At 32.6% G+C, this 144,179-nt stretch overlaps 11 protein-coding genes and 1 long non-coding RNA gene across 22 annotated transcripts; 7 read left to right on the plus strand and 5 right to left on the minus strand.

Moving 5' to 3' along the window:
- Nucleotides 1–2,677: 2,677 nt before the first annotated feature.
- LOC149987777 (uncharacterized) lies at nt 2,678–6,533 on the minus strand. Of its 4 annotated transcripts, none has more exons than XR_016506806.1 (2): nt 5,372–6,533; nt 2,678–3,365 (listed from the first exon to the last, which is right to left on the minus strand). It is a non-coding gene; the product is annotated as an uncharacterized LOC149987777 (long non-coding RNA). The 4 variants fall into 4 exon arrangements; XR_016506805.1 differs by having other exon boundaries at nt 5,333–6,533; XR_016506804.1 differs by lacking the exon at nt 5,372–6,533 and adding an exon at nt 3,680–5,320.
- Nucleotides 6,534–7,537: 1,004 nt separating this feature from the next.
- Nucleotides 7,538–9,831, plus strand: LOC112292816 (leucoanthocyanidin dioxygenase). 3 transcript variants are annotated; one of them, XM_024541652.3, is made up of 4 exons: nt 7,538–7,730; nt 7,989–8,622; nt 8,951–9,272; nt 9,448–9,831. In XM_024541652.3, the coding sequence occupies exons 2-4, from the start codon at nt 8,129–8,131 to the stop codon at nt 9,691–9,693; spliced, it is 1,062 nt and encodes a 353-aa protein (XP_024397420.1). In that variant the 5' UTR covers nt 7,538–7,730; nt 7,989–8,128; the 3' UTR covers nt 9,694–9,831. The 3 variants fall into 3 exon arrangements, with proteins under 3 accessions (XP_024397420.1, XP_073395436.1, XP_024397421.1); XM_073539335.2 differs by having other exon boundaries at nt 9,466–9,831; XM_024541653.3 differs by having other exon boundaries at nt 7,583–7,783.
- Nucleotides 9,832–10,627: 796 nt separating this feature from the next.
- LOC112292815 (putative homogentisate phytyltransferase 2, chloroplastic) lies at nt 10,628–12,090 on the minus strand. Its single transcript, XM_024541651.3, has one exon. The coding sequence runs from the start codon at nt 11,952–11,954 to the stop codon at nt 10,707–10,709; it is 1,248 nt and encodes a 415-aa protein (XP_024397419.1). The 5' UTR covers nt 11,955–12,090; the 3' UTR covers nt 10,628–10,706.
- A 1,500-nt stretch (nt 12,091–13,590) lies between these two features.
- On the plus strand, nt 13,591–18,336 carry LOC112292316 (methionine--tRNA ligase, chloroplastic/mitochondrial). The gene is made up of 12 exons (XM_024540652.3): nt 13,591–13,987; nt 14,148–14,291; nt 14,748–14,897; nt 15,131–15,298; nt 15,494–15,618; nt 15,859–15,952; nt 16,163–16,261; nt 16,512–16,692; nt 16,926–17,041; nt 17,286–17,441; nt 17,734–17,862; nt 18,069–18,336. Exons 1-12 carry the CDS (start codon nt 13,631–13,633, stop codon nt 18,270–18,272), a joined length of 1,923 nt encoding a protein of 640 aa, XP_024396420.1. The 5' UTR covers nt 13,591–13,630; the 3' UTR covers nt 18,273–18,336.
- Nucleotides 18,337–19,146: 810 nt separating this feature from the next.
- On the plus strand, nt 19,147–21,378 carry LOC112292317 (uncharacterized). The gene has a single exon (XM_024540653.3). It carries the CDS (start codon nt 19,589–19,591, stop codon nt 21,050–21,052), a length of 1,464 nt encoding a protein of 487 aa, XP_024396421.1. The 5' UTR covers nt 19,147–19,588; the 3' UTR covers nt 21,053–21,378.
- An 800-nt stretch (nt 21,379–22,178) lies between these two features.
- LOC112292318 (uncharacterized) lies at nt 22,179–24,842 on the minus strand. The gene is made up of 6 exons (XM_024540654.3): nt 24,577–24,842; nt 23,823–23,962; nt 23,375–23,479; nt 22,942–23,067; nt 22,594–22,716; nt 22,179–22,381 (listed from the first exon to the last, which is right to left on the minus strand). The coding sequence occupies exons 1-6, from the start codon at nt 24,788–24,790 to the stop codon at nt 22,310–22,312; spliced, it is 780 nt and encodes a 259-aa protein (XP_024396422.1). The 5' UTR covers nt 24,791–24,842; the 3' UTR covers nt 22,179–22,309.
- A 5,006-nt stretch (nt 24,843–29,848) lies between these two features.
- LOC112292332 (molybdenum cofactor sulfurase) lies at nt 29,849–34,169 on the plus strand. 3 transcript variants are annotated; one of them, XM_024540680.2, is made up of 5 exons: nt 29,978–30,135; nt 30,255–30,992; nt 31,187–31,975; nt 32,082–32,348; nt 32,484–34,169. In XM_024540680.2, exons 2-5 carry the CDS (start codon nt 30,921–30,923, stop codon nt 33,492–33,494), a joined length of 2,139 nt encoding a protein of 712 aa, XP_024396448.1. In that variant the 5' UTR covers nt 29,978–30,135; nt 30,255–30,920; the 3' UTR covers nt 33,495–34,169. The 3 variants fall into 3 exon arrangements, with proteins under 3 accessions (XP_024396450.1, XP_024396448.1, XP_090112727.1); XM_090256601.1 differs by having other exon boundaries at nt 30,021–30,135; nt 30,255–31,015; XM_024540682.2 differs by lacking the exon at nt 30,255–30,992 and having other exon boundaries at nt 29,849–30,135.
- A 512-nt stretch (nt 34,170–34,681) lies between these two features.
- Nucleotides 34,682–39,864, minus strand: LOC112292331 (DNA excision repair protein CSB). Of its 3 annotated transcripts, none has more exons than XM_024540675.3 (7): nt 39,511–39,864; nt 38,574–39,155; nt 37,976–38,372; nt 36,319–37,853; nt 35,659–36,123; nt 35,117–35,492; nt 34,682–35,004 (listed from the first exon to the last, which is right to left on the minus strand). In XM_024540675.3, exons 1-7 carry the CDS (start codon nt 39,640–39,642, stop codon nt 34,700–34,702), a joined length of 3,792 nt encoding a protein of 1,263 aa, XP_024396443.1. In that variant the 5' UTR covers nt 39,643–39,864; the 3' UTR covers nt 34,682–34,699. The 3 variants fall into 3 exon arrangements, with proteins under 3 accessions (XP_024396443.1, XP_024396444.1, XP_090112726.1); XM_024540676.3 differs by having other exon boundaries at nt 38,528–39,155; XM_090256600.1 differs by lacking the exon at nt 39,511–39,864 and having other exon boundaries at nt 37,976–38,347; nt 38,574–38,697.
- A 3,572-nt stretch (nt 39,865–43,436) lies between these two features.
- On the plus strand, nt 43,437–49,516 carry LOC112292070 (uncharacterized). Its single transcript, XM_024540204.3, has 15 exons — nt 43,437–43,509; nt 43,892–44,644; nt 44,744–45,170; nt 45,389–45,563; nt 45,873–46,069; nt 46,189–46,289; nt 46,451–46,614; nt 46,819–47,019; nt 47,213–47,278; nt 47,599–47,735; nt 47,970–48,046; nt 48,182–48,420; nt 48,683–48,856; nt 49,084–49,242; nt 49,376–49,516. The coding sequence occupies exons 2-15, from the start codon at nt 44,068–44,070 to the stop codon at nt 49,385–49,387; spliced, it is 2,706 nt and encodes a 901-aa protein (XP_024395972.1). The 5' UTR covers nt 43,437–43,509; nt 43,892–44,067; the 3' UTR covers nt 49,388–49,516.
- On the plus strand, nt 49,403–51,140 carry LOC141044449 (uncharacterized). Its single transcript, XM_024540203.3, has 4 exons — nt 49,403–49,924; nt 50,117–50,166; nt 50,293–50,527; nt 50,707–51,140. The coding sequence occupies exons 1-4, from the start codon at nt 49,403–49,405 to the stop codon at nt 50,791–50,793; spliced, it is 894 nt and encodes a 297-aa protein (XP_024395971.2). The 3' UTR covers nt 50,794–51,140.
- An 889-nt stretch (nt 51,141–52,029) lies between these two features.
- LOC112292006 (uncharacterized) lies at nt 52,030–54,534 on the plus strand. The gene is made up of 2 exons (XM_024540068.3): nt 52,030–52,428; nt 52,630–54,534. The coding sequence occupies exons 1-2, from the start codon at nt 52,286–52,288 to the stop codon at nt 54,506–54,508; spliced, it is 2,022 nt and encodes a 673-aa protein (XP_024395836.1). The 5' UTR covers nt 52,030–52,285; the 3' UTR covers nt 54,509–54,534.
- Nucleotides 54,535–84,295: 29,761 nt separating this feature from the next.
- On the minus strand, nt 84,296–87,331 carry LOC112292302 (uncharacterized). 2 transcript variants are annotated; one of them, XM_073539097.2, is made up of 3 exons: nt 87,229–87,331; nt 86,437–86,804; nt 84,296–86,027 (listed from the first exon to the last, which is right to left on the minus strand). In XM_073539097.2, the coding sequence occupies exons 2-3, from the start codon at nt 86,514–86,516 to the stop codon at nt 84,728–84,730; spliced, it is 1,380 nt and encodes a 459-aa protein (XP_073395198.1). In that variant the 5' UTR covers nt 86,517–86,804; nt 87,229–87,331; the 3' UTR covers nt 84,296–84,727. The 2 variants fall into 2 exon arrangements, with proteins under 2 accessions (XP_073395198.1, XP_024396404.1); XM_024540636.3 differs by having other exon boundaries at nt 86,437–87,330.
- Nucleotides 87,332–144,179: the final 56,848 nt, after the last annotated feature.

The raw sequence follows: 144,179 nt of genomic DNA on the forward strand, positions 1-144,179 counted from the left end.
TATTTTTCAATGAATATATGTGCAAATAAATAAATAAATGTATATATATTGCAAGAGAACGACAGTGTATTTCTAATTACTTCAAACTCTTTCCAATATCCAATGCAAGTCTTCAATGTGAAGGATATTTAATCTTGCCACATAAACTCTTGATATAATTTAATACATTATCTCAAAATTTTTACTTTCCACAAGCACTTCAACAAAGATTCTGTAAATTTCAATAATGACCACTTTTAAAAGGACGTGCCTACAGGCAAACACAATAGCCATGATGAACACCAGAATTCCCCAAAAAGCTTTCCGTATTTGTGGTTTTACTCTACACATCAATCTAGACACATTGTGTTAATCAGAATTTTCTTCTTTCTTATTGTTTTATCCTTTTTCCTTTCAAAATATCAACAACAACAACAACTCCAATAATATTAGTACTCATCAACATCAATTGGTATGCTCACTCTACTAGTATGTTTGTGATTCAAACCAGAAATCTCAAAGTACTCTCTCTCTCTATATATATATATATACAAACACACACACATACATAAATATATATAATTTTTGAAGTTTTTTTCTTCCTCTCTATAATGCAATTCTTCCATGGTGCATTGGGATTGAGGAGAGTAATAGTTGCAGTACTGGACTCATAGCATCTCAAGGACAAAAAGTAGAGAAGCCTCAATACAGACTAGGTTTAGGGTTCAGCCAGGGACCCTATTTGCCTTACTCTCTTCTCCCTCCATAGCTTCACAAGAACCCAGAGCTCCTCACCTTTTGGATCTATGTTGGTGCTTTCATTCTTTTAAGTAGCATTGGGGTGATTAGGTTTATGAAACATTGATATTTTTTAATAGTTTTCGATTTCAATTTCAACTTTTTATACAATACTATTACAGTTTATTTTCACCCCTAGTAGCTGTTTTCTACCTTAGTTGCCTCTATTTTCTGATGTGCAAATTGCTTTGTGTACTGGATGAAGCTTTGTATGTAACCTAGTTCTCCTGTGAAAAAATATGTGTGCGTATTTGAGTATATATAGATACATACATAAGTACGTACGTACATACAGAAAGAGAACTTTGTAATACAAATTCCAGTAGTTTGTATGCTCCACAACATGGGATTAGAGAGCAAAGTCCAAGGAAAAGTAGTAGAAGAGGTACTAACCCAAATATGAATTTAAAGGAAAAAACTTAATTTGATCAAATTTTGGGTTTGTAGCTTGTGAGTTTTTGATTGTAAATCCATGAGCATAATTTATGTTTACTTAAAGTAAAAAGTGAATACATACATGTACACACTAAATCAACTGTTGTAACCCCGTGTCATGAATAGTGGGGCCCGTATTGTAAGGAATAAGTTGTTGGTAGTACGTTTTCCGGAGTTTGAGTATACTATTGGGATGGCAAAAAGAAGGGTAGTTTTGGGATGGCTTTTAGTTGTTGCTATTGAAAAGAGTAGCCACTCATTCCATTTGAGTCTACAATGGAGGTGGTGTGTATTGAACTACAAGCTCTCTACAACACACTACATGGTCATTGTAACAACCCTTGGAAGGAGTCATTGTAGGAACCATGATTCTCTAACATCCTTTACAATTCCTAAATGAATGTGAGGGAGAAGTAAAGCATTAAGAATATATGTATATATATATATATATATATATATACACACTTGTTTTAATTTATAGATTTTAAAAATTCACAAACATATGCATGGGGAGGATGTTGAAGAAGTATATGTTAGATGAGTTATTATCAACAAAAGGGTCCATGTTGCTTTTATGTGTAAGAATAGGAGAGGTTTATATATTTATTTAATTTTATGATTCTTGTGTATGTGTTTTCAAACTTGAACCCACTGAAAGAGATACCACACAAATATTTTAGGGTTGGAGCAGGTAATATGTTTAGAATACAATTTTGCCCACAAAGAAATGGAATTACAGACAATACAGACAAACAAACAAACAAACATACAAAAAGTACAAAAGAAATTGAAAGAAAGACCATGCAAACAGGCTTTGCACTGGAGTGCATTTGACTTATTGCTTGCAAGAGGTTATTTTTTTGGAGGTCAAAATTCTGAATGTCAAGGGTCAAAGTTGCATGATATGAACAGAGATAATATTAAACATGCTAAAATTCCAATCTTCTAATTTTAATAAATTTTGATATACATACATACATACTGATTATATCATGCATAACTCTAGTATCAGAAAAATGTCGTAATGATTTTGAATCATAATAACAATAATAAAATTGCTTCTGATTCTGAAATATTTTGGCATTTCATTTTAATTTTTGTGATTTAAAAAAAGACTCGTCCCAACAGTTTTGTTAAATTTGAATTTAAAAGTGGTATCATATATATAAATATATATATGTACACATATCTGTGTATATGTATCTGTCTATAGAAAAGTAAAACAAGAGTGAAAGCCATGTCTTGAAATGAAGCTTAATCTTCCTTCAACAGTACCCATAAAATCAATCAAATGACCGATCCAGAATTTTCCAAAAAAGGAATACTTGTTCCAAAACCTTAAAACATTTGTTCAAAAAGCCAAATTCAACATGCAAACTAAACATCAATACAAAGTTCTCAAAAAGACGAATGATTGACTTTCTTTCTTGTACACATTACCAACGATGAGAAATCTCACGGACTTATTCAAAAATTCCCAATCATGTATTAATGACGCAATAACAAATGATTTTGTAAATCACATAGAACATTTGTACATGGATTGCATAACAATTAAATAACATCGACAGTGGGATAAAATGAGCAAATACTCTGCCCACAGACATACTCATGCTGCATTATTCCTCTACAGCCGAGCCAAAAAACAACATACACTGTAAAGTTTGAAATGTCAGGTCTTTACTATCTAGTTGTAATTTAACACACACACACACATACACACATATATATATATATATATATATATGAATGAGGGAGGGAATTCATAGCCCAGTCGCCCTGCTGTCCAAACATATGCTTGGTCTCCCCATCTGCCTTCAAATTCCTGTTGACAGCTTCATGACCAGATCGAGGACAAACGCATTACTACTGTGCATAAGGTGATGGAGAAGCGTCAACTGTTACCTGTTTTCTGCTTTTTTTTCCAAGGCATATTTCCACATAAACCTCCAAAGTCGCCGAGCTTTTCATGCACGAGTATCCAATATTCCACCCCAGAATGCTGCAAAAAACTGGTGTTCAAATCTGAGTCAAAATAAGCCCATTCCTGTTGCTCTGCTTTCGAAGGAGCTCTTGATCCATATTAAAACCGGAGCTCTCGATTCCTTTCACTTGGCATAGCCCAGCCAATCCTTTTGCCTGCCCGGTGGTTCCTGTGATAAAAGCATGCAGTTAGACAACCGACTTGAGAAGCTCCCAGTGCTGCACACGAAAATCCGGTTCGCTGGTGTGATATTCCCCACATAATCTTTCCAATTTCACAAGCTTAGAGACAAACCACTTGGTATCATTTTGCCTCCACGGACTTCTTGCCTTGGCAAGAGTAAAGGTTGCTTCTTATGAACTGGAAACACCAAGCATGGTGTATCAGACGTGATCACCCCAAATATTAATTTATCTTTGTTGAGAGATTATCACCCGGGTTCTTGACGTTTAAGCGAGCAACCTACAGTCAAAAGAAGAAAACCTGCATAACAAGGTAGAAACTCCCGAGTCCCTTGCGTTGTGTCGTACAGCGCCAAGGGTCTCCTGAGAAGGTGCCAAAATAGTACACTGGAAATAGAAGTTCATCAAGTTCGTTCCAGCTTGTAGAGCACAGAACAGTACCACCACTCGCCAGATTTGTGTTTCAGGTTCATCTGGAAGATGTTACAGACCATTGTGGGGCAGGTTTCAAATTCGAAACTCTTCGATTGTCCTGCCTCACAATTGACAGCACCGCCTTAGCAGCATGCTTTATGGCCAGATTTCCGCACTCATCTGAAGGACGCCCTTTTCTGTCCAGTTACTCAACTCTTGAGAATACAGGGGTAGCCGGAATATATTGTGTTTAACAGTCACTTGATCGATATCTGTGGTGTCCACCATAATATCATGTTCATTATAGGCCCTTCAAAAGAGAAGTCGACCCAGAAACAATATATTCCGGCTACATGCATCGCAGCCTTAAGTCGAGACAACAAACCTTTGGAACGGATAGATGCATGAAAAAAAATCTTATGTTCTTGCCTGTGAAATGATTGTAAATGGCTTAAGGCATTGAATTCCAACACCAAGGCTGAGGGAGGAGTGAGCACTTATCCCAACCTATAACGATAGGATCTACATTCTCCCACTCTGCAGTTAGGTTTTCAGAGGTAATTGCAGCTCTCTCTCTCTCTCTCTCTCTCTCTCTCTGCTTGGAGTGGTGATCCTGGAGCAAGAATCTCAATTGAAGATCCCCATTTTATAGGTTTCTCAAGCACGAAGCATAGCAAAAGAGTACAATATTGATATAGCATTTTCAACGGAATTTAACAAATAAACACTTCCTACTAACAAGAGATGTGTTAGAACCCTAATACAATTACAGCTTCATTTCCTGCTCTTCAAGGTTACACACAACGCCAAGACTCCGAAGAATCTACCATCATCGCGAGTACAAACATTCTCATAATTTTGTGAACATGCACTACTCGCTTCATTAAATATGTTTGGTCGACTGTTTGCCCAATAATGTTCAGCAATTTTTTCACATTCCCCTGAGGTTAGATGAAACCTTGAACTTTTGTGCTAAGTTCGAGGTTTTTGAGCGAGGATAATCACAGGGACCAACGGGGTTACTCAATGAACCATCAAACGTCCTTAACAGGGCACAAGGAATCTCCAGCCTACAGATTGTAACATATCGGAACAGGGACATCGCTAAACTACACACCTCTGGTCTTGCCATTCACAAGAATATGCGTTCTCAACAGTATCGGACGAAGTGAGAACATTTCCCTTCTTCAAGAACAGGCTGATAAGACCAGCACCAGCAGCTATCGGCAAATACCAAGGTAATACAATGCAACGCACACAGAGACTAAGCACCAGCAACGATCACACTCGGGATAATCAACCCTGCCCGCAGTACGACGAGACCAAGCCCAACAAAGCCCACCGACCGCTGAGGAGAATTCAAGAGCAGCTTCAGAGCCGAAGACCAAATCATCGAACGAAGCAACGGAAACGAACCGATTGTGAACCAAGCAAAGAAGGGACGCAAGTGTAGCTTTGCATTAAAAGCTTTTATTTTATTTTATTTTTGGCGTGAATCAGAAACGAATCCTAGAACGAGTGACGCCGTGTCATGACTCACCCCGAAAAAATCCAGAAAACCACACTGGGAAGTGCTCACCCCATTGTCACGCATCTCAGCAGCAAACTCGCTAGTGCGAAACGACCCACCGAGACTTCGAGCTAACGAAGGTGATGATCAATGAATCCAGGCGGCGATGGGAGAAACGCCGCGGCGCTGCTCCGGAGCCAAAATATTTTATCAACTATTGACCTTGCATGGTAGAAATATTCTTCATTGACGTAGTAGCTATGGCAGACATACAATGATGTTTAATGAGGGAACATGCACAATCTAATAATATTGAAAGTGGAGAATTCTTATCTTCAAGGTAGCCAATTTTGTGCTTGTAGTCGATAAGGTTGATGACCTCTATTTAATCTTAGTTTGAATTCATATTTAACCTAATTGGTTGCATTGTTTTCATCAAAGCTTTTGCTTCATTCTAAAGTTTTGGTGAAAATAATGATAATTGAGTGATGCAACCAATCAAAAGACCAATTTGTCTCTCTAGTTTATCTTATTGATTTATATTCCCTAGGATGTGTTTTGTAATAGAGATTAAATAGGATATTGAGAATGAATGGAGAAATGATATAGAGTTTTATATAGTAACAAATATAGTTTAGTGTCATTGACTACTTTGAAAATGCTTATGAAAAGAATACCTAGAAAATGGTCATGTGTGTATTTTTAAGTATATATTATAAAGAGAAATATGACATTTTTATCATCTTTTTTACTTTATTCTATTTTATATTTTTTGGTTATTAAATATTTATATTTAAAGAAATAGTCAATATTTAAAAATAATAATGTCTTTGTTTTATAAAATTCTGTGTGTGTGTGTGTGTTTTTTTTTTTTTTTTTTTTTTTTTTTCTTCTAAACTTATAATTCTACTCAATAAATTAGCAGCACAAATTTAATATTCTTTAGATGGATAAAAGACAAGAGAAATAGTAATTTGACCCAAGCAAATCTTAAATTTACCTACCTTTGCTTGCAGCATCTTCTTACAGCAAACAACTAGAAATTAAAATTCAACTCATGAAACCAGTCTCACAACATTAAAATTCTCAACTCTACTTAAGACATCTCTAATGGATCAATAACACAAAGTCAAAGTGAATTTTTGAGCTTTAAAAAAAAATAATACACCATAATAAAATAAGAAGAAAATAAAAAGCAATGAAGAGAGAAGTGGATAGGGGCAAAATAGGAATAAAATGTGAGCTACAAAACAAGAAGAGAATGAGTGTAAAATAAGTGCAAGTAGGTGAAATTAGATGGGTAAATTATATATTTTCCTATATATATATATATATATATATAAACACACACATACTATTTATCTTTAAATTATTTATTTTTTAAATTCATTTTTTTTGTTTTAAAGTTATTTTAATTTTAAATAAAATATGATTTGAATCTTTCACAAATAGTATCCAATGTAATACTAAACCATCTCATAACTTGTATCATTAAAATAAAACATAACTATATATATATACATATATATATATATATATATATATATATATATATTAGCATATAAAAATTTAAAATGCTTTTTTTTAAAATTCATCAATAATAATAATAATAATAATATATTTATATAAAATCAAAGTACTTATGCAAAAAATAAATTGAGTTATTAATAAAAACAAATGATGAATTATCAAAAGGAGCAGTGATACAAGTAAGTTTCACTTCGTTTTATTCATATGTTTTCACACATCAAAAAGTAATAATCTTTGTTGTAGTATCCATTACATAAACAAGATAAAAAAATAAAAATAAAATCCCAACTAAAAACTAAAAACCAACTAAAAACTTGAACCACCAATCTCTTTAAAAAAAATCTTAACAATTAGTGTAGGAAGTGAAAGACCTTAAATTCTCAAACCTTTGAAAAACTCAAAACTAGAGATTTCTGAATTTCAAAGGATAGTATAATTTACAACCTCACCTTGTCCCGTATGTAGAAAGACCCCATTACTATACCTTTACTATGCACTTTGTTAGTTTGAAGCCATCGCAAACCAAGTTGCCGTCCTCATGAATGGTGGAAGAGGTCAGTGCTGAGCACCACATGCACAAGTAAAGACTCAATCAATCCAATCATGCAGTCGAAGTCATATGAATAGAAACATAAAGACACACACACAGTGTCAGACACTCACTGCACTGCACTGCATCACCGCCAAGCTGAAGCTCCGTAACTCGCAGCATGTGCCACAATCCTCACAACCCCACTCTCTCACATCCCCAATGACGCTGCAAGTCGCACCATTTCCTCCTGCATCTCGTCAAGATCGAGCTCTGCAGCCACTTTCAAGCAAGTGGTTTATTTCTTCTGAACATGGTTGGTAGAGGACGGCATTCTGCTCACTGCAGCTCGACAGTTTCAGAGCTATGGTGATTCCGTTCAACGCTTACCGACATATGCCTTAATCCCTGTCACACTGTTTGTAAGTTAAAGTAGTAGTGTCACATGCTTTAGAAGTTTGGTTTGAGCAGAGCCCTGTGTTCTACTTGCTGAGTTGGGAAGGTGGATCAGAGTTTTGCATGTTGGTGATGTTGGAGCTCGTTGGACGCGGTTAAGTGTGCAGATCGGGACAAAGTTTTGCTTTTGTGGATAGTAACGAGCAGTATGATTTTTTCCCCTTCATGCAGTTGACGTTTACTCAGCTGGAAATGTGACCGATGATTCCGATTTTGCGAGTTACTAGTGGTGGTGCTCCTGCGTGGAGTGAAAAACTTGGAAGGGCACTGTGGTGCTTGAGGCGGCACGGTCGTTGCCAAGGAGCCAACTGATGGACTCTTCCTCACACAAGATTTCAGCACAATTCATGCATCAGTCGGCTCACGGGCGAGAGTCTAGGGTGGGCAGTGTGAGCGTCTGTCAACATGACTTGCTGGTGCACAGTAGCCCCGCATTCTCTAATTTCGTCAACCGTAAGGGATTTCTCAAGGACGAGACGATTCCTGAAATGGACATGGCTCTATTCGATGCTGACGCCCACACCGTGAAGAAGAACGTTGAGAAGATGGTGGGTGCGTGCGAGCAATGGGGCTACTTCTATCTTATAAACCATGGCGTGGAGTTGGAGCTCATGCAGAAGGTAGAGAAACAGGCGTACGAATTCTTCTCATTGTCGGCCGCTGAAGAGGTGAAACATCCTTCACAATGTTCCTTGCTGGGGAAAATCAAGTGGTGGTCTGGGAGAGTTGCAGTGAAACCTGCTGAAACCGACTTGGATGAGTACAACAACCAGCTCTCCTTTTCGGAGAACAACCATGAATTCTCGTACGTATATGGTCCCTTACAATCCTCTTGGGCTGCACATGGGCGTTGGCATGAGTAGCAAGCATCTTCTGATAGCAATGTGGGCATGTATTAGGGTAGGGTGGTTATACAAAAGTCACAAAAAATAAAAAATAAAAACATTCTTCGACCTAACAGAGTGCTGCAGAGGTTTTTTTTAAAAAACTCCAATGGCGTATCTTAATGAATTAAGGATTGCTTCGGGTTGCATAAATTTGTCTTCACGGTCTATTTAATTGATCTAGTAGCGAAATAAGTAGAGAATGAAGATTCAGCCCCCTGATTACGAAACTTTGAGTGCTCTTGACAGGACTGCAGTGAAGGAGTATGACGTTGTTATGAAGAAGCTTGCTAAGCGCATCGTGAAGCTTCTCGTCGTGGGTTTAGGGGTGAAGGCCTGGCGGTTCGATGATTTCTTAGAAGGAGTTGAAGCTTCATTGAGATGGAATTACATGCCACCATGTCCACGACCTGAGAATGCAATGGGTCTCCGTCCTCGCACTGACCCATACCTCATCACGCTGCAGCACGATAGCGGAGTTGGAAACTTGCAGATTTATCGAAACGGAAAATGGCTTGGCGTCCCGTTTCGAGCAGATGCTCTGATTGTCAACGTTGGCGACGTGTTTGAGGTTAGTGCAGCAAGTACGAAAATTACAGTTATGCGTTTTTCTCGTTTAGCAATTCTCGCCAACCACTGATCCTCATCCTCAAGTGCATTGAGAATGTTGAAACTTACGAAGCTGTTCAACTGGAGCCGTTTATTTTATGAGGTTATGGTGCAAAATACTTACGTGTTGGCCGCAGATTCTGACAAACGGCAAGATCGCGAGCCCCTCGCACAGGATAGTGGTAAATGAGGTGGAAGGGCGTCTATCAGTAGCTCATTGTCTGGCACCGTCAAAGTTGGTTACCCTTATTCCCCCTCCAGAGATTTTAAGATCTGGGCCCAACCAGTACAAGGCGAGGACCTATGCGGAGTATCTGGGTGCTAGAAAGAGGCTAGGCTCATCCAACTCCCTCGAATTCATGAAACTGCCAACCAGCGTGTGAAGGCAGATGCAATTCTCAGGCTCACCACTGTCAGTTTATGACTTAGGGATTGATCGATTATCACTCACCAAAATGTAGTGGCAGATCAATCCTTCAACCCAAGTGAGAAAAAATAAAAAAACCAAATATTTTGTCCAATCATCAGTTGTGAGCCATGCCAGATTGCTCCTTTGATCTGGTGTTGGACAGTATTCATGATTTACAACGGTGGAAAAATAATCATCTGTACCGAATTGTCCAACACCTGGGCTCGTCCAGAAGTACTACATCAATCATATTGAGCAAATATGGGTCTAAATCGTCCTGAGATCTCCTGTGACTAATTTCCTAATACTGTGTGAATTCATTCAAGTTTGTTACTGATTTAAAAAAAATGTCAAGCTTGAAATTGTGTCAACACTGGTGTGGTTTTCGACAAATGAGCGTAAATCACATGTTAAGCATGGACTTTGCAGAGTAGAAGCAGCTACAGCGTGGCCACCGCTTGTTCCATTAACTGAACCGTTGCTGATCCATCGTACTACAGAAGTAACAAGTACAATCTCAGCCACTAGTCACCCGCCACTACATTCCATTGGTTCAGCGTGTAGCCATCGTATGTTATTTAAGTTTAGCACGATCTGGGATGATCAGCATGTTTGGAGATAATTTAGAATTGGTGGTCCACGATCATCAGATTTGCCCTGTATGGACAAAAAGAAGAGCCTGATACACCACATGACGATTGAATGGACCTTAAAAAAGCAATTCTGACCATCTAATGCTAACAAATGCAAGATTGAACAAGGAACAACCTGCCTCGTCAGATCAGACCCGAAGCTTGTTGAAGAGGCTTTCTACTCAACGTGATTGACTGTAGCAATAACATAGATTCAGCAAATTTCTGCACAGAGTAACACTTTAACAAGAGCAGCACTCACGCACAAATCAAAGGTAGGTTCAATGTGCAGCTCTCTCATACAAAATTTTGTGTACACAGGGAAACGAAGGGAAGGAGAGGTAAACTGAGTACATCATATAAACGGGAATAAAGCGTACTCAGAGTAGAACAGGTTCCAAATGAATCTGTAGAAGTTGGATATGGCTTCTTTGGAGTATTTCGCGGTATCTAACAACCAGGTCTGGTAGATGAGACTCAGCCCTAAGACAGCATGACCAGTGACCATGATCTTCGTCTTGAAAGCTTGGGGCAAGTAAAAGGCAGCTACAATGGCGCCGATGTAATTTACCAGGAGGAGACCAGCACCAAGGAAAGATATTTTCCGCACTCCCAGGTTGGTAGCGAATGTCGAAATGTTGAACTTCTTGTCACCTTCAATGTCGGGGAGATCTTTCGTGATGGCGATGACCGTAGCAAACAAGGTCACAAATATGGTTATGAACATGACGGACGGGCTCCATTCATATGAAAGCCCTAACGCAGCTCGTGTTGCATAATAGACTCCGAAGTTGAGGAGGAAACCGCGCACTGTGGCAATGATCATAAAGGCAGGAACGGGATATTGTTTCAACCGCAACGGCGGCACCGAATAGATAGTCCCAAGGAACAGGCCAAATGTATACAATGTTGTGATGAGAGGGCCGAAATTGGTAGCCACAAGGCCAACCCCTAATGCAGCCAGGCCCCCGACAAGCGCCCACGCAGCAGGAACAGATAAATCTCCCGCGGCAATTGGCAAGAATGGTTTGTTCACCTTATCAATTCCTGAGTCGAATATCTGATTGATACCCACAATGAAGCCATTCCCACACAAGAGCGCAAGCAGACCACGAAGCGCCTTCGGTAGCAGCGCCCAGTTGATAAGCGTGGGGTTTTCCAGCAATGCACGCGTAACGAGCGCGCTCGTCCCAAGAAACGTCCCACGAATGGTGTGCGGGCGGAGGAAGCGCCAGAATGCGTCGTAGAACAACGCAATTCGCTGCGGCAGAGGGGCAAACGATGCCGCAGATGCAGCTGCCGGGTCGCGAATCCCACTCACCTCGCTCTGCTGTGGCTGGGAAGCTGGCAAGTCCCCTCCGAGGCTTCCAGCACTGTCTGAGCTGCACCTAACTTTCCATACTCTCGCCTCGCTTGCGCAACCACCTTCCCTTCTAACCCTACACTGCAATCCTTGTGCATATTCCCGCTTGCGAAGCCCTTTGAATGCATCGCCTAGCGCCAATCCGCCTGGCAGTCTCCGCGTGGCACCCCTGCCTTGGCTGAGTGCAACACTGGACGAGGACGCTTGTGCTACATCTACTACAATTGCTGTGAGACCCATGTCTCAATGCCGAATTGCGGAAATGGGGAGCTCGAGATCCAGGCTCTTACTTCCTCATCCGCGGAAGCAGTGTACCCGTGAAGTGAGAGTTGTAGTCCGAGCCCAACTCCCCGCTACCGAGCTCCCCTGCCCACTCATGACCTCCTTCGTCATCCTTTCTGCTGCCTGCCTTGAGCCCACGTCCCCGTCCCACCGACCCCGGCCTCCGAGACCCGGATTAGATACCCTAACTCTATACCCGGGCGCATACCCGACCCTACCCTTTGGCTTTTTGGACAACTCGGGTGTTAAATCTGCTGGTGCATTGATCTTGATGCATTGTTCTTGTCAGCTCTTATATTCGACTCTGCATTTAGTCTTTTGTTTTTTAAGAGAAGAGTGCATGAAGGAAAAATTTAATAAAAATAAAATAATGATGTTAGAAAGGTAAGTAAAGAAAAATTACTTTTTTACAAACAAGTGAACATGGATTAATCCTTTCACAGTCTGAATTTCCGTTTTGCTTTTAAATGTTTAACTGGTATGTACGGTTTATTTTTAATTCAACTAGATCATAAGCGTAACTAATCTTATATATATATATATATATATATGTATATATATTCATATATTTGCAAGGACTGTGAGGTTCTAATTTAGATTGAGCAGAAACGTTCAATATAAAATATTTGAAAAAAGAAAATTATATATGTATCTGTTTTTTAACTCAAAAAATTGATCATGTTCAAAAAAGATTAAAAAAAAAAATGTAAGTGTTACACAATTTCATGTCTAATAGAACTAAATTAAAATAATATGTACTGCAATGTGTCTTTTCTTTTCTTTTTTCTTTTCGAGTAATAATAATAATACTGAATTATATTTAGTATGTTGTATGTTGAATGAGAAGTTTTCTATCATTTGATAATTTTAAGCTACTTCTTGTAAATGGCACATATTATTAACATTTCAAAATATTTACATACAAATTAATGAATTAATGGTTAAGTGTGAAGTTGTTCACATAAGACGTTTAACGATTTATTGCCTCTTCCTTGCATGCACAAATGTATCCCAGTAAATTTATAGTCTTAGTACATGGAAATTTTATAAATTATGCAAAAAATATTAGTTAAGGGATATAAGTTCACGACCTAAGAACAACCTTTTGTTCCAACAAATACGATCAAGTAAAACAAGGAACATTAGTTAAGAAGAATAAAAAAGATACATTTGTATAAATCAAAAAAATATTCAAAAAAGTTATCATTTTTCTCCAATCACTTGTACCTTCCAATTAGATTAAGGCTATAAATCCTCATGCTAACATTGTATGATAGTGTTGTAATTAACTCATCATCACATTGAACCAACTTCCCAATTGAAACTGGAAATGTTGAACAAGTATGTAACGGCTCATCATGCAACACCGTGGTGGAACTGGAATCATCCAAGGCTTAGTCACGCAATATCCACGTCAGCATTATAACGTCCACGTCCTCATGGGATGTCCACGTCATCGTCGTGTGAATGCACCCATGCGATGAAGGCCTTATCTCCCCCGTGGGAGGGGAAGCGAGGCGAGGCGCTGCTCGCCTCTTCCCCGAGGGACTAAGATTTATCGACCCCTTGGGAAGGAAAGCACAGTTTAAGGCCCGTGCTGGAGAAGAGGAGCCGAGACTCGAGGATTGTTGGCCATGGCGACCTTGCTCAAAGGGCTGCAATGGTCGCCATCGCCGGCGCGCCTGGCTACCTGCCACTCGTCGCGAGTGCTGGACCATGCCCGCTCGGTTGCATTCCCCCGGACTTTCTTTCTGCACGCGCCCTCTGGATTCACACCCTCTCGATTCGGCAAGGTTTTGAACTCTAGGAGTTTCAGCGTCGCCAAACGTGGAGGTGGCGCGGTAATTGTGCGAGCCGAGGGGAATGGCGGCGACGAGGCGGGCAGAGGAGAGCGGTTCACTGTCACCACGCCACTCTATTACGTGAATGCAGCCCCGCACATGGGAAGCGCTTATCCGACTATTGCTGCTGATGCTCTGGCTCGATTCCAGGTAATTGTCTTCGCGCGCTGGATGTTCGTCGCGTTTGATTGTACTCGGTCTTGGGGAATTTCATCGCTCGTAGAGCTTACTGTGCGGTTTTCGGTTTTCATAGTTGATGCCAGTGGTTTGGTTTCTCGATCTGACGGCGCGCGGGGGTGGTTGTGTGCAGAGGCTGCAAGGGCGGGATGTGAATTTTATCACAGGAACTGACGAGCATGGAGAGAAGATCGCTCTCGCTGCCGCTGCCAAGGGGCGGGCTCCTAAGGAACATTGCGATGCTGTCGCTGCAGAATATCAACTTTTGTGGAAAGAAGTAAGAGAAAGTTTTTTTTTCCGAATTATATATATATATATATATATATATATATATATATATATATAAATATATATATGAATGTTTTTCAATAACCGGTTATATACAGACGGTCGACAGTACTGCAGTATTTATAATTCTTGGCCCAAAACACTCAAAATGTATTCATTTCTGTAATTATTTCTAGTTATTTCTAGTTATTTCTATTTATTTATTTATCTGTTGTTGTTCTTTGGAATTAGTATATTTTCGGACCTTGTTGTGTGTTCTTCTCTGGAGGTTTATTTCGTGCCGACTTATCGTGATATGATTAACAACTTTTAAGCAGGAGAGTTATCTGCTGTAATCATGAGTAGATCTCCATTTTTTCTGCTCAAATCACTGCTTTATTGCTGCCTTTTGTTTTAAAGTGAAGGATTAAATGTTGACGTGTTGAGGTTCTCCTCTGTGTGGCAGCTAGGTATAGCTTATGACAAATTTATAAGGACAACCGACAGTCATCACGAGACTTTAGTAGATGAATTTTATAAGCGTGTTGAAGCGAAAGGAGACATATACCAGGCCAAGTACGAGGGCCTCTACTGTGTCAACTGTGAGGAGTATAAGGTACCCGATATCACAACTCATGTCTGTAGCGTTCCCAGTAACTTGCACCACATGCGTCTTGGCTTTTTAGCTTAAGTACTTCCTGCCACAATCTTGGTATTCATTTGTTAGTCTTGTATGCGGGCATATTGGTAGAAAATGTATTTATTGGCTCGAATAACGTCAGTCTGTCAGCAAGGTTGGTTTGTGCTTAAACTAATTGGAAGGGCCATATGGGAAGAGGGGTGGGGCAGGATGAAGACGAGTTGATAGAGGATCTGTGTTGTCCTATCCATAGGAAGCCTTGTGAGGCCCGCAATGAAGACAACTATTTCTTTGCTCTGTCCAAGTACCAGCAACCGCTAGAAGAGCTTCTCTCATCCAACCCAAACTTTGTGCGACCTTCTTTTCGAATGAATGAGGTTGGACATGTCACTGAGGCATTTTAATCGCTATCTATTTCAGAATTACATAGTTATGTCTAGAAATGAATCTGAATTTTTGCAGATTGCACCTCATCATATTTCAGAATTGAGCCTCACTGTAGCGGCGTATTTGATTCGGTAGCGGCAATATTTTATTCCGTATCTGAGAGGTTATTAACATGAGAACAACAGGTTCAAGGGTGGGTGAAGGAAGGTTTGCGAGATTTTTCTATCTCGCGAGCAGCAGTAGAATGGGGTATTCCTGTGCCAACCAACCCAAAGCAAACTATCTATGTGTGGTTTGATGCTCTGCTTGGGTACCACGCTTTCACTTTTACTTCTTCTCTCTTTTCCTCTACGCGGCCTTCTCCTTGCTATTTCTGTCCACATGGTCTGGGAAGTGAATTGCTGTAATCTTTAATTTCTCCTTTTCTCACAGCTTCTTGTATATTTTATCATCCTAAGCTTTCTACATAGTTGTGCATTTGAAAACTATGTCGCAGTTATTTCTTCTTTTCAATGTGATAGACATATCAAATGTAACACGGTCATTACAGATATATATCAGCTCTTCTACCAGAAGGAAAGGAGCCGATTTTGACGAATGCAACCGAGAGGGGCTGGCCTGCTTCTGTGCATATCATCGGCAAGGTTTGTTGCCATTCATTTACTGAACCTGGGTTTCTACTCATTCAATTTTTTGACGTATGCTGTCATCATCCATCGTCAAGTGCATATATACCTTTGAAATTCTTTGTTTACTGGAGTCGACTACCACAACTGCTGGTTCAAAGTGCTCAGTTGCAGAAGAAGCTCCAGGTTGAACTACAATGCTCCTAAAATATGGACGTCGCTGTACAGGACATTTTGAGGTTTCATGCCGTATATTGGCCAGCAATGCTTATGTCTGCCGATCTACCCCTTCCAGAAGCTGTTTTTGGCCACGGATTTCTGACAAAGGTATGTAAGTAAAAGTTCTTTCCTCCCTGTGTAAACAAATTTTTATAAAAGGAAGCGTGGGCTGGTTCTCACACCTTCAGACCCATCTTTCAACTTCTTGTACAATGATGGTGTGCACTGACGTTCCCATCGAAACATCTTTGGAGATGCGGTTTTAGGAGACCTGAGAAAGGATAGTTCTCATCACCGCCTCAGTTCTTCCTCATATTGCCAAGAACTAAAGTCTAATAGATTGAAATCATTACTGCAGGATGGTTTGAAAATGGGAAAATCACTGGGTAACACAATCGAGCCCAGGGAGCTGGTGTCAAAATTCGGTCCCGATTCTGTTCGTTATTATTTTCTGAAGGAGATTGAATTTGGAAAAGACGGAGACTTTTCTGAGAAGCGATTTATCGAAATTGTCAATGCCAATCTGGCCAACACTATTGGTAATTCAACGATGATTGGTCTAGTTGGCTAATGGAAGATTTGGGTTAATGAGTTACTTTGTTTGTATGTTTGTTTTTGTTTTTGTTTTGTTTTGTTTTTTTTTTTTTTTTTTGTTTTTTTGGTTTTTTCCTTCACGAATCTTACAGGTGTAAATTTTTTAGTTAGCAATTCTGAATCGTTACAAAGTATGTTAGTTTTACTTATGTATACCTGACGAAGCTGGGTCTTGCAGGCAATCTGCTGAATCGTACACTCGGATTACTGAAAAAAAACTGCGATGCCGTTATTCCTGTTGACTCGAGCTCCATTTCAGAGGAAAATCCTATACGAATCCTCGCAGCTGAATCTGTAAGAATCGTTAAATCATGCACAAAATAGTTTGATTATGCAAGTTCTCCTTGTTACATGACGCAACATTTGTCCGTGTTGTTGCAAATACGTTTGCACGACTTGACTTCTTAGCTTACAAAGTTCTTATACATTTGAATCCTGCTTTCTCCTCCCTACTGCTTTTGTCATACTTCTCTCATATACCCGTAAGATGAATTTTCCCACGTGAGTAGGACCAACAAACTTTGCGATTTGTGATCAGGTTAGTAAAGCAAAGCTTCACTATTCAGAATTGGACTACTCGTCAGCATGTGATATCATCCTCGGAATTGCTACTGCTGGCAATCTCTACATGAGTGAGAAAGCCCCCTGGTCTCTCTTCAAGGAAGGTGGCTCCGCTGCAGAGGATGCAGCTCAGGTACCATTTACTTCATTGAGGTTGCAATAGTGCAATGTTCAATCATGTTTTCAAAATGACATGTATCCTGATATTCATCTTCACTCACTTGAAAGGATGTGGATTTTATGTTACGATCCTGTAGCCAGTAAAAATGTGTTCTGGTACATCATGTACGAGTGCATTAAAAAGGTCTTTCCTTCCGTAATATAAATTCTAACTGTGCGCAGAATTGATATTGCGAACAACAGTCTATTCTTTGCTCGATAGCTGCCTGAGTTCATTTGAGTTGTGGTTAATGTGATAACTGCAGGAGTTGACAGTAATTCTGGAAGCTGTTCGAATAATAGCTGTAGCCCTTTCACCTGTTGTTCCGGAGCTTTGTAATCGGATCTACTTACAACTGGGCTTCACTGAAGCAGATTTTAAATCCATTTCCTGGGTAAGTCGCCATGTATCACTTCGTTCTCCATTTCATGGAACTTAGTTTTCCTGCGTGCCTGATCCTGTTCAGTTAACAGCTTCAGTTCAATGAAGTATTACGATTTGAGTTAGGCAACCAGAACCTCTCGTGTAGTTTTGAAGGGTGTCGTGTAGTGCAAGAGTTGAAAATAACCAATCGTTTTAACCGTCTTATCCTGTTCGCAGAATGACACGCAGTGGGGCGGATTAAAAAGCGGCCAGGTGATGGCAGATGCTCAGCCTATTTTTCAAAGGTTAGAAGTTCCAAATGCACCAGAGACGCAGAGCACACCTCCGAAAAAGGGAGGGAAGAAAAATGATGGGAAGAAACAGAAAGGCAGTGCAAAGCAAAAGGCTGATTCAGCTGTTGTCAACGCTAGTGCGTCTTAATTCTTTTTCTGGGGTATCATGTAATATTTTATTTCCCTTCTTAGTAGTGTACACCTTTCGGCTACGTGGTTGGATTTCACAATGTTGTGCCTGTGTTGCTGGATTGCTGGTTTGTACTCTTTCTAAATCATCTTGAATTATATATTGGCTCTTAATACAGTATAGGGAGCAGGCATTACATGGTTTATTGAATTCAACTGTAAGGAGTCGATCAATCCTGAGTGTATTACTTCGTTTTCTTCGTTCTGGCCTGACTTTTTCAGTTCAGTTACGTACTCTACTCTAGCATTAAAATTAACACAGCTCCAAAAAATGTCGAGGAAATCAAATGTTGCAGTAGTGTTGCATATGCGTACATCAGTTTCTAGAAGGGGTGTTTAGAAACACTACCCGACATAGATTCTTATGGAAGAAACCCCTTCAGTCGCAAATTCTCATTCAAAAGGATTACAAATGCAAAAACTTCTTTAAGCATCCCATTGAAGCTCGCGGAGAATATTACTGCATGTTGAAGTTGCAATTTGCATATAGAACTATAAATTTAGAAGTTATTTACAAAGAAATTCAAAAAAATGAATTCATGATTGAAGGTTCTGAAACAAAACTACTTCATGATAACCTTTAATCATACCAATCCATTACAGTTCTCTACAATACCTGTTATTGATGCTTCTAATTCAAGCTTCCACAAAGCATTTAAAACAAATGAGATTGAGTATACAAAGTAGGTTTCCAAAAATCAATTCACACATCGTCGCAGTAATTAAGGTCCAGAAAAAGTAGGATTCAAAGGAGTAGGGAAAAGTAAAAGGCAGAACCTTCAATGACATTGGAGAAACCTTCATCGTAGGTTGCGCCATCGTCACCCTCCTCCCGGTGGTGATTGCAACTCGCCTACGGTTCGAGGCTAGATTGTGTTCTCCGAGGATGGGGGGGGGCGGTGTGGACGAGCCCCTAGAAATTGTGATTAGTTTCAGAGGTTCGCTTGCCGTGGCGGTGTCGAAATCCTCTGTACCGGACATTCCAGCTGTTGAGTCTTCATTGATATTTTAGACTTGCGTGATTCGGGCAAGCATGCCGTTAGGGTTTAGGATGATTCGAGGTTTTGTGGAGAATCGAAGGGCTAGACTTGTTCCGTTTTCTCGTGAAGGTGCTTTGGTGGAAGAGTAATTACGAATGTTGCGACCTAGCTCTCGGATTTCAGGGATTTTTTGGCCTTGAATTTGGAGGTTATGTGCCGCGGTAGGAGTCTTGAGAGGAGGGTTTAGGGTTTTAGGATTTTTAGGATTCGAAGTTCTGTAGCCTACGCGGTGATAATGGGCGCCGAGGAGGAGGTGGCGGGTGCTGCTAAAGCGATTACCAAGACATCTGGAGCGCCGCGTAGGTATGTGCGACAACAGATTCCAGATAGCATTTTGAATGATCCGGCGTTGAAAGCAGCGATGGCTGTGCTGCCGGCCAATTACAACCTGGAAATTCCGAAAACTGTGTGGCGGGTGAAGCAGGCAGGGGCGAAGAAAGTGGCTCTACAGTTCCCTGAGGGATTGCTCTTGTATTCGCTCACAATTTGTGACATTTTGGAAGAGTTTGCGGGTGTGGAGGATTGTTTTGTCCTGGGGGATGTTACTTATGGTGCATGCTGTGTGGACGATTACTCAGCTGCTGCGCTTGGGGCCGAGTTTCTGGTGCACTACGGTCATAGTTGTCTGGTGCCAGTTGACGTGTCGCAAATTCCCTGCTTGTATGTATTTGTTGATATCCAGATTGATGTTGCGCATTTGGTGGGAGCTGTGAAACACAATTTTGAGGTAGGTACCAAGCTCGCATTGGCCGGTACAATTCAGTTTTCAACAGCCATTCAAGTAGCGAAGACACAACTTGTGAGATACTTCCCACACATTTTAATCCCTCAGTCGAAGCCACTTTCCCCCGGTGAGGTCCTTGGGTGCACATCGCCGTCTCTACCGGAAGGAACAATCGATGTGGTCATCTTCGTTGCTGACGGTCGATTTCATCTTGAGGCCTTTATGATAGCAAATCCTAACGTGAAAGCTTACCGGTACGATCCTTACTCGCGGGTACTGACTCACGAGAAGTATGATCAGAAGGGTATGCGAGAGGCTCGACGCAAAGCTATAGAAGCAGCTCAATTGAGCAATAGGTGGGGCGTAGTATTGGGAACTCTCGGTCGGCAAGGAAATCCACAAATTCTGAAGCACTTGGAGAAGCGCCTGGAGGCGCGTGGGGTTCAGTTTGTCACTCTTCTCGTTTCTGAGCTTTCGCCCTCGAAGCTCGCCCTTTTTAACAGATCGATTGATGTGTGGGTGCAAATTGCATGCCCCAGGCTGTCGATTGATTGGGGGGAGGCTTTTCCGGGACCATTGTTAACTCCTTACGAAGTTGAGGTTGCACTTGGATACGTTAAGCCATGGTGGGTTGCGGAAGGGTGGACAGAAGGCTCCTGGCCGCAGAATCGACACATGGCAAGTAAGCAAACTGTGGATGTTGCACATGAAGCTAATGTTCAAGGCGTAGAATCTCTCAGTATAGAAGAAAAGGTACTTAATGAGGAGTCTGCAGGGAAAGTGGATGTCGTTGCTACGCCATCTTTGGATGCAGCAAACGACTTGGAAGTTGGGCCGTACCCTATGGACTATTACGCCAGAGATGGAGGCCCATGGAATTCCGTCTACCAGAGGGGTCCAATTTCAAGTAGACGAGCTGGTGCCGTCGCAAAGATCTTTCCGCAATCGGCTGGAACTGTAGTCAGCATTACGTGACAATGTTTAGAATGTTTAGAATCCCAACTTGGATTCAAGGATGGTTTTTATGTTCACAGATGTATTCCAGGAACTGATTATTCTGACTCAAAGAAGGCAGAGTGAAGAGTGATCATACTCGACCAGCCTGGTGCCCTGACTTTGTTTCCAGGATTGAGTGCCTACCAGCAAATCAATTGCTAGAATAGATGTAGCGTTCGGCACCAAGTCTTCTCTGGAATTGTCATTCTCGTGTCATATGGCGGAACTACTCGCCGTCAAATACTTGCGATTTAAGATATCAAAATGAGCTTCGAAAGATGAGGCTTAGACGCTTCTTGCAACTATATTATAGTTCCTTGATTTTACCCACGTATTTGCATTCTCTCTTAATTCAATTCGATTACTTCGGTTTTGACTGTTATATTAGACCAGGTGAACATGGCTGTTGGATCTGCGAAATCATCCTTGCTCGCATCTGGGTTACTTGGCCATCTCTCATGTATTGGAGCATGTATTGGAGCATCTCTGATACTGTACCCACCTGAAACAGCCGAGTATTCGTTTAAGCACTCGAGCGCTGCAGCCATACATCAGGGAACGATTTGCTGAAATTTCCTTCGAAGGACTCTACAAATCCGGGGTTGATTTGTAGAACGTAAAGCATCCAGGCATCCATTAGGTGTTTAGTCGTAAACAAGCAACAAGCCACCTCTTGTGTGGCACCATCCAGTCGTTTTAATCTCATGGCTTCAAATGCCTCGCAAATGTATCAGTGGTCAGTTTTCCGTCTACTCCCCTTCAGCTGAAGAGCTAAAATCTGTTCGAATTAATTTGATCCGATTGTTAGGATTGTCACTTTCCATGAGTGGTGGTTAATTTACTTGGTGATAAGAATTGCCATGTATGCAGCAAGACGAAGCAACAACGTAACACCCTGCTCATATGGCACGCATACTAGACTATGTCGTCGCTTCTCGCCTTTAGCCTCCTTTCTTATGGGTAGAGCCAACTCGAAGCAACCTCCGAAATGCTGCAAATCATTCTCTCGCGAGGTTGAAGGTAAGTGCCACAGAGCAATCTAGTCCAATGATGTTTTAAACATCACATGCATTGCCACTGAGGGGTTTAAAAAGAAGTAAGACAGTTTCAGGCAATTTAATGAGTTGCAACTCTTCGTTTCAGTCTCAGTCAAAATTGTTGTTACATACACCAGGAGATTGATCCTAACTTGAAGCTCTGAAAGAAATGTCCCGTTCAAGGTAGAAAAACTATTAACTAGACGTTGGCATAATCACCTACTCTAAGACCTACAACCATCCAACAATCTTTGTACGCGCCAGCTAGTACCTGCATTCACGAAGTTGAAACGTATTAAAAAAAGCTTTCAGTTTACAAGGTTCATTCCGTCACGCATCTAAAAATTTCAGACCCGCTGGTAAAAATTGGTGAAGCTCAATTCTCAGCTTAATGCCTCACTCTTAGGTGAAGAACCAGCACCTCAGCATCCAAATTATAGCCATGCTGTAGCAAATAAGTGCTTCAGAGGGATACCGACGTACCTTCTCTAAACAAAAAGTATAGATCCTTTTCATTTCGTCCCCGTTTTCTGTGTGGTAAGTCACTTGCACTGCTTGTAGACCTCTTTTATCTCCTGGCCCATGAAACACCATCGGCGATACCATCTGCAAAGACATGTTAGAAACATTAGAACTGGATGTCCGTCAGAAGTTAAACAGTTATTAAGGTAAAGAATGATATAGAGAATCTCAGTTGCCACAAAAACAGAATTTTCGTGACCTCAACTTGGGGGATGAGCAACACGTAACGATAATCGTGTATCAAAACCAAGAGGATACTGCTCATTTCATTTCATGGAGAATGACGTCAAAGTGACAATCGTGTAATACCTCCCATTCTGAGAAGTTCAGCAGAGGTGAATACATGGGGTCGCGGACAACATTTCCAAATTCCTCGAGAGTTAAATATCTTACTGCAGCATTCCAAGCTCTGGCAGAACTCGTTGAACCCCTTGCCTGAATCGAAAGGGATTAGTGAAATGAAGTTCAGACGACGTGTGTCTCGAAGAAACACGTAACAGAATAATGATGAAAATAAATTAATACTGTATATGACAAGGCGGTATGTAACCAAGTGTTGCTGACCCGATTCTAGCTTAAAGCGCACTTCTCTAAATTCTACAATACAAATCTGTGCGCTCCTGACGCGAATGCATATGTGAAGGACATACTAACAATATCCTATGTTCTTCGTGAAAGATGCCCTTACATAGGGCATGCTTCAAACAGACGCTACTTCAGATTCTTTGGAGTGAAAATTTACCTTGCCAGAAAGTATCTCCTCCACTCTGGCGGGCATTGCAAAAGCAAAAGCTGTTTTGATGCCACTATCTTCTTCGGGCCAATCGTTGCGCATCAATGCATCCATCTAAACACATCAAAAATGATGATTACAAAAAAAACCTTGATGCACAATAAACCCTTGACGATGGCCAAGGAAACGTATATCACATGTTGTGCTGTGCACTATTTCGACAAATTGTTTAGCATGCTGCAATTGTACATGTACAAGTTCACTTTTCCAGTTCTATGACATCAAAAGAATCGACGATGACTGACACTAAGTGCAGTGTTAACCTTTTCACTAGTGAACGATTGTTACAACCCCAGAAATAAACGTGCAAGAGTTGCACATTTCTCTGATCCTGCAGATTGCGCTCTATATACAGCAATACCTAATTCAATCACAAGAATATAAATTTAAGTCTCACCTGAACTCTAACAACAGTGGTCGGGGGCATGAGAGCTGTGGGTTTACGTCCCTCCAATGGCCACATTTGTTGAGTAGAATCCACATGCTTCATGAACTCCGCAAGCACCGTGTCCAATTCAGACATCTCTCCATTGCTTCCTACCTTACCACAGGTTTCTTCACACTTGAGAATAATTGCATTGTGTCGATCCCAACAAATGAAGTAGACCTACTTTATAGATACATCATATGAAATTCATGTCCCGATCACGTAATAAGCCTGCCACTTGTGAACCTCGGGAGCAGAACAACTGACGCCATAGAGATGAAACAGCTACCAAACAGTTTGAAGTTTCAGTCATACCTATTCCTGCTGTGACAATACTTATAGATTCGCGAGCCATACACTTTACTTGAACTAAGGGGTCTCAATCAAAACCCATTCCAATGATGCTGACATAGTGAGATATCCCATCCACATTAAGCACATGGTATCCAAACTGAACCATGACCATCAGGCTACCGTTCCCTAGTAGAAACCGGAACCACGCTACCAGAGGCCCGAACAAATACCCGATCCGAAAGAAGTCAGAAAGCAAGTATCTGCACTACACTAAATGCAGACTAGAAAAATTTCGAAGTTAAAAATTGGCAGCTAAATTCAATGTAGACAGGCCCAATTCCTCCACCTCAACCAGAACCCAACTTCCACATTCTCCGTCTCTCAAAAATGAAATGAACCATGACATTATATCAGGAGAGTAGAAGCAAACCGGATGCAGCAAGAGCGACCACGGAATGAGAATTCGATCTCCTCCGGAGACTCCGACTGCTCGCTACCAGTGTTCCCCTGTTGAAGCCCACCCGACGCCGCTCTGAAGATGAAACTTCACATATCATCGACGAATTGGGCTTTCGATCAGGAATGCTGGAGCCCCGTCGTTGGTCTTGGCACAGCCACGAGTGGTGTGGTGCAAGAGCCGCCATAGCTGCAAGAATTCTGATCACAACACGGCAGCACCCGCAAATCCAAGGCAGCTTGCTGGGCTTCGCCTACGTCGCCGCGCTTGGAAGTCCTAAAGGCGATGAAGATAAGAACCGGAGGAAATCCGGGCATAAACATAACCACGGTGTCAATCTCGGCCCATCCTGGAGTTCCTCAATAGAGAACCGCGATGCCAACACATTATGTGAAATACCCGGCCACGATGTATACAGCAATTTGATGTGTGCTTGTAGCCTAAGCCCTATATTAAACCTGCCTGAGAGTAAAGTAGTGAAATCTTGGTTCGAGATGACCCTAAACTACCAAATGACAGCATAAGGTACCCAAAGCAAGTGTAGTGGTTATGGATTCAATCCCTTAGGTTTTGGTGCAAAACTCTTTCTTAAAACCCAAAATAATGAAACCTCACGAAGCTGTCATCAAAGCTTTCAATGGACATATACAGTAAAATTGCCACGTACCCGGGTCGACAGTGAAATACCCGGCCACGCTAATGTGTTGGCATCGCGGTTCTCTATTGAGGAACTCCAGGATGGGCCGAGATTGACACCGTGGTTATGTTTATGCCCGGATTTCCTCCGGTTCTTATCTTCATCGCCTTTAGGACTTCCAAGCGCGGCGACGTAGGCGAAGCCCAGCAAGCTGCCTTGGATTTGCGGGTGCTGCCGTGTTGTGATCAGAATTCTTGCAGCTATGGCGGCTCTTGCACCACACCACTCGTGGCTGTGCCAAGACCAACGACGGGGCTCCAGCATTCCTGATCGAAAAAGTAAAATCATGGTTTTGGTGCAAAGCTCTTTCTTAAAACCCTTTGTAGTGGTTATGGATTCAATCCCTTGCAATAAAATCTCTCTTATACTTGATGGAAACCTACGGCTCAAGAGGTTAACTTCCTTGATGTTTCAATAAAAAAAAAAGAAAAAAAAAGAAGGAAAAATCCCTTATCAATCTTCAGATTTGTTAAATGTGTAACCTTTTTTTTGATATTATGTGTATAACTATTTATATGTGGGTTCATTTTTGGAAAGATTTTTAAGGAGTTACTCAACTTGAAGTACACATGTGAGCCAAACACAACCAAAAGCTTGGTTGTCCTTTTTTCTCCTTTGAATTAATATTACTCACCAATTTAAATATTTATTATTATTTTTATTATTATATTAAAATATTGTAGATGTTTAAAAAAATTCATTGAAAGTCTATTTTGTATTTTATATTTAAAAGTATGACTAAGCTTCTATACAAAATAACATTGTTTGATTAGAGTTGTAACTAATAAGGACTCTAAACTTTGCCAAGAATTAAGCTTTAAAGTATTTAGATATAAAAATTTGAAGACAAGTGGAAACCTTCAAATAATTGAATACAATAGTAACTTTTAATGTTTGATCAGAATAATTTTGTTTTGATACAGTGTGACATAAATTGTTTGAGTAATTTCAAGCTTTTGATAATGTTGAATGCCCTTTGCTTATTCATAGATCCTTTCATTGAACTATGGTTGGCTATAATAATTTTATAATGCAAGTTGTTAATAAGAACCCATCTATATTCATTAACAGTAGAAAGAAGAAAAACTGAAAATCAACATCACCATCTTTAAATGGTACCTATGTAGCAATTAGTTTATAAAATTAATATTCTTACACACAATAATGTGATCACATTGCACAATATTTAGATGCTAATAACTTTATAACTGTTTCTTCTAAAGGTTAACTTGTATTATATTTATTATATTTTTCTGAAGCATTGATAAACATTGTGCATACATGATCCTTGTATCTAACATTTACAATGCATAAATTGCCATTTTTCTAAGGAAACTAGAGTATCACTAAATATGTAATTTGACAGTGATACTCCCTCTTCTCACAACTATTTATCATTCAAAGTGTTGAAAAAATTAGAAAAAATAAAAAGTGCAAACTGATAACAACTGTAAAATAGAATAGAATTTAGGAAACGCAACACATTCTAATACATTTGAAAAAGATGATAACTGAAAATATATTGTGAACTAAAAGAATCCTCAAAATTTAGGAAAAAAACAGAATGTTAAAAGTATGTGTTGTGTCAAAAATTAACAGTATTTTATGATAATTTAATATTTAAAACATACACAAATTCTACTGTGACAGATCATTATGTATATATATATATATATAGATATACAGAGTTTTAAAATGTATATTGCAAGGAATTATTGATTTTGTAATACTTTTAGAAGTGGTTTATAATAAAATACATTCAGGTAAAAAAATTAATTCCATTTTGAGATTTTTGTAATGTTGTATAGAAAATTTCTTTTTAAGAATTAATTAATTTCAAAAACTTTAACTCTTATAAGCCTGAAATATGTGTTTAGTGCTTGTTGTAAATTATATTAAAAAAATGTATTTGTTAAATATTTTTTCTTGCTGAATGATGTGTTAATAAATATTTACATCTTTATTTTATTATTATTAGTTTCTATAATTTGTATATCTAGCTATGTGATATATTAAAAAAATATGTGTATAATATTTCTAGCCACTTAGCATTTTTAAAATTAAAATATATATTATATATTTAATTTTATATATTACAGCTTCAGCTAATTTGAATTAGGTTTATAAATCTAACATGCTTACATTTATTTTTTTTCACAGAATAAATGTCCATTATTTCTTATTTGGTTTATATATACTTTTTAAATCTATTAACTTGTTAAAAAGTTAAATTACATTTTTGTTAATATTATTTTTACATAAATAATAGAAAGTGCATTTAAAATATTTTTATATAAGTGGTTGTCAAAACACCAGAAAACAAAAATATAATTGTGTTTACAATATTGATGATAGAAAATAAAGATTAGAATCACTATCAAAAGATAAAACTATATATATATATATATATATATATATATATATATTTTTCTTTTTTGTTTCTTTTTGTGGAGGTGTTGTTTATCAAAAGAATAAATGATGAAATATTGCAAAAAAATTACTATGTTTATAGAAAAATCAATTGTTGATATTATAAGGATACTTTTAAAATTTAGAAAATTTGGTATATATATACCAAAAACAAAGTCAAGGCAAAAAAAAAACTAAAGAAATTACAAAAAAGATATACACACACATGTATATATATAGAAACACATACATACACAGGTATTGCTAATGCCACCATAGTTGTTGCTATTGCCACTACAACTCCCTATCCATAGTTTTTTAGTTTTTATTTTTATTTTTCTTTCTTTCTTTAATTTATTCCAATAAATATTTTTTCATATTTCTCATAATTTTTTTATTTTTTATTTCTAAAAAAATTTGAAGAAATTTAATTAAATTTTAATGAAAAATAAAATTTTAAAATAAATTGTGGCAATAGTAAAAATTGTGGTGGTATTATCAACACCCTATGCATGTACACTCCACAATTTACCATTAAAATGGGCAATACTCAATAAGCTTACTCAAAATATGCTTTGGACATTGTGTGTTCTTTTCATTTAAAACAAAAACAAAAATAAAGAGTACTCTTACGTGTAATAATCTTGTGCACTACAAACCTTGTCTTTATGCAATAATCTTATGCACTACAAACCTTGTCTTTATGCAATAATCTTATGCACTACAAACCTTGTCTTTATGCGTGGATCATTTGCAAAGCAAAATGTCAGACCACTTTCTCACATGTGCATGCAATAAAACTAGACGCACTAATAGTTATTTTACATATCAACTTGAATCCACTCTCATCAAATAACATCAGATTCTAGAAGCAGAACTCTTAGCATCCACAATGTGTAGCTTGATATCAACAATTAGATCAAGTTTCTCTTCACATACCTTCAAGGTGCACAAGGCTTGAACACCTCTAGTTGTACCTCACTACCTTTTGTAAAGATTAAATTCTCCTAATGATATCCTGGTGGCTTGTTTCAATCAAAAAAATTCTGCCATAAATGTATCAATTCAAGCAGCTTGCAGGCATTCATGTACATTTTCAGCCATAAGTGTATTATTGCAAAGCGGCTTTCAGGCATTCATGTACATTTTCTAAGGCAAGCCACAATACTATATTCTTTGCTAAGAGCCCCCAGAGCAGTTTTCTAGCTTAGCAGCATGATTGTGCACTCCAACTCAATGATTTTATGCACAGAAATTCCTCTCTGATGTTAACATGATATCATGTCTTTGAAACTCACACTCCCAATTGTAAAGTGCTGCTCCCTCAAAATCTAATTCTCCGGGATGCGTAGCCCTAATTTGACTCCGCACTCCAAGTTCTGTTATCAGCAAACTTCATAGCAAACCCAAACGTATGGTATTCGTGGGGTCGAGTATTTGCAGAGTATCGTTCAATTACATTAATGCCAATAATGAAAAATTTATCACTTAAATGTGTGTGTTTGTGGATACGGGTGTGAAACAACTGTTGCGGAATCTCGTTAGAGTACGACGTTGTCGGAATAAAGAAAGAGAATCATGAGGAGGAGATAAATGGATGACGAGGCCAATAATGAGGGACGAGATCCTTCATGCAGCGCCAGTTCGGCTTGAACACAAGGACCTGCCCATGTCATGCCATTTGTTCCATGGATGTGTTGGATTGCTGGTTCTCCGGGATTCCTGTGTCACATGTATTTGCAGCCAGGATCTCAGTAACGTTCGACCTGAGAAGTGCCAAGATTTGGTGCATGCGAGTCGCAATCCGCTTTCCTAAGGCGACACGGCGTGAGCTTGCAAAAAACCCTCCATCACCCTGTTGTTCCCCATTTTTGTTGATGTGTACGGTGGCCCATCGCTCATCAGCAGTGGGGTAGCAAAACGTGGACGTCGAGGAGACGACAGCGTTGGTTGATGTTTTTCCAGCGAAAGTCATCCGTAGATTTTTGTATTTTTAGGTTATTTTATTTTTTGTCCTTTACTCCTTTTCTCTTCTAAATCTGGATTGTTCACACCAGATTGTTTCGGTTTCTGACGTCAAGCTAGGAGAGTGGGGATACAGTAAACAAATACGTGAAGTTTAACGTGCTGTATCCTTCGGAGCAGCTGGGATTGCGAACTTGGGCTACTCCTTCCTTGCCTTCACTGCGTGGGCCTTTGATGTTGAGTAGCTTTCAAGTTTCGATATAAAAATTGCGAAAACTTCTTACAATAGCCTCCGAGTTTACGGCGGCGATTTTCAGCACTTGGGTCTCAGCATTCGATCTCTCTCACACACACCGGATCCCTTCAGACTGTTGTCATACAAACTGTGGAACACACGAAATAAACGTCACTGATACGGGTTCTGGAATTTTCTGAATGCCCAAATCACTACACGCTACCAGGTTAAGAACTTCACTGTCGAAAGAAGCTTGTTTACAGCTGTTCTTCTCCATGACAGACTAGTGATTAGAGGAACCCAGAGAGACTAAGGGACTTGACAGTGGGACTTTTGATTGTTCAGTGGTTTCCTGGGGGTTTGTGTGGTCGGAAGCTGCGAGGACTGTTTCACCTGGCAGGCTGGTTTCACACGGCTGTAGATTCTGCCACCGACCGCCGGACGTTGCAGCGTTCGCACTGAGTTTTCCACCTACGCTGCAGCTTTGATTACGGAATTGTTGGGTTACCAACCCTTTCAGACCGTGTATTGGGTATCGGTGACACGGCTCCTGCTGTAGCGCTCCCAAGTTAGAGGGTTCCGGTGTTGCTCGTCGGACTTTTGATGTCGGGAGGTGTTTCTATTTCTGTTAGTTGTTGACGAGGAGATAAAGGCTTTGAGGTGTTTTGTTGGTATTATACCCACTTGTCCTGTTTTGGGTTATAGAGTCTATATTCCGGGATATATGGACAAAATTTGGATACAATCATCAACCCTTTGGCGCAAGTGAAAGTTTTAGCTGTCTTGTTCGAGAAATTGAACTCATTGCGAGGTGAAAAGCGGAGCTATTACACGGCTGATTTGCAAGCCACATATAAGTGATCGGTTTAGGGAATATCTTTAAGAAACCAGGGAATTCAGCGACCTTGCTACTTTCGGAAGAGCAGTTTCGGAAAAAGAAAAAGAAAAAAACTTATGCGCTCAAGAACAGGCTTGGATGTAAGGGAAACAGGGCTGGAGTGATTTAGAAAGATGAGCACGATGTTTTCCAAGTTCTCGAAATTTCGGTCTAAGGATCGAGGCTCAAGACATGCCTCGCCTCAGGCATGGACCTGTCCTTACTGCTGGTAAAGCGTAGGATCATAGAAACACGGAATTAAGGCTACCGGGGTTAATTGCAAGTTCATAAAAGTGCGGAAAAACAAGTATCATCATTATGTTTGGAATTTTGTAGAGAACTGAGAGAGGGATGAAGTTAGCACATGAATTCTGACCCTTCCGTCTGCTGAACTTGACAGAGAGATCACGACACTCATGAAGAAGTTATGCATCAAAACAGCCACTATGTCCCTGGCTATGGAAAAGCTCCAATTCAATCGCCTCCGCGATCGCTAAGAGCTCGCAAGCCCGACCCACTGCCATCCGACAAACAAGCAGTGAGCCCTGATTCTATCCCCGTTGTAGCGCCCTGGTACGCGGCTTACGACATCGACACCGAGAAGAATGTGTCCTTCGCAGAGAGTTTGTTTCCCATTATGCCTCCGCGCGAAGTCCATCTCGGCAGAGGAGCTAGTGAGAGCTTTTTGAGCGATGACGACTTATCTCCAATCACTGATAGTCGGAATCCAAAAAAGACCTCTCCGTTGTATGATTTGAGGAGGCAGCCTGAGAGCGGGAGGCAAGGCTCGAACATAGCGAGCAAGAAGTCGTGGAGCTCCCAAGATGTAGATAGTTTCAACGATACTCCCGTCAGTCGGAGGGGGAGTTGGGAGTACAAGAGAGACATGGTCGAGAGCAGAAGGACGAGCTTGGATACGCACTCCAAGCAAAGCTGGGCGGCAGATGGACTGGAGCGAGGAACGACGAGGAGCTGGACATCCTCCTCAGTGCCGGAGGAAGAGATTGACAGCGGGCCGCCGGTGTTGCCTCCGTATGACGACGCCGAGGAAGATTTCTTGGAAGAGTTTGAAGATTATTTCAATCATCTGCTGGTTGACAATGTGCGCCGGGACCAGTACCCCAAGCTCGACCTTCAAAAACAAGTCTACCTCGATTACGCGAGCTTCTCCCTGTACTCCAATTTTCAGGTGGGGATTTCACTTCAATCTCGTATCACCTCTCTGCGACCTATTTTGCTTGAAAATCTTCCGGTGGTGTTGATTGATCACACAATTTCTCTGTTTTATTCGTTAGGTGGAAGAGCATATGAAAACATTGCTGGAAGAAGGGCCTTGTCTAGGCTCTGCGTCTGTCTCGTCATCTTCAGACAACCCTCTCTTCATGCACGTTTCCGCCACGCAACACCGGTTGCTGAGGATGCTCAATACAACTTCAGCTCATTACTCCATCATCTTTACGGCTGGATTTCAAGAGAGCTTTCGAGTAATTGCGGCGTCTTATCCTTTCCAGAGAGGTAGCCCTCTTCTTGTGTGTCAAGACAATCACGCTGCTGTTCGTCGGGTAAAAGAAACTTCCTTCCCTAATTTGTCCTTATAACTTATGTAGCTTGTCGTGAGTACAAAAAAAAAAGAAACAGAAAAGGCTAAACGATAAGAATCATGGCACTTACTTTGAACGTTACGGAATCCAATTTAGGTAATAAAATCAGCTTACAGGGCGGGAGGAAGGCCGTTTCTAGCGCCAGTAACGGAGAAGGAGCTCAGCTTTCACAGCCACGACCTTCACAAACTCTTGCGGCGTCAGGCAGGGCGTAACATCAGCAACGGGGGGCTCTTCATCTACCCTGCTCAATCGAATCTATCGGGGATGAAGCACTCTCTCAGCTGGGTTGTGGAGGCTCAACAGAACGGATGGAACGTGTGCATAGACGCCACCACACTTCTCCCCTCAGGCACAATAGACCTGGAGATCCATCAGCCAGATTTCGTTGTGGGGTCTTTCCATCACATGATAGGCTACCCTTCCGGATTCGGCTTCCTTCTTGTCCGGAGGGAGTCGTTTTGCGTGCAGGCCTTCCCCTCAGGGGCGGTGCACTTCTTACGCAACAAGCCAGCAGACGAAGGCGAAGTTTGCCACATCATGTGCCCGGCCGACAACACCATGAATCTCCTCCAGTTTGCGGCGTTGAACTTGGGATTGATTCAGCTCGACCGCATCGGATTACCCGCCATCCAAAAACGAGTGCGCGCGTTGGTGCAATGGCTAGTGCAGCGGTTACGCACCCTGAGGCACAAGGACGACGACTCCCGCTATCTCATACGAGTTTACGGCTCGCACGCCACGAAGGACCGAGGCAGCATCGTTTCCTTCAACGTAGTCGATTTCTCAGGAACCATTCTTCCACCCGACATCGTTCGGAAGCTCGCTGCGAGGTCCAACTTCAAGCTTTCAGTCGGCAACTTCAACAACCCCGGTTTGTCGAACCTGTTGGGCGGCTCACCGCACGAGATGTCGCATGATATCAGAATCATTGATGAGAATTGGGGGTTCATGGCGGTGCGAGCTTCTCTCGGCGCCGTTTCCAACTTTGCAGATGTTTACAGATTGGTACAGTTCCTGTCGAGGTTCAGGGACGAGGAGTACTTGGCTACTGAAGCCATGGGCTTTGTTGAAGAGAGGAATCACCAGTCAGGGTGTCCAACCTAGTGCATGATATAGCCATTATCGATATGAAGAACCTCGGCCTCAGGCACAACTCTGCATTCATCCATCCTGCTTCACGTTTGCGGTGAGATCTGAGCGGCAGTGCTAACGATGGCTCGCTCACCAGAAGCATGAACTTTCTTCTGGTCAAGCAGCCAGCTCTTGATTGTTTGTGGGTTAATTCGATCAACCCCAGCTAGAGCTTACTGACAGCTCCGACGACGAGCTCCCCGCAGCGTGCAGGAATTGTAATTTATTAGTCAGTTTTTATAAAAGTTGAAGTGCGGGACGTCGATTTTGCCAATGACAAGGCGTAGATCTCCAGGTATTTAATGCGAGTGTAGAACAATCTTTTTTATCTTTTTCGCTCATCTTTTCATAGCCAACATTTTTACAGGTAAGAAGTGGGTCAGATTTGTAGACTTGACGCTGGTTGATTCCGCAGCACCAAAACTCCTGCTTGATTGGGGTCAGATCGGGAAACATCGTTGCAGCAGTGAGGTTGGCAAAACATTAATTATGACTAACAGTGGTTACTTGCAGTGTCTGAGGTAGTGTGACATTTTCGTAGAGTTTTCTCACACTTTTTGGTCTCATGTGCTTGAGAAATGCAACAATTATCCCCGATAATTCAACAGAAAGTGTTACTGCTATGGTGGCACCAGTCCTTTCACTGTTGTTCGGATTCTCCTGACTTCGTTTTTGTCAGCAAAAGTGCGCATGATGCAGTTTGAGCATATGAATGTTCATCCATGGACATTAAACACAGGGTAGAAAGGAAACACCTATCAATGTTGATTTAGAGGTGGAATAGTACTTTTCAAAAGGAAGTTGGTTTGGAATGATCCTAAATAACCAAAAGATGGTAAGTATTATCCAAATTTACAAAAAAGCATCAAAAAGTTAGTTGGTTACGATTTCACCATATTGTCTGAAAAATCTAATCGTGGAAAAGTTTTTCTCAATGTAGACAAGAATTATTATAATATGAACATGATTATTACTGTAAAGTAATATTAACATATCCTGACACAAATTTGGAAATTTACTACTTGGTGAGGATTAATCGTACTGCTCAGACTTGCAGTGAGTGAAGTTAAGGTGCAGATAATAGGGGTGTGTTTAAGAGTACAAACATCACATGGTAAAACGGATAGGGAACAAATAGACAACCACGCGAAGAGATGAAGTAATGTGGCAAAAGGTTCTCAACGTTCTTGGTATTCTGGTTTCAAAACCCACTTTGACTCCAGCGATCCTTTCTGCAGAACTGCTATCTGTTTTAAAAGCTGCCGAAACAGGGGCACATCACGACTCGAAATACGGTCTCTAAACTGGTTAACGACGTGGGAAGATGCCACACTCCCACCTTCCCTTTGAATAAAAGTGCACAACTGTCGAATAAGAACTTCTGGTTGTACTGGTATTTCTCCATTTCTTCCTGGACCAGAAGGTGGTCTACTTGTAGTAGGTCTAGTACTAGGACTTGCATTGGGTACGCTCCCACTTGTACCTGGAATTTACATAGAGAATTATGTTAGTTAATCTTTTAACATAACGTCATACTTCGTTCTGAAACATAGAAATGGTTGAAAGAAAAAAATCTTGCAAGGTGGATGACTCACCTGGAGTATCGAGTTTTCTTTCTCGAACTCTGGCAAGTAGGTCAGCAGAGGTGAAAGCCCTGCCAGCAGAAGAACCCGCAGAAATCCCAATTGCAGGCTGATTACCACTTTCCTCGGATCTTGTTTGACCTTGTGATGAAGATGCAACCAAGCGTGCATTCGCAGTAGAACCAAACCTTTGTCGCACAGTGGCAGGAGCACCAGCGACCCCTGAACGGCCAGTCCATGTAGGCACGGAAACATTGTCCGCACTACGCAACCTCCGTGATTGCTGTAATGCAAGCGCTGCTCGCTCAGCAACTCGGCTTGCTTCGTGATCAATCATGACCCTCTCAGATTCGTGTATTCCAAGTATTGCATCATGATCCATAGCTGACTGTTTCACGTACGGATGTAGCAGAAATAACATGATAAGAGAATCAGTGCGTATCTAGTCAGCAGACATTCGGAATCTACTTATGATCCGACCATCTCCAATGACTAACCACTCATTGTATGGTAAAAATCAAAATCATGATGAAAGAGCTTTGAGGCATACTTACATGAATGCCATTCGCATCAAAAAGGTTTTTCAATATTCTCGACTCCTCTTCTTGTGGTTCTCCATCTTCTGAGTTATGACTGTTATCCTGTTCCGGTCTGTGCTTATTCAACGCCTCCTCTTGTGAGTCCTTTTTCGTCCCTCTCTGCCTTCTATTACTTCCTGAGTCTTGCACATCTTTGCCCACGTTCTCACTCTCTTCATCCTCCAGCTGGATGCTACCACCAACTTCTGCAAAGAGAGTAGAAGTTTCTGTTGCAGCATTCTCTTCTTGCAGTGTGAAGAGATCTCGCATGTCCCTCGCCTTAAAAAAGCGGCGCTGTTGTGGGTCACGGAGAATCTTATTCGTTAGAAAATGCTTGTAAATCTGCCGGTGGTAGACTTTCTCTTCAATAGTCCCCCGAGTAATCAGCCGGTAAATAACTACTTCCTTCTTTTGTCCTATACGCCAAGCGCGTTCCCGGGCCTGCACAACACTTATCAAATCAACTGCTTGCAAATTCATGCGTCGATTTGTCAAGAACAATCAATGTTGTGCAACAATTTAATGGTATCCTGTGAGTCTTATATCTTGTATTGGATAATCCCCAATCAGGAAAGCATAGCTGCCACAGTCGTTGCATCAAAAACATCAATACCCGAGAAGATCAAGAACATATACCTGCATATCTGTCGAAGGGTTCCAATCGGGATCAAAGATAACCACACGATTGGCTCCAATTAAGTTTGTTCCAAGGCCTCCCACCTTGGTGGTCAGTATAAAGATAAATACATGATCACCTTCATTGAACTCATCTATCAATTGCATTCGCTGCTTGACTGGGGTATTCCCGTCCATTCTACGATATACGTACCCCTTCGAAGTAACGTAGTTCTCGACAATATCCAGCATTTGCTGTGTTTGCGTAAAGAGAAGCACTCTATGGCCTTGAGTTTTCCATAACTCCAAGACTTGCGCAAGTACTTTCAGCTTTCCACTGCGCTCAATGTTTCCATAATCAGGATGCCCGGCACTGTGTTCCCTCTCCAAGAGATCGGGGTGATTACAAATCTTCCTCAAGATATCGATTCCAAAAAGAGAATTCCGATTGCCATCAAATATCTGCTCCACCTCAGAACTGGCAAGAAATGCACGATAGGCTGACCGCTGGTCCTTTGTTAAACTACAGAACAAAACATGCTCAGTCTTCTTTGGAAGATGAGCATCAACATCTGACTTCATCCGCCGCAGTAAATATGGCATTATCAAATCACGAAGAACAACAGCACATCGATAAGCAGTTGACACCTGAAGTGGAGTGGCATTGGAATAGCCACCAATTGCTATAGGTAACGAGAACTGGGCCTGGAATACTGGCAAAACCCCAAGCTTCCCCGGAAACACAAAGTCAAAGAGAGACCACAATTCCGTAAGTCTATTCTGTATAGGAGCGCCCGTCATGATGATTCGATGAACTGTTTGCAACTGCTTGCATATCAAAGTGGTCCCTGCATCAGGATTTCTTATGCGATGCCCCTCATCCAGGATGGCATAGCCCCAATTGATGTCCAATAACTTATCCCTGACGATGCGCAGTTGTTCATATGTCGTCAGAATAATGCCATCTGAAGAATCGACCACCCTGTCGATCATACCATCCCACCTATCCTTCTTCACTTTCACAGGCTTCTCCTGTTCGTTTTCGCTGTAATCAGATTCTTCCTCATCAAACTCCTCGTCAGAACCTCGCTTAGGCTTGCGTTTCTTCTTATTGCTGCTTTTCTGCGATGCAACAGCGGAATCGTGGAGAATCTCAACGTTGAAAGCAGGATACCACTTCTTTGCTTCTCGCTTCCACTGGCGGAGGAGCGTCACAGGACAAACGACAATGCTAGGGGTATACATTCCACTATTATGTAAACCTGCTAGAAATACCAAGACTTGAATAGTTTTTCCCAAGCCCATTTCATCCCCGATAATACCTCCTGCTTTTTGGCAATGCAGCTCCCACAGCCATTTCACTCCAGTCTTTTGATAGTCGAAGAGCTTATTATAAATTTTAGCAGGTATCCTCAGCCCACCATCGAGTACCACATCGTCTTCATTTAGGCCCTCCTCTTCAGCTGAGGCTTCATCCTCAGGGTCTTGCTTCGGCATAGCTTTGCTTCGCCTGGAGCGTTTTTTTGGACGACCTTCTTCACCTTCACTCCAGCTCTCTTCACATGCGAACATAATTCAAGTCAAGAACACCAGCAAGAGTTTCTCCAACCCTCCAACCGATCCAAGACATCCACTTAGCTAAATGCTAAATGCAATAATCACAAAGCTACGAGCTTACCATCCTCTTCATCCACCACGAAATCTTCGTCACTCTCGTCGGGCCTCTTTCTCCACTTCTTATCAACTTGTGGCCGCTTCGGTCTCTTGTCGCTTTTCTTTTTAGCTTGACGTTGACATTCCTCAGATTCTGGACGGACTGTTTTCAAAGGTGTTCGCAACCGTCGAAATTCTCGCATTGGAGGCTCCTGACTTGGAAGTTCAGAAGCATCTAGCAATCTGCTCGTAGGCCTGAACATAGCAGAGGCAGCCAGGGATGACGCCAAGTTAGCGGCAGCTTGTCTAGCGCGAAGCTCATCTTCACTTTCAGCCTTCGGAACTCTGTGGACCTTGCGCTCAAAACCTTTCACCTTATCGAATGGTGTGAGCATACCTGTGCGGATCAGCCTGTCACGTTCCTGCCATACAAGATATGATGCTAACTCATTCTTAAACTTTACAGAATGATTGACACAAGCGAAGCCAATATCATCATTGAGAAGTTTGTGACGGTGAAATACATGCGCAATGTTCAAGCCTCAAATGCTGTCTGACAGAATTAGATTCAATTCACCTGAGTTAAACCTCTTCTTCCATTTTCAAACCGTTAAAATGCTTACAGTTTCCATCAATCCTGATGCAGCATCCAACGCCGCACCAAAGTCATCGTCCTCAATGAAGGAAACCGCCTTCTTCACAGGGTTCGGTGATGGAGCCGCCTCCATATCCACTTTCTTCTTCCCCTTTCCTTTCGCATTCACAACCAGAGATGTGTCTTTAACGAGGGTTCGTATGACATCTGCATCCTCCTGTTCCTGTTTGCTCAAAGCTCTAAGCTGGGCTCTAATATCTTTTTTCTTCTTCAGCAAACTCTTCAGCCGATCCTTAGCTAGAGCATGGTGCAGAGCGGCGCCTCTTAGGACGGCACCACCAGAATTTTCATCTTCCTTCTCTTCCAACATCTGCTCCTCATCTCTATCAATTCCGGAGGTCTCGGCTGCTGCCTCATCCACTGTGGTTTGAAAGGCCTGTGCTCCATCGGCAACAGCCTCAATCTCCCGATCCAATGCCACCAACTGCTTCTGCAAGCGGTGTCGGAGAACTGTATGGGAATCTTCGCCATAGTCATCCTGTTCCTCTGCTTCCCCCTCTTCATCGAGATTCACGAAATTTTTCTGGCTCTCACGAGCCTTTTCCTTCACCTGTTTCACCACATAAAACACATGCACATTTCAAAATTCTCATCTCTACACACCCTAGAATGCCTTCAAATCAAGTTTCAAATCAAGCAATTCCAAATTCATCGCAGCTCAACTACAACCCCCCTCCGCCAAGACACGCACAACACTCAGTAATACAAATGTCACTTCTGCTAATCTCTTCTTGTTTGAAGCCCTCGAAACACAACATCTCCCTGCTGAACTCACCCAAAAACCTAATTACACACACACACACATAAAAAAAAAACAAAAAAACAAAAACAAAAACAAAAAACAAAAAACAAACAAACAAAAAAAATCAAAACCAAGCCCAAATACTTCTGAAACCAAAACCCACCTGGGCTAGCAACGTGCGCTCGATGTCATCGGGATTGGCAGCAGTGACGCCCAAAGTGGACAGAAGCGCCGCATCATCTTGCGCTTCCTGAGAACCCACCACCACTCCAGACATCGAATCGCCTCTACCCATGTCAGGAAACCGCAACAAACTGGACAAAACTATCACGCAACCGCCAAGTTTCCACTAAACACCATAGCAAGCACCCGGCGAAACGCATTTGCCACGACAGATCACTGCAAAGCAGAAACACTTAATTTCCCTCATGGCAAATCCCACTTCATGCAACATTGTCAATCAACTCCAAGATCAACTCTGCCTCAAGAAGAGTAAAAAGACCGTCGTTACAGCTTGAGGCGGTGTTAGCTTCTAAGTGAAGGCGAGCTGCAAGTGAAGGTGTCCAACGCAGGCGCCCAGAAAGAAAAACACTCCCTTGAGCTGTTGAAGATGGTGGATGGAAAGATGGGATGTGGAAAGATGGCGCTGCTTTGTGCAATGAAATCGGCAACCGACGCGCTGGTTAAAGATGATGGAAAGATGGGGGTGATGTGGAGGTTTGATTGACCAGAAAGTGGAGCCCCCCCCCTCAAAGAAAACTCGTCAGCTGCTCTGTGGAGAACTTGGCTTTCCCATAAAAGATGCACACCCTATTCCGGGTATTAACCGGGTATCTGATGCTCAAATATTCTACGTAGGCTTCAGGAGGGCGTTGGCTCGGTTATCAATAGTGATTAATGTTCTCAATTTTATGTGAACTATCAGGAATTTTTTTTTGTGAATTAATTAGCTGGATTATTTTTTTATTTACGTTTACAAGAATTTTTAGTTATGAAATATTTCCTATTTTAGGTATTAGAGTTATTTCTTGTGGATTCCATGTCAATTCTAGTTGTTGCTTTTTTGCTTCATGGACATCTTACATGAACCCTTGTTGAGACTTTAGTTTACAAAAGTTAAAACCGAAGTATACATTTTGGCCAATGCTTGTGTATGAGTAAGTGTGTTATTTTTATTTTCTTTTCCTTATTTCTGTTTTGAGTGTTTTTTCCTTCCTTTTAAAAATTTATATCGTTATTCTTCAATAAAAAATCTAATTGGTCTTTGTACATAGATATGGAATTAAGAATGCCATTAAGAATGATCATAATTACATGTGATAAACCAGTAAGACATATTAAGAAAAATGCTTAGAAAAAATATTGTATGTAAATTAAGAAAAAATATAAAGTCTTTAACAAATCAATTTAAAAATACTTAATTTTTAAAAATCTCTATTCAAAGTTGCATTGAGATAGATTAATTTTAGAGTTTCAATTTAGTAAATTCCATCCAACTAATGCTTATGAAATAGCTGTGATCATTATTTTAGAAGATTTTCTTAATTATGTATTTAATATATTGTTTCAGCAACACATTAAAATAAGAAATCGAAAACATAATTTAGCAGCTTTTTAGAACTGCAACTTTAAAAAACAAACAAACAAACAAACAAAATAAAACAAAACAAGGAAAATAACCCAAAGTAGGCTTCAATGTTGGTCATCATAGTCTCACCTTTATGGAAAGCATTGATTGCTTTAACACTTTTATTGTCGAGCATTGAAATAATAATAATAATAATTAGATTTCCATAAATTGACCTAATAGTGAATGACTTAAATTTCATTAGGGGAAATCAAAGTAGGAAATTGGATTGAAGAACAATTCAGAGAACCTTCCAACAAAAGAGAGCCCTCTTCATAAAAAAATCTTTAGAAATACATTACTGACACAGGAAAAGACGAACTTAACTCTCCAAAACAAATCTCTAAATCTTCTGAAGTAAATATTATAAGTACATTGTACAGCATTCAGCATCCATCCTTCGCTACTCACACATCGATCGCATTTACGTACCCAATTATTAAAAACTTCACAACATCTAGAAGGACAACAATGGAAATCCACTGAACAATAAATTAAAAGCACCTCATGTGTGGTTTGAAAAGAACTCCGCCAAAACTTTTACAGACACAGTTAAGTAGTGTGATTGTTCACTGTGGACACGAATGGGTGATCTCTGCTGGGTCCGGTGTGACTCCATGAAGATCTAGTGCATGGAACCTGCAGCAGGAACAGCTTTAGAAACAATCGCGGTGAAGACAGCTCTAACAAAAACCACGCTTCATCGAACACACACACACACACAAATTTACACAAATCATCAGCTTCCGTTACTTACCCATGTCTTAGAGGGCCATATTTCCTCCCAAGTTGAGGAACCAGGGTATCGATTTTACCCAAAACTGAGTGAAACTTCAGAAGCTTTGACCATGAATGCTTCACTGCGGCTACTGGTTTCGAAATCTCAGGCTAGGAGACCTAATCTATTCCAGGTTATGAGCACGGAGTCATCCGGCAGTGGATCACGCTGGGGGATTGAATCCTTGGAGAGAAGTCGGCTGATTGCATCAGACTAGCAGCGAGGCTTGTAGTTGTTGATAAAAGAGTGTTTGGGCTGTGGCCCTGACCCAGCCGTCACCAGCTCTGACACAACTCCTCTCTAGCTCCGTATCCTTGCGCCTCCTCACTGGCACCTGAGTCATCCAAACTCACCCGCTGCGCCACAATCGCCCGCATCGCCACTAACTTTAGCTATTGTCCGAGCTCAGGTCCATGGCTTTTGTATAAATCTACTGGTGTACAAAATGGTGGTGAAGCTAAGTAAATAAGCCCTGCGGCGGCTAATAAACACTGGGCGCCTCTTTTAATTGCTGGAAGTGCGTCTCTTGATGGAGTTCAGTAAATGAGCTTCGCGCCTGTAACTTTTTGTGAAGTAGAGCTTTTTAAAGGTGCCGTTTGGACTTCCAGTCATTATGATTAACCTGAGAGCCGCCCATTCATATAGTATTTTATTTACTGTCTTTTTCCTTTCCATTTTTTTTGCCCCCCTAGAGAAGATTTTGATAGAGGACTTTAAGTTTCTGAACATGGTCGTGAGTTACTATGCGCAAGAGCTGGAAGAGATAAGTGATCGAATACATTATAAGAGTTCATTGTTTTACTTTGCTTTGTGAAGCTTAGAATGTAGAATCGGAGGCAGGAGGGAGGCTGACTGGGTTGGGATGCTTGTCGTTTTAGTCAAGGGGAGTGATAGCACAGGTTGTGAGCTTGATGGGTGCTTAGTAAGAAAAATGGATGTTATGAACCTGTCATGATGTCGCAGTGATCGGTTGGGGATGGCGTCTGCTTGCAGATAGTATCAAGGAAAGGTAGTCTGTTGAAACTCCAGAGGGCTTCAAGGGTAGGGGAGTCCTTGGCTGAGTGATGACCTCACTTCTTGCACTGTGGCTTAATCTCATCGTTGTTTCAATGTTTGGCAGCGCCGTACTTTGCTGGGTGTCACGGTGGAATGTTTTTAAACCAATTTCACGCAGGGCTGTGATGCCGCGTCGCCCACAAGGCTGTCGAATTTTCAAGTTTAACTAGCGTGAGATCGTCGCATTAGAACGGGTGAAGAATTGGTCACGCAAGTAATGCCGTGGTATGTTGCAATTTCTCAAGCGTCGGGGAATTCTCAGTGTCCTTTGTTAATGCAATTTTCTTCTAATATCTAGGTCTAGCATTGACCATCCTCCCTCTCTTACCTGTTTACTGCTTTCTCGAAAGCCTTACCCGAAATTACTGCACCTTTCAATGAGTCGTTCTGAGATTCGTGTACTTTCTGGTCAATGCGAGTTCGGTATTGGAGCATTTGTGATGTTTGTGGATCATCATAATTCTGTAGGAAAACCAGATTTGTCATCACCACGAGCTCCTTTTGACCCTCTTACGCCACAATTGCGCCATAGAATCGTTCCTTACCTTGAGTTGCCTTCTTCTTTCCGATCTCTTAGCGACAGCGTGGATTTCAATGCAGTGAATATCATCTATCCTTGCAGGTCTAAGTTGTCTTCTGCCCACTGGAGCTTTCTGATCTCACGGCATTTGTCTTTGAAAACTTGTTTCACACATCACAAGGTGAACGTGTTAGAATGAGTCAACTGCATTATGTTTCGGTCACCCAATTTTTTTTAATGTCCGTCTAACGGTAGCAATCCCTAAGCGACCTGTTCCCTTTATCTCGATCTTTGTGCATTGCGTTGAATGCCGGTTGTCCTCATCTACCTCGTAGTGCTGGCAACTATTCCAAGTCTGGACCCAAGCACTACTACTCAGATTTGTACAGAGCTGGGATGCGGTAGCTTGGGGCTCGCGAAGGTCCCATGGAAGTTAAAACGGAGAATGGGCCCTTGTTAATTCATTTCTCACTAATCATACCAACCTCCGCTCATGGTCTAGGACTTCTATTTTTCTCCTAATTTCTCACATGGACTTATTGGAATGTGCTCACGATCTCTAGGTGTTAATAAGAGACAGGAGTTGAATCGTAGCGTCTTGTGGTGCACGAGACTTATCTACGTCATTCCATGTTTCACTCTTATCCTGGTTTCGCTGTTCTACTGTGAGGATCCATTGTTACAATGTGAAGACAGCTCTTACGTCGCCGTTGTATCAGCTCAACAGAGTGTTATCTCTATGATGGCGTCTCTCACTGACGCCACAGCAATGGAGGCAGAGCGAGTGCTAGTGGGAAGTAATCCTGAGGCCGGCCACCATGACGTCGCTACTCCCTCATCTTACTTGTTTGATACAGATAACGTACCCGTGAGCGTCTTCGAGACTCTAGAGCTCCCCGCTTTCCATGACATACACGGCAAGCTGGAACCTACAACCTCCACCATACAGTTAGCGCATGCAGCAACAGGCCGCATGAAGGAGGTAACTATTGTACCTGGAACTGTGAGGCAACTGGACAGAGTTTCGCAGAACAACGTTGAAGTTTATCCAATTTCAGAGCTTACCGGTCTAATTCGAAGCCAGATTTTAGATCTTCCTGACATTGCTCCAGAGGTATTCGAGGAGCGGCAATCTAGAAATCCACGGTTCTGTGAAGTGGTCCTGCGCTATGTCTTTGCTCCAAGAGGGCCTGGGGAAGCTCTGGAGGAGTGCATGCAAACCGCAGAAGTTGTGAAGAAGGTCTTCACTATCCAGCCCTCCGTGTACTCGAAAGCCGAATCCCGCGCTCTCAAAGTGGCTCAATACCGAAGAGCTGGTACGTCGTAACATGTCAAATGCATTCTCTCAGGAGAAAGATATATCATAGCTGTTTTGCTTCAACTTGTCTAACTTTGATCACGGATTGGCGATACAGAATTGCAGCTAAAGTTGGAAACCCTGATGAAAGACAAAGTTGCCCTCGTTCCTCCGACCCAATTCAGTGATCCAGTTGTGTACCAGAGCTGGAAAATGAAAGAGCTACAGATTCTCTCTAACCTTGTCGACCTCTTCGGCAACCTTCCCACCTTCTCTGGCGGTGTCCAGGTGAAGATTCTCTCGGGGGAAGGATTGAAGCTGGAGACTTTTCCCAAATGTGCTGCATCAATGCTTAAGAAGAAGGTGGTTGAGAGACATGTGTACTGCTCTGTCACAATTCTGCCTTCTAGACTTGGGACCATGCCCTCGCCGGTGGAGACTGAAGATGATACCGTTGAAAGGACCCCGGCTTATTTCAGTGAGGTTGTGAGCTGCGTAGAGGATGCTGAGTGGAATTCTCAGTCGCCCTGGATTCCGATTTGCAGGTTCTACTTCTATCTAATCTTGGCTATGAGTGCAAGTATTTTGTTTGTTTGCCTGCTCTAAAAAGTGATGCTACACGGGGTTTGGGTTTTGGTACAGAAGACTGAGATTGCGCACATGGGTTCAGATTTTGGTCATTATTTTTATTCTTTGGAACTTTGCAAGGATCAATAGTGGATACCAAGCTTGATTCGGAAGGATCTGATTTAGGACTTCACAGTTTGCAGGAGAGGATCTTGATCGAAGTTTGGGAGAAGTCTGACTTGGTAGTTAGGAGTGAAGAATTCGCTTCACGGCCGAAACCACAGCCACAACCGGAGGTTGTCATAGAGAATAGTAAATTGACCAACATCCGCGGTATCTTCAAAAGGCAAAGTACCTCAAGGAGGAAGAAGGTACTTCCATATTAGTTTGGAAGCGACAAAAAGCACGTTGAAACAACGGCATCTACCAAGTCCATTCCGTCGTTGGTGTATTCTCCAGTGGCCACCTGGAAAATAATGTGTGGGAGATGTGTAAAGTTTAAACAATGAACTAACTTTTTGCGAGACCATTATTTCTCTACTGTTCATGTGTCGGAGTGGTGGTGTTCAACGAACACAACCTCTTTCAGCGAATCCTTGGCGGCTCTAAAGAAAATTGAGACAGAGGAACTCCTACATGACCGAAGAAAATTGGCTGACTGTGTTTGTGTATCGTCTCAGGTCGCGCCTTGGAGTGGAGATATTTTCCTTGGGCAGGTGATCATTTCATTCAATCACATTGAATCACAGGGTCTTGCTCATGGCGGTGTTCAAGGGCAGACCCCTGCAACATCTTACGTGCTTGCAGACGAGAGAGGAAAGCAAGAAATGAGCACCTTGCAACTTCAGTTCACGTGTTCCTGTGAACGATTCTACAGGTACAATGCAACTCCTCGATTTAAAACAAAAGTTGCGATTCTACTTGTGGAAGAATGTTTATATTCTCTCTAGTTTTATGAAGAGGTAAGTGCTTGATACTAGCTGGTCGCATGTGCAGGGATGCACCCTCAAACAAGCTTTTGTTGATGTCTCCCGTGGAGGATATAGAGACTGCGTATGACAATTTAGTGCGCTTGTCCTTCCATGCTGAAAATGAAGGTAGCGTATAAACTCAGTGCCGCCCATTCTGAAACTTGACTCGGAGTTGGAGTTTGTCCCGACAAATTCGTCCCGACAAACTCCACTTGGAATATCTGACGTTACTCCAAGCTGAATAGTCTTACTAACGACCTGTTCTCTGTGGACCTTTGTTTTGATAGCACTTATGAAGCCAGTCGTCAAAGCTATTGAACAGTTTCAGTCTTTATTTCCCGGAAGTAGGTCGAAGGAGGTGATTTCAAAACTCATAGAACCACTCGGGCTCGTGTTAAGATGGGATCCAGATCCTGTGAAAATCTTCATACCTCTCAAGAGCTTCATACAGGTATTATCTGGATAAACTTTCAGCTTGCATGTTAACAATTACACAGTTCCACGTGTAACAACTTCAAGTTGTTCATGTCCACAATCTTTCGTTTCTATTTATGAAACTTTTGTGGTGTTTCCTGACGAGAATGCGTTGAAGTGAGGAATTCTACCTGCAATAGTGGATTACAGTGTTAATTACAGTACATTTGGGACCATTCAGGATTCTTGTGAAAGGCGTGTATATCAGCATTTCTTTATAAATAAGGATGGCAGAAAATTGGAAGAGTTAACTGCCGAATCGATGTTGGAAGCAGTGAAGCTGGTTCGCTCTGATCTTGCAGAGCAGGTTACGACATACACAAAAGCATTCCCAAATGGGTTCAGTTTACCTCAAGTTACGGCTCCCGTTTACTACAGATTGGTATGCACCCTCCAACAAATCAAATCAAATTCCTTCGTCCTCGTCATTAACTAATGTAATTTTGTAGCATTCCCTTTAATCGAACAGTAGTTACAATAGATACTCTAGGCTGCAGTGACTGCATCGATATTAGAGCTGGAAACGGAGTACCGAAAGGCATGTCTACTTAACGAATGACTGTATTGAGGTGTAGGTGTGTCACTACATCTCCTCTTATATGAAAGAGAGCTCTCCATGGACCCTATTCAAACAACATGAGGTAAACTTTGATCATCCATCCAAGCCAGATGCGCTTCTAGCAACTGTTTTAAATCTTTAATGTTGCATGGACGTCGCTGCATGATTTGGACGCCGAGTATCTGTATGTATTGTGCGTTTGGGTAGGAGCTACAATCTTTCAGTTACAACATATACCAGTAGCACGGAGCTGCAAGACAGTTTGATTGTGGTTTAGAGCAGAGCTTTTCGGAATATAGTGGTTGCCGTGTCCGGTTTACATATGGTGGTGTTGAGAGAATTGTAGCAGGATTTTTCATGAACCTAGTGTAACTGGCTCTGTACTCGCATTCTTTTGTTCAGGAATTGTTGAATGAGTTTATTCTACTCCGGGGGGATGTTGAAAAACTTGGACTTAAAGCCCAGGATTTTGGCATAGAGGACCTCTTCACAAATCACCTTGAGCATTGGATAGGCTCACTTGCATCTCGCATGACACAGTAAGTGTACTCAAGCGTATCTTTTCCAATTGCTTCTCCAACCAGCATCTAGCTATTTCTATACTGAACCCTGCCCTATCTCTGTCAAGTTTCGTGAATAGAAGCCTGAAGCACAGTTCCAACCAACCCGAAATGTTCTATAACCCAGAAATGTGAGTGTCGCTTTTGTCAAGTTCGCGGCTGTCCTAATTATCGTCGTTTTGAGAATTGATAGGTTACTATGGCAATTTGCAGTTTGGTGGACTCAGCAGTTTGCAGAGAATCTTGGGAACCGCTGAGCACTCAGCCCTTAATCTCCATCTCCGTTATTGGTATGCTTCTCCGAGAGTTTCTTTCTGAGAATGTATTTATTCCCACGCATCACCTTTCTTTGATACTTAGGAATTATATATGATTATGATTTCTAAGAAAGAGATTTATCGTTCTGAATGTATTATTGGAAGCAGATTTGTATACGATGGTTGGCCAAGTGGTTGATGACGTAGCAGTGCGGCTAACGTCATTTTTAGTCAAGAATGAAAACATGTACATGATGGTGGATGCTTTATGCAAATGCATTCATGCATACGTTGACGCAGTTGAAAAGCACTGTTTACAAGGACTACTCATAGACGTCAGTAAAGATCACGGCAACGGTCCTCATGTGTCTAATTCTCTTGGTTGGCCGAGAGCAGTATCTATTCAGGTAAGACTTATCTTATTTCTTCGTGAATTTGAGCGAAACCTTTCATAACCCTCATGCCCATTATCTTGCTCTAGAACCATATGCTTAAATTCTCTTTGGTTCATTTAGATGATCAGAACTTATTTTTAATTTATTTCTGTTATCGGACATCAAAATATCTGGTGGTCATCAAGGCTGAAAAAGTCTCATGAAACCCTGTTTTCTTCGTTGAGAGACCTCGTAGTAGTTACAAAGAAGCTAAAGAAAATTTCTCTGCGTGCAGATGAACAACGTCAGTGCAGTTCTCGAAGAACAACGGAAGTTGAAATCCGTTCTTATGACGAAGTGGCAGAGTAGTAGCTTAAATCCCGAATTCCTTAACGGGTTTTCAAAGTTGGAGAACTTAGTGCAACAGACCCTCACTGAGCTTATTACTGCAGCTTTGGAAAGCACACAGGTGAGGCAACCAGAACCATTTCTTTACAGATATTTTGTGTGATCCTCGACATTCGATACAATATTCAATACTACATCATTATGTAGCATTACTTGAACCAATATCTCAGAATTAATGCTGCTGTGCATTGCTCTACTGCGAGTTTCCTTCGCCAAGTGACAAAACTGAGATGAGTCCAGCCACTCGTTCGTGTACAAATGTCTGATTTTTAATTTTCCTGTGTGCAGGGTAAATTCAAATACTTTCTTCTGAAGGAAGATGTTGCAGAGTGTGATGAGGAAACTTACCCAATCGAGCCACAGCTGCCGTTGGTTAAAGCTTTGGACCACGAGGTGAAGGTCTTGCGTTTATCACTGTATCCTGAGTTGATGGAGCAGTTTTTAAGAGTAAGTCTCATTGATTTTACCTTGGGGGTTTGTATAGGAAAGCTAGACCGAGTTTATGTAAACTGTTTACAGATTCTAAGAGCGAAAATGAGGTATCCTGCATGGGCAGCCAGCTCACCACCTACGTTTGCAGAACTTACCATGAGCGCTGTCGTGGTGCATGGAAGGGATGGTACTCAATCTCGATAACGATCATGAACCTATCACCGAAGTGCAGTATCCGAAGCTTGGAAAGGTTAACGACGCCCTTCACAAACACTTCCGTGCTGTGCAACTTAGAACCCCTCTCTCCTCAAAGGAAGGATCCACTCGACTGCACAAGATTTTGGCTTGTCGTTCAATGGAACCTCAAAAACTACGTGATGTGTTTTCAGAAGCATGGAAAACTTACCGGCGCAGATCAGAGCCCGGAAGGATTATTTCTCCAAGAAACAATACCGAGGCTCAACGCACCAATAACGTTTACCGACTCCTGAGCCAGACAAAATCACCCTCCAAATCCCCAGCGAAGTCACCAGCTAAATCCCGTAAAGCTGCAAATGGTTTCATTATGGCGGGGCCCAGAGCAGACACTCAGCTTCATGTCCTTGATTATCTTTCAATCTTGAAGAGCTACAGTGATCGTAAATCCAGAGATTTAGTACTGTCTCATAGCTCAACTGCTAATTCCAAATACATGCAGGTTCGTTTTGTTTAACTTTCATGGTCATAGAAGTTTTAATGTCAACTTGCCACGTGTTACTGTCAGGTACGATCACAATATAGTCGAAAAGTTCCAATTTTTTTGTCGATACTTGGGATATGATCCTGTCGAAGTACGAGTCATATACTTCTAAAGTAGAGTGTTCTAATTCAAAGATAGCATTTATTCCAGATCGAGCTCAAACTTGGAAGAGAGAAGACGTTAGCAACGTCTTCATGCAGGTAATATAGCTCAGCCATCATAGTAGAAGGGTATTGTTTTCCCTACATAACCATTTAATGCCACCTTCGGCAGGTGATGCCTACATACATTGTCTAAAGTGGGGTGGTTTTCCGAAATTGGAGCAGGTTGTCTGGAATCATTCCTGGGTTATTCTACGTAACGCCAAAGCGTGTCTGCTTCGTCAAGTATCCGGGGGTTCCGAGCGAAAGATGGTGCTCGTCATTTCTCACATTCGACAACATACGACAAATCGTAGTTGTCGGTAGTGACATTCTTTTGTTCGTCCCCCTAAATGGTCATCGCATCAAAGTCAGCCGGATTCTAGATCGTGATGCAGCTCTTGCCGTCATTCACCAGCAGGTATAATCTCACCACTGCTACTCATTCAACAAATCTATCATCTATGCGGCACCGTGTGATTCCCGTCAACTGTCTGTGAATTATCTCACATGGGGCTTTCACTAAGATTCAAAACATGATGAATCTTGTCCTGGTTGCTCTTCGGCAGTTAACACACCCTGCGTGCAACTTGTCAACAGATTTCAGGTACGGGAATCGACGTGGAGAAGCACCTGGCTCTCATCTCTTCGCAAAGTTCTACCGGCTCTGATATCAACCAAAGTTAAGAACTAGCATTGTGTTGTTCACCGACTTGGTAGCGTGGTATAATGAGACACACCAGTGGTTTGCTCTTGCGTAGTACCTTGCAGACCTACATTTGCACTGTTAGTTCTTTACTTGCAGGGTCAGCATCTGCAAGTCTAGATTGTTTAGAATCGGTAGCAGACTAGTCAGGGTTGATCAAGCTCTGTGCCCAACTGTTTCTAAGTGCCCTAGACCTGATCGTTCACCTCTCCCACATGCATCTCCTGGTTTGTGTGCTGCACATGATAGTGTTAATAGACTAGCAGTGTTTTCTAAATCAAGATTTTTGTGGAGGTTCTGAAAACGTTATGCAATGGTTTCTTATCCATCGTGATGTTCTGTGATGTTTATATGGTTGAGCACATGTTTCTTTTATTACAGGTATAGTAGTAAATTCCGCGATTCGTGTACATAAATACTTATATATATGCTTACACACATATTCTCACATATTTAGAATGTTGTTGGCGGTCTCTGTAGGAGGATTTTTCTAGTGTTTTCCTCTCCATTTAATATTTTCGTAGTTGGCATATCTTTCAGAGACAAATAGATTATGCATTTATTTTAATATTTATAAACTTTTTTTCAACGACCCCCACAGCAAAATTACCCAAAATCGAGACAAAGATTTTGGTCATGTCGGAGACATTGTGTGACACATAGTGTCCCATTTGCAGACAATATACGTTGAACTACAAGTTTGAATGGCGGTTGAAACCCATAATATTAGGTGAATTACTGTTTCTTTGCAGTAATTAACTAGAGTACGATCCTACCAAGAAACAAGAAACAACAAGTGAGAGATGTAATCCATATTTTAATAGATGTTCCAATGTTTGAAAGCCGGGTTATGAGGTACAGAGGTTCTTTTCAACACGTAGAGGTGGTTTCCTTTAAGTAGTAGTAAACAAATTGTTGTTCTTCAAAATCTAAATTAACAAAAAAAAAAAAAAAAAAAAAAAAAAAAACATAATTGTCATAGTTATACAATTTTTTTTGGGTTCGAGCCACAAGCACACCCCAATTTGCTATAAGCACACTCAAGCACACTCATTAATTCCATACACACTAAGGCTTCTGATTGCCTCATCCGGATTCCTTTTCTCTTGTCCTGGCATGGGTCCCAGTCCCTCTTTCTCTTCCTTTCCCCGGCCTGGATCCAGGCCCCCTTTCCTCACTTCCTTGACCCGCACTTGCGGTAAAGTCTGTACATTCCGACTAGTTTAAATGGATACTAGTCTGCAGATATCGACTGGTTTAAATGGTACCAGTCTGCAGATTGCGACTAGTTTAAATGGGTACTAGTCTCATCATCAGTCATCAAGTTGTGTTGCGCTAGTGATGGTTTGCAGAGATTAGTGGTTCTGGGTTGTTTGGTTTCAAGGGTGATGCGCGATCCATTCCTCGTCTGTCGGGCTGGATTTGTCAAGCCGGGTTGGTTCGCTTACCTCTTCTTTCCTCCATAGCTGCATCATGTTTCAATTCGAGCCCCGTGTCCACTGTGGGCAGCTCGATTTGCAGCGCCACAATCAATCGCATGTGACCAAAGCTAAAATTAGGTGTCAATCTGAGGCACTGAAGTGTGGTACTCCGCCGAAAGGCAAAACAATTTCTAGGTGAGTGCTTTGATCTCTTCAATTCCCACTGCTTATCCAGCTAGTCAGTATTTGTTTGGATACCCTCGTACAGAAACCCTGAGAGGTGCGTGTGAATTTTGAGGTTGTGTGTTGAATTTTCTTGCGAAATTTTCGTGTCGATTTGGCGCGTTTGTGAAGTTTTGTTGAGGATTGAAGTTAGAAGCTGTTCTTTGTATGCAGCCTCACCGGGGTTCCCTGCAGTGTTCCACGAACACCACTGTTTGCTGGGCCTTCAGACAGGTGGGGGAAATCGAAAGCAGTACAAAAAAGGCCTAGAGATGAATCTGTTCAGAAGGTCGTAAAACAAGAGCAGGCAGAGGGGGACAGTTTGGGAGGAAAGCGACCCACTCTTACAAAGGTTTGCTCCGTCGTTACCACTGCAGAGGGTTGTAGCAGGTCAAATTCCCCCGTCAGAGAATCTGGAAGTGAACAAAAAATTGTCGATACCTCACCCGATAATATCCTCAATAACTCACCGTCCTCGGGAAATGCCGCCATGGATTACGTTAGCGCTGATGAACCCACCATTTCATGTCCTGAAGCGGCAGACAGCGATTCTGCGAGGGCGGTGGGAAAATATGGCAATGGAACAGCTTCATTAGATGGCACAGATTTATTAACTGTCATCAGCCCTGACGACCTAGGTCCTCAATCTTTTCGCGATGAATTGGACAGATGTTGGAACAGCGATTGGGCGAGGGCGGTGGAGGACAGTCGCGATGTCACAGATACAATTTTTGCCACAGATTTTCAAGCTGATAAATGGGACAGCAATCCGCCAGGAATTGAGGATTCAGGGGACGGATGTAGTGTACAGGAAATTGGCGACAGTTGGTTTTCACAGGCATTAACAGACTTCCCTACATTGCTCCCCTCGAGTTTTTGCGAGGCCATGGCCGATGATGTTCCGACAGAGTGGGAATGCATACCAGAGGACTTGAGGAGCAAAGTCCTCCAAAGACTGGAAATGGAGGATCTGTTTCGTTTTAAAGGGGTCACAAAATCATCCAGAAATCACATTGAGAGTGATGAATTTTCTCACTTGCGCGGCGGAACTTACCCATCTGAAGGGTCATTCACGGCGATCAGTTTCTTCCTGAAGGACAAGGCATGGCAATGGATTGGGCTCGACATAAAATCAAAGCACTGGAGAAGATTGCCCACACTTTCTTGCCTTCCAGCCCCCGATTTCGACCTCTTCAAAGAATATTCGGTGGCAGGAGCTTCTGGCCTTATGTGCGTGAATGTTTCCAAGTCCTCAAAGATGGAGGAGATTGTAGTTTTCAACCCGTTGACTGGCAAGAAAAAGGTGTTACCACCCCTAACCCACCGGAGAAACCCGGTGCTCCTGCACGTGTCGGTAGACTCTGAAACCAAAACGTACAAGGTCATAGCTGCAGGGAGTTCGAGCGAAAGGGATGGGGGTCTCTCACGTCGAATAGAAGTATTCGACTCTCGCACATCCAAGTGGGAATTGCGACACGACCTCCCAACATGCGAGTTCGGACTGAACGAGAATCAGACTGGTGTTTATGTAGACGGAATCCTATACTTCGTGGCACATTTGGAAAAAGGTGCTGGACGAGGAATTCTAGCGTATGATGTGGAGAAGGATACTTGGTCGAAGGAACGAACTTGTCCTATCCCATCAGCCAAGGATTCAAATGTCCTGCAACTTGTAGAGAATAGTGGAAACGTGTATTTGTTCTCAGAGCAAGAATGCCAGCGTGTAGTCACGCATTGCATCGATGCTCTTGTGAAATCCGATACCAATGATGGTGGTGCGAAATGGCATCTGAAGAATGTGATTAGGGTGAAGAGTCGTAGTGGGCGGGGCTTGCAAGTGTACCCAGAGTATATGTGTTGCGGTTACGGGCCAGGCAAGCTCGTCATCTTCAACACGCTGCGTCGCGACGGTGTGGTCTACGACGTAGAAACTCGGATGCAGTGTGAGACGTTGCAAGCGCCGCCTGCCATTCATTCTGGGGACAAATTCTTTAGTTTGAATCCTTTGTCGTTCACTCTGCAACCGAGCTTTGCTTCGGATAATCTAATATAAAATTGTGCACAACGGTTTATGCAAAATTGTGCGATCCATAATCAAATTTATGTTCATAATGGGAATGCAAGTAAGAGGGCAGTAGAACACACGTTGTGAATAATTAGTATTTGTACATTTTTTTCTGTTTATAATTGTACAGAAATTTATTGTGAATAAAAGAGAAAGAGACGGTTTGAGACAATACCGCTGGAGATGCATTGAATGACCAAAACTGCCAATTCTTTCTGGTTCTTTTGTTTTTGGTTAAGGTTCTTTATCTCAACCCAATTAATCTTTAGACAACCTAAAGGCAGTCGGTGTGAGAACTCCACCTTTCGATCCTGTCCCCATTAATTCTTAAAATTTTCAAAATTAAAATAAATTAATAAATCAATGGAAGAGCTTGAATTCGAGCTTGGTATTTGAGCATTTTGAATCCAAGCATCAACTTTTTGTTGTCTTTTGTTAAACCCAAGGATATAAAGATGATTACACAGATACAAAATACACAATTTGCATGCTAGACATTCGCGTAATAGAACAAAACCGAACTTTTTATCACCCCGACAGACGAATCACTAAAAGTCGACAGCACACGTTGACGCTACATATCAATCGACCAATCCCTTGGACTCTTTTCGGATAAGCCACCTGCAACCTACCAGCATATCAATATGAAGAGACCTAAAAATGGCCGGTGGTGACTCGCATGTGAAAACTTCGCTGGAAATTATGTAGGCTCCAGGTTACGCGCACATCATCCTTGCGTGGACGCCCACCTTGATTGATTCAAGGTGTCAAAGCTCAGCTGGTCGTCTTTTCGTGCATCTTAAATAACTTTTTCCACAAGCAATACACTAAAATTGTGAATAACTAAGATAGGGTCACCGACATGTGTAACTGCTCGACCGTAGCAATTGGCGCAGCAGACAACGTGACAATTGTCTGTATGCAGGAATAGTACAATCTTGAATGATCCACTTGCATTACTATTCCTGCTTACAGACATTGTCTGTTTTACACATCGAATAGTAATGTAATGCTTTGCAGACACCCCGCTGTTCCACGTTGAATACAGACTTTGGAATTTTTCAGTGGATCGACAGCTTAAATAAATTCTAGATGCACCACGTCTACCGGAGAAAATTTGTCATGCTCAACAGAGTCGAATATCGGCATCCCATGGGGTTTTGACCCACAGATTGTTTCGTCATCACATCGTCACAATGAAACTTAGTGCGCGATGTAGTTTTGGACTATTCTGTACTTATCGCGTTTGCATTGATTCCAGTTCTGAAAATGTTACAAAAGATTTTATACCTTATTTCATCGGTAACTCGGGAGCAATGTCGGAGTTGTGGAATCTTCTTTGTAGAATATTGTGACTAGAATAAACTTATATATAAATAGAGAGTGCTGCTCCTTCCACCATAGTTTTTGTTACCGCCACCACAATTTGCCATCCGTTATTTGTTATTGTAGTTTTTGTTACTGCCACCCAACTTATTCTCATTAACTCTTAATTAATTTTTTCATTAAAATTAAATTATCTTTTTATGTAATTAAAAAATAGAATGTGTAGAAAATATTAACATAAATTTTATTGGAATTAAAAAAAACCAAAGAAATATGTTGAATAGGTGGCAAGTTGGGATGACAATATCAAAAATTGTAGTGGTATTAACAATATTCTAAAATATATACATATATATTTATGTAATAATGGTAATCCTTTCTTTGAAATATATGTAAATGAGAGATTCTATTTAAGTTTATAACTTAATTAATTTGATATATATTTTAGCATCTCATTATTTTTATAATAAAAAAAAATATTCATATTTTTGTTAATTATTAGAATGAACTTAGATAATATGAAGTTAAAATAAGAAAAGTAATTGGTTTTTTTAAAAAAACACAACCTATATTTTATTAGAAGATTATAACCTTATATATATATATATATATATATATATAAGTATATAACCTTATACATATATATATATATATATATATGTATATAAATGCATATAGATAAATAGAATATACAAAAATTATTTCATATGTTGAATTTTTCTTAAATTTAAATAAAGTTGAGATATCTTTTAGTTTTGTACACGATAACATTTTTAAATTAAAAAAATCATAATTTGATAGAAAAATTTAAGAAAATTGGTATTTATTTAATATTTTTAAATTAAAAAATTATTAAAAAAATTAAATATAGCTTTATGCTTGATTTTTACAAGTTTGAACTAATTTGGTATAATAGTAGTCAATTGTAATTAGAATATGTTCAATGGATCTTAGTGTAAGGAAAATAAAACTTATATATATATATATATATATATATATATATATATATATATATATATATATATATATCAATAAAAATGAAGAAGATGCATATAAATTCCAAAAGATTCAAGAATGCAAAAAATATATAAAAAGACTTTTTATAATATTTTTTAAGAACTACAAGTAGATTTTAGAAGAATTTTTAATTTTTTAAAACATCTAAAAGACAAGTCCAAGAATTTGTTGAAATTTATTTTTCATTTGGAGACAAAAATAATTCAAATTACTTACATATAAAATGCAAGTATAATATAAATAAGATATTTACTTACAAGTAGAAACAATATTTTTTTCTTAAAGAATTACACCATGTTAGAAAGTTGTGTTTCTTAAATCTAATGAAATGAAGACAAAGAAAAAATGATATTTGTAGCAAATACTCTAAATTTGTATTATTTTAGTAATACTAAAAATATTTCTACTTAATATTTTGCATTAGAAAATTTCAAAAAAATAGATACTTCAAAAAGCTGAATAAACAATTGTTAGTAGGAATAATTTGGATCTTTTTATAAGATTTATGAGTTATTTAAAATTTATATATTTATTTGTTCTATTACAATGATAATTTTTATTTCAATTAAAATATGAAGAAATAAAAAACATAATTTAAACAAGTTGGGAAACATTAACTATATTGCTCATTACAACTTGTGAATTTAGATGTTCCAACTTAAATTAAACATGGTCCAATTTCATATAAGAAACATTTGAATATCTATTATCAAATACATCGTTTCAGATTGTTAATATTTTGGTAAATCTAAGTCAAAAAATGAAGCTATATTTGCATTACAAATAATTTGATTGGAAGTTAACTACAAAGTATACCAACCAAACCAAGTGTTGCAACATCCCAGTCAACAGGAGAGCCTTATTCCGCACCCATCAATCTGAAGCATGAGACCACGACTGTAGTCGAAGTGGTGAGGCTTTTGTCTTCTTTCGCGCATGGTTCTGGTCACGTGAGCCTTCTTTCCGCGTCCACAACGGAGCCAGATACTGCACTGCAACCCACATACCGACAGCAATAAGGAAGGCTGTGACACCTACAGAGAAACCGGGGGATCCAGAGTCCGCGCACGGGGAAGAAGAAAATCCAGTGACGTGATTCCACCAGGTAGCGGTGGCAAACAGTTGGAGGCAGTGGGACGAGAAAGTCTAGAAAGCACTCGAAGCATGCGACTCAAGTGCAGAGAAATTGAGAGCCGCCGCAGGCGATTGCAGACAAACCTCAAGAGAGCGATGCGTGCAGACGCATCCGAAGGGAGTCCCGGGTTTCAAAACTTGCACCGTTGAATATGGGATTCCTGTGCTGCTGCAGCAGAGACAAAACTGCTCAATCTCAAGCTCAACTCCCCCGGAGTCAGACCAGATCGCACATGAGTCGGTAAGGGTTGACTTACAACATGTTCTCGAAGACACAGAGTCAAAACCATGGTATGGACTTTTTACTTGGGGGATAGATTCTCGTATAGTCAATGCATGTATAATGATGGAAGACTTTGCTGCCATTATTTCATTACCTAATAGGACTTTATTGAAGCCAACTTTCAAATACTTCTGAGTGCGTGTATTTTTGGGGTTCTTTTTTACAGTTTCTGAAAGTACCAGTCTCTGTCTTAAGGAATGTTTGATGCAATGTTATAAGAACAACTTTGTAACACATATTCAAACTAACAATCTTCTACAACAAAAAGGTCATCCCTCCTATATTCATCTCTATATAAAAAAAGAAGATTAGATATAAGACAAAGAGATAAAGAAGCCCTTTATTGGCAAAAATCAAAGAAATTGTTAGCCAACATAAAGCCATGCATAACTTGCAAAAATACCTCTATTATACAACCTATCATACAACAAGCTTTTGGTATTAAAAGATTACATCAACAAAAATCTTCCAAAGAACTTTATTTGTAAGATTTGGAACTTCGTCAAAAGATTACATCAACAAATTCTTATATAAGTTTGTTATCTACTATCTTAATGATATCTAAATCTACTCTAAGATTTTTAAAGAATATGAAGAATATGTGAGATTAGTCAAATTGGAGAAATGTATATTCCATTAGCCAAAAATGAAGTTTTTTGGATATGTTATATATAATGAAGGCTTGTTGATGGACCTAAAGAAAGTTTAAATTGTAACAGAGTACGCAACTTCAAAGACAATATGGGATGTATAATATTTCTTTAAATTTGTTAATTTCTATTGGATATTTATTAAGAATTATTTCCAAGTTGTTGCTCATTTTACTCAATTGACATCTAAAGACAAATTAGAATAGAGATCTCAAGCACAAAAGCCTTTTTAAGATTTGAAGGCAACTTTTATTATAGCTCTAATCTTAATACATGTATATTTCATGAAGGTCTTTTCTTTTGAGATTAATACTTCTAACTTTGAATTAAGAGTTGTACTATCTCAAATAGAAAAAGATAGAAAGCTTTATCCAATTTTATTCTATTCTATAATATTTTTAGCTTTGGAGATTAATTATGAGATTTATGATTAAAAACTTCTTATGATTATAGACTTTTTTCAAAAATGGCATCATTTGCTAGAAGATGCTACTCATCTTATGATCGTATGTATAGATCACAAAAACTTGAAGTATTTCATGTCAGTTTGGATTTTGAATTGCCACCATGCTCATTGGAATATGTCATTATCTTGTTTTGATTTTGTGATTATATATTGACTAAGAAAGTAATAATGGCTATTAGATGATCTATCAAAGAGATCATATCTTACTTTAAAGATTAGAAATGTAGCATTTGATTAGCAATATATGGCTTTCTTGAAGCTAGAATAATTATTTTATGTGCTACTTCTATGATTACACCTGTTGATTCAAGTTTTCTTTAATAAATTTATACAATATTGGCTAAAAATTCATTAGTTTGTAATATCAAGCAATGCCTTAACAACAACAAGTTCAAATTTGTAGAAGATGTGAAGATTGTTTATATTTTCCAAAAGAATCAACATAACTTTGTATTTTTCAATCTTCTCATGATTTCTTAATTGCAAGATATTTTGGATTTAACAAAACATTGGAGCATATTTCTTAAGATTTTTGGTGGCTTTAAATGTAAAAAATTTTGAAAGATTTTGTTCATTCATGTGACATTTATTCAAGATCCAAGAATTCTTATCAATGTTCTTATAAACTTCTATAGCCACTGCCAATTTTGAAGCAACCATGGTCTTCAATATCAATAGATTTTATTATTGAATTCCTGCCATCAGCTATATTTGATGCTATCTATATTATTGTAGATTGACTTATAAAGATAGTATATTTTATTCTATGCAAAAAAAAAATTCAAAGAAGAAATGACAAGGCTCTTTTTTGACAATATATATTGATATTATGGCCTACCTAATGACATTATTTTTGATTAAGGACTCCAATTTGTATCACAGTTTTGGAAATCTTTTTTTGTGATATTGAAGGTGGATATCAAAAAAAAATTGCTTTCTACTTACAAATCAATGATTAAATAAAATGAGTCAATCAAGTTTTGAAGCAATATTTACAATGTACCATCAACTATCAATAAGATAATTGGACCTTATATTTATTTTTAGAAAAATTTAATTATAATAATATTTTTTATACTTTAATTTAGAAAATACCATTTTATGTCAATTATGATTACCATCTAAAGCTTGATTTGTTAGATACATCTAAAGATGAAACTTAACAATTAAAGACCTTGCAAAATAATTGTCACAGCTCTAGATAACTTTAAAGCTTATTTACAAGCAATTTAAGATCCTTACAAAGCATCTTTAGATAAATTTAGAAATAAATCTCTTTCTTTTTAAATTAAAAATAAAATATGGTTTCTTCAACAAAATATCAAGACCAATCAACCTTGCAATGAGTCACACCACCAAATACAAGGACCATTTTTTATTCAAAAGAAGATCAATCCAATGGCTTATTGATTGGAACTATCCACATCCATAAAAGTATATCTAATCTTTTATGTTTTTTTTAGAAGCTTATTCAAAATTAACTATTTCAAAAAGAATTCAACTACTACTACATTACATTGAAATAAATAATTATGTAGAATATGAGGTGGAAAAGATCCTTGATTTTCAAAAAAGAAGAAGCATAGTAGGATATAATCATGGATAGTCACAACATAGGTATGGCCAAAAGAGGGATATATATATATATATATATATATATATAAATAGTATCTTATATCTATCACTTAGTTTTGAACTCAAGATACTCTAGGTGTGATTGAGCCATATAGGTAGGATTGAAAAGAGTTCATAACAATGACATTGTTGCATTAAATTTATATGCCTATACTTTTTCTACCAAATGTTGTACATTTTGGGAGGAGCTTATTTTCTCTCTATCTTATAAGTGTAGATGGCTTTTGTATAGAGATTGAAATTTTTTTGAGCATAGGTATGACAAGTTTTCTTAGTGAGGAAAATTAATACAAGAAACTAATAAATAGGCTTTTGCTATGCTTATCAAGGCATTACAAATAAGAAATAATTTCTTAACTATAAGTCAAATTTGATACTTTTAGAATAACTATTGCAAAGATAAAATACAAGTCATAGCTTGGCTTGATAGGATATATACTTTCAAGCAAGAAGATATGAAGACACATCTAACAATAGATTATTTCATTCAAGAAAATTGTAATTTAAGAAACTACCTTTCAATGAACCGCTCAATATAGTTTGAAGCTCAACAAAGATATACCTCATCTTTTAAGATGAATGCAACATATAATGAAGCTACAATGATATATAACCATGTAGTATATATTTGATATGTCTACCTTTAACTTAGCTTCTTACAAAAAATAAATAAGATGGTTAAGTTTTATGATGGCTATTGTATTCAAAAAGTATAATACTTTCAAAGTGAAGAAACTTAGTAGTAGAAATAATCATTAAATACTACAATAGAACTACATTTGGACTTCTTCAATATAATACTACAAGAAAAATTGGACAGAGCAATAGATATATTGTAAGGACTTGAACAATAGAAAGCTAAAAGATAAAGGATTTACAATCGCATTAAATAGACGTGGATAGGCAATTCCAACTTTAAGAAGTTTTTTAGTATAACCATGAAAAGATCAAAGATGATAAGAATCACAATACTAAAAGATATGCATGTGATTGTACATATGAATCAACATAGGCTTAAAATGATCTCCTTATGTTTCTCTATTGACTTGTATTTTAAACCAATTTTTTCAATGAAGTCTTTTTGTGTAATAGATCACATATTGAATAATATTAGTAATTAGTTGATAATAGAGATACAAGTTGTATTGAAAATTTTGATTATTATAAGTAAGCTCGATGTCACATTAAAGATAATGGCTCTTAAAAAAGCTTGATGGCTAGATAAGATAATTATAAAATCTTACAAAGCTTATTGAGATATTATTAAAGTGGACTACCTAGCAATGATTATAGAAGCAATTAAAATATATCAATTTCCATTAGGGATTATACAAAGTTTTATTTCTTTATTATTTAAAAAAAATGCATAGATATAATTAATAAATTGATAGCCTATTATTCTTCATAATATAGCTTATAAATATATAAAAGGCTTTATAAATCTAATTTCTATATGTTCTAATAGAGATCATATCTTTTGACCATATATATATATATTTTTTTTTAACTAATATACTTTACTTTAGATAATATTTTTTATTTATAAAATAATAAAATCGACACAATATTCAAATCAACTTCTTATCTTCCTCAACTTAGATTTCTCCAAAGGATATAATAGATTGATTCTTCATTTTTTAAGCAATGATAAAATTTTCATTTTCTTGTAAATTTTTATCCATAACTAAAATATTAATCTATAATACAACCACAAGTATCAAAGTTAATAGATTCAAAGTCCTTTCTTTTGATATTACTTGAGAGGTTTGACAAAGATGTTTTCTTGTACTATATCTTTTTTTTTTCTTTTTTTTTTTTTTATTATTGTTGTAGAGATATTGAATAACATAATAAAAATAAGTGTGGATTTTGAGGTAGTCAAAGGAATAGTCTTCATAATTGAAAATATGTAATACATCATTGCATAATATGTGGATAATACCTCCTTTACATTGAAAAAATAGGAATATTTAATGAAAAAATTGTTTTACATATTAAATACATTTTATCTAAGTTTATATTTAATATTGAACTTATATAGATTGTGTAAGTACAAGCAAGTTGAAGATCTAAGACCAGCCTAAATAAGCTCATTAGAGATCACATTGATAGATGATAGATGCATTAATAAGCTTCTTGACACCTCATTTGGAATGAATATGTTTTCATTAATTGTAGATAAGTTTTTGCAAGTCTAAATCAATAAAAAGCTAAAATACTAGAATACAACTAAGATAAGCTCCACAAGTAGAGGAATGATTTTAAATAGGTTTTTATACTCTTTAACATTCTTCTTTGCTACAATATAAAAAAAAAATTATAAAAGTAAGAGTATTGAAAGCTCAATCACTAGTGCAAAGCTATATGTAGAGAAGGTCGTTACAATAAGCTTATACAAAAGTTTTATGCATAAAACTCAATGGTCATAGAGAATTTACTTATGGTGGAAATGTTAATATTTTAGTCTATTTGACCTAATAAAGAGTTACAAAACTGCATATCGTAAGATCAAATAAAAATTTGGGAACATTACTCCAGGAGTTGGCGAGTCTGCTCTTTACGATTCAGGGCATGACTTGTATGATCATCATTGAGAAAATGAAGGATAGATCTTTTCAATTCCAAGCAAGTCGTAAGTTTTTTGAAACATCAATAGGTGTTGCGGAACAAGAAGTAAACGGAAAGTCTATTACTAGAAAACAATGAGCAAGGACATAAGGCCCCGAGATTAATAAATAAACCATGAATTCACTAGGTTTAAAGAACATGGACTCTTAGCTTAGAATACTTTACTCTATTTTAATTCCAAGCCAAAAAAAGACTCAAAGATGTGGTCTAAAATCACTTCTTCTTAAAGTCTTGTAAAATAATTCCACCTAATTCAATCCTAATTAACTAAAAAATTGCTATGTAAACCACTTTGATTGTTGTTAGTTTTTTTTTTTTTTTTTTTTTTTTTTAATATATATTTTTTAAAACTTTATATTTTTTAACTTCATAAGGCAAGGCTATGGCAAATCATAGATTCTAAGCAAGAAAAGTGCTTCTTATTGGTACAAGAAGCCAAAGTATTATTTGGCTTACAAAATGAAGAAGCTACCATATAGAATGCTGCCTTTAGTAGTCTTGAAACCACTAAGATTTTTCTTATTAAGTATAGTCTTCCAAATAAGTTCTAGTTGAGGTCCTCAAATGATCCAATGTGATTTATGGCTTATTTGACAAAGCTAGGTAGAAAATTATTGAAAGAAAAATATATTATCTCTAATCTAGTCATGAAAAAGTGGCCAGGAATGCTTCCTAGTGACTATCGACTTTGTTAGAAAATGGTGTGGAAGAAATTTCAAATTAACAAGGAATTTGTTCTTTTGTGGCTATTCAGACATAAAGCAATTGCAATCAATATGTGGCAAGGCCATATCAACCACATAGTTGTGCTTCATTGCCTTGTATTTCCTCAAGGAATTGATGAATTGATCTTACACCAATTTTGAGAATGCACCTTTGTTTGACGTGCATAGCAATCAGACCCACATATTTAATATGTTAATCCACAATTTGGATACTTGTGGCCTATGGCAGCCTTTATTCTGTTATCATGGACTTTTCTCCAATAGAATTCTATGTAAGTTCTACCAATTTAGTTTACTCTAGATACAAATTAGAACGGTTGTTCTCTGGACAAGATGGAATGAATGAAATGGTGTAATTTTTAATGATATAAATGGCACCCAAATAAACTACTACAATGTGTGTGGCTTGGAATAGTTGACTATGGTAGAGTGGGGTGGTCAGCTATGTATAACACCAGGAAAACCAGAGTGGAACTCGGCTCTAAGTTGGTGAAACACTTAAAAAAAAGATGGTATTGCCAGAGACTCTTCTGTTCTATGGTGAATGGAAACTCACAGTGGGTGCTATCCAGCCCAATCGCTCGATTTGTGTTCCAACCTCCTTACGCATTAGCACTCGACACCAATCTCTAGTCATGTTCCAGTAATTCGGTGACAATCTCCGGCCGCCCTGAGTCAGTCAGGATAGCAGTTGTAGTTGTCGTCGTGGGTAGGATGTTGTGTAGTCGCTGTCAATGTCTGGTGGAGTTTCACCGTTTCCGCCCAAGCAGCATGTGACTGGGCTGGTTGTATTTTGTTGGTTCCTTACAGCAATGAAGTTTTGCTTCGTTTGTTTCAGAAAACAAAAAATAGTGTTTCAAGTCAATATTTATAATGTTAAAAAATAATAAAGATCTAATTAAAAGTTCGTCACCAATCAAACTGCAACATTCTTGTGAAAATATTTTTTTGTGAACCATTAATTCATGCTCAGCGCCCGAGGTTCCTCATCGAATGGATCTACAGACATGGAATCTAGGTTCTGTTTCACGTATTTTATTCGACAGGTGAACCTTGGGCGCTGCACCCCCAGCAGCTAAGTGTGAAAGATGCTGAATTCCTCAGTGTGACAGAGTCAAGCTATGCTAATGCAGCATTCCATCACTGCTGATTCTACGCCCCCAACGATCCCTGATGCTTTTAGATCCTCAGTTTTGGAAAATAAAATGCAACATCTCATATTAAACCTTTTCGCCAGATTAAATTCTCATAGATGATGCAGAGAAAATCCAAAGGTTTCCACTTTCCCCAAAAGGAAATACCCAAATGTAGAAGATCCTACATCGCGTGATTGCCGACCACTTTAGCATTTTCCTCAGATTAGATTCAGAGGATATTGGCAGGATTCGAGGCACGAATAGCAAGGTAATCGCCATACGCCTCCGCATGTGTACAGACATTATGCATTGATTTTAAAGGCACTGTACGTGTTCCCCCTAGGTCCTGATGTAATGATAAAACATAGTACACGTGTATAAATTTAATACAATAAGATACTTATTGTCCGTTCTAGTCGGATCACCAACGTCGACAAACCGTCATTTGACAGTTTTATTTATTTTTTGTTTTTTTTCTAAAAACACATTACTAGGGAGATTCGGTCTTAGTGGAATAGGTTTCTACATCAGCATAATTTCAATAATTGTTTAATTTTTTTAAAATTTTCCAAAAATTATTTGACGAATTCTAAAAACTTCAAATCCTTTATTTTGCACCTTGAGTGCCAATATTTTAGGGACTCTCAACAATTGGTTGTTCATTAGTGAATATTTTAAAATATATGGCAACTACATTATATATTTTAGAAATATTAATAAAATAATAAAAAAGAAACAATCCATAAAATAGACCAAATTACTATTTTTATTAAAATTCTAAATAAATCAGCTCATATATTAATTCTAGTAATCATAAAAATTATATATTAAAAAGAAAATGGTTAAAATTTTTAAAAGTAGTTTTAAGCATTTTTTAATAAAACTTTCATTTATTTATTTATTTTTTAAAAAACACCTTTTAAAATGGCTCTAATAGAAATTCCAAGAAACAAAAGTATTAATGATATATGAAAAACAAATATACACTCCAACTTATCTTTTCATCTTAGGAACTTTACATTTATTATTTTAAATATAAAACCAACTTAGACATGCTTTTAAATTTAAAAAAATCAAAAAACTTAATAATTGTGGCTCTTCATCTTACTATGTAAGTAAAAAGATTTTTTAACTTCTAGTGTTTGGATGACATCAAGGATTTATTTCATCCTCTTAAAAAAACTATTCCAAAGTATGATTGTTTTTTCATCTTTTCTTTGATTAGTTTTTATTATAATTGACTTTAATCTATAAAATTTAATATATTATTTTAATAGTTTGTTGTTTATTCTACAAAAGTTATGAATGATAACAAAACTCTAAAAAAATAATATATTCTTGAAACATTCAAAAAAAAAAGAATAGAAAAATTAAACATAAATATAAGATAAATACTAGAATGGTTATTGCCAAATACAAAGAAATTAGAGATTCTTGAATTAAAATAATGTAGAATACATATTAGTTCATTTTTTTAAGATATTGATAAAATAGACTAATAGTCCATAGAATAGTTAGTTCAAGAGAGCGGATGATTGATTTAGTTATTAAAAGTGATTAATTACGGGATTATAGTTCAAATCTGGAAATCAAGAGCAATTATATAAGAGTTATAGAAGTTAGTATGAGGGCCAGACTATGATACTCATGAGCCGGGGTAAGCTTGGTGCTACCTCTTTATTTCTTTGTTTTCTTTGTTATTGAAGAGTAATGGATAGTTTCTGAATACTGAGAAGTGAGTTTGTGGAATAAATTAGAGATTGATTTATGAGTTATTGATTATATAATTGGAGTACTGAGTGATTGAATTATATGAAGAGTTATTGGAAGATTATGATTGTTGTTTATTGAGAGTTGTGTGTGTGTTTCGACAAAGGAAGTTTGTAGTTATAGAAATTATGTGAATCTAGATTGGTTGGAGTGAAGACTGTTATTTCTGGTGTTGGATGGAATTTATGTGTTTTGAGCAGTCTTTTGAGAGTGCAGGGTTACACATTGTTGTTATCAGTTGATGAAGGACTATTATTACTGGGAGAAAGCATTGTAGTGTTTCTTAGTATTTTAGTAGTTCGGAATACAGTTAATTGAGTGATCCTAACAAGTAAAACTCATGCACTTAGTCTTTCCCTGTGTTCGAATTCTCCTATATAGGTTTATTCTGAAAAGAATTGTAGAATAAGTAAAACGACAATTACAAATAAGAATACAAGAAAGATATTGACAAGAGTGAGAAAGGCCTTATTCTTACTTCCGTATATACTATCTCACTAAGAGCTATGTAATAATATTCTATAAGTCATCTGATATATGTTCAGCTTGCAATACATGTCTTTAACTTGCAATGCAAGTTTCTAATATGTATGCCACATGACCAACTTGTATAACAAGTGGTCAACATGTACAACATGTAGTCAACTTCAAGATAAGTTTTCAACCTTCAAAACACCTACAAATACTTCTAAAGTCAAATCTATGTCTATGATTATTTTTTTAAAAGTTCTCCACAAGATAATATTAAATTTATTTATTTTTATTTCTACCTAACTATTAAAGTTATAACCAATATTTTTAATTATAAAGATATTGAAATTAAATAGAAATAATTAAAAATAGATAAATTATGTAATATCCTAAGGAATAGCTTTTTAGAAGCTTTATAGACATAGATTTGACTTTATATATATTTATAAGTTATTGGTAGCTTAAAAACTTGACCATCATGTTAACCACTTGTAGTACTAGTTGGCTATATGGAGTTTATATAAGAAACTTGCCTTGCAAATTAAGCATGTGTTTTATAAATTAAACAAGTGTCAAAAGTCCTATAGAACATTGCCACATAGCTTCTAATTAGATAGTATATATAGAAACAAGAATAAGAACTTCTTTACTCTTATTAATACTTTTTTTATTCTTAGCCTTGTTTCAAGAATCTCTAGTCTTCTTGTCTTTGATAATAACCATTCTAATTTTAGTATTATAGTATCTTTAAGTGAATATCTATTCTTTTAAAAAGATATAATGATATATTGGTTCTTTTGTTGTTTGTAATTTATGTTGTTGATATTTTAATAACTTATTATTAATGTTCTGTTTAGAAGTGAGTGAATTATATAATTTCTTTTGTTGTATTATAAAAATTAGAAACTATCCATCTTTAAATTAATATTTTTTTATTTTTATAAATATTGATTCTTTCATTAAAAAAATTAGGTCATATTTTTTTGTAATTTTTTAAATTTAATATTTATAATTATAAATGATTTTCATCTAATTAAACTTATAGTTTTTTTAATTTTTTTTATTATAGAAATATAAAGAAAAATCATAGATAATATATTTGATAGAAGTGCAAATAGATTTAAAACTATTAAAAATCTTTAAAAACTTGTCAATACTCTTAGGATGGATATTTTTCGTATTATCAATGTCAACTATAAAAGTATTATTTCTATATCTATGAAAGAAGTCAACAATAAAGTCTAAAGTTTATGCTAAGAAATTGTACAATTATAATAAGCAAGTAGATCAATTCTACATATAAATTCAAATAGTCTTGCTATTAAGAATATGAAGAGTACAAAGATTGATATGCTAGAGAAGTTTTATGGAATAAGATCAAAATTTTGAAGATTTTTACAACAAATCAAGTTCTAATTAAAATTACATTATTTCCAATATCTTATTGAACTTACTTAAGTTGGATTTATAGACACACTTATATTTGGAAGTGCTCTCTTTTTATTTATACCTTTAGAAGAAAAGAATTCATGACTCTTATATGATCTACATATATTTTTGAAAGTGTTTATGGCTGGATTTTTTAAAAATAATAAAAAAATTTTAGCAAAGACAAAATTTGTATCTTTATAATAAAGATCACAATTAGTGATTATATGTGTAGCAAAATTCCAAATTTTTTCTTGTAATGTGAATTAGAATATATATATATATATATATATATATATATATATATTTAATTAAATTTGATATAAATTAAAAGATAATGTCAAAGATTTATTATTGACAATGCCAAAGTAAATTTATCAAAATAATTTATTGATCAAGCCATTGAATGCAATAATTGACTTTTTGAAAGATGCTAAGAACAAAGATTTGATTGAAGAGGAAAAAATCAAGTCAAAATAATAACTTTTAAATTTTCATAAACTTATTCATCAAGGCCAAAACTTATACAAATTGATACTATGTATTTTAAATTTCTTGCTAAATATGAAAAGATTTGATATAATGAAGAAGAACTGTACTTATACTTATATTATAGAAAATCTAAGCACACTTTTCAATATTATTAAAAAAAGTAATATAATTACAAAATAAAAAGTATGGCTATCAAAGACAATGATATATTAGAAAATAAGTTTTTCCAACTACAATAAGATCCATGTGATTGGAATCTTATGCAACACCTACTAAAGGTTTTATTCTTTCTTCAAAACCTTCACCTTATTTTATAATAGATATTTTTGAAAGACCAAAAAATTACCAAACATCTACTTTATTAGATTTAATTGCCTTAATTTGTTTTGTAGATGAAGAATTTGTTAAAAAAATAAAAAATATCATTAATAGAAACAACTAAGCAAGTTCATGTAGAAGTCATTGATGGTTGTCTTTTTTCTCTTAGAGATATTACGTATAAAAATATTTTAATAGATAGACCAAAAAATGATTATAATAGATTAGTAATATCTAATATTTTATATTTCTATTTAATCTAGTTATTTTGGATTTATTATGGTTGAAGAAGTATAATCTATAAATAAATTAGATTTTTTATAATCTTAATTTTTTTTCTAATATAATTTGGACTTTTGTTAACCAAGTAGAAAGTCATAAGTCTATTACAACCAAAGTCTTATTGATAGATGTAAGTACCTTTATGTGTATTGCAATAGATAAGTCATTTTTTTATTCTATATGCCTTATCTATTTTTGATAGTGAAAAAACTTTATAAGACATTTCAATCTAATATAAGAATTATAAAAATATTTTTAAGAAATATAATGTACAGATTTTTTTAAAACATTATTTTTATGATTGCTCAATTGATTTTCAAAAAAGAACTCAACTATAATTTGCATCAATATATAATTTATCACAAAAACAATTGACTCCATTCAAGGAATACATTAATAAGAACTTTGTTAAAAGCTTCATACACCAATTAAAATCTGCAACAACAATTCTTATTTTGTTTGTGAAGAAAAAAGACAAATCACTACGAATGTATGTGGATTATTGAAGATTCAATAAGATCACTATGAAGAATAGGCACCTTTTATTTTTGATATTAAGATTTCTTGATCAATTGAATCTAACCAAGATCTATATAAAATTAGATTTATAAAGAGCATACAATCTGGTGTACATTAAAAAATGAGATACATGGAAGATTGTGTTTTAAACCAAATATAAGTATTTTAAATATAATGTCATATTTTTTAGACTTACAAATGCATTTTTTGCTTTCCAACATCTAATGAATGATGTCTTTTAAGAATTTTTAGATGATTTTATTTTTTGTTATTTAGACAATATATAATCTAGTCTAAAAGCATAAAAAAATATAAATTTTATATTTATCATATATTACAAGAACTTAGAAATAAAAAATTATATGCTAAGATATAAAAGTATGTTTTTTATAGAACTCAAGTTGAGTTCTTAAGATATAATATTTTAAATGATGGTTTTACAATGGATTCTAAATAATTTAAATTATTTTAGAATAGAAGATTTTAAAAATAACAATAGATGTCCAATATCTTTTGGAATTTTCTACTTACTATCAAATTTTTATGAAGAACTTTTCTCAGCTTAAATCTCTATTTACATATTTGACTTTGTGAAGTAGAATAAATCTCTACTAATTGGTGATTTATTCTAAATCACTTAAAAATTTAATTTTACATGTTATAATAATTAATTGTATTATAATTTAATCATCTAATTATATTAATATTATTATTTTTTTACTTTAATTTTATTAAAAAAATTAATAAAATTCATTCATATAATATTTTAATTTAATATTTTTATCCATAATTAAATATTTGTCTCCTTTTAAAGTAGTAATTTAACCACATTCTACAACCAACTAAAATCCAATAACATGGCTCTCACCATGTTATTAAGTAAATTTTACATTAAATACATAATCACATTATTTTCACATAGTAGCCAAACCATAACATGACAACATATAGGACCTTTAGTAAATCAGTTTGTAAAAGTATTTGTAGGAAGGGCAATTTATTCAATGGGTGATTTACATTTGAGCTATGATCAATTTTAACTTGTATCTTATTTTAACTTATATCTTAACTTGTATCTTAACTTGAATCAAGAAGTAGGAGCTTCACAAAAGAAGATAAATACCACTGCCTCCTATAGAAGTGGATAATAATGAAGAAGTTAACTTGTATCTTAACTTGAATCAAGAAGGATGCAATGTTAAAATTGATATCAAGGAAATAGAGATTTAATAACAATGAAAACACTACTTGGACTATTTTAAATATGTATTCTTGAACAAGATGCTACTAACTCAATTATACCTATAATGAATGAAATGAATAAGGTATTAAAAAACTTCATGCTTGAAAAAACTATATTTTTTGTACATGATGTTTCTATCAAAGGATGTAAAAAAAGAAAAAAAGATAAAAAGATAAGACTTTAGATGAAAAAAGGTGTCAAAAGTATGTTGTTCATCATATACAAGATTATGAAAAGATTTTAATTTAACTTAAAGAAGTTTATATTATACTTTTAGGGACAAAATCTACATTTAAAATATAAAAAAAAATTATTATTGAATATTTATGTATATTTTATGGAAGAAAATTGGATCCAAGCAAAGTTGATGTAATTGGAAGGATGAAGGATACATGATGCTCTTTAACAAAAGTACAATGGTTTTTAGGGGCTTACGTATTTTAATATATATAGATTCTTCATTATGCTTATATAATAGATCTATTGTATGAATTATTATGTAAGGATTGTCGATTTAAATAGAAAAAAAATCATATTGAAGTAATGCAAAAACTAAAAGTATTATTATTGATACCTCCAATTTTAAGAAGAATTGATTATGAATGAAATAAATAAGTAATACTTATTGTAGATACTAGTCCAATTGCTATTAGATGGACTGTGAGTCAAGTTAACTTAAGTAGAAACAAATTTGTAGTTCAACTTGGAGCTAAAATTTTAAGTATTCCTCAACATGCATATTTGCAAGTGAAAAAAAAAACTATAAAGAATTGTTTCAGCTATAAAAGCTCATAAAGATTATTTGATTAATGTAGTGGTAGTAATTGAAATAGATTGCTTGTTATTGCTTAGAATGATTACTAATTATTCAACACTAGATATTATAATATTAAGATGGATTTTTTATATAAAATTGTTAAATTTAGAATTTAGGTATGTTGCTTGAAAGGACAATTTGGTAGCAAACATGTTGTCTTGAGTGAGATATGAAAGAGAAGATGAGATGGTTAAAGACATTGATAATGTATAATCAAAATTCTATTTACAATAAATTATGCTTTGAAATATTCAATAGAGCTATTTCTAGTAAGATTTTTCGTAAAAAATTATTTTAAATCTGTAGCCTTCATACTATTGGATAAAAATAAAAACTTTTGTACAACATGATCTTTCAAAGAATGAAGTTCTTCTTTCATGGCATGACTCCATTCTTTGCAAAAAGGTGAATTCATGGCTTATTTAATAGTCTATGATTCTACATATTTATAAACATGAACCACATCTATTGTTTCAATCAGTAAGTTATAATTTCTTCAAATAAAATTGTTGTTTTTTTTTTTAAGGTGTGCAACGCATCCTACTATTGCTTATAATATTTGCTAAGTCAATGCTATCTACATAAAAATTTCTTGTTAGTAGAGCTTGAATAATTGCCTCTACTTTTGGTTGATAGAATTCCATTGCTTTTGTTGGTATAGGATTTACTTCGTCTTCAATCATTTTTCTATCTAATCCATTTTGCATATGTAATCTTGAGGCTTGAAGTTGGAATGTTTTTAATTTAATATATTAAGATTATTTCTATCATCTATATTTTCTCCTATTTTTTTTGAGGGTTTATTAGCTCACTAAATAATTCATCCTTGTTATCAAGAAAGATCACATCTCAACTAAAAATCACCTTCTTTTCCTCAAGTAGAAATTTTTTATATCCTTTTTTTACTTCTGAATATACAACAAAAGCGTAATTGATTGTAAATATCTTATAAGAAATATATATTTGGTCTTTAGTTTGAAGAAATTTAAGGCTACAATAGCCAGAATATTCACCAATTCATACAGCTAACCATTTAGCACTAGTAAAACTAACTATATTAAAATAATCAAGTTCAAATATTATTACATCTAAAATATTGTTGGCATATTTATGCTTATATAAAAAAGATTGTCTATGGATCTTGTCAATAATGCATGACTCATGTATAGGTATTTTATTCTTTTTTTCTTTGATCTTTAATTCTTCAATACAATTCATCTACTCTGCCTTTCATATTGTATTATTAAAGTATGTGCTAATACTTGATGCCATTCAATAAGTGTAAAACTTAAAATAGATGAGCTAGAAATTATGGCAACTTCTTTAATTTCACAGGATATAAAGTAAGCTTTACCTGCTACTATTGTCGAGGTAGAGAGAGTTTGCCTCAAGAAAGCACTAAGCTCTTGGCTACTACTAATTGCTCAAGTAAGTCTTGAAATAAGGAAGACGAAGTTTTTTTTTTTAATATACATATAACACTTTTAAGTACTATTACATCAAATATATAAGTCTTAAATTCCCAAAATATCCAAAATATGATAAAACCTCTAAATCCTATAATATCCTTATGGGATATTATTTCCGAACTTCAAAAACTCATATCTTCCAATTGGACTGTTCAAACACACTCAAATTTTACACAAAGTACTAATGTACTTCTAAAAACTATCACAACAATTTTCAACTACAAATTCATTGCAAATCTTAAGATATCACCAAAACCCTAATAATAGCTTCAAACCCTAGTTTTTATACACCTATGTGCAATTTTCTTCATATCTCACAAACTAAACAGCCAAATGCCACAAAATTTATATGTATAGTTTTTCAATACAATTTTCTATCTTCTCTAAAAGGTTTGAGTCAAAAATTCTTCCAAAAACTCAAGATATGGCTCCAACTATTACTATGAACAAAATCACTTACTCATTGCCTTTGATTTGGATGCACTGACTTTAACTTTCTATAACTTCTTCATCCAAACTCCAAATTCACTAAAAAATATATAAAAAATATAGTCAAAAAAGTGCTCTCTCCAATCCTAGTCACTAATCCTTTATTGCTCTCTATAAACACATGTTATATTCCAAAGAGTGACGGTAGATATGAAATTAACACCTTAACTTTGAGCACCAATAATTCCTTCATAAAAACTCCAAATCACACAAAATTTACATCCAATCCATATCCAAAAACCTAAACTTGTTGATCTTATCCTTCAAAGCTCAAATAACTTCGAAAGAGAATCCCTAATCCCTAATAAGGCCTTCGGCACCCTCTATGAAGTCCATTGGATATGGCCTTCGACCAACAGGAATGAAGCTCTCTATTTCTTGCCTTCATCCAACTATGCCTTGCTTTCATTCCTCCCAATAAGCCTCCTATTAGTTAAGATTTTCTTCTTTAGGCTCTAATCTCCTCTCAAGGCTTCATACTAAATATTTAGGTCCTATAATTTTTTTGAAATGCTATAATAAAAAAAGATAAAACTCAAAATAAAGTTTCTTAAATCTACTATCTTTAAATTAATCTATTAACCATTCTAATATAAATTTAGATTTATTAACATATAATATTTTTTAACTAATTTTTACATACTATAAGTATTTATAGTATGACACCATGCCTCATGTAAGTAAGTTATTTGAAGATAGAATCCAATTGACTCTATTGATATCTAAGTTAATTATTGCAACCTTTCTTGTATAAAGTTGCACTTGATAGCAAAGAATCATGTGCTTGAATAACTCAATGGACATTCTTCACAACCACAGGAATGTATTTTTGTATAGGATTTAAAACTGTGAGATGCATATCACTTGAGTCTTGTAATTTGCTAATGCTACCATCATAGCCTTAAAGTTAGATAATTGCATTTTCATCAAAATTAAGAAGCTTATTCCCATCTTTTTGGATGTATATATCTATTGTACTAACAATGCGTACATAATATTGTAATTGAGACAATAATGCAATCATTATTTTTTAAATTAAATAATATTTCTTGAACTAAAAAAATAAAGGTAATACCAACATTTACTACACTATTACTATTTATTTTAAAACATTCTACATCACCTCGCTAATGCCTTTTTTGTCCACAAGCCTTACAAGTACTTCTACACTTATCAATCTTAAGCTTTTGTTTTTGTTGTGGATGGTGCTTCTTTAAGACTTATTTTCTTCTTGTATGCATTGCTAAAGCAAAAAATGAAGAACTAGTCTTTTCTTTCCTTTGCATTTCTTTCTCAAAGAGAATAGATTGTATTAGCTCTTTTGTGATCTCTTCTCTTTTTCTTGATACAATTGACTAAATAAGTGGATTCGAAGATTTTGATTATGTAGTAAGTGTAAGAAATGCCATTCTCTATTTTTTCATTTAACCACTAGTTTCAATATATTAATTCCTAAGATGAAAAATCTCTCCAAAAAAAATCTCTTAAGATTTTTTATTCACATATCAAAGATTATACAATTTTTTCTTCAAAAATATCTCAATAATAAATCTTGAGAGCTTGTGGATCTTAGCCAATTTATCATACATCTTTTTTGTAGTATTATATTTGCATATATGAGTTAATTGCAAAGATTTAATATTAAGTGCAATTATTGCTAATAATATCTATCTTGCTTTTATACTCTTCGAAAGCCAAAGGAAGGGTACTTTTGATATCTTAGTTAAGAACTGGATAAGTCATAGCTTTTTGTATGTATAATATGGAATATTCAATAATGATTTTAAAGATTTTGAATAGCCATTGCCCACTGTATCAATGCTAGAAAATCAACTTTATTCCACACTCAAAGAACATAATATAAAAAAAATCAAGAATTATTGCACTATAACAATCCCACAAAGAAAAAGAAAAAGAAAACGAAAAACTTTGGAGTTGAAGCTTAAGAGCCTTAGACAAAAAAATTTAGACCAAAAGAAGAAAGGAGAGATTTGAGGTGGCTTGGACCTCTATCAATGAAGAAGCTACCATGCTTTGAAGGTAGCCTCTCACCCTTCCTTTCTTCCTTTCTTTTCATCTTATTTCTTTATTTGTTTGTTTGTTTGTTTTGTTTTGTTTTGTTTTGTTTTTTTTTTTTCTTCTTCTTTTTTATTCTATTTTTTTCTATTTTATTTTTTGATTAGCCAAATCAGGTTTACATTTAGATCCTAGCTCAATTAATTTTTTAATAAAAAAATACTACTAAAAAAATTATAAATCCATATTAACTAATTTTTTTTAAAAAATATTTATTTTAAAATTCTTTCTCAAAGAGATTCTATTAGAGATCCTTTCTTATACTAACATCTTATTTATCTCAAAATTACTACACTAATTCACTAAATTAATGATATTAAGCACCATAAGTGTAATTCTTATACTAAAACATACTAGTGAGTCAATTCCATGACTCATATATTTATAAATTATTTTTCTATAATACAAAAAAAAGTTTTTATAAAATATATATATATATATATATATATATATATATTATTTTTTATAAAATTAATTTTTTGAATTAAGTTGTATTAATTTACATAGATTTTAATCTTGATGAATAGATTTTTAAAATCTTAAAAGTATTTATTATTACAAGATTTTTTTTCTTTAATTAATATATTACTAACATATATAATGTGTGACTAATTTTTTGGACAAGTTTCTAATCTATTAATCAACCTTAAAAATATATAAAGTCGAATTCATGTCTATAAAGCTTTTAAGAAGCTTCACCACAAGATATTATCAAATTTACTTACATTTACCTTCTACATAATACTTCTTATCTAATTAATTAAGTACTTTCATAATAAAAATACATATTGACATTAAATACTTGGGATTTCTATGATCCGTATAAATAATTATTGAATCAACAACACTTTCCAGATAATAGCACCATTCTTAAAATCAATCCATAATAGCAAGAAGATCTTTGTTGTAGATCTTAGAGTGATCTTAGTTGCTAAAAAAAAAATTAAATGAAAAACTATAAGATGAAGTTTGTCATTTGCTTCTATTTGTAACAATACCACATCTGAAGTAAAGTCCAAAGCATCTATTTTGATAAAGAATGTCTTAGAAGTCAATGCAATATAAGATTAGTATTATAGTAAAAAATATCTTAAAAACTTTAAATGTTGCTTCCATTTCCTCATTCCAATCAAGTTTGTCTTTGCAAGTCTAAAAGTCATTAAATTGATTCACTTGTGAATTTAGAACAAAAAATATACTTATTGTACCTAAAATCATAAATTCTTGTGAATTAGTATAAGAAATCTTAAAAAATTAGAAAAAATTAGTTAAAAAGATGCAATTTCTTGTAGAATTTTTCATACAGATTCCTAAAATAAGTATTTTTGTTTAATTTAGTTAAATTAAGGATTTGGTTTAGTATAGGAAACAGGTAGAGCTTGAGGTGGTTTATATAATTTGATTGTGGATATAGAGATGTCTAATTATTTGGAGTTTCAAGGAATTCTGAAGTAGAGTTTGGGATCAAGTTATGTGTAGGATTGGGATAATAAGGACCATGGGGTTTATCTTAAAAATTGGACAACTACGTGTCCAAAATATTTAACTGAGCAGTTTTCCAAAGCTTGGAGACAAATCCGAAATCCTAGGAAGGGAGCCCCATCCATGATGGATATTGGATGTTCTGGAGTTTGCTTCTTTTTCCTTTGTGCTGAGTTCCAGCCTCCAAGTTTTGCGGAGCCGCTGCTGGCGAGAGGCAAGACGGATTCCGTCAGCTCGTTTTGCCTGTAAGGTGTGTTTTTGGGAGGTTCAGGTAGCGGCAGAAGTACTAGTGTCGTTCTTTGTGATTTTTTTCCATCTTTGTCGTGGGATCGATTGCGGTTGGCGACGGTCATTTTTACTTCCCCCTTCTAGTTCTTGTTGCTGCGGTGCGGCGAGGAGTTTGGTGGTGCCGGTTGTCGACGGCGTCTAGGCTCGGCTGCAGGTTTTGGTGTGCACTGCAGTGGTTGTTAGTGTTCTGGTTTTTTTCTTCCTTGCTCCTGCGGTACAACAGTGTTGTCATGCGGGGAATGTGAGGCTAGTATTATGTTAGCCGTTGTGAGATGGAGTTGCGGGGCGACGCTGTCGAGCACGAGCGGCGGCTGAGAACGATCCAGGTTCCGTGCGGCGGTGCCAGTGGCTGTTGGTTTTGTTGAGGAGCAAGATTGAGAATCTTGATGTTGGCGACGGTGTCGTTGGATTACGTTATCTACATTTAGTTGCTGTTCTGGTAGCGGATTGACTACATTGTATTTTTCTTTTGCTTGTGCGTGTTCGGATGCGGTGCTGCTGCGAGGGCGGTATTTTTGCGGCTGCTCAACCTGGTCATTGTCACTTTGTCCGAGGTTGTTGCAACCGGTCGAAGAGCAAGCGGCAAAGTCGCTGCAACCAGTGAGAGCAAGATCAAGTTTTCTAGTTTTTCCTTATCATTCTAGTCGTGGGGGGCGAGCTACTCGTCGTTCAAGTTCATGGATGTGATTTAGGATTCGTCTGGTTCCGGCTCTGCCTACCTCGTGCCATGTTCTTGTTGCTAGTTGTGGCATGGTCGTCATAGGGTGCTGCGGTTCTCTACGGTTGTGATCGGCAGCTCCTGGTGGTGTTGATTTTCAATCTGCAGTTCTTGGGGCGGTCCAGTTCGGGTTGTTGTTTTGTGACGATCGTGTTGGTCGTGTTGCTGCGCTTGCCGATTAATTGTGTCGTGGCTACCTCTGTCATTGTTGTGTATTTTTAGCCTTCTATTTGGGCTCCAATGTCGATTTGACACTACTTTTTGTTCTTTTCTATCCTCTTTTGAACTGAAAATTTTATGCTCAAAAGGGGAAGAAGAAAAAAAAAAAAAAAAAAAAAAAAAATCTTTGCTTGCTGTAGCACCATACTGGTAGCTTTTGTTAGTAGTAGAGCCAATGTGTGATTCAAGACAGTTGACATCAGTGCAAGATCACCAACTAGAGTGGGGATAGAATCTAAGGTAGCAGCTTCCTATCAAGGAACTTGAAGGTTGTCGGAATGGTGTTGATGCTGTTCAGCTGTGTTGAATAGCTCTACTGAAGAAGGACTTCACTTGGCCTGGGTTGCTGTGCAACAACCTCACAAAAGATTGTTGAAATTAACATAGCAACCCCTTATATTGTTGTGGCTACTCACAACAAGCAAGGTGCCTAGATCCTATGGCAGTTGTTCTCTTAGCGTGGATTATAAGTAGACATTAGTTTTGTTGGGCAGGGAAGTTGAGTGGAATACTAGTAGATTTTCTTTCTTCAACATTTGTATCCTTGACATATTATTTTTGTCTAATTTTAGAAGTGAATGGATTATCCTACTTTTATTGTTGTATTTTCAAGCTTGCAGATTGTCCACCTTTAAACAAAAAATCTTATTTTTTAACATTGATCTTTTTTTTAAAGAGAATGGATTACCTTTCTTTGTAGAATTTTTTTTATTAGAGGTTGTAGATTATCCTCCTCTAATTTAACTTTTTGAATTTGTTTGAATTATCTATGAAAGAAAAAATTACAAATGCTACTCTTAAGAGAAGTGAGAATAGATTTGTAACTATTGCAGATCTTCATGAACTTGTCAATACTCTAAGAGTGGAAGTCTCACGTATTTCCAATGTGAATCATGGAACTACTATACCTATGTCCTAAAGAGAAGTTTAGAGTTTGTGACAAAATGTTGTGAAATTGAAGGAAGCAAGTAGATCGTCTTTACAACCAAATCTAGAGAGTTTTGCTTCTACAAGTATGACGAGGATAAGAATTAGTATTCCTCAGAAGTTTAATGGAACAAGATCAAAATTTTGAAGTTTTTTGCAACAAGTCAAGCTCTATTTAAGGTTGCACCCTTTTCAATATGTCAATGGATTTACTCAAGTCAAATTCATACGAGTACTTCTATCAGGAAGTGCTCTCTCTTGATTTGTACCTTTAATGAAAAAAGATTTGCAACTCCTTTATAATTTGAATTCATTCTTAGAAGTGTTTACAACCACATTTGGAGAAAGTGATTAAGAAATTATAGCAGAGACCAAGCTCTTATCTTTACGGCAAGGATCATAGTCAATCACCATATATACTGTCGAATTCCAAAACCTTGCTTACGATGTGGACTAGAATGACAAAGTTCTTATTAATCAATTCTTATATGAGTTGAAGAATAATATCAAATGCTTATTACTGACAATGTCAAAAATAAAATCTTTGGAACAATTTATTGCTCAAGCCATTGTATGTGACAATTGATTATTTGAAAGTTGTCAAGAACAAAGATATAATTGGAGAAGAACAAACCAAATAATGACGACAATTCTTAAGTTTTCAAAAAGTTATTTATCAAGGCTAGAACCTATGCAAATTAATATGATACATTTTAAATCCTTCATAGAACAAAAAAGAGTTGACAACATGAAAACGATTTATATATATATAATATGGAAAAGCTAAACATAATGCTCAATATTATCCAAAGAAACAACGCAATTACAAAATGAGAAGCACAATTGCCAAAGAAGATAATGTGTTGGAAAACAAGTTGCTCCAATTACAATAGGGACCATGTGACTCAAATCATGTCCAACATCTAGAAAATGTCCTATTTTCTCTTGAGATCCCTCACCTTATTTTATAATAGAAGTTTGTTTAGAACCAAAAGATCACAAAGTCTTAGCTTTGTTGGATTCAAGAGCTTCAGCGTGTTTTATAGATGAAGACTTTGTCAAAAAATAAGATATATTCCTAATTAAGAAAATCAAACATGTACATGTACAAGTAATAGATGGATGTTTATTATTTTTAGGTGATATTATACATAAAACTATTCCTATAGAAATAGCAACTAGTGGTCACAATAGTTTAGTAATATTTAATAAGATTAAATCTCCTTCTAATTTAATTATTTTAGGATTATTGTGGTTAAAAATATATAATCTTCAAATAGACTAGATTTCTTGCAATCTTGATTTTTCACATAGTTTAGTCCAAGGTCTTGCTAGGCAAATAAAAATCTATAAGTCTAGTACATCCAAATCTTTATTCGTAGATGTAAGAACTTTCATGCATTCTGCAAATGAAGGGCCATCTTTTGCTATATATGCCATATCCATTGTTGATGATAAAAAGATATCAAGTGGTATTCCTAGCCAGTATTAAGATTCTTAGGACGTTTTTGAAAAAAAGAACGTAGATATTCTTCAAAAGCATCATTTTTATGATTGTTCTATTGATCTTCAAGAATGAACTCAACCACTATTTGGACCAATCTATAGCCTATGACAAAATGAGTCGATTGTACTAAAATATTACATTGATGAAAACTTAGCTAAAAACTTTATATGCTATTCTAAATCTCCGAGTGTCGCTTCTATCTTATTTATGAATAAAAAAGAGATATCTCTACAAATGTGTAGACTATTGAAGAGTTAACAAGATCACCATCAAGAATATGTATCTTCTACTTTTGATTTTAGGACTTCTTGTTCAATTAAATTAAGCAAAGATCTATACAAAAATAGATTTATAAAGAACATATAACTTCATCTGCATTAAAAAATGAGATGAATGGAAGGCTACTTTCTTAACGAAATATGGACATTTTGAATATAATGTCATGCCTTTTGGACTCACAAATGCACCAACTACTTTTCAACATCTAATAAATGATGTCTTTTGTGAGTTTCTTGATGATCTTATCATCTATTATTTGAACAATATTTTAATCTATTCTAAGAATACAAAAGAGCATGAAGTTTATATTTGTTGTGTATTACAAAAACTAAGAAATGCATGATTATATATGAAGATGGAAAAGTATATTTTTGACACTACTTAAGTTGATTTTTTGAGGTATATTATTTCCAATGAAGGTCTTAAGATGGATCCAAAGAAAATCCAAACTATCATAGCTTCAAAGATCTCAAGAATAGTAAAAAATGTGCAATTCTTTTTAGGCTTTTTCAATTATTATCAAATATTTATAAAGAACTTTTTTCAAGTTGCAGCTCCACTTATACGTTTGACTTGTAAAGACAAACTTGAGTAGAATAAAAAAGCCAAAGCATTATTTATTGTTTTAAAGAAAGAATTTACTTTTGCACCAACTTTATATTCCATTGACTTTTTTAAGCCATTTTTTTATGAAAATAGATGCATTAGACTTTGCTTTGGATGTAGTATTGTAACAAATAGGAACAGATGAAAAATTCCATCTAGTAGCTTTTTATTCCAAGAAATTTTCAGTAGCTGAGATTAACTATAAGATCCATGACAAAGAATTTTTTGCAATTGTCGATTCATTTCATTTATGGCGTCATTTTCCAGACCAAGTCAAGAAAAAAATTATAGTTTTTTAGGATATTTTTTTTTTTGTTTTTTGTTTTTTGTGATGGGATTTAATACCTGAAAAGAGAATTACTAATCATTTCTAGATTCTAAAACAAAACAATGTCTAAGCTATGTCTTTGTGGCTTTATGGTCATCTTATCCTAACAAGGTTCTTAATTGTTTGGTTTAGAGAAAACCCATTGCCATCAATTCATTTAAGAGCTTTTTCGAAGGTGATCCCGGTTGGTACTTTGACTTTGTGGTGAGTAGATTTGGTGTCAAAGGATTTAAAATCTGCAGACCAATCTTGCATTGTGTCGGTATCTAAGGAAATTTTGAAGAAGTTGAGTAGTTGTACATTTTTGACTATAGGCTAAGTGTACTTGTTTTAATAATTATTAGTGCCTTCCATGTGACGATGTGACACACCAGACCCTTTTTTATTGGCGGCAATTAATGATGAGAACAGAATAATGCCTGGAGGATGGAATTTGGTGTAGTTCACCCACCACGTCAACAGTTCTGTCTGTTTCACTGTGTTTTTTATTTTATTAAATCTTTATAGCTTATTTCTATTTACTTTGTATTTGGTTTAGATTTATATACGTTATCACATACCAATTGATATGCAGATGAATTGAAGATAACTGAGTTCAAAAACCTAATCTTTTATTCTGCCTTTTTCACCTGACAGTTTTGAGTAACAAAAATTAATTCTTCAACTCATTTCCCAGGTTTGCCGCCTGCTGTTCCTACTTTGCGTGTGAAAAAAAAAGCATAGCCAAGCAGAGCAAACCAGATGAGTGTGTGTTGTCTGTTCCTTTGACTAGTGGGTATGAGCTTAAACATGTGGAAATCGTTTTTGGTGACGCACTTCACACAAGTGTCCAACAGAAGTAAGTTCAGGAATCGGTAAGAAGAACATGACTCACGTCGTCCTGCAATTGCCGTAAAATCAAATTGCACCAGCTGCAAACACCTAGGCGTGTGATATTTGAGTTCATGCTTGACAAACAAAGACCCTAAATGGGCGGGCTATTACTATCTGTAGCATCAGAAAGCGGCTGGGTCATTGCGACGACGGCGAACACGATATTGGTCATGATTCCTGGAGGAAATGGCACCTGTCATTACAGTGAATACTGGACAATCGTTAAATTCCTTTGAAATTACTGTTCATATATACTAGACTTTACGCTCCTGGGCTCAAAGCATATGGCTCCTTTTTAAATTGGGCTCACGCGCTACATCAAAGTAATTCTTTCACGTCGACATGAATCTAGTGAGGAGACTAAAGCGGAATATCTCCACTGTGCTGCCTCTTAACTAATCGTAATATTTTGTTTTGTATCAGCAATGGCTAGATATAATTCTCATTCACTTTCAATTTTGACGATCTTCCATAAGGTTTTCGTTGCTCTGTTCTTGATCTTGAAGTTACCGAAATTCTTAATAAGTTCAAAATTGACCAAGAGAACTGCAGGAAAAGTTCCAGATGATTGAAGATAGGCATATAGTAGAAGAATAATGTTAGAAGCTATGGATTGGTTTTGAAGCTTGGCTCGAAATTGAAGGTAAGAGGGTTCAAGCTGTAGAATACCATGTCTTCACTTCCAAAGCGAGTTGGAGGTTGCAAGGTTGATTCACAACGCTTTTCATTTTCTATATCATAAACAATGCCGACATGCTCAATTGAATTGAAAACACACAATTTTCCCTCCCCTAGAGGAACGCAAGTGTACTCAGGATACAATTGAAGTCCTACATACCCTACCTTCGTGTCCGTTATGACGTTCCTCCATGCTTTTCTAGAGTGCAAGTTCATTTCTTCTGGAATCAGAACATCGATACGATGCTCAACACGATGCACGATGCAAGGATCATCTTGTTCGTCATCGTGACGCTCGAGCTCAGAGAACAAGTATACCTGTCCTTTGCTCTCCACTAATTGCATAATATTTGAGCTATTATAGTTTGGGAGTAAACATGTGCGATCTACCAACCATTTTTCCTCTTCGATATTATACGCAATAATACCTTTTCCCTCCCCATCCCCTAGAAAAGCAATACAATACAAAATACCGTCTGAATAAACACCCGTTTGATAATCATTTAGACCGAATTGGGGTCCCGGCAAATCCCCTGTAACTTTCCAAACCCAAGTGCGTGAATCGAATACCTCCGTTATTTTTGAAAGATGTCCTTCGTCTAATCTGGAGCTTCCGGCAACGATGACCTTGTAAGAATTATCCTCTTGGTTAAATATCATGTGCATGAGCACAGGACTCCGCGGATGATTAAGACGAGGTAGTTCCTTCCAACTTCTTGCCAGAGGATTAAACGTTATAAGCTTGTCCTGCAGTTTTCCCACATTTGCACACAGCATTCCACCAGCACCGCAGATTGAGTGAGCTTGAAATACGTCTTCATCCAGTCGAGGCAGCATGTTGAATGGAGGTAGTGTGCACCAGGTACTTGTAATTGTGTCATAGCCCTTGCATTCCAAGATGCCGTCTAAAGTGACGAAATGCAACGCAGTCAGTACAGCCTCTCGAGGACGGATTTCTGCTCTAAAATGGTGAAATCCATCGTTGTCGATGACATCTCTGAAAATGTCTGTCTTCAATTGGATCAATTCCTTGCAACTATGCTTCGATATGAGGCGGTTCTGAACATGGGCAGGACATGAACTCCAATCATTAGGGACTCTGCTGATCAGGAGACGTTCATCAATTTCTTCGCTCCCTAAGGGCATTAAGTCGTGACAGCAATATTCGATGTATTCCTTCACTTCAGGTTCAGTGATTCCCTTTAGAAGACCCGCGTGTTGGCCAAGCCTGATTTAAGCAATGATAATTTGTTAGAAATGTAGTGTATGACCCTCGCTTTCAGATCACAAGAATGAAAAGCACTGAAAATCGTGGACTCCTGCGATCGTGCCGAGTCACCAATACTAAAGAGTCAGGGCGAAAAACAACTCAACTCTTTCAACTGATAGAAACCAATTTCAGCTGCCAAATCTCAAAATCGACAATTCTCAGTTCCACTTACTCAAGGAGATAATTCGCATGAGTGCAATCCCCCAGCCCGCTACCCGGGCAGTGGTTGGGCGAATTGCAATTCGACTGAACTTACAAACTACTTGTGGTCAATACTGGGGAAAAGCAAAACACAAACCACCAAGAGCAGTGGCAGCACAATTAGGGGGTCAGACGATTGTTAGGGAGCAAGCAGGTCGAGCATCACCTCGGTTCTGCATTGGACAAGCCCATCCACGATCGAAATTGGTTAGCAACAGATTCGATTGATGATGTGCCAGCACCCATGATTGCTGATATGAAGACTTGTGTATGAAATCAAAACGATGCAGGCGATACTGAAGATTGTGCAGCACCAGTGTCGTTACACGACCTCCACAATAACGAAAAATGTGTCTGGAATAGAGAAATCACATCTGCTTATCGAAATGTTGTTACTGTCGGCAGTGACACAGGCTCAATGCAAAACACCAGAAGCACTAGCTACAAAACACTCAAGTTGGGATGCCCAGCACTTCAAATGTTTCCTCTATATATTGGGTCGGGGTACAGACTTTCTTCATCTTTATTTCTCCCCTGTATAATATTCATCTAAGGATCAGCGAACAGTGTCAGTTCATATCGTGTAAACCATCTACAGGAGATGAACGCTTAACCACACCGCAATTTGTATTAAGGGCCACTACTACTGGTACATCTGATATCCTTTGTATATAAGCATTTGGCTTAAGACTCGAAATCATCTCTTGAAGTAAAATCCATTGTTTACATGGTATCAGAGCGAATCTGAGCCCTAATGGAAAGCTAGGTCTAGAGGGCTTTACACAGAAACACTAGAGAGTGTATTCAAAAATCAGAGTGAGTGCTGTCCCTCGCCCTACGAGAAGATCAGCAGCAGGATAGTGTGAGAAAGTGTGATTAGCTTCCGTGCGGAAACATGGCAGAACGGAGAGATCTGTCGGTAGGCAAATCCAATATACTAGAGGGACTCAGTAATTACCATGTGTAGAATCGATTGAAAGCATGGGTGATAGGAGAAAATCAGTTACCACTACATGAGGAGAGAAACACAAGATTGAAGGAATAGGAATTGGTTACTTGTGGACAAGAGAAGGATAAATAAAGTTGAATGACGTACTTTACATCCCGTCGTTAAAGCCCAATCTCATGTTAGTAGGTACACTAACCGACAAAAATAACATGGTGTGTTAATGACCTTGCAAAGGCTTACAAAGTGTATGAGCTTGAGAAGTAAAAAATTATCATAACACGTGATGTAGTGTTTGATGAAAGTCAAATCAGCTACCATCACCTAAAATTGAAATTGCAGGTAGAAGAAAACTCATTTAATATCAGCATGTCCCAACTTAGCAGAGAAAACAAAATCAACAACAGAGATACTCTGCAGATTTTGGCACAGATCAACTCAACAAAGATGAAAAAACTCACGAAGAACATCTGCGTCTGGCTGGCGGCGCCTTTGATGAGGCAAGAATTTAGTACTTGGCAATGCATCAAAGAGATTAAGAACAAACAAGGAAAGAGAGCTAATGCACGACCTCATACCAAAAACGAGATATCCTATGAGGGACAGAAGGCTGTCTACGCAGTTGAGAAACCACTTGACATTCTCGGCTAAGCTTGGTGATGATAAAGATCCTACGAGCTATAGAACAAAAGTCATTAGCAAAGAATGAAGGAAAGCAATAGCAGAAGAAGTGAGCTTAATATACAAAAATGAAACTTAGGAGATAACTAATTTATCCAAAGGAAAAGCAAAATAGATTTTCAAAACAAAAAGAAATGCAAAAAGAAAAAATATCAAATACAAGGCAAGGGTTGTTGCACATGGTTTTTGAGCAGGTTGAAGGAGAGGATTTTTATGAGACTTTTACTTATGTGGTTTGTTGGAGCACCATTTGTACAACCATTTCATTAGCTACACAAAAGAGTATAATTTGAAGAAGAAGTATAAATAACTATCCCACATGGCTTCAAAGGAAAGAAATTAGAAGAAAAGGTTGCTAAATTGAAGAAAGCAATGTATGAGTTATGATAGGCACATGGTGCCTAAGATAGCCAAATTGACAACTATCTCACAAAGGAGTTAAAGCTAAAGAAGAGTGCATCTAGTCCAAACTTGTATTTTTCTATCAAAAATCAAAAGTATATAGTAGTTCTCTTGTATGTTGGTGACTTAATAGTAATTAGTGACAACTACAAAGAAATCAAAAAAATAGAGGTTTAACTCAAAAAAAAATTAAAATGACAAACTTAGATAGAATAATATTATATTTAGGAGCTACACTAACTTACATGGTTTAAAGAATCTATGTTCTTAAGAAGTTTGTAGTTAGTCTGGAAAAGTACAAAACTTCTTATTATGGAGGTCTTTGTTGTTTATATATGTTTTAGTTAGATTCTATCTTCTCCTTTGGACCTACTTCACTATGGACTTATAAAACTCAAAGTTAAATCAAGAGGATGATTTGAATTTTTTGCAATATATCATGTATTTTATCTCTTTTTTGCATTCTAAATTTTAAAGTGATTAATAATTTAAATCATTTTTAGCAAATAAATCACCTAAGCTAACTTAGCTAACTTATTGGTCATTACTTGTTCCTCAAAATGTTACCTGTAGTTATTCTTTTATACATATATCTTAAATCAAATTTCATAATTCCTTGAAACTTAGTGAATAGATTTTTGACTTAATAACACAACTAAATTAAAAGTTTTATAACTGTAGCTCTCATAAACATTAAGTTATGACCCCTCAAAGTTGATATCCTTGACTAGCAATCTTACTAGACCCCCTCTATTTTAGCACTTCCTTTCTCCTCAATTTAATTAGTTTTTGTTCTCAAAACATAGTATAGAAGTAAATATACTTCTTCTAAATAATGTTCTAATATCTTGTTCTAATCAAAGACTTCAATCAATTACAATAGAGTTTCTTCCAAGACCCAAAATCTGCCCACTTTATTAATCAATCTTATGATTAGTCCCTTACTAATAAATAAAAAAATATATAAATTAAAATAAAAAATAAGTACATAAATTAAATAATTATATAAATAAAAACAAATACATGAACTATAATAACAAACAAGTAAATAGACAAAAACAACAAATCACTAACAACAATCTAATTGTATACTTAAGATAGGCATAATGCACATGAATGCCTATCATTTAACTATTAAATGATCCATATTATGACAATGTTTACCTACACGACTACTTGATGAAACTTCTAAAAAGAAAAAAAAAATAGAAAAATACAACTTGTTAAAATGAGCCTAACAAAAAAGATATGTCAAATGATTGTAAAAATCTTATGTAAACATTAAGCATAATATATTTTACTGTATCAAGAAAATATTAGATTATGCACTATTCTACAAGTACAAATACAAAAATCTCCTAACCTCATATATAGATGTTGTCTTTGCTCATGACAGAGATATCAAAAAATCAACCTTGAGAATTTTGTATAAGCTAGAAGGCTCATCTTTAGATTGGTGTAGCAAGAAATAATTGACAATTGCACTCTCTATGACAAAGACTAAATATTGAGTCTTTACCAAAGCATCTTATAAAATAATACACCTAGGAGACTGTTGAAGGAATTAGAGATTTGTAAAAGAGATTCAATGCTACTAAAGAACAAAAACTAGAGCTACATTAAGCTAATAAAAAACCCAAGTTTTATAAGCAAGAGTAAAGCACTTAGAACAATAATAATATTTTATTTGGAAAAAAACTACTACAAGAGATATAAAAGTTAGCTATATTTTCATATCTTCATAACATGCCAATGTTTTCATTAAACCTTTAATCGCATTTTATCATAGTGGCTTTTTGGAAGAAATTAGCTAATATCAATTATATTCATAATTTCTATTGAAATTTAGCAGCCACTAAAAAATCAATCAAGTATTCTAAGAATTTAATTATTGCAAGCACAAGCTTTAATTAGATCATAATAACATTACCAACACTTATTCCAAATATCATGATTTGAAAATGAATTTTTTGTTGTTGCACAACTTGCTATCAAATAAGAAACAATTGGAGCACTCAATGGAACATGTGAATGGAAGAACAATAAATTTTTTGAAATTGAACATCTCTCTTAGAAGTGTTTCAAAGTCCTTAACTTCTATATATATAATCTTTTCATAACATCTAACAATCTCTAATCCTCAACTTGAATCTAATTAATATAGCCAAGTGAATCAATCTTCACAAAATCTAATATAAGCTACTTATTGGATAACTCAATTAGTTGCTTCTAAAGCTAATTTAAACCTTGAATCTTAAACATTACAAATGAATTTTTAATGGCAAACAATCTGAAAAAATCCTATCTAGAACTAAACTATTAGGAAGTAGAGATATGAGAGTTGAAGAAATAGGGTTATAATCAAATTCTTTGGTCAATCAAAACAATGAGACAACTTGATGCTCAATCTTGCCCTTTAAAGAATTGAAGTTCAAGTGCAAAACAAACTTAAGTAAGCACATATATGATATAGAATTAAGGTGAAAATCTTTTGAACAATACTTGCAAAAAACTAAATATCAAGGAATAATATCTTCTACTATAACATAAAAAAAAAGAAGAAGCTTAAAAATTAGATCATAGAATATAAAATAATATAAAAAATATTATTGCATTAATAAAGTACTATTCCTAGATGTTGCAAATGTGAACAAAGATCTTACAATGACTCGAAAAAAAATTCTCTCACTTGACATTCTTCACAAGATTAGAGTGTCTTTGAGAGTAAGTATTAGAAATAAATGAAGCATCTTTTCCTGTGTATATCATTCATTTATAGGATGACATCAACAAACAAAGTTAGTTCATATTGTGTGAAGCATTACCATAAGATGAAAGCTTAATTGTAATTCAACTTATATTAATAGCCACTACTATTGGTACATCTGATATCCTTTGTATGTAAGCCTTTGGCTTAAGACTTGCAATCATCTCTTAAAATAAAGCTTATTGTTTATATTGCCTACTATTTTAAATTATATGTATTAGATATACAATTCATTTGCCATATATTTTAAATTATTTTTATATTTAAATATAATATTTCTATATTTAAATATAATATTTTTTTAATATTAGATTATATATGAATAATAAAAAATAAAATAATTTTCTATTTTTATATAAATTAAAATAATAATACAGGTGCATTTATTTTAATTTAATAGATTTGAAAGATTTTGTATCTCAAAATTTTATTATAACTATGTATTTATTCAATAAAAATTATTTGGTAGTATTCATTACTAATACCTTAGATTGGTACTTGGAGTTAATTAGTGGTAAATTAAGATTAAAATTAGATCTTGAAGCACAAAAGTGCATGCCTATGGCATGTTAAATTATTTTTTTGTTAATTGAAGAGCAAGATCAAAGAAAAAATTGAAATAGTTTCTTTGAATATTAATTTTTCTATATTTAAGTAGCTATTAATTTTGTAAGAACTTTACAAAGTTAAGATCTTCTTTAAGTAATTTATTTTTAGAGAATAAAAAAGGGATTAGATTTTGGTAAATTGTGTGAGTTTTATAGTAGATCTATAGATGAAAATTTGAAATTTTTTAAACATAGTTGTATTGAATATGTGTTGTGAAATTATACTTAGTTAGATAGTCAAATAAAAAATAATTATAATTCAAAAGAGTTAGAGTCTTAATAAGTAAGTAAAGGTTTTTATAATTTTAAAGTTTAATCTTTTTAAAATTTTGCGTGTATGTGTATGTGTGTATATTTTTTAATCAGTAGATTTAGAAGTGTAAAGAATTTGAATGAAGATTAAATATTGAATTAATAATTATTGAGGTTATTTATCTGCTATAGAATTTACTTAATATTTCTTAAGCTTTTCTTTAAAATTTGGTTAAGATTTCATTTGGATTTTTTTAAATTTATTTAAATCTTGATTAAAATTTAATTAATTAATTTAGAATTTATTTAGAATTTATTTAGAATTTAATTAAAGATTTTAAGTATTTTCTTAAAATTTTATTATAATTCAATTAGAATTTATTTAGTATTTTTTTAGAATTGGCTAAGATTTTATTAAGATTTTGATATATTTTTTTTATAATTTCTTTAAGATTAATTAGAATTTCTTTAGGATTTAATTATGGTTGTTAAGGATTTTTTAAGGTTTACATAGAATTGATTAATATGTAATAAGATTTTTATAAAAATATTCTAAGATTGATAAGATATACCAAGCATAATTAGAATTTTACTTAAGTTATTTAAAAGTACTAAGAAAATATTACTAAATACCTTACATATTATTTTAGATTATAAATCCAACTTTATGGTGAGATCAAATCCTTCTATAGCTGCATGCTCAATATATTTTCAAGTTAATTTTTATACAATATAACAATTTGTTAAGATACCTTGAACATTTGTTGTAAAAAAATAAAGAAAAAAGGCCTTAAGATAGTAAATTTATAAAAGATTCTAAATAGATCTTCTAGCCAATTAGGTCATTAAAGCTCTCTACTTAGATATCTCCAATCTTCAAAAACATTTAAGACAAATATTGATGCTAGTTTTTTCTAAAGCTTTGAGAAAATAGGATCCAAATTGTATTTGAACTTTACTTTTCAATTACAAATAGAGTAAGTAGTGTAAGATTTGGCTACAAAATCACAAAACTTCAACCAAAATAATCTCCTATCTCAAGACTAATTCTTCAACTTTTTTTTAAAAAACATGCTATATATTCTTATGGTAGAACAGAGACTTCCTTATCATAGATGAATGTATTACTTCTACAATAATAGCCAAATTGCATAAGTTAAGATTATAAAGAATAAAATATGCTTGTAATAAAACAACCAACTACTTCATATCTTTTAAAGAAATTTGTTAAGAACTCAATTTAATTACCAATGATAAGTCTTTTTGGATACATTTATTAGATGAGTATACTAAAAGAAGCATGCTTGAGATTGATTATTAAAAACCACAATCTAATAATTTGATTGATTTCTATAGTTCAAAAAAAATCCTTCTTTTAAATTTTATCTTTTTATTAATTTTTTTTAATCTTAATATATGTCCCAATACTTGGTTGATCATGCCCAAATCTTTTTAAATTAAAATATACACTATTAAAAACCATATAAGACTCTTTAAGCTTGACAACAAAAAAATTGACTTCCAAAACTTTTATTCTTTTATTTTTCATGTTTCTATTTTGGAAGCATAACAATACTTCATTGAATTGATAAAAGTGGTTATCAAAGTAAAAAATAAAGATGAATAAAAAAAAGATAGTAGACTTTTCTTTGGCACATTTTTTAACAAATTTTTTGAATTTAGCCTTACTATTGATATAAAATCCATATATATATATATATATATATATATATGATGACTTATACTAAAAGTATAGATAGGTAATTTCTTTAAAAAATACCATGCTCCATGAAACCTTGCATCAATAAAATAAAGTAAAAAATTAGAAGAGAAAAATAAATTTAAATAAAAAATATTTAGTCTAATTTATGACCTAAGAAAGTAGTCATATTAATATGATTCATATATCACAAAAACCTTGTAGTTAACTTATGGAGAATACAAGTAAGTAGAGATATTTCTTCACTTTATCAAGTTTGTAATGTAAACCTATCATAAATAATAACGCACATATTTTAATAGTATCTATAAGCTAAAAAAGCTTGGAATGAGGTCACTTTAGTCATATAGAAGTTTGTCTCTAGCCTCAAAAAAATTGGATCTTGGTCAACTTTTAATTCGAAGTAAATAATATTTGCTAAGGATATTCTTCTCAAATTCAAAAGACTAATAGCTATATGGTCTCTTTTTTTTGTAGTATATATCTTTGGACAATATAGAGACAATGCAATAGTTTTTTTTTTAATGGTAAAATATAGAATGATCAAAAATTATATGAACAAATTATGAAAATAAGTAGATAATGGCACAACCATGATTTGTATTTGGGACAAAACTTAAATGGCCAAAAAAATGATTAATACTAGACAATTGAAAAAAATTGTGTGGAATTCAAAATTTCCTCACAATGGCATTATTATACACACTTGCACTAACTCTAACTTCTAAGAATATATACATGACCACTTAACAATGTGCTTCATTTATCATCCAATTCATTAGGTATGAGATCCTTGAATGCCTTTTAACTAACAAACTCTTATCAATGCATCAAGTATATCCTAGTTGTGCTTCATTTACTATTCAATTCATTAGGTATGAGATCCTTGAATGCCTTTTAACTAACAAACTCTTATCAATGCATCAAGTATACCCTAGTTGTACTTCATTTATCATCCAATTCATTAGGTATGAGATCCTTGAATGCCTTTTAACTAACAAACTCTTATCAATGCATCAAGTATACCCTAGTTGTGCTTCATTTATCATCCAATTCATTAGGTATGAGATCCTTGAATGCCTTTTAACTAACAAACTCTTATCAATGCATCAAGTATATCCTAGTTGTGCTTCATTTACTATTCAATTCATTAGGTATGAGATCCTTGAATGCCTTTTAACTAACAAACTCTTATCAATGCATCAAGTATATCCTAGTTGTACTTCATTTATCATCCAATTCATTAGGTATGAGATCCTTGAATGCCTTTTAACTAACAAACTCTTATCAATGCATCAAGTATACCCTAGTTGTGCTTCATTTACTATTCAATTCATTAGGTATGAGATCCTTGAATGCCTTTTAACTAACAAACTCTTATCAATGTATCAAGTATACCCTAGTTGTGCTTCATTTACCATCCAATTCATTATGTATGAGATCCTTGAATGCCTTGTAACTAACAAACTCTTATCAATGCATCAAGTATATCCTAGTTGTGCTTCATTTACCATCCAATTCATTAGGTATGAGATCCTTGAATGCCTTTTAACTAACAAACTCTTATCAATGCATCAAGTATACCCTAGTTGTGCTTCATTTACCATTCAATTCATTAGGTATGAGATCCTTGAATGCCTTTTAACTAACAAACTCTTATCAATGCATCAAGTATACCCTAGTTGTACTTCATTTATCATCCAATTCATTAGGTATGAGATCCTTGAATGCCTTTTAACTAACAAACTCTTATCAATGCATCAAGTATACCCTAGTTGTACTTCATTTATCATCCAATTCATTACGTATGAGATCCTTGAATGCCTTTTAACTAACAAACTCTTATCAATGCATCAAGTATATCCTAGTTGTGCTTCATTTACTATTCAATTCATTAGGTATGAGATCCTTGAATGCCTTTTAACTAACAAACTCTTATCAATGCATCAAGTATACCCTAGTTGTACTTCATTTATCATCCAATTCATTACGTATGAGATCCTTGAATGCCTTTTAACTAACAAACTCTTATCAATGCATCAAGTATACTCTAGTTGTGCTTCATTTATCATCCAATTCATTAGGTATGAGATCCTTGAATGCCTTTTAACTAACAAACTCTTATCAATGCATCAAGTATACCCTTTGTGTCAAAAAAAACAAACAAACAAGTTGTTGACACAGATATTTTTTAAGTAATTGATTAATTAATTAATTTTTTGACACGAATTGGGTATATCCGTCGCATAAGGAACAAGAGCAGATATTGATGACGAAGACATGGAATACACCCATAACGTCCGCCTGTTTCCGACAGCCTTGATAAGGACATTGATCGATCAGGTTTTTAGAGCTCATGTCTGCGATGGCGAAGCAGAATATATTCTTGAAGATGCGCAGCATTGTGGGCATGAGATTCGTTGCTGCTACAGAATCTTCACTATTTTGATGAAAGTGGTTTTGTACTCCTCTTCAGAACCTTTTAATTGTTTTTACGCCATCCACTGGTCAGAGCATCCTCACGCATTCCCGGCGGCTAACAACACCCTTAACGTTCTGGGGAATGCACAAGGTATACTACGTTGGTAAAGGTTGCATTACGAAGGTCGTATTTTTTCAGCTCACTCCTCCTGTGTACTAATTCCGAACCACGCAATATCCTCAATTCTGTTTCATGTCCCACCGACCATGATTCCTGGCACAGAAAGTGTAGACTTCTCTCACAAGCATAGTTCCATTTGTCTGTCCAATACAATTCTGCTCTTTTGCCTTTCGGCTCTTGACCTTCCTAAAAGACGCCCAAAAATCAATCTTTCATGCTTTGTGAAATTGGAAGAATCACTGCGACCCCAGACTTGAAGCCTCGCTAGATCCTGCAACAGCTCATCTCTATTCTTTTGGAACATAAGAGGATAGACATCTTTGCAATATTTTTTTAATATTTTTTTGAATAAATAAATCACATCAATTTAGACCTTCTTATCAAGGTTTTGGAATAAGAAATATAGACCTTTGATGTGAAATTTTGTTCCACTTAACAAAAGTATCAATTTCAACTATATTTAACTTTGTATCTCTTATTAGGATCACCTTTTTTGCTGTTGTAAATATGTGAATATTACTAAAAATAGGTAGTTAGATAAAGTAGTTACAATTTTTTTTTAACTTTTTGTTATGGAAGAGAGGTATAAAATTGCTACCAATTTTTTATAATATAATTTCTCTATTTTTATTAATATAATATGTATTATTTATCTTCTATCTTTTATATTATATTAGAGTATTTTTTTGGTATCTTTAATTTCATAAGTTTAGATAAAATTTCTAAATTCATTTAATTCATTCATTATCTTATATTTTGTAATTTCCTTATTATTTGGAAATAAGAATTATGCATGGAATATTAGAATTGAAGATCTTTTGAGGTTCATAGAATAGTAGAAAATCTATAAAAAAAATTTCTTAAAATTTGAAGGATGTAAAAATTGTACAAAAATATATATTTATTGTAGCAACATATACTTAATAATAATATAAAACTTACTTATGTCTAAAGGTCTTTAAAATATAATTAAAAAACTACACAAAAAATTAAACTTAACCTCATAAATAAATTTTCATAAATAATTATATCACTTAGTAATAAAATAAAATAAAGATATTTATTCAAAACATATATATACATATGTTAAATTATATTATATCTTTTATATTTTAAATAAAAGCATAATAAGTTAATTTAACATTTTCATAATTTATAATTTTTAAAATATATTTATTATCAAAAGAATTAGAATTGAAGATTAAATTATAATAAATTTATTATCAAATATTTTATAAAAAATACCATTATTTCTTCTTAATCTTAAAAATAAAAGAATAAATTATTTTATGTGAAGAAAATACTTCTTAAACATCCAAAAACAACTAATAATATAAGGTGTAGTTAAAATTCTTTAAAATTTTAAAATAAAAGATATTTATTAACTAATCTTATAAGATAAAAATAATATTAAAAATATTAAGCAAAACTTAAAAGAAAGTAGAGAATCGATTAAGAATAAATTTATTTTAAGAGCATTTGAAGGAGTAGAATTTGTTGATACTTTAGATTCTATTGAAATGCAGATTATAAAGAAGAAATAGAATTATTAATGTGTGTTCTAAAGAATTTTATGAAAAAATTTAAAAAATTATCAAAATTTTAAGTAGCCTAGAATTATGTATTAAAACCAAGTATAAATTAATGGCAAAGAAGATTAAACCAATGGCTTTACTACTACTATTTGATTAAGAAGAAAAATCAAGTAGAGCACCTATGCAACCACATTTAAGAAATTCCAATAAGATAGAACATAAATTTATAAATACTACATTAGATAGATTAAAAGTTAAATGAAAAGGATTTTTAACAAAATATTAAAAAAAAAAAATAGATGTGTGTTTTTACAAAAAGAAAAGATTTTTTCATTTAAATCACATGAGATTAGATGTGCTGATCTAAGTCTTATGGCACCTATGGTAGTTTTACTACTTATTATGAGCCATGGAATTTGCGACCGATTCTAATATCAAAAGCATATTTATCTAAGTTAATAGACTTATTCAATAAAATGATTAAATTAGAAATTTTGGAATCATCCATGGCACCTTATTCTAATTAATGGTTTATAATATCAAAGAAAAATAGAATAATAAGATTTATTCAAGATTTACAACCTATGAATAGAGTAGTTATTAAAAATATGGATTCAAATCTAATTATAGATGTATTTATAGAAGCATTTGTTAGCAAAACAATCCATTTAATCGATGATCTTAACTCAAGATACAATCAATTTCAATTGGCATTACAAAGTAAAGATTTAACTACTACGAAGACTTTATTAGTTTTAGTAAAACTTTGTACATTGCTTTAAGAGGTTATTAATTCAATAGCTCATATAATAAATAGAATAAATAAAGTATTAATATTTTTAATATTAAAAAGTAATATGATATTTTAAAATAATATTTTAATTAAAGAGTGTAAAATATATATATATATATATATATATATATATATATATATATTTATTAGATTAAACAAGGTATCAAAGATTTGGTGCAAATCATATTATAGATCGTAAGAAGATTTTATCAAGGTTGAAAGTAGTACATTTGACCTTAACAGGTATAAAATCTATGTTTTGTAAAAATGAGATTTTTATTCTTATGAACATGTGTGGATCATATAGATATAAGAAAAGTATTGAAAAGATAAATATTATTAAAAAAAAATAAAAGAATGTGTGAATACAATAGAAGTCAAAAGGTTTTAGGAACATGTATTTTCTATCATATATCGATACTACATTTTACATTCATAGTAGATCTATTATATAAGTTGTTGAGGAAAAACCAAAAATTTCAATGGAGAAAAGAATAAAGAAAAATTATCAAAAAGTTAAAGAAACTTCTTTATTACCTCTAACTTTGAAGAAAATGAATTATGAATATGAAAGACCTATGATATTAATTTAATAATTGATATAACTTCAATTAGAATAAGTTGAGTAGTTAAACAAGATGATGAATATAAAAATAAGTATGTGGTAAGATTTGAATGCTAGATGAAAGGCATATATATGAATCAAAAGAAAATTATAAGATATATTAATTGCTATAAAAAATAAAAATTATTACTTAATTATTAAATTAATAATTATAAATATAAATATATATATATATATATTTTACTTTTATTAAATATAATTATAGATTATTCAATTTTAGATATTATTGACTTACAGTGGATCATATATATTAAATCTTTGAATCCAAAATTTAAGCTCATTACAAAAAAATAATATTTTAGTTATAAATATGTTATCAAGGACAACCACAAAGATACTAATCTTATGCCTATGAGAGAAATTTAGAGCCTATGTCAAGAAGTTATACAATTAAAGAAAATAAGTAAATTGACCTTATGACCAAATCTAGGAAGTTTTGCTTTTAAAAGTACGACAAGGAGAAGGATTAGTATGCCTAAGAAGTTTGATGGAACAAGATCAAAATTTTGAGGATTTTTGTAATAAATCAAGTTCTATCTAAAGTTGCATTCCTTCCAATATCTTGATGGATTTACTCAAGATGAATTCATAGGCATAGTTCTATCTAGAAGTGAACTCTTTTGGTTTACACCTTTGATAAAAAAGAATTCATGATTCTTTTATGATTTGAATTCATTCTTAAAAGTATTTATGGCCACATTTAAAAAAAATGATTGAAAAAGAATAGTACAAACCAAGCTCTTATCTTTATAATAAAGATCATAGTCAATTACCATATATGTTGTTGAATTCCAAAACCTTTCTTGCAATATTGGTTGGAATAACAAAGCTCTTATCAATCAATTTTAATATAGGCTAAAAAAAAATGTTAAAGATTTTTTATCGATAATATTGAAAGAAAAATCTTTGAAATAATTTATTATTCAAGTCATTGCATATGATAATTGATTAATTGAAAGGCATCAAGAATAAAGATTTGGCTGAAAAAAAATAATTCAAGTAATGATGGTAGCTCCCAAATTTTAAAAAACTTATTCATCAAAGTCAGAATCAATATAAATTGATATAATATGTTTTAAATCCCTTATGGAGCAAAAAAAAACTTGTCATTGTTGAGAGGATTTATGCTAATATTATGGAAAAGCTAAGCAAATTACTCAATATTATCCAAAGAAGAAAATTAATCACAAAATAATGAGCACAATTGTCAAAAAAGATAATATATTGAAAAATAAGTTTTTTCAACTACAATAGATACCATTGTTGTATTATGTATATTCTTGCTAGCAAATAAATTGGATGCTTACTTGTGGAAGATAAATAGGAATATAAGAATAATCCTATTAAATCTAATAGAATCTTAAATAATTTTAAGTAAACCTTAATAATCTTGATTGAACTTTGATCAATCCAAAATAAATTTAAAAGAAGTTATAAAAGAAATACAAAGAAGTTTTAAACTAACCTCAAAGAAAAAAAAGAAAAAATCTTAAAAAAATATAAATATAAACCTTTAAAGAAAGAAAAATAATCTTAGAAAATAATAGAAATAAAAATCTTTAAAGAAAAAATAAATAGTCTCAAAAAAATATTAAAAATAAAAATTCTAATATAATCCTAATTAAAATCCTAATAGAATCTTAATCAAATCTTAAGTCAAATCCTAAATAAAATCCAAAGTAAACCTTAACTAAATTCTATATCAAATTCCAATGAAATCTTAATTAAATCTTAAATCCTACATAAACTCTAAAAAAATCCTTACCAATTCTTAATCAAGTTCTAAACCAAATCTCAAGAAAATTTTAATTCTAATCTAATCTTGGACTAAATCCTAAGCCTTAACCAAATCTTAAACAAATCTTAAATTAAATCCTATAGCAAGTTGGAATCTCAACGACTAATGATCAAATTATTGATATCAATTCAAAATTTGCACACTTCTTAATATCTTAGTTAGAAACAAGCATAAAAAATTTTAAATTAATCATATTTACTAATTGAAAGAAATATAAGATAATTCAATTGGGTGTTGGGTGGCCTTCTTATCCAATCTAAATATTAAACTTCTAGTACCCATATTTCCTTCTTGAATTATTAAATTGCTCCTAAATTTTACCTAAAATGTTAAAAAGTGAATCTAATATGTACATAAAAAAAGATTTACTTTAATCCAATCAATAGATTGCTAAAGATCTTAGAAATACTTACTAATCCTCAAATTTCAATTTCTTAGACTTCAATCTACAAAAATCTTCATGCACTTTGATCTAACCATATAAATGACCTTAAAATTTGTACACATATTTACAACTAGTACATCAATATTTTTTTCAAAATTTACTTATACAAATACCACAAAACTCAAGAAATCCTTAAATTTGTAAATATATTTTTGCTTCAAAAAATCTAAACCAACAAAAACATCACTAATTTTGAAAATTCTTCAAAAATTTAATATTAGATCAATTGATATTAAACTAATATTCAAAAATCTCTCTTCAAGTTTTCTCTCAAATCCTACTCTCTAATTTACCAAAGAACTCTAGAGTCATTGTAGATACATGGTTTTGTGCCTCAAGGTCTTATTTTGACCTAAGTTGACAATTGGTCCTTTTCAAATATCAATTTTTGGCTTCTTGAAGTAAATTTTACTAAAATCTACTCTTAATTCCCTTCTACATATGTCTATATTATTTTTTATCTTATTAACTTTGATTTGGCTTATTTATACTTCTACAAAGTAAATAGAAGTCTCTTCTACAAAAAGACAACATTGAGACTAAATCTTTTATTATCTTTCTATCATTTATCCAATTATTTTAGGATTATTATAATTAAAAAAATTAATCCTAAAATAGATTAGATTTTTTATAAATTTAACTTTTTTAGTAGTTTAATTCAAAATTTTATTAGTCAAGTAGAAATATAAAAGTTTAATACATCCAAATCTTTATTGATAGATGTAAAAGCTTTCATGCATGCTGTAAAAGAAAGATCATCTTTTGCTATATATTCCATACCTATTTTTAATGGTCAAAAGATATCAAGTAGTATTTTTAGCCAATATCAAGATTTTTAGGATATTTTTAAAAAGAAGAATGTAGATATTCTTTTAGAACATTGACCTTATGATTGTTCAATTGATTTGTAAGTAGAAACTCAACCACCATTTGGATTAATCTACAACTTATCAAAAAATAAATTGGTTGCATTTATAGAATATATTGATAAAAAATTGGCTAAAAACTTCATATGCCATTCAAAATCTCTAGCAAAAGCTTCCATCTTATTTGTAAAGAAAAATGCTAGATCTCTTTGGATGTATATGGACTATTGAAGATTTAATAAGATCACTATTAAGAATAGGTATCTCCTATCTAATTTCAAAATTTCTTAATCAATTTAATAAAAGAAAGATCAATACAAAAATAGATCTATGAAGAACATACAATCTGGTGTACATCAAAGAAAGAGATGAATGAAAGACTTTAAACTAGGTATAGACATTTTTAATATAATATCATGCCTTTGGACTTACAAATTCACCAGCCACATTTTAACATCTTATAAATGATAATTTTTGTGAATTCCTTGATAATTTTTTTGTTTATTATTTAGATGACATTCTAATATACTTTAAGAATATGAAAAAATATGAATTGTATATTTGTTGTGTGTTATAAAAACTTAGAGATATAGAATTATATGCTAAATTAAAAAAAATATATAATCTATACTACTTAAGTTGACTTCTTAGGATATATCATTTCTAACAAAGATCTAATGATAGATCCAAAGAAGGTTCAAACTATCATAGATTGGAAGATTTCAAGAATAAAAAAAGATATATAATATTTTTTGGAATTTATCAATTATTACAAGATCTTATTAAGAACTTTCTTAAGTTTTGGCTCTTCTTACACATTTGATTTGTAAAAATAAATTTAAGTAGAGCAAAGAAATTAAAGCATCTTTCGAAGCTTTGAAGATAACATTTATTTCTATACCAATTTTGTATTGCATCAACTTTTCTAAGGCATTCTTTATAAAAGAAAAATACATCAAACTTTGCTATAAGTGATATTTTGTTACAAATAGAAGCACATGACAAGCTCCACCTCATAACTTTTTATTCTAGAAAATTTTCAACAATTGAGATTAATTATGAAATCCATGACAAAGAGTTTTTTGTAATTGTGGATTCATTTTAAGAATGAAATCATTATCTAAAAAGCACCTCAAGTCCAATTATTATATATACAGTCTATAAGAATTTCAAATATTTTATATTGGCACATATTTTGAATCATTGTTAAGTCCATTGGAACATATCTTTATCAAGATTTGATTTTAAGTCCACTTATTGATCCAAAATATAATAAGGTTTATCAAATATCATTTCTAAATATTCTTATTTTATACTAAAAGAAAGAAATATAGATTTTAATCAACAAAATTATTTTTTTTCAAAATAAGATCATTTTCATCTTTGAGCAATGAAATCAATATTGACTATTGATTCAGCCTTTTACAAGCTAATTCAATGAAGTATGTCTTTTGATTTTCTTATTTATAATATCAAGAATATTTTTTTTAAGTCTCATGATACTTCTAAGTTTAAGTTCAAGAATAATCTACTTTATTTCAAGGAACAAATATATATTCCAAAAGATGAAGTACAATTACATATTTGTCAAGCTCATCATTATTTTTTAGCAGCTAAATATTTTAGATACAATAAGACTTTGGAGCTAATATTCAAAGATTTTTGGTTGTTTCATATGTGAAAGGTAGTTAAAGACTATATATAATCATGTGATATTTATTCAAGATCAAAAACTCTTTGTCATCAATCATATAAACTTTTTCAGCCATTACTTATTTTGAAACAATTATAGTTTTTTATTTCTATATATTTTATCATAAATCTTTCAATCTTAGGTTTATATGATTTTGTATTCATGTCATAGACATATACTTATTGTTATTGTTACTTATATAATATGAATAGGTAGAAATAAGTAAAGATAGATTAATTTCATAATATCTTCTAAAAAAGATTTTTAGAAGCTTTATACATGTTATTTTGACATTATATATTTATAATTTATTGATAAGTTAGAAACGTAGTCATTAAGTTAATCACGTGCCACACATATAAATAGCTTGTGAAATAAGCTAATTATATAGCATCCATATAAAAAACTTGCCTTATAAGTCAAAATATATATTGTGCAAAGTCAATACATTATGGTGGTCCTATAGAATGTCACTATGTAGCTCTTAGATAGTTAATATATATAGAAGCAAAAATAAAGCCTTCTTCACTCTTGTCAATTTTTTTTCTTCATTTTACTTTAGTTTCAAGAGTCTCTAATCTTTTGACAATAGTCATTCTAGTTTATTTTTAATATACAAACTTCTTTATTTTTATTTTATCATAATTCTTTGAAATTTTTTTATTTTTTAATTTTCTTTTATCTAGTTCTTGTCCTTGACAAATTGATAAGAATACACTTATAATAATAGAGCTTTGTCTTTTTTTGATTAATAGTAGATTATTTCTTTCTCTTAATAAGACATAAGCATATTAGAATTTGTGGAATACTTTCTTCTAAATTGATATTATTTTTAGTATTTTCTTTGTTCTCAAGTTCATTTTTTTACTTATCTTAAAAGATAAAAGATATTTTTTTTAAGTGTTATTATAATAGAGCTTATCAAAATGAAAAGTGCAATGGTATAAATAAAAAAATAATTGAAGGAGTTAATGATTGCAATGCATCAACTCAATTTACCACCACAAAAAAATACAAGAATATCAAAAAGAATAAACATAGAGATGATTGGAGTTGCTTGAACATTTGGACCAAATCATATTCTTTCTTCTATGATAGAATACTATTCAAGCACTAAAAAACTAAGAATTACCTTATTTCAGAAATTTGATGGTATACGATCAAAATTTTAAAGATTCATCAATTAAGTACAACTAAGAATTGAACTTCAATTCTAAAGCCATCCAATTCTATGATTATAAATTAGGTTTATTAAAACTTTACTTTTCAATTCTCTATTATCATGATTTTTTTTTTTTTTTAAATTGTGTGATCTAATATTGGATAATTTAGAAGTTTTTTTGGTAGAGTTTTGATTTATATATAGAAAACATAATATAATTTATATTATAGTAAATAAGATTCATATTTTGTGATAAAAAAATCAATTTGTAATATTATATGCTTCATAATTTTTACAACTTACAATTTATATCAAGTGAAATGGTGTTGCATTTATTAGCCAATTTTTTTATAGATTATAATATGAAGTAAAAAAATTGATGCTTAATTTACCTGATCTTCAAATATTAAGCCAAAAAATTGATTTTGTTATAAAGTATCATGGACATACACATGTAAGCTAATAATTACCTGTATAAATAGATAGAAGTAAGTAGAAGTAGATAAAAGTAAGCTAATTCTATAGTATCTTCTATAGAAGCTTCCTTCAAGCTTCATAGATACTGCTTTGACTTTATAAGTATCTATAATTGACTTTTTGGATTAGAAAAGTGGTCAACAAATTGGCCATGTGCCACACATATTGTTAACTTGAAGACCAAGCTAATTATGTGATCTACATGTAGAAAAACTTGCGTTGTAAGTCAAGGCATGTGTCCTATAAAGTCAACACATATTGAAGGTCCTATAGAATATTGCCACATAGCCTCTAGTTAGATATTATATATAAAGACAAGAATGAAGCCTTCTTCACTCTTGTCAACTCATTTTTTGTTTCTAGTCTAATTTCAAGAGTCTCAAGTTTTCTTGTCTTTTGGCAATAAACTATTCTAGTTTCTTTTTAATATATGTTTTCGTATTACATGTTGTCTTGCTCAGAAATGTACTCGGCACCTAGCTGTGGAAGGTGAGGTTGTGTTTCACAAGTATCCAAGAAATTCTAATAGGTTTTACCCATATTAGAAGAATACAATTTGAATTTTAATTCAAAAGTACTAAAAATACTCTTCTTAGTAGCCTTAATTATATATAAATCCCAATTATCTTATTACTTTCATATTTAAGTAATTTAGATTTTTCTTGTAAATTCCAATTTTAATTAGTAAGGTTTAACAAGTTGTAACATCCAATCCGACCATCAACATAATGTAAAATTTTTCATACAATTGTCAATGTAAGTCTTCTATATGCTCAAGAATTTTTAGCCCAATCCAACTTACAAATTGTGAGAAAACCTCCAAAAATTGCACTAATGTCACTCGGCTGCCAACTTGAAAAGTGAAGCAAAAATCCCAGCAGTGATTTCTCCCTTTTCAATAGATAACTTTGACTCAAAATTGGTCTGCATCTTTATCTTCAAGTCCTTCAATACCATGTCAAATTTTCCCTTGATCCAATTGATAGATCTTTAGATATCATAGAAACCCTAGCCAACCTCAAATTGCCAACTTCTAAAACTGTCTTGTCCTAAAACCTAGATATCTCTAAACCACACTGTTAGATTATTACAAAATTTTGTATATACTTAACACATCTAATAATCCAAATATTATCAAATTTTCAACTATGGATGTTTTATCAATTGCAAGAACTAGCCAAAATTGCTATCCCTAATTATATTATATAAAATCCAAATCATGAATACAAACCCTGACTTTGAATAACAATTACTAAGTCCTCAAAAACCCTCTAAAAACAAACTTTATGCCTTTGAAAAGAACTTCAAACTAGCTCTCAAATTCTATCCTCCAAACTTCAAATAAATTTCTATTTTGCCCTAGGCCATCGTTTTAGTAGCCATAGGTCTGATTTTGACCTTGTCTCACAAACGGTCGACCTCTGGGTATCAATCTAATCTATCCTAAGGATTTTTTAGTCCAACCTTACTCTCAACTTAACCTTAGTACCAACTATACTAATTATTTACCTCTTCTAATCTGATTTTATCAATTTATGATCTTTCTAAGGTAATAGAAGAGTCTCTACAATCTAGAAGGTAAAATTACTAACTAACCTTCAACCTACTAACTATTAAGTTAAAAAAATAACCTAAGAGGCTTTTATAAAAGCCATGTTTAGATACCTCAAATTATAATTGAACTAAAATAATTAGATATTAATTAGAAATTTAATTTTGATTATAATTTCACTATATAGTTATATTACATCACAACAACATACTTCTTTATTTTTATTTTATTATTCTTTCTCTGATACAAATTTAATTAGTTTATACATCATCTTTTAGTTCATCTTCTTGACAGATTGACAAGAGTACACTTATAATATCAGAGCTTTGTCTTGTCTTGATTAAGAATAGATTACTTTTTACTCATAATTAGACATAAGCATATTAGAAGTTGAGGAAAATCCTCTTCTAAATTGATATTGTTCTTAGTATTTTCTTTGTCCTCAAGCCCTTTCTTCTACTTGTCTTCACTGGTATTAGATATTTTTTTGAGTGTTATTATCGTAGAGCTTGTTAAAATAAAGAGTGCAATGGCACAAATGCAAGAGCAATTAACGGAGTTGATACTTACGATACATCAGCTTAGGTTACCACCACAAGGATGAATAAGAATGGAAGGAAGTGAGGATATAGAGATCATTAAAGTTGTATCGTAATACGTGAAGTCTTGCTTGAGAATGCTCTGGGCACCTGACTGTGGAAGGTAGAATGAAAATTGCAACAACAAAATCTTAATTCTAATAGAATACTAATAATACTCTAATTAGACAATAATAATGCTAAGCAAGCTTTAATCAAATTTAAAGAAATCTCAAAGAAATTTCAAAAAAATAATAAGAAATCTTAAAGAAATATTAGAATGATCACAAATATATCTCAAATACATCTCAATTCAATCATAATTTAATCATAATTAAAATCCTATTGGACTTTAATCAAACTTTAGGCAAAAATTAATTAAATCTTAAATCCTAAATAAATCCTAATAAAATCCTAAATCAAAACCTAAACAAGCCTTAAACCAAATCCCAATCAAATCCTAAACCAAATCCTAACCAATCCCTAAACCAAACCCTTACCAAATCCTAAACTAAATCCTAAATCCTAAATCAAATCCTAAACAAATCCTAAATCAAATCCTAATCAAATCCTAAACCTAAACCAAATCCTAACCAAACCTTGAACTCTAAACCAAATCTAAACCAAATCCTAAACCCTAAATGAAATCCTAACCAAACTCTAAACCAAACCTAAACAAATCCTAAACCAAACTCTAACCAAATCTTGAACCTTAAACCAAATTTCAACCAAACCTTAAACCAAATCCTAACCAAATCCTAATCCAAATCCTAAACCCTAAATCAAATCCTAACTAAATTCTAACCCTAAATCAAATCCTAATCAAACTCTAAATCAAATCCTAAACCCTAAATCAAATCCAAACTCTAAATCAAATCCTAAATCCTAAATCAAATCCAAACTCTAAATCCTAAATCAAACCCTAACCAAATCCTAATCCTAAATCAAATCCTAACCAAACTCTAAATCCTAAACTAATCGTTAACCAAATCCTAGTAATTCTTATAATAGATTTAAACCTCAATAATTAATGAATAAACCATTGATCTTAGCTCAAATTTTGCACACTTCTTAAAAAATAAGTTGAAAATAATTACAAAATTTTGAAAAGGATCGAAATTACCAAATAGATGATAATCTCAAAAACGTGCTCACGTATTGGTCAGCCTTTTTCTACAACCTTGATGCCAATCTTTCCAAGCCAATAACTCTCCTTTGCATCATTCGATTGATCTCAAAATTCTCATACACATAGAAAAACAAGTCTAATATCCTCTCACATAAGTTTCACTTCAATCCAACTAGTAGATTCTAAGAAATCTTAAAAATCCTCACTAGACTAAAAATTCTACTTTCTAAGACCTTGACTCACTTAAACCTCAATAATCCTCAATTTAATTGTTAGATCGAACTCAAATTTATAATAAATATTGAACACAACTATAACCATAAACCTACGAAATTTCACCTATAGATCAATTACAAAACTCTTAAAATCACCCAAAATGTAAATCCTATTTTATTTCATAAAACCCAAGTCATCAAAAACAAACCTTGACTTTGCAAAGCTCTTACAAAGTCATAACAACTTCAAATTGCCCAAAACTAGTGCTCATAAAAACCCTATCCAATCTGCTATCAAATCCTACTCTTTGATCTGCAAAAGAATTCCAGAGTCATTGTCAAAATTCGGTTTTGTGCCTCAGGGTCTGATTTCGACCCTGGTTCATAACCGGCCCTCTCTGAGTATCAATATCTAGTTCTTTTGAGTAAATTTTGCTAGAATTTACTCTTAACTTCCTTCTAAAGATTCTTATATCATTTATTTTTCCAATCTACTTTGTTTTTCCTTCCTTATGGTCCTACAAAGTAAGTAGAAGTCACCTTTCTAAAAGGCAGCATTGGTACCTTTTTGTTTTACTACCCTTTTGACTATTAACTATATTTCTAAGATAATTTTTTCTAATACTTTGAAATAAGATCTCTTAAATTACAATAATCTCTACACTCTTTCACCTATTAGTTATGTTACATCATGACAGCGGCTTCAATATTGGTACCAAATCATGTCCTTCCATCCATGGTGGAACATCTTTCAAGTGTTAGAGAACCAAGAGTTGCTTTGCCCTAGAAGTTTGATAGTACAAGATCCAAATTTCAAAGATTTATCAATCAAGTATAACTTGTGATTGAGCTTCAATCTCAAAGTTATCCAACTCCACAATCACAAATTAGATTCATTGAATTTATACACTTCTTTCAGATTCAACACTATCGTGGTTTTCATCTTTTTTTGAATGACGAGATCTAATATTGGATAATTTGAAATTATTTTTGAAAAAATTCTAGTCCATGTATGGAAAACATGATACAACTCATGTTGCAACCAACAAGATCTGTATTTTGCGATAAGCCAATTGATCTATAATGTTATATGATTCACAGTTTTGATAAGTTGCAACTGATATCAAGTGGTATGATGGTGCATTTATTAGCCAATTTCTCTATAGATTATAATATGAAGTAAAAGAATTGATGCTAAACTTACTTCATTCTCAAATATTGAATCAAGCAATTAACTTTGCTGTGAAATATAACAATCAACTTTTCAAATTTTGATCTGAAAGTCGCACAAATGGGCGTCAACATTACTACAATTCAATGGCAACATCAACATCTCTTCAATATATATATTTAGAAGTACAAGACATGCAAATTGATCTAGTACATTTTAAATCTCTTAGCGAGGAAGAAAAGATTTGTTGTCATCAATAAGAATTGTACTTATATTGTAGAGAACCTAAATATACTACTCAACATTGTCCAAAGAAGTGAAAAAATTACAAAATGAGGAGCACATCTGTCAAAGAAGATAATTTGTTGGAAAAAAAATTTGTCTAGCTACAATAGAAACTGTGTGGCTGAAATCTTGTACAACTTTTAATGAAGGTCGTATCCTCTCTTCAAAACACCTTCTCTTTGTTTGATAATAGATGTGCGTTTAGGACCTAATAATTATAAAGCCTCCACTTTGATGAATTCAAGAGCCTCAACTTCTTTCTTAGATGTAGAATTTGTTAAAAGTCATAAAATATTGTTAATACAAAAAACCAAACTTGTTCATGTAGAAATCATAGATGGTCGTCCGTTGTCTTTTGGAGATGTTACTCATGAAACACTTCCTATAGATGTAGCAATAAATGGTTATAGTAGTTGCGTAATCTTTAATATAATTAGATCTCTCTCTAATCTAGTCATTTTAGGTTTATCATAGTTAAAAAAGTATAATCCTTGCATAGATTAGATTTCTCATACTCTTGACTTATTTATAAGTATAATTAAAAATAAAATTAATTCAATACAAAGTCATAAGTCTAATATAATTAAACCTATATTTGTAGGTACAAGAACTTTCTTGCATACTGTAAAAGAAGGATCACCTAGTCTCATTTATGCCACACATGTTTCTAATGATGCAAAAACTTCAAGTCGCATTTTCAACCAATATTAAGAATTTCAAGATATATTTGAGAAGAAGAATGTGGATACTCTTTTAAAACATCATTCCTATAACTGTTCAATTGACCTTTAAAGAGCACAACCACCATTTGGACTAATCTATAGTTTATTATAAAATGAATTGGTTGAACTCAAGGAAAATATTGAAGATAATTTGGCCAAGAATTTCATACGCCATTCCAAATCACCAGTAAGAGTTCCAATCTTATTTGTGAAGAAGAAAGATAGGTCATTGCAGATGTGTATTGATTATCGAAGGGTCAATAAAGTTACCATCAAGAATAGGTACCCTCTACCTTTGATATCTGGACTTCTTGATCAATTGAATCAAGCTAAGATCTACACAAAAATAGATCTACAAGGAGCATACAATTTAGTACGTATTAAAAAAAGAGATGAATGCAAGATTACATTTTGAACTAGGTATGGATATTTTGAATATAATGTCATGCCTTTTGGACTTATAAATGCACCAATAGCTTTTTAACATCTAATGAGTGATATTTTTTGAGAATTTTTAGACAATTTTATTATCTGTTATGTGGACATCTTGATCTATTTTAAGAAAATAGATGAAGATGAACTTCATGTTTATCATGTCTTATAAAAATTAAGAGATGCGGGACTTTATGTCAAGATAAAAAAAAGTGTGTATTCCATGCTACTTAAGTTGACTTCTTAGGATACATCATTTCAAATGATGGACTTATGATCGATCCTAAGAAAGTTTAAACGATTATAAATTAGAAGATTCTAAAAATATTAACAAATGTTTAATGCTTTTTGTACTTTGCCAACTATGATTGGAACTTCATCAAAGATATCTCTCAAGTTGTAGCTCTACTTACACATTTGACTTGTAAAGACAAACTTGAGTGGAACAAATAAGTTGAAGCATCTTTTGAAACTTTGAAGTCAACCTTTATTTTTGCACCAATCTTATATCATGTTAACTTTTCTAATGCATTTTTTTCTAGAAACAGACACATTAGACTTTATTTTGGATACTATATTATGACAATAGGAATAGATGATAAACTTCACTTGATAGCTTTTCATTCCAAAAAAATTTCACTAGCTAAGATTAACTATGAAATCTACGACAAAGAACTTCTTGCAATTGTGGATTCATTTCAAAAATGGCATCATAATCTGGAAGATGCTTCTAATCCAGTCACCATATATACACATCATAAGAATCTCAAGTACTTTATATCAGCACATATTTTAAATTGTCGCCAAGCTCGTTAGAGCATGTCTTTATCAAGATTTGATTTCAAGATCAAATATCAATCCAAAAAATAGCAAGATTTATCAGACACCTTTTCTAGACATTCTTATTTTGCACCAAAAAAAAAGATGCATCTTTTGATCAGCAAAGAACAATTTTCTTGAAGTTGGAGCATTTTCATCTTCAAGTAATAAAATCAATATTGGTTGTTGATTTAACCTTTGTGAAACAAATTGAATCAAATATGTCTTCTGGTCCTCTTATTCACAATATCAAGAATCCTTGTTCTAAGTTCTAAGATACTTCTAAGTTTGAATTTAAAAACAATCTATTATATTTCGAAGGTTGATTATATGTTCCAAAAGAAGTATAATTACATATTCTTTAAATACATCACGACTTTTTAGTAGCAAGATATTTTGGATACAACAAGACTTTGGAACTTATATCTGGAGATTTTTGGAGGCCACAAATGTAGAAGGATATGAAAGACTTTGTTCAGTCATGCGACATTTATTCAAGATTAAAAACTCCTTATCATCAATCTTACCGACTTCTTAAACCATTATCCATTTGAAAACAACTATAGTCTTCTGTTTCTATGGATTTTATCATGGATCTTTCAATCTCAAGTTCTTATGACTTTATATTTGTGATAGTAGATTATTTTACCAAGATGGCACATTTTTTACCATGTACAAAATCTATCTCATGTGAAAAAATAATTAAACTCTTTCTTGACAACATCTATCACTATCATAAATTATTTAAGAATATTATATCAGATAGGAGAAATCATTTTGTATCAAGATTTTAGCAAACTCTTTTTAAGATTCTAAAAGTGGATATAAAACTATCTTCAATAATCCATCCTCAAATTGATGGACAAACGAAGCATATTAATTAAGACTTGGAACAATATTTAAGATGTATCATCAACTACCAATAAGTTGATTGGACAGTTCTTTTGCCATTGACAGAGTTTGCTTATAATAACATGATACATTCTTCTACAAAAAAAAAACCCTTTCTTTGCCAATTATAGTTATTATCCATAACTTGATACTTTTGAATTTTTAAAAGCTAATAATCCTATGGCAGAAGATTTGGCAAATCATTTGTCAAAGCTACATGCAACAATGAAGGCACAATTAAAAGAAGCTCAAGAACAACAAAAGATCAATGCGGATGTCTATCGAAAGAAACAACCACCATTCTACATGGGTGATAAGATATGGTTACTTCATTACAATATCAAGACTACTTGTTCTTGTGATAAGTTGGACTATCGTAGGCTTGAACTATTTTTTATTTCTGTACAAATCAATTCAGTTGTATATTGTTTACACCTACTAGAATCAATGAAAATTCATATAGTATTCCACGTATCTCTTCTTGAATTATGTAAGATAGTGGACATACCAAGAAGAAGATAAGCTCCACCTCCTATAGAAGTAGATAATAATCAAGAGTTTGAAGTGGAAGAAGTCTCAGATTCAAGGTGGTCCCAAAATAAATTAGAATATTTTATCCATTGGCATAAATATGATATTAGTAAATACATATGGAAGCCAATAAAGAATCTTACAAATGCAAGAAAGGTGGTGGAGGCTTTTCATCGATAACATCCATTAAAATCAAGATGAAAACTTTTCTTATAAAAGGAACAAGATCTAGGCAAGATAACATTCTACTTTCAATCCTTGTTTGTAACTTCTTTGTAGTTGTAACGCTAAAGAGATGGAGAACCAACAACTAGCGGATTTGACTGAAGAACCTTCATTTGCTGACCTATCGGATGACACATTATGATTGTCACAACCTTCAAGATGATGCAATTGAGATAAAAATTCTCAAAAATAACATATTTTTCTTTGAATAGATGGTGAGATACAATGTGTTTGGTATCACGACCTTGGAAGAAACTCTCAATGTTTGGTAATTTTATTAGAGTTAGGAACAACTCCTGACGATGTTTCAAATATTTTATTTAAAAAAAGTTATGAAGGCCTCAACAACGATCAAATAACAAGGTAATCTTCCCGCCTTGGTATAAGACACTATCGATAGTTGAGAGGCCTTATCAACCATCTTCAAAGAAAACAAAGATCTAATTATGTAGCTAATATAATTCATTGCATCATAGATTTTTTCAACATATGATGACTGCTATTCATGGAACTTGTCCCTAGAAGGAGAATTAATGTCACAGACATATACATGTAAGCTAGTAATTATCTGTATAAATAGGTAGAAGTAAATAGAAATAGATAAAAGTAAGCTAATTCTATAATATCTTCTATAGAAGCTTCTTAGAAGCTTTATAGATGTTGCTTTGATTTTATAGGTGTCTATAATTGATTTTTTGGATTAGAAAAGTGGTCAACAAATTGGCCATGTACCACACATATTGTTAGCTTAAAGACCAAGCTAACTATGTGGTCTACATGTAGAAAAACTTGCATTGTAAGTCAAGGCATGTGTCCTATAAAGTCAACACATATTGAAGGTCCTATAGAATATTGCCATGTAACTTCTAGTTAGATAGTATATATAAAGACAAGAATGAAGCCTTCTTCACTCTTGTCAATTCATTTTTTGTTTCTAGTCTAGTTTCAAGAGTCTCAAGTTTTTTTGTCTTTTGGTAATAAGCTATTCTAGTTTCTTTTTAATATATGTATTTCTTTTTTTCTTTTTTTTTTTACTCTTTCTTTGATAAGGATTTCATTGATTTATGCATCATCTTTTAATTCATGTCCTTGACATAAAGTGTAACAATCAATTTTTAAAATTTTGGTTTAAAAATTGTATAGGTAAGTCTTAGCATTATTACAATTCAATGGCAATACCAACATCTTTTGAGCACATACTTTTAGAAGTAGAAGATATATAAATTGATGGAATACGTTTCAAACTTCTTACTGAGTAAAAAAAAGACTTCTTGTCATTAATAAAGATTGTATTTGTATTGTAGAGAATCAAAGCACATTGCTCAATATTGTCCAAAAAAATGACACAATCATAAAATAAATAAATCAATGAAATCTGAAGTAAATCATTTTGAATATAATGTCATGCATTTTTTACTTAAAAATGCACCATCAACTTTTTAATGTCTAATGAATGATTTTTTTTTGAAAGTTTTTGGATAATTTTTTTATCTATTATTTAAAAAATAATTTAATTTATTCTAATAATATAAAATAATATAAATTTTATGTTTGTCATGTATTAAAAAATATAAGAGATGCAAGATTTTATGCCAAGATAAAAAAAAAGTGTGCATTTTACACTACTTAAGTCAACTTATTAGAATATATTATTTCAAATGATGGATTTTTAATAAATTCTAAGGCAGTTCAAACTATTATAGATTAGAAGATTTCAAAAATAGTAAGAAATGTCCAATACTTTTTGAGATTTGTTAATTATTATCAGAACTTTATTAAGGACTTCTTTGAAGTTGTAGGTCTACTTATACATTTGACTTGTAAATACAAACTATAATAGAATCAAGAAGTAGAAACAATATTTGGAGCTTTAAAGAAAGCATTTATTTTTGCACCAATCTTATATCACATTGACTTTTTTAAGCCATTTTTTATAGAAATAGATGTATCAAATTTTTCTTTAAATGTTGTATTGTCACAAATAAAAACATGTGATAAATTTCATCTAATAGCTTTTCATTCCAAAAAAATTTCAATAGCCAAGATCAACTACAAGATCCACAACAAAGAACTTTTTGCAATTACTGATTTATTTCAAGAATGGCTCTATTATATAGAAGGTGTTTTTAATCTGATCACTATATATATGGATCACAAAAATCAACATATATTTTTAATCATTGCCAAGCTTGCTAGAGCATGTCCTTGTTAAATTTCAAATTTAAATTTACTTATTGACCAAAAAAACAATAAGGTTGTCAAATATACTCTTTAGACAATCTTATTTTGTACCTAAAGAAAGAAATATTACTTTTAATATAAAAAAATGGATAATTTTCTTGAAGTGAGAGAATCTTCATCATTGAAGAATAAAATTAATACTAACTATTGATTCAACTTTCATTAAGCAAGTTTAGTCAAATATATCTTTTGATCTTTGTATTTGTGATATTCAGAGAAATCCTTCCAAATCTCATGATACTTCCAAGTTTGAATTCAAAACCAATCTATTATATTTTGAGAAGCACTTATATATTTCAAAGATAAAGCTTGATTATGTGTTCTTTAAGTATGTCATGATTTTTTAGCAGTAGAAAATTTTAGATACAACAAGATTTTAAAATTAATATCTAAGGATTTTTAGTAGTTCTAAATATAGAATAAAATCAAAGATTTTATATAAACTTGTGATATTTGCTTAAAAGCAAAAACTCCTTGTCATCAATCTTACGAACTTCTTTAGCCAATTTCCATTCCAAAACAACCATGGTCTTTTATTTCTATAGATTTTATTATAGATCTTCTAGTCTCAAGTTCTTATAATTCTATATTTGAGATAATAGACTATTTCATTAAGATAGCAGATTTTGTACTATACACAAAATCCATCATAGGTGAAGAAACAACTAAGCTTTTTCTTGGCAACATCTTTTGCCATCATGAATTATATAAGGATATTATATCAAATAGAGGAACTCAATTTATATTAAGATTTTAGAAAATGCTTTTTAAGATTTTAAAAGTGGACATAAAACTATCTTTGGCTTTCCATCTTGAAACTAATAGACAAACAAAGCACATAAATGAAGTTTTGGAATAATATTTGAGATGTACTATCAACTACCAATAAGATGATTGGTATTATGAGCATCAATTATCTTAGAAAATAAACAAAAGTCCAAAAGAAAGTAAAACTAAAGGTGTAAATACTATCTTTTTGCAAAGTAAGCTTCTTCTTACTTTATAAGGCCATAAATAAGACAAAATAAAGTAGGTTAGAAAAATAAAAGATATGAGCATGTCTAAGAAAAAATTAGAAGTTGATTTTAATAAAAATTAATTCAAAGAGATAAATTTTGATATCCAAAGAAGACTGGTTATTAACTTGGGTCAAAATCAAATCCCAAGGCACAAAATTAGACACTTATGGTAACTTCAGGATTCTTTTGTAGATCAAAGAGCAAGATTTGAGAGCAAACTTGATTAGGTTTCTTTAAGCATTGATTTTGAGTGATTTGAGTATATAATGACTTCATAGGAGCTTTGCAAAGTTACAATTGTATTTGGGTGATTCTAGAATTTGTGAAATAAAAAGGGTATTAAATTTTGGAAAATTTTGTAAGTTTGGTAGTAGATCTATGATTCAAATTTTGAGAACTTATGAAAATATTTATCTAAAACATATGCTATAAGTTTGAACTTGATTGAATGTTTAAATTAAATGTTATTGATTTCAAGTAGGTTGAGGTATTGAAAATTGGACTTTGAGGGGAAATTATGTTTTCTAAGATCTTTAGTAAACTATTAATTGGATAACAGTGAAATTTATGAATAAGAATAATAAACTTAATGTTCTACATATATGTAAAATTTAATTATAATTAAATAGTTTAAAAAGAAGATATTTGTACTAAAAGTTCAACATTTAGATTGGAGTAGGAGGCTAGCCAATACCAAAGTGGATTTTAGGATTTTTCTTCTATTTGATGAGTACAATTATCTTCAAATTTGTTGTATTATTTTTTAATTGAGAAGTTGAGAGGTGCATAAATTTTCAAGCAAGATCAATAATTTAATCAATACATATTAAGCTACTAATTTGCCTTAGGATTTAATTTAGGATTTAGAGTTTGTTTAGGTTTTGATTTAAGATTTAGGATTTATTTAGGATTTAATTTAAGATTTAGGATTTATTTAGGATTTGATTTAGGATTTAGGATCTGTTTAAGATTTGATTTAGAATTTGATTTAGAATTTGATTTAGAATTTAGGATTTAGGATTTGTCTAAGTCTTGGTTTAGGATTTAGGATTTATTTAGGATTTGATTTAGGATTTAAGATTTGATTGAAGTCCATTAGTATTTCAATTAGAATTAAATAATAACTTAATTGAGATTTATTTAAGATATATTTGTGATTATTCTTATATATTTTAGAATTTCTTAAAGATTCTTTTAAGATTTATTGTGGATTTCTTTTGAATTATTTTAAGGTTTTTTATTGTTTCTTTTGTAATTTCTTTAAGATTTATTTTGAATTTAATTAAAGATTATTTAATATTGTTAAAATTTTAATTAAAGTTATTTAATATTGTTAAAAATTTAATTAAAGTTATTTAATATTTTATCAAAATTAAGATTTTATTAATGTAATTTCCATTCTATATTCTACAACCAAGTACCTAGTACATTCTTCAGCAAGACTTCACGCAATATAACAATGTATTGTCTTGTTTGGAAATGTACTTGATATCTTGCTAGTTTTCCCTAAGCAGCCATTTTAGTGGCTAGAGGTCTAATTTCAACCTTGTCCCATAAATGGTTGAGCTTTGGATATCAATTCAACCTATCTTAGGAATTTTTTACTCCAACCCTACCTTCAACTTAATCTTAGTATCAACCATATTAATTATTTATTTCTTCTATTTTATTTTTATTAATTTATGGCCTTTCTAAGATAGTAAAAATAATTTTATAATCTAAAATTTTAAATTATTAATCAACTTTTAATCTACTAGCTATTAAAAAAATAAATAAACTAAAAGAATTTTATAAAAACTATTTTTAAATATCTTAGATTATCATTGAATCAAGATGATTAAATATCAATTAAAATTTTATTTTTGATTATATTTTCATCATATAGTTATATTGCAATATGACATCTACCTCCTTTGAACTTGCGTATCTTCCAATATGCGCCAGATGAACCATGTATCATAATTGGCATCATACTATTTTTTTAATTTTTTGCATCAATTTCTTCACTATTATTTTTACCATCTATTTTAGTACAATTATTTTCTTCAAAAATATTGATATTTTTAGCATGATCTTTCACATTGATTTCTCTATTTTGTCTTTTGAAAATCTACATTAGCTTCCCAACAATAGATATCTTCAACTTTGTACCATCCAAATCCTTCAATAAATATGTGGCATTATCATAGATTGTTACCACTACATATGGTTCAAACTACTATTTCGATCTTTGCTTAAGTTGTTGAATTCTAATAGCTAATAATTCTTCTTTCATCAACCCATCTTTCTAAGGTAGCATGTTCTATGTTGGCACATGTTCTTTAATCGGCATAATAGGTTTTTTACTTGTTATGAGTTCTATTGCATATATCATGTTATTGAAGTATATATTGTTTGTTTTGCGTATAATGCATAAGGTAGAAGTTGAGGCCATTCGTTCATTCTTCCATTACAAGCTTTAACCAAGGCTTTTATAATTAGCAGATATCCACGTTCACTCTTTGCATTTCTTTCTAGATTATAGGTAGTAGTTAATAATAATCTAATTCCACATCTCTTAAAGAATTCTTAAGTTTCATGTGCATCCAATTTTCTATAATTTGTAATAATCTTTTTTACACATCTATAGCAACAAATAACATTTTTAAGTAAAAATGTGTAAATTCTTGCTATAGACTTTGTTTTTAGTATCTTCCCTTTTATTTGATTTGATAAATCTTCATAAGTCAAAACTAAATACTTCATTTGTCATAGTTACATCAACATAATAATCAAATCTACAATCTATTTAAAATGAATAGCCCAAGGATAAGTTAGATGTAAACCATCTCAATATTGTATATTTGAATACATTTGATAAGTTACACAAGGTTCTATAAACAAAGCTACATCTCGATATATATGCTTCTACTAATATCATTCCTTCAATTTAGCAAAAATAGCCCAAATTTTGCTATGTTCTATCCATAGATTATCATGAAATTTCTCGAGTAGTTTTTATTGATCTTCTTTGGTATCTACTACTTGTTGTAGCATTTCAATATTTGATTTTAGCCTCTTCTAAAGAAATCCTTCTTATTATATAAACTTATATTTTTTTTTTAATTTCTTTAAATTTTTTAATTGATCAATTAGCATACTTGGTTAATATGCTCAAATAATGTCCAATATCTAATAACTCTCCATCATAATTTTTTCCATGAAATGAATTATCTTCTTTATTCAATTATAAAATCAAATAAAATTTTGTATCCACATCATGAATATCTTCAATTATTTCATCTTCTCCATCATATTTTATTTAAAATAACATATCTGCTACTGGATTGTCTTTTTTGATAATATGTCTAAATAATGGATTTAATCACTTGATATAAGCAATCCATTTCAACATTCTAATATCCAATGTTTTATAATTAGTAATCATTCCAAGTAAAGGCAAACAATCTATTTTAATTACCATCATTGCTCTTATCAAATAATCTTTTTTAGCTTTCATAGCTGAAACAACTTCTCATAATTCTCTTTTCTCTTGAAAATATATACATTGGCAAATACTTAAAATCTTAGCTCTAAATTAGACTAAAAATCTATGTCCATTCAAATCATCTTAACCTATCGCCCATTCAATGGCAATTGGATTAATATCCACTATAAGAATCACTAATCTATTGTACTTATAATCAATTTCTTTCAATACTAAAAGTGATGTCAATAATTCCTTCAATCTTTACATCACTTTAATATACTTTTCTTTCTATTTAAAGTAATAATCCTTATGTAAAAACTCAAACAATAGATTTTCTATGTAAGTATAGTAAAGAATTCAAATATGATAAAATACACATGTATCCAAAAAACTATGCAACTTTATTAAAGAACTGTAATCTTTTTTCATTCTTCCAATTGCATCAACTTTAGTTGGATCTGATTTTCTTGAAAAAAATCCATATAGATGTCCAACAATTACAACCTCTTATATCCCAAATATAGATTTTATATCTGATAATATAAGATAAATTTTTTTAAGCTAAGTCAATATTTTTTTATAATCTTTTACATAATTAATAACATACTTGCAACACCTCCTCTTATCTAAAGTCTCATCCTTGTCTTCTTCTTTGCATTTCTTAATAGAAACATCATCCAAAAAAAACATAATCTTTTCAAGAATAAAATCCCTAAACACCTTGTTCATCTTGTTCATCATATGCACAATTGAATTAGTAGCATCTTGAAGAAGAGTATACATTTTAACTAGTCCAAGTGGTGTTCTCATCATTTTCATGTTTCTACTCCCTTCTATAAGTTGAAATTGATTACAGCATGAATACAAATCACCTATTGAATAAATTATCCTTCTTACAAATGTTTTAGTAAAATTTATTTATTATTGGTCTAATTCATGTATTTCTAATAGCCATTGCATTCATTAGCTACATATCTTGAATAAATCATGATGATTCATTTTTCTTAAGTGTTATAAACCATTGACTAGAGTATGATGCAAAAAAGGCTCCAAAATCTTCATTTTTATCTTTTCTTTCAATAATTCTACCAAGCTTGATAAATATGCCATTGGCATTGAAATTGGCTTCAAATTCTAAGGTATATGTGGTATAGTGAAAATAACCATAAACGTTACAATATTTGAATCTATATACCTAATTTCATAAGATTCAAAGGCAATGATTTATCTTGTTTTGCCAATATTTCTTTGAAGTCCACAATTTCCTCTGACAATAAGAAATCATTGGAACCAATCTTCAATTCTTCAAAAGTCTCTTTAATGAACTTGTACCTAATCTTCCTTGGATTTCTTAAGCTCTTTTTTCTTGATGCTTCTTTTATTTATTCTTTAGAATCTTTTGATAAAAGTTTAATAATAGATTTTACTTTCTTATCCAGTATCTTATATTTTTTTTAACTATGACCTTTGGTACTTAAAAAGATTCAATTATATCATAAACTTCTCTCAAATGAATTTATATAAATTTATTATCATTACTTAATCCAATAGATACAATTAATTCCAAGAGATCTTTTAATCTATTTTCTTCATAAATATCAGTTATCTTTTTATTATCTTTCAATATTTCTAATCTACATAATTCTTTATCAATAGCACACAATATTTTTTTTCTTTTTTTTTTAAATGTTCAATCCTCATATATATAATACTATAATTTTCAAAAATGCTAATAAATCTTATATTAAAAGTACTTATATCTAGCTAAAGTATCTTCCTTTCTATACCTCTATAATCTTGCCTTATAGTGGTACTCTCCAAAAATCCTTGAATTCTTCAACAATTCTTAGCAATAGACTTTCTTTCAATTTGTTTCGATTTCACTTATGATTTGGAGGCATAATTAGAAATTATACTAACTTTCTTCTATCTTAACTATAAATTTGTACATAAACTAAACCATCATCAAATACCTTTGTTTCTATCCAAGTTGTAGTAATATATAGTTTTTCCAAAATAAGAGGATAAGATGTTGCATTTAAAAAAAAAATGTTCCATTCTAATGTCATCAATTCAAATTTTTATATATATGCAAGCACTATAAAAATCACCTTATATATTATTAGCTACCTATATTGTCTATTCATTTTTCATATCAATTGGCTACCTTCATTTCATAAAAAGATCCTCTGACATAAGATTTATTTCCAAACCATGGTCAATCAAAGCAATAACTAGTTCATCTATATCTTCAACCTTTACTAATGGCTTTGTAGTTACTTTAGCTCAATGTTTTTAAATATAATGACTTTAAATCTTGTTATCCTAATTATTTTGATCATTAAAATGTACTCTTTGATTATAACTTCTTCCTTCATTTGTTAATTATTTGAAATAATTATCAAATTTATTTTTTTTATCCTCACATATACAAGCATCAATAGCATGATTCAATCCAACTTCTCCCATTAGTTGTCTCTTTTTTTTAATATTGTCAATAATAACATCATGAAATTCTTTCTTAGTAATTTTTAAAATATCCTTTAATGTAAATTCAATCTTAACATTAAGCACATATTCTTCAAGTATCATCTTTAAATCTATTGTTGCATCAATGTCAAAGAATAATTTATATGTTGACAACTTAACTTTCTTTCCTATATCTTCTGATTTTTCTTTTAATTTTATCAAAGCATCCTCCATTAATAATTCTTGTGAAGCCATCTCACAAGCCTTGTCTCCTCAAATTTGTCTCTTAAAAGTACTTTTTTTTTCTTTTATCCTTAGAAACTTGCCTCTTCTTCTCTTTTATTAAAGCTTCATGTTGGTTTTTAGCAATATAGGCATGCATCAACAAAGCTTCTATAGAATCCTTTCAACCTATAGTTCTACAAATCATAGTAGCAGTCTTCAATAATACTTTCTATTGCATATTCTTTTTTTTGCATTGTAGAAATAATAAAAGACCAAAATTGACTTAGTAAAATATTTCTAAAAAATTCTTGTTTGTCATCATCACCCACCTTACTATCATAACTTGCATCTTTCATTACTCCAATTCTATATGTAGCTAAATAATCCTTAATCAATGCTTTTATACATCTCTTATCAAAGTTGGTTTGAAGAAGATTATTAGTATCCTTCAACACCACTTTTCCATCTTCCAAAAAATAATACCTTATTACACCATTTCATTGAATTCACCACAATTTTTTTGAAAATAAGAATCATCATCATACTAAATACATCTTTGCATATATCTTTGCTTAGAAATAGCCTTTGAACTTATTGTAGAAGTCTTTTCTTCAAGCTTTGCAAGTTTGATTTGAAGATCTTACATCCCATATATAAACTCCTCAAATTCTATGTCTTCTTTCTTTGATGTAGTCCTTAGAGGTTAAATAATAGATATTGTCAATTCTAAAGTAGGTACTTGAATTTTAGATACTTGTCCAATTCCTTGAATTCCAATCCTATCATTTTTTTTTCCTTCTTTACAAATAATCTCATAGCAACTTCAACTTTTTTCTATTTTTTTATCAACTCTTCATCTTCTTCTTTGTCCTTAAGAAGAATTTCTAACTTCTCTTATAATTCTCTATTAGCTGCTCAAAGAAACAATTTAACCTTGTTTGGTTCCATAGTTAATTTTTACATCTTTGATAATTGAAAATATTACCTCTCAAACTCCCTCAAAAGCTCCATAGGTTATAAATTCTTATTAGGCCATTCAACCTATTTCAAAAATGATTCTTTGATAACTCGATTAATGTCTTTTAAAAAATATTTGTCCTTTAATGCATGTAAAAATGTCTCCTATGAATCTCCAAAATGCTCTATAATTAATTTAACATGTTTTTTTATCTTTAATATTGTAAGAAGTTCAAATAGTTCAATCATCTTCTTTTTGGAAACTCAATTCAATTCAATTTTTTATACATAATATCTCAAATACTTTGAAATATTCCTTCCATAAAATTAATCAATTTTGTTAATCATTGCTTTCAATACTTTGGTTGCCAAAGCCTCTTTTTGATCATTTTTATATTATTCTTGCATAAATAATATAAATACTAGAAATATATTTATAGTATTTGGATCAAAGTATATACCTTATCCACTAATAGAAAATCTAATTGAAGCTCTATGTGAAGAACCACTTGAAGCTCCATCTAAAGCTCTATCAAAAACTCCAAATTCAACTTTCTTGCCTTCTTACACCATCAACTTGAAATAACCATAAATACAATTCAATACCTTTTATCCTAAATTTTTATATTAAATTTATTATTTATATTATAATATATATTATCTTCTTTGGAAATACACTTTGTACCTTGCTGTAGAAAGTGAAGTTATATTTTACAAATATCCAAGAAATCCTAATAGGTTTCATCCATTAAAGAAGAATGCAATTAAAATTTTGATTCATAAGTACTTAAAGAAAATACAAAGTACTCAAAAATAATTTTTTAGTAATTTCAACCATGCATAAATCTCAATTGTCTTATTACTTTTATAATTAAGTAATTTTGATTTTTCTTTGTAAATCCTAACTCTAGTTAGTGAGCTTTGACAAGCTATAATTTTTAATTTGATAGTCTAATTGATACAAAATTTTTCACATGAATGCCACTATAAGTCTTTTATATGCTTAGAAAAATTCAACCTAATCCAACTTATAGATTGTAAAAAAAAATCCAAAAATTACACTAATATCATTTGGCTATCAACTTGAAAGTTGGTGCAAATATTCCAATAGTAATTTCTCCTTCTTCAATCATTAATTTCAATTCAAAATTAGTGTATAGCTTGATATTAAAGTCTTCTAATACCATGCCAAATTTCACCTTGATTCAACTAGTAGATCTTCAAATATCATTGAAATCCTATTTAAGTTCAAATTACCAACTTTTAATTCCTTCTTGTATCAAAACCTAAATATTTCTTAATTACATTATTATATTAATATAATATTTTATACATACTTAGCACACTTAATCAATCAAATATTATCAAATTTTGAATCATAGATGTGACTTCAATTACTTGAATTAACTAAGAGTACTAGCCTTAATTGTATTATATAAATTCTAAATCACTGATATAAACCCTAATTTTGAACAATAATTATAAAATTATTTAAAATTCTCTATTTTTTCCTAACCAGCCATTTTAATTGCTAGAGGTCTAATTTCAACCCTATTCTTCAAATGGTTGACCTTCAGATATCAATTCAATCTATCCCAGGGATTTTTTAGCCTAACCTTATCTTCAACTTAACCTTAGTATCAACCATATTAATTATTTATCTCTTTTATTTTATTTTTATCAATTTATGGACTATTTAAGATTTAAAAAATAATTCTATAGTCTAAAAAATAAAATTACTAATCAATCTTTAATTTATTAGCTATTAAGATAGAAAAATAAACTAAGATACTTTTATAAAAGCCATGTTTAAATGTCTTGGTTTATTATTGAATCAAGATGATTAAATATTAATTAAAAATTAATTTTTGTTTATATTTTTATCATATAGTTGTGTTATAATACAACACTGTATATCACATGTCTCTTTTGGAGCCATATAAGATAGTAAATATCTCAAAAAGAAGTGAAATACCATCACCTCTTATAGAATTGGATGATAATTAAAAATTCAATATAAAAGAAATTTTAGACTTAAGGTGGCACCAACTTAGATTAAAATATCTTATTCATTGGTATGAATATAATATTAATAAATATACATGGAAACCAACAAAAAATCTTATAAATGCAGTAAAGAAGGTTAAAGATTTTTATTAACAACATCTATCAAAACCAAGATGAAGGATACCAAAACTTTATTATAAAAGAAACACAATTTAGAAAAAATTGCATTCTACCTTCTATCTTTGTTTGTAGTTTTTTTAGCATTAAAAAGATAGAAAATCAACAATCAACAAACTCAACTCAAGAACCACCATTTATTGACTTATTAAAAAAGATATTACAATTATCACAACCTTCAAGATAATATAATAGGAATGAAGACCTTCAAGAGCTACATGTTCTTTTTTAAATGGATGGTAAGATATAATGCATTTGGTATCACCACCTCAAAAGAGAATCTCAATGTTTGGTGATTTTATTAGAGGTAGGAATGATTCTTGATGGTATTACAAATATTTTATTTGAAAGATCTCAAGAATGATCAAATAATAGGATGCTCTTCTTACCTTAAAATGGGACATTATCGATGGCTGAGAGGACCTATCAACTACCTTCACAAAAAACAAAGATCAAAATATGTAGCAGATATAATTTGCCACATCTTAGACTTCCTTTTCATACAACTAGCAATCCTTGTAGAACTCATCTCAAGAAGGGAGAATAATGTCACGAACATATATTTATTATAATTATTATTTAAGTAATATAAATAGTTAGAAATAAATAAAAATAGATTAATTTCATAATATCTTTTAGAAAAGCTTTTTAAAAGCTTCATAGATGCTACTTTGACTTTACATGTATTTTTAATTAATTGATAGTTAGAAACTTGGTCATCAAGTTAACCATATGCCATACATGTTGATAGCTTGTGAAACAAGTTAATTATATGGTATCCATCTAAAAAACTTACTTTACAAGTTAAGATATGTATTATGCAAAGTTAATACGTTTTAGAGGTCCTATAGAATGTTGCCACATAAGTCTTAGATAGCTAGTATATATAAAAGCAAGAGTGAAGCCTTCTTTATTCTTATCAATTTCTTTCTTACTTCTAGATTAGTTTCAAGACTTTCTAGTCTTTTGGTAATAGCCATTCTAATTTTGTTTTAATATACATCTCTTCTTATTTTTATTTTATTATACTTCTTTGTAAAAGTTTCATTCATTTATTTGCTCTCATCTACTTCTTGTCATTAATAATTTGTAATAGTAGATTTTTTTATCAAGATAGCACATTTTGTACCATATATAAAATCTATTACAAGTGATGAAATAGCTAAGATTTTTTTTCATAATATCTATTGCTATCATAGATTGCTCAAAGATATTATATCAGAGAGAGGGACTTAATTTGTATCAAGATTTTAGAGAATCCTTTTCAAAATTTTAAAAATAGATACAAAGCTCTTTTTGGCTTTTCATCCTTACACTGATAGGCAAACAAAATGGATGAATCAAGTTTTTAGTAGTATTTGAGATGTACTATCAACTATCATTCAGATGATTGACCAATTTTTTTACAATTAGAAACGTTTATATATAATAATTTGGTAAAATATTCAATTTAATAAAAAAAAAATTAATTATAACTAATATCCATGACTTGATACTTTTGACTTTTTAAAAGTTAAAAATCCTATAACAAAAGATTTGGCAACTTATTTATCTTAGCTACATGTAACAATAAAATTATAATTAAAAGAAGCTGAAGAATGATAAAAATTAATGTAAATGCTTATCACAAGGAATAATTATAATTTAATGTAAGTAACAAAATATGATTACTTCTTTGCAATATCAAGATTATTTATCATTCTAATAAGTTGGATTATTGTAGGCTTAGATTTTTTCCTATTTGTTAACAAGTCAATTATGTTGCTTATTGATTACATCTATTGGATTCTATGAAGATCTATCTTGTATTTTACATATCTCCTCTTGAGCCATATAAGACAATAAATATCTTAGAAAGAAGACAAATGCTACTTCTTCCAATAGAAGTGGATAATAATCAAGAATTCAAAATAAAAGAAGTTTTAGATTCAAGGTGGTGCTAAAATAGATTAAAATATCTTATTTGTTGGCATAGATATAATATTAACGAATGCACATAGGAGCCAACAAAGAATCTTACTAATGCAAGAAGAAAATTGAAGCTTTTCATCAATGACATCTATCAAAATTAAGATAAAGAATACTAAGATCCATGAAAGTTGATGATTGCTCCTCGTGGAACTCATTCCTAAAAAAAAGGTAATATCATGGACATACATACTTATTCCAATATGTAATATATATAATAAGATAAAAACAAATAAATGTGGATTAATTTCATGATATCTTCTAAAAAAGCTTTTTAAAATCCTTATAAATATGATTTTGACTTTATGCATATTGTAATTGATTGGTAGATTAGAAATTTGGTTAACAAGTTAACTACATGTCATACATATTAGTAGCTTGTAGAACAAGCTAATTATGTGGCACACATATAAAAAACTTGCCTTGTATGTTAAGTCATGTATCTAACAAAGTCAATACATATTAGAGGTCCTATAGAATATTGCCACATAGCTACTAGTTAGAGAGTATATATGGACGCAAGAAAGAAGCCTTCTTCATTCTTATCAATATTTTTTTAGTCCTTAGTCTTATTTCAAGACTTTCTAGTTTTTTTTTTCTTTTGTGATAGCCATTATAGTTTAATATAGTATCATCTTTGAATGATTTTCTAATATTTTTAAGTAACATAAATATATATTAAAATTTTCTTTCTTTGAAATTTACGTCTTAGGCACTTTGTTTTATATCTAAGAATTACTTAAATATTCATCTTAATTTTGATGGATATTATGATTGAAAAGCATCTACCTTCTTTTCTATATTTCGAAGATTTTTAAATGGCTTCTATGTGCATTTACTAATATCATATTCATACCTTTGTATAGGATATTTCAATTGATTTTGATATTACTTTAAGTCTAAAAATTTATTTATATTAAAAATTATTAAATAAAATATTATATATATATGGATATTTCAAATATAATTTCTTATCATATTTTTTTTAGATATTTAATTTTTACTACCTGATTTTTTATTTAATTTTTATGTGATATTTTTAGGAAGGTGATTTTTGCTGAAAAAATAATTAATAATTATTATGTATATATTTATTATATAATATCTTTAAACTTATATAATTTGATATAAAATTATTGAAATAATTTGAAATCTTTTGTAATAGATTATATAATTTATCTCTTTTTTATGTTTTAAATTTTAAAGTACTTAATAAATAAAATCAAATGTAGCAAGAAAATTTCTTAAATTAACTATTTAGTCACTACTCTTTCTTCATAGTCCTACATCTAATTATTCTTTTGTTTTTATTTCTTAAATAAAATGTTAGAATATCTTGAAACTTTTTGATTGTATCCTTGACTTATAAATACAACCACATTTTAATTTACATAACCATAGTTATTACAGATACAAAGTTTTGACCCCTCAAACTTATTGTCCTTTACTTGAAAACTTGCTAGATCTCTTTTGCATTAGCACATTGTTTCTCTTTGACTTGGTTAGTTTTTGCCCTCAAACTTTTTATACAAATGGATTAACTTGTCCTAAATACTATCTCAAAAGCTTGCTCTAATCAAAGATTCTAATTAATAAGAATAGATTTCAATTCAAGATCCTAAAAACTTTTTTTTAATAACCAAAAAAAAAGATACAACCACAAAAAAATTATTGTAATTGTATAATTAAGATAGGCACTATACAAATGAATTTCTATTATTTAAAAACTAAATAGCCCTCACCACAATAATAGGCCAAGGAAGAATAGCCAATTAGAGATTTTAAGTATACATATAGATATAATAAATGTATATATAGCAATTTGAGGTATGTTTATAATCTAAGCCATATAAATATTATAAGAAGTATTTGATAAGGTAATAGGCCTCAAATTGCCTAAATTCTTTTTGTTATTACTTTTGTACAAAAGAACAATATATTTTTCTGAATGCAACGTCAAAATTTACTAATAATTAAAGTATGGTTAATTAAAAAAATATAATCATTGCTAATGATATGCTAGAAGGTTTGGAAGAATTTGTATCTATTCCATTTGGATCAGGTGCTTTGCCTTTAACTATATCTTTGATTATGTTTTTAATTATACAGATACAAAATAGTTTGGATAAATTCTTATTCATGCTTTTAATAACTTTGCAATGAATTTTGTTAAGCATGTTACACATAACTTCTTAAATTTCTTAAACCTTTTATTTTTTATAAAAGTTAGAATAAAAGTGAAAAAATATATTTTTCAAATCTTAATGGTTTCTTTATAAGACACTAGAAATTTTTGAATTTCACAATAATATATTTAGAATAAAAAAATTTAAGTATTATATTTAAAAAATTGCCAATACTATCTCCTATTAGATTTTATTTGATCTAAGAAAAAAAATTCTTTTCTTCTTATTACAAATCTTTAAGCTTGTTTAAAGCTATTTAAATTTATTATAAAATAAGTTTCAAAGCCAATGATTTAAGTATTAGATCAAAAAGCAATATATACTTGATATAATTACCATTGAAGTTCAATATGATATTTAGTATACATAAAAAATTATTCTATGAAAAATAACTTATAAATTGGAATAAAATTATTTATATAATAAATTAATAATCATTTTTATTTTCCTAAAACATATTTCTTGAATTCATTGAAAAATCTATTGATTTCTGAAATAACATATTTATTTTAAAATTAAAAGCTCTAGATTTAGGTTTTTGTAGTTGAAGAATAAATTCTATTAGAAGGTGGTCAAATAGTAAACATTCACCTTTAATATAATATTTATAATTCATTTATTTTATATATATATATATATATATATATATATATATATATATATATATAATTTAGCTAATTATATAAAGATTCCTATATTTTCTTAATTTTATTCTTTTGAGAATATTTTAATAAATATTCTTGCTTGAATAAGTTCATGAAAAGACAAGGATAAAAAAATTCTAAGAATTCTCTTCATCTTTAGATATTAATCTTACACATATCTTTGCACAATCTCTAAAAAGTAGATCAATTTCTATATCATAACAAGTTTTTAAGTCTTTCAATAACTATGTATTTATTTCTTTATTTATCATTTAAAAGATATTTTCTTTATAGAATTATGGTTGTTTACAGTCTTTTATTAAGATGTATATTTTAAACTTTATACACTCAAATTTCCAAAATAATAGCTCATATTTTTATTCTTTCATTGCCACAAGTTCTCACACTTTTAAATACTATGATAACATGACTAAGTGTTTTGTTAAGTTTTTCACATTGATTCTTATTTAAAAGAAATTTTTTCTTCAACAAACCTTTAATTTCTTTGTTATAAACTTGGAATGAAGAAAAAGAATCCTTCAATGTCAACTTATTTTATTTTAACTTAGTTCTATTATTTTGTATAGTTTAGTTAAAACGTTCCTAAACAATTGAATGTTCTAATATACAACAAGCAACAAACAACATTTAAACATACTTTATAAACAATTCTAAAAGATTTTCTATAATAATTAATTAAATAAGGTATTTATTTTACCTTCAACCACACAATCTAAATCTTATCAAAAACTTTGTTTTACTTTATATTCATTTTCATGACTAAAGAGCCTCTTTAATATAATTCAAATATTATTAGTATATTTTATAAGATAAAAAAAAACCTAAAATTATGATATTTAATTAATTTAATTTCCTATTGTAGATACTAATTTTTAATATAACTAATTTTTATATGCCACTAAAAAGATTATGTATAAAAGTCAACTTTAAATATCTAATTATCTACACAATACTATTATAATTGATGTTAATATCTTTCAAATTAATTGGTATATAATTCTTAAAAAATCTTCTCAAATTTTTAGGATCTCTTTGATTTTTATTAGATTTTTGGAAAATCACTCAATTCTTTAAAAATTTATGTATAAAATTTATAAAATTATTTGTAAATCAACTAAAAATAACAATGAGTTAATAATTTTTATAAATATAATATTCATTCATATTTACAATAATACTATATTAAATTATTTTATAAATTTTTAATTTTATTTATTATTGATATTTTTTCATTTCAAATCTTAGATTGATATTAAAAATTATAAATATTAGATCCAAAAATAGATTTAGTAAAATATATAATTTTCATTATTTTATCTCTATTTTTAAATTGTCTATTTGAATTATGTACTAAAAAATAATTACAACATAAAAAATTATATAAAAAAAATCCAATTGTAATTAGGATTTATTAAATAAATTTTTTTCTATATTATTTAATAAGGTGATATTTCAAATATATACAACATAATTTATTATTTTTAAATCTATATAATTTTAAAATAATTCAATAACATATTTAGAATAGATAATTGCTTAATAGATCCAATGGTGTTTACAAAATTCTCAAAAGCTCTTCTATAACAAAAATCAAAATCTTATAGGCTATATCAAAGTTACTATATCTTATAAATTAAAGATTTTTAGAATAATTTATTTATAGAATTTAAATTATTGAAAATAAAAATAGATAGAAGAGTAAATCAAGTCAAATTTTTAAAATAAAGATTTCAAAAAACCAATCACATCTATATAATTCTAAATCCTAAAATTTAAACCATTGAAAATAAAGCAACAAAAATGGGAGAATAGGTCAAGTCAAAATCCAAAAACAATGGAATCAAAAAAACATGCACATTTATGTATTTCTAAATGCTAAATCAAATATTTAAAAAAATATGAACAAAATTCTACTTTTACATCATAAATTTAAAATCTCAAAATTTTCATTGATTTCAAAAATTAAACTTTTTAAAAAAATTAAATATTTTTTTATAATAATCTTCTTATTTAAGTTTTTTTGAAAATATTTTAATCTATTTTTTAAAATATTAATCTTTTTTTACTATTATATTTAAAACATATCTTATTTAGACTTGATTTTATATTTTTTTTACTAATTTATGAATTTACTATCTATTAATTTTTAATATATTTTTAAAATAATAATTTTTAAGATTGATATGGTATTTTGACAATGATATTAAATTTAAATACTCTTTTATATCAAAAATAGTCAAAGATATGAAGTTGCTCAATTCATTTGACAATGATATCAAGCTTTTACATCTTTAGATGTCAAAGGTAGTCAAAGATGTAAGATTGTCTAATTCATTTAGCAATGATCTCAAGCTTAAGCACCCTTTTATCTTAAAGGAAGTCAAAGATGTGAGATTGTCCAATTTATTTGGCAATGATGTCAAGCTTGAATAACTCCATGTATTAAAAGTTATCAAAGATGTCAGATTGCTCAATTCATTTGATAATAATTTCAAGCTTCAACATCCACTTATATCAAAGATATTCAAAGATGTGAGATTGTCTAATTCATTTGGCAAAGATCTCAAGCTTTTTACTATGATATATTTAAGGTAGTTTAATTTATTTGGAATGATATCAACTTTGAATAACTCTACATATTGAAAGTAATTAAAGATATAAGATAGTCTAATTTAATTGAATTAATTAATATAAAATATAAGATAGTCTAATTTATTTACTTATATCAAAGGTAGTCAAAGATTTGAGGTTATCCAATTCATTTCATAATAATACCAAGCTTTTGCACTTACTTATATCAAAGGTAGTCAAAGATGTGGAGTTGCTCAATTCATTTGGCAATAATGTCAAGCTTAAGCACTCACTTATTTCTAAAATAATCAAATATGTAAAGTTTTTAAATTTATTTGATAAAAATCTTAAGTTAAAGCATCCTTTTATCTTAAAGGTAGTCAAAGATGTGAGATTTCCTAATTCATTTAGCAATGTTGTCAAACTTGAGCAACTCCACATATTAAAAGTTATCAAAGATTTGAAATTTCCAAATTCATTTAACAATGATTTAAAGCTTGAGTACCTACTTATATCAAAGGTATTCAAAGATGTGAGGTTTTTCAATTTATTTGGCAATAATATTAAACTTGAGCAACTTCTCATAAAAAAGGTAGTCAAAGATGTAAGATTATTCAATTTATCTAGCAATGATATCATGCTTTTGTACCATAATATATTTAAAGTAGTTAAAGATGTAAGGTTCTCCAATTCATTTGGCAACGACATTAATTTATAGCAATTACTTATACTCAAATTTTTTAAAGAGAGAAGACTTCTTAATGATTTCAATTTTACACAGTCTTTTAAATTAAGTATCTTTGAAGAAATTATATATTCATTTCATTTAGTAGCATGATTAAATTTGACGATTCTTCTAACTCAAATTCCAATAAGGTAGTAATTTTAAAGAATGAATTTTGAAATCTTTCTATAAAAGAATAATTTTTCAATTGCAACACATTTAAATTATTAAAAATATTCCAAATATCATTTTTATCTAGCATTTGTAATGCTAAATTTTTATTCTTGTCAAATTCTTAGTACAAAGTATTTAAAATCAAGAAAATAATTTACCAAAATAAAAAATATTCTTAATATACTTATTATAGATTTGGATGTAAAATCACCAATATTATAACTTAAAAATTAAAGAGATGAAAAAAATAACTTTTTATTTTATTAATATTTTTATTATTTATATTGTTGTAAAATAATCCCTTCAACTATAAACCAATACAATTAAATATACAAAAAGTTTAAAATTTCTACATTAATCAAATAATTCATATTTAAATAAATCTAATTATAATACAAGATTAATTTTTATATATTAGAACTTTATATCAACATATATTTAAAAACCATAATAAAAAAATTACATAGAATATAAATTAAAATTTCTAATTTTTAAATATTGATTCTTTTTTATTAATTGAAGTTTTTTTATACCACTTAGATAATAGTTAATTCAAATTATCTTATTTGATAATCCATAAAATAGATTTATATTCATGTTTCATATTTATATGTATTTATACATCATTTCTTTTTCAACAATCTATCTACCAATTTTTAGTAGTTGATCATGTATTCTTATAATTCCATCTTTATCTACTTTTATCAATTATTGATAAATTAATATATCTAACATAAATTTTATATCTTATTCAAATATTTTTTTTGACTATTAGTCCATATTTTTAATGTTTTTTCTTTTGACATGCCTTATAGAAATACATCACTACAAAAAAAAACAACATATATCCAAAAATATATTCTTCTCTTCAATTTTTAAATTATCAAAGCTTATTCTTAATATCTTCCAAATCTTATAGATACTATTATTTTCATCTCCATCCAACCTTCTTCTTCTTTTTAGCTTTTGTGAAGCTTGCTTCTAATATCTCAATGACTTATTTTTTCTTAAAAATGCTTCTATAACTTTTAGACTCAATGGTAGGCCTTTGCAAGCTCTTACAATTGTTTTGCCAATTTCAACAAGTTCATTTGGCAGATTTTCTTAGCAACAAGAATAAGTGATAAATAAAAAAACTTCACACTTCTTTCTTTATCAAATTCTTCAAGATTAATTTTAAAAAATAAATAAAATAAATAAATAAAAAATTACAACACTCAATGATTTTTGAATCTCAAGTTGTTGGAATCAACATGCTACTATTACTAGCAAATATATCATCCATAGGCACTATATATTCAATTTGACTTTAATTCTTTACATTATCAAAGACCAAGGTGGTTTTGTTCTTTATCAAGGATGATTTTAACATTCATTGAGCTTCCTCCAAATTTCTTAGTTTTTCTTCAACTTTAAAAAAATATATAAAAATAAATAAATAAATACAAAAAATTACATAGCAATCATAACTACTTTGAATGCACTCAATAAAGCATGAAGCCTTGTATATATACATATCATTCAATGTAGCCTTTGCTATTATGGTCTTATTAATTCTATCCATTCAAATAAGATACAATGCCTTTACTTTATTTGCACATTGTTATTTAATTTGTGATAAATATTATGTTTTATTAAATATTTATTTCTTAAGTAAATAATAAATTAATAAGAATATTTATCCTCATATCAAAAAAGATATATTTCAATATCATTGTAGCATAAAAAAGTATATATAAGTATAAAATACAATCAATATAATTAATTTATTACATATTCTCTATGATATTTAGAATAAGTCTTTTCAATAGCTGTCATACACATATATATTAACCTAGAGAAGAAATACTAGGTAAAAGATAAATGTAGATAGATTTGATATTATCTTATGGCAAAGCTTTTTAGAAGCTTTTTAAACATGTATTTGATTTTATACATATTTATAGTTGATTGATAGGTTAAAAACTTGGCCAACAAGTTAGCCATGTATTGTACATGTAGATAGCTTGTAATATAAGTTAATGATATGGCGTACATACAAAAAACTTATCTTACAAGTTAAAACATGTATCTTGTAAATTGGACATATGTTGGAAGTTCTATAGGATGTTGCCATGTAGCTCTTAGTTAGATAGTATACGTAGAGGCAAGAATAAAGCCTTCTTCACTCTTATCAATGTCTTTTTAGTCTTTAGTCTTATTTCAAGACTTTCTAGTTTTCTTGTCTTTGGCAATAGTCATTCTAATTTAATGTTATACCAACTTTGAGTGATTTTTAAGTCTTTTCAAATAATACAAGAATATATTGATGTTTTAGTTTTCTAAGGTTTATATTCTTGGCAATAGAAATTTATTATGTATTTGATAAAATTCTATATTTTATTGACAATTATTTTTAGATGTTTTAAAATATGATATATTTATTATATAAATTCTAATTAAAAAAAAAATAGTAGGTTCAATCTTTTATAAATATTTAAAAAATTTAGGTAATACAAAAGATTCAACTTCCAATATTTTTAGATAAACTCATTCAAGTCATCACAATTTGATGGTAAATTTGGTCTTTCACTTTTTATAATTCTTTTCAATAACTTTTTATTGTAATATCATTATTAAATAGATTTGTTTTTTGAAAAATCTCAAAACATATCATTAAAAATAAGTAAACATCAGCTTCAAAATGACACATTGCCATTTTTTGACATCTATTTTTTAATGCCTTTAGAGCCATATATTTAAGACTACCATAAATACAATTATTTTTTGTGACTTTTGGATTTCTTCTAATTTCAATCTTGGACATATTAAAGTCAATCACTTTGACAATAGCATATCAAATGATCTTGTCCATAATCTTTGACTTTACAATATTAACCAAAACATTCTCAAGTTTAGATCATGATGAGTAATTTGCATGTCATGCAACTAATATATACCTTTTGCAATTTGATACATAATGTTAATAAAAAAAGTATAAGATATTTTTCTTTCTTCTTCAAAAATACTTCTGAAATTTTTTTCTATCAATTCCATTCCAATATATATGTTTATTTTTTATTTTTTCTTCAAAAGATTCAACACTTCCTTTGATACTATCCTTCATTGCAAAATAATATGTTATGAAGTTGGGATGGCTTAAATTTGCTAAAATACTCATATCCCTTTTTAAAAACTTATTATAAACAACATCTATCTTTTTAGTTGCACATACAAGTCTCAACTACTTCAATTTATATACTTCATCATAAGCTCTTTCATTTAAGTGTTTTTTGGTTTCAAGACTCTTTATGTCTAATAATAGTTTTAAGCCATCTATTTCTCCATCTTCTATGCAAAGCAAATATTTTATTCTTTATAGCAAATAAATTCCTAATTCAAAATATTCAAAATCTTTATTTCCAATTGGATAAATCAACCACTCTTTTATAAATTCAACATCATCTTTTACTTCATCATATTTTGCAATATTAAAAGTAGCAAAAGAGTTGTAATCAACTTTGTTAGAATAGTGCTTTAAAAGCATATTATTTGATATATTATGACAAAATTTTAAATCTAAAACTAATTTTTTAAAAGTTTCTTTATTATTCAAAAAATAAAATATTTTTATCCTAATTTAGTTTTCTACAAATTTCTACTAGATAATAATATTTATTTAATATAAAGGATAACTCATTCAATAAAAGTCTAATTTCTAATCTACTATAAATGCAAATTTTTAGGTGGTCAAACACTTTTGTGACATTCTCAATTTTCTTCCATAAATTAATACATTGATTTTTATTTAACAAGTCTTTTTTCTTCAGTAAATCTTTAAATGCTCCAATATATATTTCAAATCCTTCTCAACTATCTCCAAAAATATCTTATGTATTTGATATTTTATTATATTTTCTATAATACTTAAAAATCTTAATATGACCAAAGCATATAAATAGCTCCAAACCATGATTATATATTGCTTAAATATTTCCAAAAGATATTCTATGATGACTTAATAAAAATTAGATCAAATATTATATTTTTACCATCTGTAAAAAAATTACATATTAGATTTATTTGGAATTTTAAGAAATTTGATGAAACAACTTTTTTACCACATACTTCTACAAATCATAGAACTTTCTATCATACAATTTGAATTTATAATTTTTAAAACTAAACCATCATTCTTAAATAATCTTCAAATTAAAACTTTTTTTTCTTTACATATTTTATTAACTTCATTTCAACCTATAACTTTAATGTAATAATTATTAATCTTAAATCATAATCCTAAACCTTAAACATCTTCCACTTAAAAAAATCTATCTTACAAACTTTCATTTGCAACTTTAATAATAACTCAATATTATGTAACATGCTTCAAAAATTTATAATTATATCTTGAACTTCTTGAAGTGCACTCATCTTTTAATTGAATAATTAACCCAAAAAAAATACAAAAAAAAATCCAAAAAAATTCCAACCAAAAAATACCTTCTAAACGACTAATCAACTAAATAAAATCTCTTATTATAAATTCTAATAATAAAAAAAAAAACTTTTAACTATCTTGTATTCTTTTCAACTTTTATGTTCTACCAATTATATCATAAATGGAACTCATTTGTCTATTTCATTCTATTACACCTATACCCCTACATACCTTTATCATCTCAAATTTCAACTTCTAAATTATATGTACTATACTTACTAATTATAATATTAATATCTATATTTTCTAGACCAAGTAATACTTATCAGATTTATTCATCACTAAACTCTTGTAATTTTTAATTTTTTATAAAATAATAAGATATATATATATATATATATATATATATATATATTAAAAATAATAAAAATAAAATTATCACTCACTATACAAATTTAAAACTCTTTCTATACCTATGCTTATCTTCATTTCTTTACATAATTCAACTATCAAGCATGAACATGTTCTTCTCTCAAAAAAGTTAAAAGCTTCTATAATCAAGAAATTGAATTCACAACTTATTAAACATTCTAAAATTATTAATATACATCTTAAAAATAATCCTTTAACCTATATTTAAAGATATTCTAACAAAAATATTTGTATCCTTTGCTACAATGCAATGTATTAAATTACTTATTATTTCATTAATATACACAAGTGGGATTGATTTTTCTTCTCATCTTTTCCACAACTATGATCTACATATTGTAACTCGTAAGGATGATGGAGAATTGACAAAAAAAGAGAATATTATATGGAAGGAAATTAAAAAACTAATCAAAATTGAGCATTTTACCAATCCACTTCATCCAACGAAGAATCTTCTCACGGTCATTTCAAAATCTCTCGTGCTTCTGCTACAGAGATATTTGCACCTACACTAGCATCTACACAGAGGCAATCGGGACGTTACATACTCCTCATCCAACAATAATTTTGATTGAATTTACAAGATAAACATTTGTAGAACAAGCTGTTAAACAAAATCGGCTTGCACAAGTATTGAATTTACAACATTAGTCATAATCTAATATAGCACTATGAACACCAAAATTCAAATGAAGCAAAATACAAGTAATTAGTACTTATTATCAACCCAAGTGCCTGCACGCTATATACTTCCATAACACTTCGACGAACAAGAGGAAATACGTACCACTAATTCCCTGCTCTAACATCATTGGTGTCCAGCACAGCACAGCGATGCTACGGCGTGTAAGTTTGAGCCAATTCGAACAATTCAAAGCATGAAAGCATATAGCTCTTAGAGCCTTGTGGCAAGGGCAAGTTAAAACAGTGAGGAGGCTTGGTTTTGTCTATAAGCCTGAAATCCTACTCAGCAAGGATAAAAAAGTCACTTACTGCTTTATTTTATCCAACAACAAATGAATTGTGCTGTCAATGCTTAGAATGGCGATTGAGTTGCAATTTGTTCATTGATCACTGGCTGAATGATGCAACAAAACGAACTCCTGCATTTCATGATTCTCCAATATGTATTTGTTTGTATTCAAATTGTATAAAGTTTAGGATTTTATGTGTCTTTTGTTTTTTTTTTTTTTTTGTTATTTTTTGTTTGTTTGTTTTTTTCTTTGTTTTTTCCTTTTTTGTGATGTTAAAAAATCATAAAAGTCAAATTTATAATAATCGTCGTGCTAGAAATGCTATCAATCTTTGTTATTTGTTTTAAAGGAAAACCTATTATATAATTAAAATTTAAAAATAGAATCTAACCATTATTTTCGATTTTAAAATACCAAGATGTGGTTCCAGGCATGCATTTTTATAATTTATTTAAACAGAATTTTGTAAAAAGGATACTATGAATTTAATATATTACTTTCAGCTCTCCTATATTTTAAGATTCCAATTTTTTTCGATAACAGAAGTCTCATTTTTAAACAAAGATGTACAACAGTTATTACTACTTACAAATCAATGTTTTAAATGACTACAAAGATGCAAAATACATTATTTTAAAGATAATACAGCTATATATATGTATATATATACATATATATATATACACACACACACACATATGCATCCCCTTTCAACATAAGGTTTTACATATGCATATTTTTAAACTTAAAAAATAGCATTAATTTATTAAGTTACTAATCATATAATAACTTATATGAAATCATAAATATATATATATATATATATATATATATATACGTATAAATAGATCATCTTCAAGATAGTTCTTTTTTAACAACATTTTCTTTGTAGAATTCATTGATACAACAGTATCTTCAAGAAAGAATTGTTATCAAAATTACTAAAAGGTTATAGTTTAAATTTAACGGTTGCAACACTAAAATATTATTATAGTATAATACATTCTTGGATTATAAAATTAATTGCAAGATTTGTTTTTCAGTTTATATTTTAAATATTCTTTTATTAGTTACAGGATTCAAACAAGACCCAAAATTTCACTTAATTTAAGATCAAGACAATAATGACTATATTTATTTATATATATGTTATAATTAAATTAAATTTGTCACAAATTATTATGTATTGCATACTGTTTTGAATAATATAGTATGGAATACCACCTATTAACACATTGGTTTTCAACAATCTTAGAACAAGATCATTAGAGAACCTTCATGTAGCTATTTTCTATCAATTTGTTATATACCACCTTTGCTAAGGCAATAATACTAAATAGATTATCAAAATATGCCATGGATTGAGATCAAGAGCCAACATTTTTTTGAAGTTCAAACTGCATGTAAACTAAAAAGGAGAGCCTGTTATCACAAAATTTAGACAACTTGTAGGTTAGAGAAATACTTGAAATATATCTAAGTGTATATATATATATATATATATATATATTATTTTAAAAGACAAGAAAATAGTAATAATAATAATAATAATAATTTTTATTTTTATTCAACTTAATAATGTTGAAGTTTGCAAGTCTAATTAATTTCATGGATTTTTAATATTTATAATGATTATTATACATGATATATTAAATATGTGTCATTTTAATTGGAAATTTTAAGTATCTTTTTTTATTATCTATTTATCTTTCTTTAAATAAATAAAAATCAAAACATAAATTTTACATTACTTATTCAATTAATACTGTTAAGATTTTCTAAATTATTCAAGTTGTAAAGCTATTAAAATAAATTTTACAAAATTTCATAATTTTCAATAAAAATACACTGCTACTACTTCTTTTTCTTCTTCTATTTCTTTTTTTTTCTTTTTGTTATCATATCTAAAATGATTCAACACAAAAAATATTAATTATATACTTTGATTCTTAAAAAACATACAATAATTTAGTACATAAACACATGCAATCAAATATATGAAAATACCAATGCAATTTAAAGTATAATTGAATTTCTAGAGAATATCAATTTATATTTATACTATTATTTTATATATTTTTTGTCTACTACTATGAATATGTTGTTATACACAACAAATAGAATGTTTATTAATTATATACAATGTGTTAAGTTTGGTACCAAAATCATTGGAAAAAGAAGCAACTTAGAGTAACAAAATTAGAGGGCATTTACCTTAGAGACACAAAGCACAAGTTAGGTTGGTATTATTCAAGTTAGGTTGGTATTATTCAAGTTAGGTTGGTATTTTTCGACTTCTTTTGCTATTGCTACTCTTACAAAGGTAACTTCGGCTTCTCCATAGCCCAAGTAATTCTCAACAGATCCATTTCGAGAAGGTCTATCTACATATACTAGGAGGTTCAAACATGGCACTTTTACAAAACCAAATAACTAGGATTCAGCACTTGATATTTCCAGAATCACTCAAATCATCAAATCCAAAATATCACCATTCAAACTTTACTATCCCTTGATATTAGCCTTGATATTACCCTTTGATTCAAATTTTATTACCCCTTGGTATGGAATCAAAGAAGGAAGAGAGTTAAGGCAAGTGAGACAATTTTTGATATTTCACCTGCCCCTCTTTTAATATTTGGATTTCAAAATCACCTACCTTACAAGATGGGTGATTTGGTGAAGTATCAAGTCATATTTTGAAATATCACTAGATACTTTGAGATCTCATCATAAGTGAAATATAACCCAAAAAGGCCATGTGTCAATCCCCTACCAATACCCTTATCCAACACCCTCACCAAATCTCAAACCTTGCTACAAACCCACACCAAAATGTGCAGTCAAGCAAAGATACTATTCATGAGCACCATCCAAGTAGGATTGTAGTCACCTGCTCACTTCAAATCAGGTCAAAGTCTTAAGCTGGAATCCCTCACCGCTTGTACTCATGCTGCTATCCGCTAGACCCACTACATCCTCAGCACACCACCTCTGATCCAAGCTGGTGTAAACAACAGTCTAATAAAAACTTGTACGTTCAGAAACAGAACATCCACCAGCGACTTTAGCTATGGCGTTCCTCACACAAATTCCAGAATGAAAAATCTTGCAGAAGCAAGAGAGACCAAAGCTTTCGGTGAGGGCGAGGACAGGAACACCGGGCAAGGCAAGCGTGTCAACGCTCGGGAACCCGTCATGCCACGGAATAATGGATGACGACTTTTTTCAAGCACTGGTCCAAAATGTGGTGGATTCGGCGAGTAGAGAAAGCTACAATCTCGCAAAACACAGCACACCAGCTTCAAA

Source organism: Physcomitrium patens, chromosome 15 (genome assembly GCF_059467195.1).
Source record: "Physcomitrium patens ecotype Gransden chromosome 15, ASM5946719v1, whole genome shotgun sequence".
Lineage (NCBI taxonomy): Eukaryota > Viridiplantae > Streptophyta > Bryopsida > Funariales > Funariaceae > Physcomitrium > Physcomitrium patens.

Bases quoted from the DNA above. Each gene is read 5' to 3' on its own strand.
- LOC112292331 (XM_024540675.3), bottom strand. From the start codon at position 39,642: ATGGGTAGAGGCGATTCGATGTCTGGAGTGGTGGTGGGTTCTCAGGAA. The intron at 39,156-39,510 runs GTGGGTTTTGGT...GTGGTGAAACAG, and splicing joins AGCGCACGTTGCTAGCCCAG to GTGAAGGAAAAGGCTCGTGA. The intron at 35,493-35,658 runs GTAAGTATGCCT...TACGTGAAACAG, and splicing joins TTGATGCGAATGGCATTCAT to TCAGCTATGGATCATGATGC.
- LOC112292815 (XM_024541651.3), bottom strand. From the start codon at position 11,954: ATGGGTCTCACAGCAATTGTAGTAGATGTAGCACAAGCGTCCTCGTCC.
- LOC112292317 (XM_024540653.3), top strand. From the start codon at position 19,589: ATGGGCGCCGAGGAGGAGGTGGCGGGTGCTGCTAAAGCGATTACCAAG.
- LOC112292332 (XM_024540680.2), top strand. From the start codon at position 30,921: ATGAGCACGATGTTTTCCAAGTTCTCGAAATTTCGGTCTAAGGATCGA. The intron at 31,976-32,081 runs GTGGGGATTTCA...TTTATTCGTTAG, and splicing joins CCCTGTACTCCAATTTTCAG to GTGGAAGAGCATATGAAAAC. The intron at 32,349-32,483 runs GTAAAAGAAACT...AATCCAATTTAG, and splicing joins ATCACGCTGCTGTTCGTCGG to GTAATAAAATCAGCTTACAG.
- LOC112292302 (XM_073539097.2), bottom strand. From the start codon at position 86,516: ATGGGTGCTGGCACATCATCAATCGAATCTGTTGCTAACCAATTTCGA. The intron at 86,028-86,436 runs GTGATGCTCGAC...TGCTTAAATCAG, and splicing joins TTGTCCAATGCAGAACCGAG to GCTTGGCCAACACGCGGGTC.
- LOC112292816 (XM_024541652.3), top strand. From the start codon at position 8,129: ATGGACTCTTCCTCACACAAGATTTCAGCACAATTCATGCATCAGTCG. The intron at 8,623-8,950 runs GTACGTATATGG...TGCTCTTGACAG, and splicing joins GAGAACAACCATGAATTCTC to GACTGCAGTGAAGGAGTATG. The intron at 9,273-9,447 runs GTTAGTGCAGCA...TGTTGGCCGCAG, and splicing joins ACGTTGGCGACGTGTTTGAG to ATTCTGACAAACGGCAAGAT.
- LOC112292318 (XM_024540654.3), bottom strand. From the start codon at position 24,790: ATGGCGGCTCTTGCACCACACCACTCGTGGCTGTGCCAAGACCAACGA. The intron at 23,963-24,576 runs GTTTGCTTCTAC...GTGGTAAGGTAG, and splicing joins GGTCGCTCTTGCTGCATCCG to GAAGCAATGGAGAGATGTCT. The intron at 22,382-22,593 runs GTACGTCGGTAT...TCGTGAATGCAG, and splicing joins ATACTTTTTGTTTAGAGAAG to GTACTAGCTGGCGCGTACAA.
- LOC112292070 (XM_024540204.3), top strand. From the start codon at position 44,068: ATGATGGCGTCTCTCACTGACGCCACAGCAATGGAGGCAGAGCGAGTG. The intron at 45,171-45,388 runs GTTCTACTTCTA...AGGACTTCACAG, and splicing joins CCCTGGATTCCGATTTGCAG to TTTGCAGGAGAGGATCTTGA. The intron at 47,020-47,212 runs GTATGCACCCTC...ATTGAGGTGTAG, and splicing joins CTCCCGTTTACTACAGATTG to GTGTGTCACTACATCTCCTC.
- LOC112292006 (XM_024540068.3), top strand. From the start codon at position 52,286: ATGTTTCAATTCGAGCCCCGTGTCCACTGTGGGCAGCTCGATTTGCAG. The intron at 52,429-52,629 runs GTGAGTGCTTTG...CTTTGTATGCAG, and splicing joins AAAGGCAAAACAATTTCTAG to CCTCACCGGGGTTCCCTGCA.
- LOC141044449 (XM_024540203.3), top strand. From the start codon at position 49,403: ATGGAAGGGATGGTACTCAATCTCGATAACGATCATGAACCTATCACC. The intron at 49,925-50,116 runs GTTCGTTTTGTT...CATTTATTCCAG, and splicing joins CTAATTCCAAATACATGCAG to ATCGAGCTCAAACTTGGAAG. The intron at 50,167-50,292 runs GTAATATAGCTC...AAATTGGAGCAG, and splicing joins TTAGCAACGTCTTCATGCAG to GTTGTCTGGAATCATTCCTG.
- LOC112292316 (XM_024540652.3), top strand. From the start codon at position 13,631: ATGGCGACCTTGCTCAAAGGGCTGCAATGGTCGCCATCGCCGGCGCGC. The intron at 16,262-16,511 runs GTATGTAAGTAA...TCATTACTGCAG, and splicing joins GCCACGGATTTCTGACAAAG to GATGGTTTGAAAATGGGAAA. The intron at 17,442-17,733 runs GTACCATTTACT...TGATAACTGCAG, and splicing joins CTGCAGAGGATGCAGCTCAG to GAGTTGACAGTAATTCTGGA.